The sequence below is a fragment of the Suricata suricatta genome, chromosome 11, assembly GCF_006229205.1.
Source record: "Suricata suricatta isolate VVHF042 chromosome 11, meerkat_22Aug2017_6uvM2_HiC, whole genome shotgun sequence".
In the NCBI taxonomy this organism is placed as follows: domain Eukaryota; kingdom Metazoa; phylum Chordata; class Mammalia; order Carnivora; family Herpestidae; genus Suricata; species Suricata suricatta.
Genome location: NC_043710.1, coordinates 83,527,135 through 83,671,313, shown reverse-complemented (window position 1 = coordinate 83,671,313; position 144,179 = coordinate 83,527,135). Strand labels below are relative to the sequence as shown.

General features: G+C 41.1%; 1 protein-coding gene and 4 long non-coding RNA genes across 8 annotated transcripts; 3 read left to right on the top strand and 2 right to left on the bottom strand.

Moving 5' to 3' along the window:
- Window positions 1-57,858: 57,858 nt before the first annotated feature.
- On the bottom strand, window positions 57,859-76,021 carry LOC115306264. Of its 2 annotated transcripts, none has more exons than XR_003915279.1 (5): window positions 75,978-76,021; window positions 72,887-73,097; window positions 70,741-70,929; window positions 58,762-58,842; window positions 57,859-58,460 (listed from the first exon to the last, which is right to left on the bottom strand). It is a non-coding gene; the product is annotated as an uncharacterized LOC115306264 (long non-coding RNA). The 2 variants fall into 2 exon arrangements; XR_003915278.1 differs by lacking the exon at window positions 75,978-76,021 and adding an exon at window positions 74,116-74,216.
- On the top strand, window positions 65,648-74,359 carry LOC115306261. The gene is made up of 3 exons (XR_003915273.1): window positions 65,648-66,002; window positions 73,336-73,510; window positions 74,155-74,359. It is a non-coding gene; the product is annotated as an uncharacterized LOC115306261 (long non-coding RNA).
- A 1,480-nt stretch (window positions 76,022-77,501) lies between the features above and the next one.
- SNX19 (sorting nexin 19) lies at window positions 77,502-117,976 on the bottom strand. Of its 2 annotated transcripts, XM_029956588.1 has the most exons (11): window positions 115,766-117,974; window positions 113,888-114,026; window positions 112,516-112,616; window positions 112,272-112,391; window positions 110,261-110,391; window positions 108,952-109,048; window positions 108,283-108,463; window positions 105,871-106,000; window positions 81,275-81,459; window positions 80,118-80,205; window positions 77,502-79,048 (listed from the first exon to the last, which is right to left on the bottom strand). In XM_029956588.1, the coding sequence occupies exons 1-11, from the start codon at window positions 117,461-117,463 to the stop codon at window positions 78,916-78,918; spliced, it is 3,003 nt and encodes a 1,000-aa protein (XP_029812448.1). In that variant the 5' UTR covers window positions 117,464-117,974; the 3' UTR covers window positions 77,502-78,915. The 2 variants fall into 2 exon arrangements, with proteins under 2 accessions (XP_029812448.1, XP_029812449.1); XM_029956589.1 differs by lacking the exon at window positions 81,275-81,459 and having other exon boundaries at window positions 115,766-117,976.
- Window positions 92,970-108,663, top strand: LOC115306262. Of its 2 annotated transcripts, none has more exons than XR_003915275.1 (2): window positions 92,970-93,594; window positions 108,429-108,663. It is a non-coding gene; the product is annotated as an uncharacterized LOC115306262 (long non-coding RNA). The 2 variants fall into 2 exon arrangements; XR_003915276.1 differs by lacking the exon at window positions 92,970-93,594 and adding an exon at window positions 94,169-94,265.
- LOC115306265 lies at window positions 117,697-123,639 on the top strand. Its single transcript, XR_003915280.1, has 2 exons — window positions 117,697-118,059; window positions 123,517-123,639. It is a non-coding gene; the product is annotated as an uncharacterized LOC115306265 (long non-coding RNA).
- The last annotated feature ends 20,540 nt before the right edge of the window (window positions 123,640-144,179 follow it).

Sequence of the window (144,179 nt, the reverse complement as noted above, 5' to 3'; positions counted from 1 at the left end):
ATAGGGGAATTGATAAATTGTGTTATATTCATATAGTGAAGTCATATTTAACAATAAGAAGGAAGAACTATTGACATACACAGCAACATGATGAATCTCAAATGATTATGCTGATTGATAAAAGCCAGTAAAAAAGACTATCTTACTCCTAATTTCTTTAACATAGAATTCTAGAAAATGTAAACTTATCTATAGGGTCAGAAAGCAGTTCAGTGTTTGCCTTGAGATAGGTGTGGGGATGGAGTTTCCAAAGGAGCTTGAGAAAACTTCTGGAAGTGATAAGTACATTCACCATCTTGATTTAGGCAATGGTTTTAAATATCTCAAAAACCATCAAATTATACTACTTTATGACATCTGACTGTGTATCAATTATTCCTTAGTAAAGCTGTAAATATCCCCAAACAACACCAAAAATAAAGCAGACACAGATCGTACCTTCATGGTGTTCACTATTTAGTGAGATAATAATCACTAATATTTATATAGTGCTTACTGAGTGCCAGGCAGTGTCCTGAGTCTGTATATGGCATTTCTTTTTACACATGTGTGGTATTATTATCTCCTTTTTATAGAAGAGGAAAGTGAGGTTAGAGAGGTTAAATAACTTGACTTAACCTCTCTAACCAGAACTTCGAGCCTTTAGCCATTTTCTTATAGGGCTTAGTATAGGGGAGGACAAAATATGAGGAGGAACAGGAGCATAAATGAGCCTGGGGACAGAAGCAGAGCCTTGCATGTCAAGCTCAGGAGCCAAACTTTTATCTTACCTGTGAAGCGTTGCTGTCCATTAGTCAGATAAGGTGAGATGCAAAAATGCATCAAAAAAGAAAGGAAAAATAAAAGGATGGGGATTAGAAAGGGATAGAAGGAAGGGATGGAGGGAGGCAGGGAGGGAAGGAGAGAGGGAAGGGACTAGAGAAGGAGGGAAGGAGGGAGGAAGGATGGGAAGAAGGAAGGAAGGAAGGAAGGAAGGAGAAAACCAAGTGGTGCCCTCAAGGATTCAAAATAATAATTGAAGCATAAAACTGCATAATTGTGGTAGGGCTAGAGAGAGGTCTCCAGCAATCTAACAACCTCAAGACCCAAGGTCTTGATAAATGAGGCTGACTCAGGAAGGGTTGGTTGTAGGTCTCATTGTCATTCACTCCTACTTAGTGATTCATCATCTTTAGTATCTGTGGACCAGTTGGGGAAATTTATTCTAAGTATACACTGAATCAGTGATGGTTTCTAATACTGTGAGATGATGGATAGAGTGGGAAAATAGAAGGGGAATTCAAACAATATTCCTTGGAATTTCCCTGAAAATGCTAAATGATATTTAGGAAGAAAATTTTGTGGAGACTGAGATCATAATGTAATTACTATTCAGATTATGAATGCTTACCCACCATGGGTAATTCCAAATATTTAGGATGAAATTACTCACATTGGGACAACACAAAATATTTCAATATCTCAGTTATAGTACACTATAGATATTTGTGCACCCCTCTCCAAATTCATATATTACAGCCCTAATTCCCAATGTGATGGTATTAGAGGTAGAACATTTGGGGGTAATTAGGTCATGAGGATGGGGCTCTTATGATGGGATTAGTACCCTTGTAAGAAGAGATACCAGAAAGACTCCTTTCTCTCTCTCTCTCTCTCTCTCTCTCTCTCTCTCTCTCTCTCTCTCTCTACCACGGGAGCACACAGAAAAAAGGGAATTTCCTGAAAACCAGGAATAGAGCTCTTACCAGGAACTGAATCAGCCAGCTCCTAGGTCTTGGACATTCAGCCCCCAGAATTCTGAGAAGAAGCCTTGTTTGCTTAAGTCACCCAATCTGTGGTATTGTGTTATAGCAGCTCAAGCAGACCAAGACACAGGACTATTGCAATTAATTCTGAGAAGAATGCAAATGGAATCATCTTCAAATATCACAGCCAAGCTGCAGAGGAGACAAAGTGACAATAAAGAGATCAGTGTTCTGGTTTTGACCCTCCAACTAACATAATATGTGACTTTTATTGTACTCAGCTGAAAAATGAAGGGTTGAACTTAAATGCCTTGAGCATCTTCTGGTTCTTAGGGAATCAAGCAGACTTTCCTTCTTTTTATTCTTGGTTGAGTTGTTATGAGCTATACCTCTTCTCAACCTAAAGGAATGACAAAGAGATGGAACAACTTCAGTTCCCTATTTCTGTGGTTTCTCCTCTATCTGCAAGTTTCATGTAATTAACTTTAAGAATAAATTTTCCTAAAGTTGAGGTTGATTGGAAGAGGCTCCTGGGGCTTTGGAACACTAAGGAATGGTTAATATGTTAAGTGCCTTAGGGCAAGTTTAGTTGGCAGACAACTAGTTGTAAGTTCTTGCATGAACACTAGGGTTAGTTCAGCAACACCTGTCATCTCTTCTGTGATTTAGAGCTGTTTGCAGTGAGCCTATGCCAGCAACTGGTATTGAGGCCTCAACTGTCATCACAGGTAGGTGGGCAAGACCAATTAGGCAGTGCAAAATCATTAGTGTATGTAATTATTCCAACTCCCCTTTGAAAAAGGGATAGATGGACACTAGAGGGGTCTGGCTGTCTGGGTGGGTGGAGGAAGGTGGGGGTGTTTCATGGAATTTCACAGTCCCCTTGGCAGGCACAACCTGAGTCATTAGACTGATCTCATCCATCTTGATGTTATTTCTCTCAACATGCAATAATCTCAGCTTTCCATGGCTTGTGGTTTCTGTAAGCTGGGAATGAATTCCTTGACTCTGAGTGAAGGTGTCCAATTGGAAACATTAAAAAAAAGAATTTTTTTCATAAAAATTAATAAAAGTTCATAAAGACATTTTGTCATCAGGGAGTGCCCAATATTTGGAAGATCCAATGGATAAAGGTCACTTTGAAAATCAGCATGGAACCAGAGGAATGATTAGTCAGTCACTCAGGCATTCTTATAACCAACACTTATTAAGCATCTGCTGTGTACCAGGCCCTGTGTTAGATGTTTCAGATATCAGAGGTGAGCAACCATAGTTCTTGTTTTCAAAGAATTCTTGTGTTAGCGGGAGAGGTGAAGGAATAAACTATTAGACTTAATCACATGAAATTGCAGATATTCGACCATTTTGTCTATTAAAAAACAGAAATTTCATATGGCTCAATTAGATGCATTATGTCTTATATATAACATGCTAGAGGAATAGAAAGGAGTAAGTGATTAATTGAAATGTTGGTTAGCAGTGAGATGATATTTGACTTTCACCTTAAAGGGAAAATAAGATTTTGAAAATATTTTAAAAGGTGAAGTGAGAAGGAAGTAAGTTACATTTATGTCATAAATATTTATTAAGCATCTATTATGTATAGAATGGGGCAATATGCTTGAGTTACCGTGGTCAGACTATAGAATTGATAGTCTCTGTTTTTCTGGAATTTACATTTCAAAGAAGGAGGTAGAGCCTTAAGAATAAATACCTAATTAATCACAATCTTGACAGATGTGAGAAAGAAGTGAAGTCTATTCTGAGAGAAAGTAATGGGGGCTTCAGTCTGTGGGGCTAGGAAAGCCTGAGCTGAATTCTCCAAGATAAGACAGAAATAACCAGATTAAGATAGTGGGTTGTAGAAAGCATTCAGAACTGAGGAATTCACATGGGCAAGGGCCCTGCAGCAGACCAAGAGAGCAGATTTCACCAATCTCAAGTTTCAGTATTCCTAAGTGTACACTTCTCTCTGATGTGATCACATTTCCAAGGGCTCTGGCACTAGCTAATTACACAATAAGACACCTGGGTTCTAAGATGCATAATCATTCTAAGATGATTCTAAGAAACCACTAATGGTGGTGACATGGGTGAAGATATTTAAGCTAGAGCCACCTGTGTGAAAGGCAAATTAATAAAATAAAAAACAGAATGAAAGAGAAAACAAAACAAATAATTAATGATATGCATTTTTTCCAATTGTTCTGGAGTTTTCAGCCTCTTTTTCAGATTCCTACTGATCCTCCCTGGGCCTTATACTCAGAGAGCCTCAGAGGAAATTGGCCAAGCACTTGTTGGGAGCTTTTACTGGAAAGAGTGTTAGAGTCTCCCACTGTTGTGGGCACAGGCAAGTTACAAGTGTCCCATCTTGGACACAGTTGGGTCATTTCTGGAAGGCTCAACAGTTTGGCATGGGGTTTACCAGCCAACTCCCTATGGAGGCTCAGGTGCTTGCCTTAAGATCTTTAGTTGGGGGGGAAAAATCCATGATTTGATTGGCTTATTCATTTATTCATCTATCCATTAATTCATTCAGTGATAATTTGATTGCTTCAAGTGGCCAGCTCTGCACTAGGCACAGAAGCATAGTGGTGAGCAGCACATAAGCGGCTCTTGCCTCATGAAGCTAATAAGTCTGAGGGGATACAGACAAGTGAATATGTCATGACAGCATAATTGGAGGACTTTGATCAGGAGAAGCACCGATAGTAAAAGCTCATTGGAACAGCAGTTAACACAGTCTTGGGGGCTGATGAGGATAGACTGGTAAGAGTCAGTCTAAGAAGTGAACTGAAAGTTGAATAGTAGTGGCCTGGGGATTGCACGGGCAAAGATCCTGGCATGAGAAACAAGATGTGTCTAAGAGTGCCCTGAGGTTCTGCCTGTGTTGTGTGTGTTCTTAAGTGAGTCATTTGGCCTCTCTAGGATTCAGTTGTCCTATCTAAAAATTAAAAGTTTTGATAACACATCTACATTCTCAGACTAGCCAAACATTCAATAATAGATGAGCAATAGAGTGATCTTCAAATATTTTAGTTCATATACCTCTTAAGATCATTATTAAATATTTACTATTTTAAGATATCCCACTGTTTTAAGTCCACATTTAAGATTTATCATGATGTCACAAACAAACTCTTATTTAGTAGTTGGGAATTTTACAATCTTCCATTTTCTCCTTGAACTTGTGTTTCTACTTCTCAATGTAGTTTTATTCTAATATATTTTTTTGGCCTTTAAGTCTTTTATTGAACATCATATCATATATCTCTGCAACAAAAATAAGTATATAAATTGAAAATTTGCTTTTAAAGTTTGAGACTGTAAGACTCAATGTTTAAAATTTTTCATTTGAATAATTATTATAGTTAGCAGTAGTAGCAATACTTAGTTGAGCAAAATAACCTAAACATACTATAAATTTTTATAAGTAATATATATCACAGTAAAATATTAATCAAAATGGACCATTTAATTTGATAAATGCTCCTATTACTATATTTTTAAAAGGTACTTAAACTATGCATTGCTATTTTTCATTTTTATGGATGTAAGTTTTGAAAAATCTCATTCATATAGAGGGATAGATAGGACTGGATATCAGCGTCACTCAATTCTTTGAACTCCATTTGACTGTTCGCAAAAGTAATGTTGATTTATAAAGAAGGTTTTGCTGTTGTTTTGATGAAAGGTATACAGTGAAAGCCAAGATTGCCTTTGTGAGGGATTTGTTTTCCAGTCTTAAAGTCTTAATTTGAGGGAAAAGTACCAGAAAGGATTTTATCAAAGCTAATTAATATATCAATTAATTATTCATCGTTCTCTTTCACTTTGGCTTCTTGTTTAGCCAGATATGCCCTAGAAAAGATTGGAAAGAGGAAATATTATTTATTTCAACACACTTTTCCAAATACAAAAATTTAAATGTAGGCTACTATTTTATCATGTACTCTAATATGCTTGTCAAAATTTTTTATCTGTGTAGATTTAGCTCCTTGTGGACAATACCCAGGACATAACCTCATGGATGAGCCACCTTAGACCAATAGCTAAATCAGAGTATTCCAGTCAGAAAAAATCTGGCTTCATTTTTTTTTTTAATTTTTAATGCTTATTTGTTTTTGAGAGAGAGAAAGACTGAGTGTGAGTGGGAGAGGGGCAGAGAGAGGGAGACACAGAATCTTAAGCAGGCTCCAGGCTCTGAACTGTCAGCCTGATGTGGGGCTTAAACCCATGAACTTGTGATCATGACCCGAGCTAAAGTCAGACGTTTAACCAACTGAGCCATCCAGGTGCCCCCATTTTTCTTTTTTTCTCTTTTCTTTCCTTTTCTTCTCTTCCCTTTTCTTTTCTAATGTTTGTTGATTTATATTGAGAGAGAGAGAGAGAGAGAGAGAGACTGAACAGGATAAGGCTAGAGGGAGAGGGGGAGGGAGAAGGGGAGAGAGAGAGAATCCCAAGCAATCTCCATACTATCAGCACAGAGCGCCACAGAGTGCTCAATTCCATGAACCTTAAGATCATGACCTGAGAAGAAATCAATCAGATGCTTACTCAACTGAGCCACCCAAGAACCTCCGACTTCATTTTTGAACTCAAATAAGTTTCCTTGCAACCGTGTGACAATTGTGACACTTCTCCATCCTGATTCTTACATAGGCATAAATAGCCTTCTTCTGACCTTGTCACCTGGATGAAGTAAGATCCCTTCACCTCCAGGATTTTCTAAGAACATTTCCTTTTCCCTGTTGGGGGACTCTCTTTCAACAAAGAGGTGTTTTAGAGCTCTCTCTGTGTGTGTTTTCCTACCTAGTAGACACACACCCTAAAAAGCTTCAGGATGGATGAGAAGCTTGCCGATTTCCTATAAAGCATGAAAAGGGTGGTTGGGAAAAATAAAGAGTTGAGAAATGGAAATTATGGAAAGTAGGTATATTTGTAGGCAGAATGAATACAGATAACTTGAGAATCTGAAAATTAATTTCTTAAAACTGTCAATGCCCACATAGCCCCAAGAAATCTTTTCATGTATCCCTGTCCAGAGAATACTGACTTAGAAACAACTCTTACTTATAATTTGTCTCTACCAAGCTTACAGAAAATGCACTTTTAGCTCCACGAATGTTCCAGGGTGAAGATGCCCTGAAACCCACAGGCTGCCGTGTAATTTCCCACACAGATTCCCTTCCCAGAGCATCAGAAGAGGGGGAACAAGCCTCAGAGTAAGTCCTTTGGGGAAGTGGTAAGGTTAATTGAGCAGCTGGCTGTCTCCATGACAACAAAACAAACCGTGTATTTTATAGAATCAGTTTTGCTGCAGCTGGAAGAATTTCCACTGATCTAACACTTATTTTATAGGTATAGAAATCGAAGCCAGAGAGATGGGTGATTGACATTCTTCAAGTCTGACAGCTCATAAGTGGCAGAACTGGGGGGCCAAAGTTGAGGCCTTCAATTCCTAAAACCCAGGCCATCCCTGGATAAATGAAGCATTGGTTGGTGTCATAGAGAGAGAGAAAACAAAAGTGTTGGCTGGCCATATTTTTCACCTTTTACCCCACTGCCCCAGTGCCTTTTAGGCACTGTTGGAATTTCTTCATCTGGGAAACCAAATGGTCATATACTTTCCTGGGGTTTTCAGAGGAATCCCAGATAGAGATGACTGGAAGGTGGTGGTGGTGATATGTATGTATGTATGTATGTATGATGTATGTATTTCACTCTGACTTTCCTGAGAATAAGTTTCTCAGAATCTTAATCACATTTCAAATGGCCTCGGAACCTCCAGGATTTTACTGGACTTGGGCTGGACAGGAATCTGAAGCAGAAGTGCTTCTAATTACTCTGAGTTGGAGGTATTTCAAAGTAAACTTCTCTTACACCTTGAACAAAGATGGCTTCATCCTTGGGCTTTTCTCATTTCATTCAGACTTGAGCACTTATTCCCTAGTTTGCACCTGCTGGAAATTCCAGAGATCAGACTAGGCCAGCTAAGACCAGCTCCCAATTAAAGATCCTAGTCAGCTGCACTTGACTCAGAAGTGAGTCTTCTGCAGTTCTGGGAGAGGCCACATAAATACCTGTGCTGAGTGGCACTCCAGAGGTGAGAGAAGCACAGTCCTGTCACTTCCTGCTTGTAGGTCATCACCGCCCCACTCCCCCTGTCTGAAAGGATCCTGGGATGCCTCTGCAGAATCAGCATAATGCCACATTTAAAACAGTCTCTATGGAGGATGCTGGTGAATCAAGCCTCTCCAGCTTGAGAAAAGCAGAGAAATGAATTACTAGTGAATTTAGGAAGAGTACAGAGTTCATCAGTGTAATCAGAAACCGTTTAAACATCCAAATTAGCAATTTTATTTCCTGAATCCACAGGGTAATTACTTCTCTTCATTTTAGAAATGCCAACAATAAACCCTTTCAAAAATAAAGTCAAGTAAGTTGCAAAAGAAAATAAGAATCCAGATGGATATGAAACAATTATCTCAAGTCTAAAAATATTAGTGTGAGTAGGGATTTTAGGACTCATCTGTAAAATGGAGATAGTGTGCATACCACATGGGATTGTGGTGCAGAGGAAATGTACTGAATGGGAAGCACTTAGCCAGAGCCTTGCACACACCACTACTATTTCCTTGAATTCAATTCCACTATTTTATAGATGAAAGACCTCAACTTTGGAGAAGTTGAGTTATCTCGGGTCAGAAAGATGCCGGTGAGCAGACCCAGTACCTCTAAACTGATGCCCAGAGTTAGTGTCATTTCTATTTCATATGCTTCCAGTGCCTAGCCAGCCTAAATCAGCACATTTTGGTTCAAGCTCTTTAAACTCTAGCAGATGCTGAGGGAGACGAGACTTTGTCAAAGACTTCCGGCATATATCTGTCACTAAAAATTGCTGGAGGTTGCTGAATGAGTCATATGAAAGCTTTGATTTCCACCAAAGCCTCTGCCTTTGTATTGATTGTCAGGCTGCTTTCACACCATCCTGAGGCCTGGTTAGAGAGGTGTTGGCCTCTTAGGAGCATAGGACATGTTTGAAACACATATCCAAGGGGTTTTCTAGAAGGAGAATGGGGAAGGTGGTAAAGATAGGTGATGCTTTAATTAAAAAAAAAAAAAAGGAAGCTATGGAACCTTCTCTGTTCTACTCCACATTTCCATAAATCTGGCTTACAATGGATATTTATTTTGGCCTTTTTCAGTTTTCTCTTTCTCTGCTTTATATCAGAATTAAGAGGATCTGACTGAGGGGAGATATTAATTGGGAAAGCATGGGGATGACTGGTCATGTTTATCCTGTTGGAATTTCCACCAGGAGCTGAAAAATTGACAGAAGCAGGGTCAACCAGTAAATTCATGTACTATTACAACTTTTCACAATAACACACAGATCTCTTACATTTTCTTTACCTTAAAAAAAGCCATCGAAGGGGTGCCTGGGTGGCTCAGTTCGTTGTGTCCAACTTCGGTTCAGGTCATAATCTCGTGGTTTGTGAATTTGAGTCCTGCGTAGGGTTTTGTGCTGATAGCATGGAGCCTGGAGCCTGCTTCAGATTCTGTGTGTCTCTCTCTTTCTGCTCCTCCCCCACTTGTGCATGCTCTCTCTCTCTCTCTCTCTCTCTCTCTCTCTCTCTCTCAAAAATAAACATTAAAACTTTTTTAAAGCCATTAAATACACTGGTTAAATAAATGAATTATTTTTTCTAAATATAATTAGAATACCTTGGTACTAATCTATTCTTTCACTTCCTTAAAATTGATGTGTCTTTCTTCCTCCTATTAATTGAGTTTGGTTATCTTTATGACATTAGATCCTATCTATGCAAGTTTATATTTAGCTGCTATAAACAAAGTTCTTTCATTCCTTTATGTTAGGTCTTTTTTCTTTCTTCATTTACCCGAGAACCATTTTACACTTAAAGAACATATGTTTGGGGGAGTGGGCGCTGGAAGGGTGCTTGTTTAGTCATACTTAATTATCATCACTTATTCTTGATAACACTCCATCCCTCTTTGATATGTATATATATTTTTTATATCTATATCTATGTATATGAAAGCTGTAATATGTCAGCTTTCTTTAAAAAATGGATACATTGTGTGCATTTATGAATTTGCATTCTGCTTTTTGTTGTTCAGGGGTCAGTTGAGGTCCCCCAGACTCTTTTGAGATTGGGCAAAATAAGCAGGAACTTTCCAAACCCAATATCTATGGACTTTCAAAGTTCTCCCCAATATTTCTCTGAGTTTCTGGGGAGGGGAGAAGCATGGAGTTTGTGTTCTTAAGGCCTCTTCTGCTTCTTGGGTGACTCCTTTCCTGCTTATAACTTTATCTCCATTTATATCCATAAAACTGTTTATTCAGTGATTAAACAGACCAGAAAGACCTGATTTATAAAACATAATAAAATGAAGCAGGAAAGACATTTCTGAACATTTTGAAGGGTGAGGAGACAGGCTAATAAACTGGGCACAGGGTATAGAAACACAACCCCAAGAGGAAGAGTGGAACTCACCATCCTTAAAATATGCTTTAGCCACTCTGTCCCTTGGAAATTTCACAGGCTTCCACCTTAGCAAAACCCTCCACCACCTTCTTGGCTCCTCTCCTTCCTTTCCATTTGAGAACAAAAACGACAAGTTCTTCTCTTTATTTCACACAGGGCGCCTTTCATCTTTCTCTGGTATGTTAGCACTTAACCCAAGGGGACTTAGAATAGCTTTTGTCTTTCTCGAGGCCCCTGGCTGGCTCCATTGGAAGAGTGTGTAAGTCTTGATCTCAGAGTCATAAGTTCGAGCCCAGAGTTGGGTGTAGAGATTACTTAAATAAATGAATAAATAAATAAATAAATAAATAAACTTTTAAAAAAAGGTAAAGTTTTTGTCCCTCTCAAATAAAGACAATTTTCTACCCAAGGGAAATTTTGGTGCCACCCCTGTGAAGGTAGCTTTGTTTATAACTAATACAATTGTTTATACTTATATCATGTTTTATATTTATAGACATTTATATTTATGGTATAAAGACAATAAATACACACTGTAGCAGAAGTAATCTTGTTGCAAGTTTATTGGGATTCATGGCTGTTCCTCTAATTATAAGGCAGGTATTTTTTAAAAAAATGTCTATCTTTTCTCTCTGAAACCTCACAGGGAAATAGGGTGAGCAAGCTGGGAAATGTCGGGATTCAGGCTCACTGAACTAGAAGTTAAGATTTTCCTTAAGTGATTAGGAACAGAAAGAGCCAAATGGTAAATCTAGAGGCAATAGTTTTTACAGAGAGTCCCAAGGGTCTCACACCAGGGAAACCTAGATTAGTTGATAAACCCAAAGTTGGAAGTAAATCCCAAAAGTGTGTGTGTGTGTTGTGTGTTGGGGAAGAGTTTGAAAGACAATGCCAAAAATTAGGGGCCAGGGAGAGCTCGATGAAATGAAAGGATGCTGATACATTAACAATTTGCCTTTTCAGACAAAATACTTGTGGCAAACAGAGCAGAGCATTGGTCTATCCCTCCTAGAGACAAACAAATAGTCGCAGGCATGTTTGTCCATAGGAAGTCAGCTGCTGCTTCTTTGCCTCCTGTTATTGTCACACCAACAGTCACACCTGTGTGAACATTGTCACTGCAGGTAGTATTAAGTGGTTGGATTCTCCTCAAGGATTTTCCTGAGGCCCAAGTTCTATTTTGAATTTCATGGGAAAAAAGATACTCTGACCTGAAGGTTAACCTAAAAGGCAATTTATAGAGGTTCCTAGATGGCTCAGTGGGTTCAGTGTCCAACTTTGGGTCAGGTAATGATCTCGTGATTTATGAGTTTGAGCCCCATGTCAGGCTCTGTGCTGACAGCTCAGAGCCTGGAGCCTGCTTCTGATGCTGGGTCTCCCTCTTTCTCTCTACCCCTCCCTTTACTCACACTCTGTCTCTCTCTCAAAAATAAATAAACATTAAAAAGAGGGTGAATTAAAAAAAGGCAGTTTATACTAATAAGTGTATCTTGTTATGTAGGATAATTCTCCACTATAGAATTTGTAAATTATAAAACTAACATATTAGATTTTATCTGAATCCCATATTAAAGCATTTGTTAAGAGACTCTCTTGATCCTCTATGTTAGCTGAGGAGTTCTCACATGATCTTTTAAAAATTATTTATATTTTTATGACTATTAAAGTGATATATGCTCATATACATACAAGAATACAAACATTGATAATTTAAAGGTTGAAATTGCGCCATCATTTTATCCCTATAGTCCTACTTCTGGAAATCACTGTGAACAGTTGGTTATGTACGTTTACATTTATATTTATAATTCATTCTATTCTACAACACAAATTTTTAAAACTGAGTGATGTACCTTAGATATATTCACATTAATGCTAACAGATCTACCTCATTTTATTAGTGGTCAGTGGTTGTACAGCATTCCATTGTGTCAGTACATAATTTTACATCATATTCATTGCTATTGAATATTTATATTATACATAATCTTGCACTAAATATATTTTCACCTGTTTATTGTGCATTCATGATGTATTCCAAAGAGAAAATGGCCTTGTTGGGTTAATAAGTATGCACCTTTAAATTTTAATACATATTCCAAAATATTGTACAAAGATGTTGCACTAGTTTACACTCTCACTGAATTCCTGTTTCCTCACTTGTTGTCAGCATTGACTACTATTGAACTTCATTATGGTAAACCTTTGACAATATGATAGTCAAAAAATGAAATGTTTAAAAATTCCCATTTCTTTTGTTATTATGAAAATAAATATCCTTCCATATGTTTATTAGTCTCTTGTACTTTTCTTTTTTGAACTTTTTTATTTTTGAGACAGAGAGAGAGAAAGAACAGAAAGATGGAGACACAGAATCCAAAGCAGGCTCCAGGCCCTAAGTTGTCAGCACAGAGCCTAATGCAGGGCTCAAAATCACAAGCCATGAGACCATGACCTGAACTGAAGTTGCATGCTTACCCTACTGAGCCACCCAGGCACCTCCATTTGTACGTTTCTTTTATGAATTCCTGGTCATGCACTTTGTTTGTATATTTATTAGGTGTTCTATCCTTTTCATATGTATTTTTAAGAGTTCTTTCATATTGTGTCTATTCCCCTATTCATTCACTTAATGAATATGGAGATTCTATTATGTTCCAGATATCATACACAGTGGTGAATAAAATACTCATGGCCCTTGACTGCATGAACTAACAGTGTAGAAAGAGATAGACATTAAATAAGCAAACAAATATATCAAATCATACAGTGTTTTACGCATTTATTCAATAAATTGTTGAGTGTCTGCTAAAGATAGTATAGGGAGAACAATAAATAAAGTTCTTGGGATGCTTAGAGTTCTTGATTCAGTTGGTTAGGTGTCCAACTCTTGATTCGGCTCAGGTCATGAACTCATGGTTTTGGGTTTGAGCCCCACATCAGGCTCTGTACAGACAGTGTGGAACCTTCTTGGGGTTTTGTCTGCCTCTCCCCTACTGGTGCTGGCTCTCTCTTTCTGTTTCTCACAAAAAATAAATAAGATTAGAAAAAAAAAAGAAATACAGTTCTTGGCATTAAGAAATTTATGGTACAGTTGTCATTAATTCTACCTGCTAATACATGATTATTTACCACTAGAAATATCTGACCAGTATGGGAAACCCAAGAAGACTTTTCTGGTGAAATTGTATTTGGCTGAGAAATGAAGGGTGAGAAGCACTGGAGAAGGGGGAGAGGCATCATGTGCCAAGTTCCCATGCCAAGAAGGAGCACAGAATATTTCAGGAATAGGAGGAAGGCCAGCAAAGGTAAGCATAGTAATTAAAGGAGTTGTCTAGGATAATATTAAGTATGAATTGGGGCTTAATCATTGGGGAGCCATGATATGATTTTAAATAGATAAGAGACATAATCTGATTTCTAATTTTAAAAAATATTTTTTTCCTACTCTATACTTCAGAACTCTGACACCAGATTGAGGTACAGTGGTCCTACACCAACCAATTCTCCAACTCTTCAGACACTGAGTCTTTCAACTTAGTACCGATTCAACAATTCAACTCAATCTGACACTAGCTGGAGTTGCTCAGACCCCACAGGTTAAGGACTTATCCCACAAGACTGTCCCCATGTCAGATGCAAATCAAAAGTAGTGGGTCCCCAGGTTGCCTTCACTTCTGTTTGATTTGGCTACAAATTGGGGGTTCCTACAGCCCTCTCCTTAATAATTTTCTACCACATATCACAGAACTCAGGGAAACATCTATGTTTATTATTATTTTTAAATAAAGAATATGATAAAGGCTACAGATTAAGAGGTACAGATGGTGAGGGATTGGGGAGGGACAAGGAGTTTCCATGACCTCTCTTAGCATCTCCATGTGCATACCAACCTCCAAACTCTCTGAACCTGTACTTTAAGGATTTTTATGGAGGCTTCAACATGTAGTCATGATTATTAACCCAATCTCTAGCTCCTTTCCTTTACCTAGAGGATGGAGGCTGGGGCAGAGATTTCTAAGCTTTAAATCAGATTTGGACTTTTTGGTGACAAGCCCCCATCCAGGAGCCCACCAAGAATAGCTTCATTAGAAAAAAAAAAAGATGCTGCTATCACCCAGGATATTCCAAAGGATTTAGGAGCTCCGTATAATATGCTCCTTTCACTTAGAAAACTACAGAGTTTTAGGAGCTCTGTGTCAGGAACTGCAGTCAAAGGAAACAAATACTAGAACAGAAGATGCTCCCAGCATCCCTAAATGTCAGGGGATTACAAAGGTTTTAGAAGCTCTGTATCAGGAACTGGGAACAGAAATTATATAAAAGTTCTTATTATTTCACAATAATCTATATAATTCTGATTTCTAGAAAGATAATGGATTGTAGCAAAGCAAGAGTACATATAAGGAGACCAATTAGGAGGCTTTTGAGATAGTCTAGTTGGGTAATAATTATGGCTGAGATTAGAGAATTGGCATAAAAGTGGAGAAAACTAAACATATCTGAGATGTTTTTTGGAAGTAGAATTGTTAAGAATTGGTGATGGATATGATGTTGAGGATATATATGAAAGAGAAGGAAAGGTCAAGGGTAACCAAGTTTCTTTCTGGCTTGAGCAACTATATGGAGATTAGTGTCTTTCATTAAGATGAGAATATCTAGGGAATAATAGTGGAATATGGAATCAAGAGTTCAGTTTTGACATGTTTCATATGTGATAACTATAAGAAATAATGGTAGTGTCAGGTGGACAGCTGTCTTTATACACTTGGAGTCCTAGAGTGCAGGAAACTCTGGATTATAGATATAAACTTTGATATTATCACCAGTGAGATGACATGTGAAGCCTCAAGGATGGATGCTATTGTCTAGGAAAAGGGTGTCAATAGAGAAGAGAAGAGAAGAAATCCCAGGCCTGAGTTTTTGTAATGTAAATTTTAAAGATTGGATAGAAGAAGACAGAGTCCCAAAAGGAATCTATAGAAAGTGTGGTGAGAAAAATGGGACGAATCTTGAGGTGTCATAAATGCCTAATATAAAGTGTTGTAAAATAGATGGAGTGTACAAGTATGGGGTTAGTTATATGGAGGGAAAATGCTGAGAGGAGGTTAATATTGAGAGCAAAATATTCTGCAACTCTAGGATCAGACTATGAGCCCAAAGATCAGGATGGTTGCCACCATGAAGCACCTCAATTGGATTAGGGATAAATGAAGAGGGATTAGGGAGAAGAGCAAAGAAGCACTGATACCAACAGGGAGCCAAACTTCATTTTATTCACAGTTTTTGTCTTTTATGCGTAAGCATCTTCCTTCCTTCCTGTTCCTTGGACAACTCCCAGCCAAAATGAGACCAGAGATGCAGAAATGGTACAACAGACAGAGGAGTAGATGGGGCAACATTCCGCATTGTCATGCTTCCTTCATCTTTCTTTCCAGAACCTTGCCCTGAAAAAATTATCTTTAGCATAACATACAGTGATTCAGCTGTTTAGAGTACAAAACTACTTCAATGTTTGAAAATAAAATAGAATAGAAATCTTGGCTTGAGAGTTTAGGGTGGAGGAGTTGGGAATTGAGATTTGTATCCCAAATTCCTTACCACATTTCTTACAACATCTAAACTAGAGTATAGGCCCCCAGGAACTAACCATACTAATGAGAGTCACTTCATTGTCTCATTTCTGAATAATGTTTAACAGTGCAGCAAATTTGGAAATCGTACCTTTTTTCTTTTATGGCGTAGTAAAATGACCCCTTTGTGACAAGTGGGTTGATAAGTACAAATGAGATAGTAGAAGTATAAAAGAAAGACAATGTGGCCCAGAGTCTGGGCCATATATATATTTTTAAAGTTTATTTATTTATTTGAGGGAGACAGAGACAGCACAAGTGGGGAGGTGTAGAGAGAGAGGGGGAGAGAGAATCCTAAGCAGACTCTGAGCAGCCAGTGCAAAGCTCCATGCAGGGCTCGAATTCACAAAACCATGAGATCATGAGCTGAGCCAAAACCAAGAGTCAGACGTTTAACCCACAATGACTCAGCCAGGTGCTCCTGGGCCATATTTTTACATGGTATGGATGTTACATACACAGTATTTAGTAGTAGCATAAGAATAAACAAAAGAATCAAAATGCCAAATTGTCTGAGACAACTTAGACAATTCTAGTTTGCCTTAGAATCAACGTGTTATTCAAAGTGACTTATTGTATGAAATGAGGTTGAATGTTGATTTCACCAGAACTAGTGTGGGGGACCTCAGTCATCTGCCCACTTGAGGGGGTGCCAATATCTCTCCCCCCAAAAAGGAGGTGAATGAGAAACAATTGGGCAGAGACTCCTCTCCAGTCAGTGTTTGAAGATGAGAGCAAAGAGGCCATTTTCTCTGAATGCATCCTTATTTCTCCCTTGAGATTCAGGTCATTAAAGTCTCTGAGTTCCCTATAGAGTCATGTGTGTGTGTGTGTGTGTGTGTGTGTGTGTGTGTGTGTGTGTGTGAGAGAGAGAAAGAGAGAGAGAGAGAGAGAGAGAGAGAGAGAGAGAGGGAGATAATACTAAGAAATGCTGACATATGTAAAAGGCAGAGAGAGAGAAGGAGAGACACCTACCTTATCCTTTCCTCCTGCCCTCCCATCATCTGCTGCCTTGATGACTGAACCCAGCCAGAATCCCGCTACCACAAGACTTTGAGAAACAGAGGTTGTGCCCCTGTGATATACAGCAGATGGGGGAAGAAGGGGATGCAGGAGTTGACAAACAAGACTAGGACTAACACAAAGATGTGTTGTGGCATTTTTAAATCTCATTTAGGACAGCTAACCTACTTTGAGTTTTCAATGGATTCTTACTCTGCTGTTCATTTCTTTTATCCTAGGGCACATCCTGTCTTTGGCTTGTTTTCCTTCTACTTCTGTTCTTTTCAAAATTTCCTGATCAGTGAAGAAATTGCCTTCTGACACATAGATTCCTTTCTCAATTTCTGGAGGAATCCACTTTGTACCTAAGGATGGGTAGGGAATGCATGAGAGGCACAAAGAAGAGCTGCCTCCACCTCAGAGAGCCTGTGTTCACCCATACCAAGCAATATCAGCTCAGGTCAGGCTGACTTATGAAATGACTCAGGAAAAAGTGAGGAAGGAAGATGCTTAAGCATAAGAGACAAAAACTGTGAATAAAATGAGGTTTGGCTCCCTGTTGGTATCAGTGCTTCTTTGCTCTTCTCCCTCACTTTCCATCAACCCCTGTCCCAACAGAAATCCAATGCTAAACCCAAACAGGCATGCAAACAAACATGAAGTCTCTGCTTTGAGGTTATAATGTGCTCCAACTCCTTACTATTAGTTTAGTTCAGTATTCCTTTTCTGGGGATATATGTATTTAAAATTGATCTTAAATTATGAAATGAAATGTTTTCTATACTAATAAAGAAACATCAAGTGTGAGGAGTCTGTTTCATCCCTTAAAGTAAATTGGAAGTGTATCTGCTTGTCTGTAGGTAGGTCCTGGTATGGAAGGGGGACAGCATGAGAGGGAGGCCAATGTGGACCATCATGGGAGGGGGGAGTTGGGTAGCAAGCAAAGTCACACATTCTATTCTTCAGTGGCCTCTTGGGTTATAAGTCAGAGGTCTTTTAAGATCTGAAAGTACAGATGGAGTTAGAAAAGAAAATGAGACTAGAAAGCCCTTCATAAGACTTAGATGAGGTTGAAGTGAAGAGTGGCTGCAAACCATACCACTCAGGGCCTCCCTGAGAGCTGAATCTATCCTGCAGAGCTGCAGCCAACCTGAGAGCCAAGGAAGGCATAGGAGAAAGAAAGAAAGGAGCTAAGTGATAAGGTTATATAAAGAAAAATAGAAGAGAAAAACATTGCCTAATCCAAAAAGAACACACTTACATTTTGATTTCATGTAATTTACTTCCTGCTCCCCAAAGAGAATTCCCTACCTCCCCCATGCTATGTGATACCAGGCAGGGCTAAATCCCCAAGCCCTGGTCAGAACAGCTCTCAGAAAAACATCTGTATGGATTTGCTGGCTTTCCTTAACAGAAGGGCCAGCTCAGCTCCTCCAGGGCCTTGTGCAGCGAAGTTGCTGACAGGCTGTGCAAGCAAATGCAAGAAGGCTCTTCCTCTGTTAAAAACAGGCTCTATTCTTCCAGGAGTAGGCTATAGAGCAACTGATGGGGATAATAACAGTTTAAATTAGGAATGAAGATCTTGAGTGATAAAGATCTTAAACTGGATCCTGCCCTGGAAAGAACCATGAAACACCCACGGCCTCTTCCACTCTGCTTCCCCAAAAGGAAAGTAGGCCAGAAGATTCTTTTTATAGGAAGCAGTTAAGGGGGCAAGGGAGTTGAATGAGATCCACTCTATGTCTGGATCATGGTGGGACCAACAAACAAACTCTGCTCAAGGGATGAAATAAACCAATCAAATTCTGCCTTAAAAAGTACAGTACACCCAGAGATGGTAGGTCTGTCACACTCAGACTCTGTCCCAAATATCAATAGGCTGTGCTTCCAGCTCCTCATGAAGCTGATGGTCATTTCAGATTCAGTAGTGCTGAATTCTAGAGAACTGTATGCTGTACATTTTCCTATGCTATATCATAACCAGGAGAAAATTGACCACAAAGCATCCTTAAAATTTAAAGTACACTAATATGATCTTTGCTTCTTTTTCACTTCCTTCTTCCTTTTTCTTTCTTTCTCTTCCTTCCTTCCTTCCTTTCCCTTCCTTCCTTCCCCTCCCTCCCTCCCTCCCTCCCTCCCTCCCTCCCTCCCTCCCTTCCTTCCTTCCTTCCTTCCTTCCTTCCTTACCTCTTTCTTTCTTTCTTTCTTTCTTTCTTTCTTTCTTTCTTTCTTTCTTTCTTTCTTTCTTTCTTTCTTTCTTTCTTCTTTCTTCTTTTCTAATTTCTACTGTGAAGTGGCATTTAGTTACTGAAGTTTCTCAAGATTACCTTCCTCTGTTGATATGCTTAATTTATAAATGCATCTATATCAACTTCTACAATGGTCTCTTTGCTTTAACACCTTAATTTTTTTTGAAATGTAACAGTTATGAGGAACTGGGGCAAAACCCCTGTGGAACACTCTAGATGGGTCCCCCCTAATCAGTGGTACTTTTCAGAGAACTACCATCTTGTTGTTGTGAAACTCTAGACCAGTAAATGCTTGGACCAGCCCCTTCTTTCTTGAGTAAGAGCCCACTGGGCAAGTTTCTTCCCTTACACTTACATCATCTGCCCCCATGGCAGTGAGCAAGTGGGTATGGCATTCAGAGGACCTACATATTTGTAATCTTGACCTAAGTTTGCCTTGATATGATTTAGCCACTTGTGCTTTGGAAGAAAAGTGTTCCTGGTAAAAAGGGCAGTGGTGGAAATCAGAGTGATTTACTCTGAGAACTTGTCTAGTGTGATCTCTGTTGTTGGCTTATGTGCTGGTGGATCCAAGTAGCTAAGCTTCTCTCATGCTTCCTCCTATTTCCATCAGTGAGGAAGACATAAAACATTTGGCCATATTTATACAGCATATGAATCACATTTAGGTAACAATTCTAGGGCATGTGACTAGAAGACTAGTGATAGCAAAGAAATGGCAAATAAGTATGAACAGTAAATTACAAATGTGGCCATGAGATGGGCTCTTGGAAGTCACTCCATCCATTCCCCTGGTTTCATCTGTCTTGAGGGTTTCAGAGAGAGAGAGAGAGGGAGAGAGAGAGAGAGATTAGAAGTAAGTATATAGATTTTAATAATCTACTTTTCTTTAAGTCTAATTGGTTAGACCTTAAAGAAAGGATTTATGCTCAAATGAATTGTGTAGAAAGGAATTTTAATAATACAGAGACAGTGTGGGACAATGTAGACTGAGATCATAATTCAGAGAAGAAAAGATTTTCCATAAGAGATTAGCATACCCTGAGAAGTCTCCCAGCCACAAGAAAGTACTGTGTACTGGAGTTACGTAGTGAATGTACTTATTGTTAATAAATAGCCCATTGTTTGCCTTCCGTTGATAGTAACAGAGATCTGAACTATTATGAATCCACACCTCGTTGGGTCTCCAGTTTAACTACATAGGGCACTCTAGTTTGACTGTGTAGAGCACAGTTACTCAAGCTCAGCACTAATGACATTCTGAGCTGGATCATTAACTTTGGGGAGTATAGGGCCATTCTGCACATTAAAGAATGTTTAGAGGCATCCCAGCTTCTCTACCCATGAGATACTATTTCCTGAGCGTGGCAACCAAAAAGGTTTCCAGACATTGTGCAATGTTACTGGGGGATAAAACCTCACCTCTCTGCCATATTGAAAGCCACTGAAGTAGAGGAAAGACATCTTTTTTTCTCCATTGTTTTGCAACAATTTAGTTCGCTCTTTGGGGACAGGAGACGTCATTCCCAATAATGCTAACCACCAGCAGGCTTAGGAAAGTGGCAAAGTGCTAACCACATGTGTGACTGAGTTAATGATTCCAGTCTGGAGGGTGAAGGGTCACCATGGCAGCGGTCACTCCCACTGTGACCCCAAGCACCTGTGTTCTCTGTGAACAGCCCTGGTTACATGTTGAGTGGGCTGGATCTTGCACAAGCTGTGAGAAAATATAAATTCTGGGTTCAAAACATTAAAAAAAACCTCTTTGGCAACAGGCAGTGACTACAGCAGAGATGAATAATGGCACTGTCTCCTTAGAAGAACCCCTCTTATTTTTGTAGGAAAGAAATATCCATGTGCTGAGGCAGAGGCTTGGGGTGGGAGAAATATTGTCTACATACAAAATGATCCTCAGTCATATGACTTTATTCCAAGAGCTCTGAATGGAATGATATAACGTCAAAAACAAACAAACAAACAAAAAACACACACACAAAAATCAAAAAATACTCCTTGGTTATGTAGACATAGATGATGCTTGTTATACATTTAAAAAAAAAAGTGCTTCTGGGGTCAGTACCATCTGAACACTGTTGGATGAGGGAACTCCAGGGTTGCCATCGAGACATGTCTTCCGGTGGAGCCTGCATCATGAAACTTCACTGTGTTGCTTCTCATCTGCAGCAGAACACCTAGATATTGTAGGAAGAGTCATACAGAGCTAAGTTAGACCCCAAAAGAGAACAAAGCTGTGGCAACAGGGAGACTCCCCAAGTTCTTTCTGTCTATGGACTTTAAAGTCCCATTCATGCAGAAGGAGACAAATTTGGGGTCAGAGGTTGTTTCTGAGCTTGCAATGAAGGCAAGACAGAGCATTAGTAGTAAATATGCATGAAAACTAGGCATGTCCTACAGTTACTCAAATCTAAAGGGGCATCTGTTTAGAGCACTCTTCCTTTGAAGTGGAAGCTGGCCCCTGATGCCAGCATTCTGGGTTCCCAAAAAAGGAGACATTTTTGTTGCCACAAATAGACTAGAAATGCTTTTGAGAGTATTATTTGGCTGGATTTTTAGACTATTAATTCTACTGAAATAAGATTCATAGCTTTCAGTCCCTGGTGCATAACCCATAAATATCTTGTGAATTCTAAGAGGGCTCAGCATGGGTGTTTTCCACAAGGTATAATGGCTGGTGTGACTCAGGACAGGTGCTTACACATTTTTAGATGAAACTCAGGCTGCCATTCCCAGGGACATTTTCTCTAAGGATGGAGTCATGTCCAGGAGAGGCTGGATCTGTCTCTGACAAATGATGTTCTATGGTTGATGTATCTGTTTCCAATAAGCCAAGTTTTATAGTCTGTCAGTGGGCTGACTGCAAAGTTATAAAAGTTGATCTCATAAAAGAGAAACATGAGTGGTTGACACACCACATTGTATCTGTGTCATTCTGTGCTCTGGCAGCTGGATTGGCCCTCATTTACAGCAAAGGAGGTGGTATAAAAGCACTATAATAGGATTTTAATTATAATGGGGATTTCTCCACCCCATGGGGCTTTTCAAGGGTGAGGACTATTGTGTGACTTCTTGTTTCCAGGGAAATATATTTTCCTGTGCCACTGCAGAGATGTACTTAGTAAATGTTCCCAAAAGGGAAAATGCAGGATGGAATGGCGTCTGGCTTCTTTAACAACTGGAATGAGAACTGATAAAATATTTGAAAGAAATAATAAAGAAAGAAAGAAATAGACTTTAACATTTTCTAAGCTTTCAAGACTTCACCTAATCACAGGATTTGCTTGAAAATATGATGGCTTCAGTTTTCATTTTATAGTATGTCTAGTTGCTAAGAGAGGTAGAAAAAGAATGGTTTGTTTTAAGAACTCCAGCCTGAATATCCACCCCATTTGGGGTTTAACCTCATTTTGCAACCTGACCAAGACATACTTCCATTTCTGGTTGTCCTGCTCCTTTTCAAAACTTTATTCCATCCAACGTTCTAGTCGGGGATGGAAAGGAGTGAATCACCCTCCACCTGATGTGGAGACAGACCACCCATCCTCTAATGCAGGGACAGAACCATTCAAAACCTGAAGAGAAAACAATAACCCATAAACCTACACATGGGTGGGAAAGTCATCAGGACCTGAGGACATCTCTCTCTGGGTCTGTTTCTTGATTTGTATCCTTAACCTCAGCTTCCACATGGCCAATTTGAACACGGTTTTTAATGACTCAGCTTTGACTTAACCTCAGTGCATTCTTCATTTCACCACTGCCACTAATACCCGAGTCCCCAAGACATGTCACCCTTCACTTATGATTGTGCCATCTCACCATTCCAGGACAGGCCACCATAGAGCTTTGAGAGCCTGTAGACCAGATGCCACAGGTCCTTTACATGCCACTCAGGTCAGGGAGTGAGGGCACTGCACAGATATAAAAAACATGCTGCCATGTCAACCAAGGGTGTAGATGGAGCATGTTCTCAGAGGAGAAGTGGTCTGCAAACAGAGATCAGTCTCTTCTTTAGTCATTGGAAATCATCCAGGATCTGATGGGCACTACTCCATCCCTTCTTGGATTCAATTCCAACTTACCCTTCCAGCATTTCTTTGGCACAAATGAAGCCCTTTCTGTTCCTTGTGGACCTCTCAGCTCTTTTGCTTCTATGGTTTTGTACCCACATATGGGAAATTGGCCACATTCCCCAGACCCTATCAAGGTTTATTCTTTCTGTAATGATTTCTCTAGTCCTAACTGGGGGTGAGGGTGGGGGAGAGAATGCATATCCCTCCAATTTCTCCAAGTATGTCTTGTTACACTGTGATATTGCAGCTTTTCCTATCAAAATATGGAGCCTATTTCTCTACCTATTGAACCTTGAACTAGGCAAAATGGCTTGTTTTAGCCAATGGAATATTAGCAAACCTGATGTAGGGTGGGGCTCAAAAAATACCTGTGCATCAGTGTTTTCTCTCTTGTTAATAGGAATGGATTTCCACCACAAAAGTCAGGCCACACTATGCATCTGCAGGACAAGAGGTCATATACAGAGAGGTCCCAAGCTCCATAGGTGAGTGAGGACAGCCTAGATCATCCAACACCAAGAAGCCAACCCAATAGAACTGTGTGGCCCACCACAGAATTGTGAAAAATAATAAATGGGTGTTTTCTGAGCCACCAAATTTTAGAGTGACTTATTATACAACGAAACAAACTGCCCTATCACCCTGTCACATTCTCCTAAGTTTTGATCCTCTCTCCTCTTCTGAATCCCTATGGTGTTTCATCAGGATCTTTCACTGGATAGTTGTCACTTTATACATTTTCTCATGATCATTTATGGAAATACTTAACACCTATGGGAGAATAAATTACTCAGGGGTTGAATTCTTGCTTGATTCATTTTTATATTTTGCACCATTCTCACTCCCACAGCATCTAACTCAACTATGATATGGAGCAAGAACACCCAGGTGTTTGTCTGTTAGACTGAGTCAGTGAAGGAGGAGCAATGTGGAACATTGAATGAGAACATAGATTTTGAAATTCCTGGGCTAAAAGTCACAGTTCTGCTACTTATTAACTATGTTTCCCTGGGAAAGTTATTAATATTTTTTAAAGTTCATTTATTTTGAGAGGGAGAGAGAACAAGTAGGAGAGAGGCAAAGAGAGAGGGAGAGAGAGAGAATCCCAAGAAAACTCCATGCTCTACACTGAGCCCAACATGGGGCTTGATCTCACATCCTTGAGACTATGATTTTCATGAGTCAGATGCTTAACGGACTGAGCCATCCAAGTGCATTCCCTAAGCAAATTACTAAGCTATTTTATTTCCTCCTATATAAAAAGGGGATAATAGCAGAACCTACATCATGGAATTGTTATAAGGATGAAATGAATTTACAGATTGTCTGTTAGATAAATAAGTGAGAGGAATTCGGTGCTGCCTCTCACCCATCCAGCATGCCAAGGCCACTTATTGTCATCTCTCTTCTTCATTCCCACCAAATGTCACCTTCCAAAAAATAACTAATTAAAAAATTTATTGAAATATATTTGGCATATAATATTGTGTAAATTTAAGGTGTGAAACATGTTAATTTGATACATCTGTGAGTTGCAATATGATTACCACTATAACACACCAAATGTCCTCTTGAGTCTTAGCTACAAGTAACAGATCTAATTGATAATCAATTAATCTAATAATCCAGCATAAACAGAGTTGACTTGACTCTCTCCGAGCTTTCTGTTCACGTTGTAGCAGAGGGAAATTCAAAGGGGGATAGTAGTTAAAAGCATGGCCTTTGGAACCATTTGGACCAAGGGCAGTCCTTGCTCTATCACTTACAACCCAGACAACTCTGCCTTGGAAGATACCATACCTCTTTGAGTCTCCATTTCTTCATCTACAAAATAGGAATAATGATATATCCTTCACGGGGGAGGGGTGGGCATAAGTGTACATGGCTCAATTAAGAACATCTTTTATGAGGGGTGCCTGGGGGTTCAGTTGATTAAGCATCTGACTCTTAGTTTCGACTCAGCTCATAATCACACAGTTTGTAAGGTAGAACTTTGCGTTGGGTTCTGTGCTGACAACTCAGAGCCTAGAGCCTCCTTCTGATTCTGTATCTCCCTCTCTCTGCTCCTCCCCAGCTTATGCTTTCTTTCTCTCTCTCTCTCAAAAATAAACATTTATATTTAAAAAAAGACCATCTTTTTTGAGTGCCTAGGTGGTTCACTCAGTTAAGCATCTGACTTCAGCTCAGGTCATGATCTCATGATTTGTGAGTTTGAGCCCTGCCTCAGGTGAATTCAAGTCCTGCTTCAGGTGAGCCCCACCTCTCTCTCACTTTCTCTCTCTGCCCCTTGCTCAGTTGTACCCTCTCTCTCTCTCTCAAAACAAACAAATAATTTATTTTTTAAAAAAGAACATCTCCCCCCCTTATTCCCCTTATTATTACTACTACTTCATTCTTTTTTTTTAAATAATAGTTTATTGTCAAATTGGTTTCCATATAACACCCAGTGCTTTTCCCCACAAGTGCCTCCCACCATGACCTATCACCCCCTTCTCCCCTGCCCCTCTCCCTTCAGTCCACGGTTCGTTTTCAGTATTCAATAATCTCTCATGATTTGTGTCCCTCTCTCTCCCCAACTCTATTTCCACCTTCCTTCCCTATGGTCCTCTGTTAGGTTTCCCCTGTTAGACCTATGAGTGCAAACATACAGTATCTGTCCTTCTCTGCCTGATTTATTTTGCTTAGCATAACACCCTTGAATCCATCCACTTTGCTACAAATGGCCATATTTCATTCTTTCTCATTGCAATATATATATATTGTATCCATTGTATATATATATATATATACCACATCTTCTTGATCCATTCATTTAGGCTCTTTCCATGGTTTGGCTATTGTAGAAAGTGCCTCTATGAACATTGGAGTACTAGTGTTCCTATGCTTCAGCACTTCTGTAACCTTTGGGTAAATCCCTAGCAGTACTATTGCTGGGTCATAGGGGAGTTCTAGTGATAGTTTTTTGAGGAACCTCCATACTGTTTTCCAGAGAGGCTGTACCAGTTTACATTCCCATTAATGGTGTAGGACGATGCCCGTTTCTCCACATCCTCGCCAGCATCTATAGTCTCTTGATTACTTCATTTTAGCCACTCTGACTGGTATGAGGTGGTATCTCGGTGTGGTTTTGATTTGTATTTCCCTGATGATGAGTGACGCTGAGCATCGTTTCATGTGTCTGTTGGCCATCTGGATGTCCTCTTTGGAGAAGTGTCTGTTCAAGTCTTCTGCCCATTTCTTCACTGGATTATTCATTTTTCGGGTGTGGAGTTTAGTGAGTTCCTTGTAGATTTTGAATACTAGCCCTTTATCTGATATGTCATTTGCCACTATCTTTCCCATTCTGTTGGTTGCCTATTAGTTTTTTTTTTATTGTTTCCTTTGCAGTGCAGAAGCTTTTTATCTTGATGAGGTCCCAATAGTTCATTTTTGTTCTTGATTCCCTTGCCTTTGGGGATGTGTTGAGGAGGAAATTGCTGTGATTGAGGTCAAGGAGGTTGTTTTCTGCTTTCTTCTCTAGAGTTTTTATGGTTTCCTGTCTCACATTTAGGTCCTTTATCCACTTTGAGTTTATTTTCGTGAATGGTGTAAGAAAGTGGTCTAATTTCATTCTTCTACATGTTGCTGTCCAGCTCTCCCAACACCTGTTGAAGAGGCTGTCTTTTCTCCATTGGATACTCTTTCCTGTTTTGTCAAAGATTAATTGGCCATACACTTGTGGGTCCAGTTCTGGGCTCTCTATTCTATTCTGTTAGTCCATGTGTCTGTTTTTGAGCCAATACCATACTGTCTTGATGATGACAGCTTTGTAGTAGAGGCTAAAGTTTGGGATTGTGATGCCTCCCGTTTTGGTTTTCTTCAATATTACTTTGGCTATTTGGGTTTTTTTGTGGTTCCATATGAATTTTAAGATAGTTTCTTCTAGCTTTGAGAAGAATGCTGGTGCAACTTTGATGGGGATTGCATTGAATGTGTAGATTGCTTTGGGTAATAATGCCTTTTTCACAATGTTTATTCTTCCGATCCATGAGCAGGGATTGTTTTTCCATTTCTTTGTATCTTCTTCAATTTCCTTCATAGGTCTTCTATAGTTTTCAGCATATATGTCTTTTACATCTTTGGTTAGGTTTATTCCTAGGTATCTTATGATTTTTTTGTGCAATTATAAATGGGATATGTTTCTTGATTTCTCTTTCTGTTGCTTTATTTTTTGCGTATAAGAATGCAACCAATTTCTGTACATTGATTTTGTACCCTGCAACTTCGATGAATTCATTGATCAGTTCTAGAAGGCTTCTGGTGGAGTCTATTGAGTTTTCCATGTACAGTCTCATGTCATCTAGGAAAAGTGAAAGTTTGACTTCATCTTTGCTGATTCTGGTGCCTTTTATTTCCTTTTGTTTTCTTATTGCTGATGCTAGGACTTCCAACACTATGTTAAACAACAGTGGTGAGAGTGGACATCCTGTCGTGTCCCTGATTTCAGGGGGAAAGTTCTCAGTTTTTCCCCATTGAGGATAACATTAGCTGTGGGCTTTTCATAAATGGCTTTTATGATGTTTAAGTAAGTTCCTTCTATCCTGACTTTCTCAAGGGTTTTTATTAAGAAGGGATGTTGTACTTTGTCAAATGCTTTTTCTGCATCTATGGACAGGATCATATGGTTTTTTCTTTTCTTTTGCTAATGTGATGTATCGCATTGATGGATTTGTGAATATTGAACCAGCCCTGTAAAACAGGAATGAATCTCACTTGATCATGATGGATAATTCTTTTTTTATGCTGTTGAATTCAATTTGCTAGTATCTTGTTAAGTATTTTTGCATCCGTATTCGTTAGGGATATTGGCCTGTAGTTCTCTTTTTTTTGTTGTTGGGTCTCTGTCTAGCTTAGGAATCAAAGTGATATGTGCTTTGTAGAATGAGCCTGGATGTCTTCTACTACTTCTTTCTCTACTACAATGGACATGGCTATGTGGTCTTGCCTGAGGGAGATACTCATGGTGTGGATATCTGCCAAAGGTTCCATTTTAAATTCACTTAAATTAAGGACTGCCTGGAAATACCATCTTCATCTCCTGTAACATTAGTTTTGCAATGGTTGCTCAGTTCTACTTCCATATATGGTGACTATTTGCAGAGCTATAAAACAGGGTTGTGGCATAGCACCACACTTCCACCATCTTGGACTTATCACAAACTATGAGCCTGGACTGGCCACAATGAATATAAAATAACATAAAAGGGAATATAAAAGAGGGTGGTGCCAGAATACATGGCTGTATTAGGCTCTTAATTTACACTTCCAAATATCTTTCCAATCTGTCCATTCCTATGGCTACCACCACCACAGTCAAAGCTCTGATTTATTACCTGGACAGCTACAATTACTATGCAGTTCTTTCTGATACACCCAGAAAGAAGAGCCTACAAAGACTTTTGTACTGTTTGTTTACCTCGGAGGTAATCTCAGGGATCAGAAATGAGAAAGAAGCAGAATGGGAGAGGAAGGAAAGATAATATAGAAATGTATAAGGGACCTCACCGCTATCAGCACCTAGGACCTATGCAGGAGCTTCTGAGGAGCATATTCTGTGGGTTGCCCAGGAAGAACATTAATCCATTGGTTCTCTTTCTCCACTGGCTAAGGGTTGCTTCTGGAAGCACGAACTTGCCTGTACTCCAGATCATTCCTGAACATTCACCAGTTGTTTCCCCTGGCATCAGTGTCATTACAGAAGGCCTCGGGAAGGATGTACCTGAGGTTGGGGCTGTGAATATGAGGAGCGGTAGAGTCCACATGAGAGTGTCCTTGAGGGCCATGGCTGAACTCAAAGGAGATACTGAAATGTGGAGCAAGTCACCCAAGTTTTCCTGTACAACCTCATAACTGCTCTATCCTCATCAGTGCTAGTTCCTTTCTCTTCCTTAAGTAGGAGTTATAGTGATTGTGTTTTCAAAATGTAAAATGGATCACATAGATCACATCTATGGATAAAGACCTCAATTCTAATATGGCCTTTGCCCAGCTTTGCCCAAAGCTCCTGATTCTTATTCTCTTACCTTTAGTCTCACTCTTTATAATTTGCTTGTGCTTACCATTTCATCAAAAGTGCTGTGCCTACACCAATAACAGGACCTTTGCATATGCACTTCCTTCTTTCAAGCAAATCGCTACTTGTCCTTTACTTTTCAGCGCAACCATTATTTCCATACAGAAGCTTTTCTAACCCCATCTCTAGGATGAGCCAGAGTCCCTTGTCAAGCCTCTTAGAGAACCATACCATCTTTCTTTAGAAATAAGGAACTGGTGCCAGCATTAGCCTGGGTGGGGGAGGGGACTGTAGTTGGAGGACAAGGTTGGGAGAATGACTTACTTCTCACTGCAGACCTTTTGGGACCTTTAGAAATATCTACTATGTTCTTATATTATCAACTAAATATATTAAGTAATGAAAAATAAGTCAAAGTAATCAGACAATATCAACAATCCTGATTGGTTGACTGGTCTTTCTGGCTACTGTGTGTCTGCAAGACTGCTCCATTGAGATTCATGCCTTGCCCAGATCTTCCTCTTCTCCTGAGTCCTTTAACTGTCCATTCTGTCTTACTTTTGTAGGTCATGCGTTTTTCTCCTCCTGAGACAAGATGGGTTGGGAGAACTTACCTTTCTGGTTCTCCCAGTGTGTGTTTTGTGCTTTATTTAGGATTTGCACTCCACCCACTTCCTAACAGGCTAAGGGTCTGAAATATGATGTAGGTGAGACATCTAGGGGTAACTCTTACACAACTCTCTCAAGGAAGCAGATACAGATGCTTCAGTCACCTGATTTGAACAGATCACAAAGTTTAGGCAATAAATTGGACTTTTAAACTCTGGAAACTAAGACCAAAAAAAGGAGGGAGAAGAGAGTTCTCTGATTTGGAAAAATTACATTCAGGAATTTGTCTGAGTTTAGAAAGTTTAGAAAGGACTGACAGTTTTTAACCTTTCTCTCTCAAAAAACTCAGCCTTATCTAATTACAGTTCCTTTCTTCTTCTTTTTAAAAAGAGCATTATTAAGGTAGAATTGATATACAATAAGCTGTACATATTTAATGTACAAAGTTTGACAGATTTAGACATGTGGATATATTTGTGAAACCATCATCAGAATATCAGAGATAATAGATGTATCCATCACCTTCTTTGTTTGTTTGAAAGTTTTGTGTGTGTAGTAATAATGCTTAGCATGAGGCTACTCTTTGCAAATTTTTAAGTGGAGGATACAATATTGTTGACCAAAGGCCCTGTGCTGTGCAGCAGATCTCTAGAGCTAATTCATCTTGCATTACTGACACTTTATACCAATGGAGCAATAACTCCCCATTTCTCCCTCCCTCAGCCTGCATGACCAGTTTTCTCTCTGCTTCCTTGACTATTTTAGATACCACACATAAATGGAATCTGAAGTATTTGTCCTTCTGTGATGAGCTTATTTTACTTAGCACAATGTCCTACAGGTTCATCCATGTTTTTGCAAATGGTACCCAATGCCCCATCAACAGATGAGTGAATTTTTTAAAGTGTGGTATATACATATGATGAAATATTACTTAGCCTTTAAAAAAAGGAAATCGTCCCTTTCTCCTTCATTTATTCCTGTTTTTAAGTTCTCTGCCCTCATGATCCTGCATTATTTTATCTTATTTTAAAAATTTATTTATTTATTTTGAGAGGGAGCACATGTGGGAACAGGGAAGGGGCAGAGAGAATCCCAAGCAGGCTGTGTTGTGAGCATGCAGCCCAACTCAGGCTCAATATTACAAACCGTGAGATCATGACCTGAGCTGAAATCAAGAGTTGGATGCTTAACTGACTGAACCACCCAGGCATCTGTGCATTCTTTATTTTATATCTCTTTCATTTTCCTTTGCCTTGGCACTTCTTCCTTCTCCCTCTCTTGCCTTTTTCTCTCCCTATTCCTGTTTCTCAACTATGTTCTCTCTCCATTCCCTTTTATCCATTTCTCATCTTATCTCTCAGTTTTGCCACACTTTCCACATGCTTTCCTCCAGCTTCCTACCTCTTAAGACTCACCATCTCAAGGGCTTCCACAATTTGAAAGCCTTGAACAGGAAAAGAGAACTCAGCAGTCACTAAATGTTCCTTCCTCTCCCCAGCCCATTTCCCCAAGGACATCATGATATTTTAGGCCCCAGTTCAGCTCTCTTCCTCTCTGTGGACTTGCCTCTGCCATCTTTTTCAGGCTGTTTGGGCATGGGAAGGCATGGATCCCATCGCTTCCTCTACCCTACTGTGCTGGGCACACCAGAAAACCAACACCAACCCCACATTCCCTGCTGGGCCCTGCTCCTACCTTCCAGCTTCAGAGAGCTGCTCCCCACCCAGAACACGTGATTGATGGAGCCTCTCCCAGAGAAATCCGCCTTGGCCCTGGTAGTAAGCAGAGAAGTCACTAATGATTGCAGTTTAAATGCCTTTGGCATAAACAGAGCACAAAGGTCTTTTAAAGAAAGTCATCCCTTATCTGTCAGAAAAGCAGAGCCAGTTGTTAATACTTTATTATAGTTTATCTACAGAGGTGAGGGTGGAGAAGGGAGGCCTGAACAGTTATTTTCCATGTGTAGATGGACTCAGTCCTGAGGCTTGCAAAGATTATATGTCACCAGTGGCCAGCGTTCCTTTTTCTTTTTACTCCAGAGAGGAAAAATAAAAAATGAAACTGCCCACTTACAGATCAATTGCATCTTGTGCTGTTCAACAACATATGGCCCTAAAATACCTTTGAGCCAGGCCTCATTACTAGAGATCTGTGTGCAGACGGACACAGTCCAGAGAGCCCTCCATGGCAGGGATTTCTGTCCATGCAGCCAGGGCAATGATTTGGGGATCCTAGGGTCCAAATAAGTACCAGGGCCAAAGGGTGTCAGCGGTACCCCCGAAGCAATGCAATGTCTTCTGCCATTTTTAATTCTTCCTACTTGGTTCTTTTTGGATTTTGTGTCCTAGAGACACACTCTGGGACTTTTACAGATGAGGCTGTGGACTATGACTGTGGGGGAGATGCGGAGAGAAGGAGGAGGAAATGGGAAGAGGTTGGTGAGGGTGTGAGGAGAAGGAGGAGGTAATGGAAGTTTAATGGAGTAATAAAGGATCAAACTGTGGTGGTGTGCATAGCCGTGGACAAAACATAGCTTCAGAGACCCGTGTGTTGGCTTAAGAGGGGCTCCAGGATGAGTGCAGGGGATTCAGGACATTTGAGGCAAATGGTTTCAATCTAAAGAAGTGTTTCTCTATCTCTAGCTCAGATCCCAGCTTGCTTTCCTTCATTCCTTTGTGCATTCACAGATCAGAAAATATTAGCCCCATTTGCCAGCACCTGGGAACACAACAGTATGGAAGACAGGCATATTTCTTCTCCTCACACAGCTTTCAGTCCTCTGCCTCTTTGAGGAAAGGCACTCTGAGGTGAGTCATTCTATTTCTGGAACCTAACTCCACCCCGATGGTGTGATGGAAGCTAAGCCAAGTTGCCAGTTGGGAAAAGCACTTGTCCATATGCATAACAACCGTGGGGCACAGTAGAAGGAGGGGTGGATGCCGTCAGGAAAGGCAGAGCAACAGTAACTCTGACCTGGCCAAAAATTGCCCTTCAATGGAAATGGAAAAGACCTAAGAAGCTGATGGCTTATAAAGTTGAGTTGTTTGGCAAACCAATGACTCTAGCCTGGAGAAGGCATGAGTGGGCATGGCACACTACAGCTATCTTCAGAGATCTGAAGAATGTCATAGGAGGAAAGAGGGGAAGTATTTATAGTGACTCCAAAGAACAGTTTGCAATGTTGGCTAGAAGGTATAGGAAAATTAATTTTGGCTTAATATAAGGAAAAACTATCTAAAACATAGCACTGTCCAGAAATGTACAAGCTGCCCCTTGAGGGAATGAGTTTCTGCCTCCCGAGGTGGACATCTGCACCATCCTGCTGGTCATGCTGCAGAACTGTTGGCCACATCAGTAGGAAGGTGTGCCTACATATTTCCAATGTCATTTCTAATTTGAATGCTTTGATATTCTGTGAAACATTGAGCAGCTCTATTTTAAAAATCACAACCACTTACTGGGATTCTTTTCCCATAGGATTTATTTTTGTGGAGTGGGGAAAACAAAAACAACAACAAATTTCCAAGGCCATTCCTTACTTTGCTGCCTCTGAAAAACGATCACAGGGCAACTTTTTACTTGAGAGTTTTATTCTAGTGACTCTGGGCAAACAGGGCCCAATGCTTTATAAATACTGGGAAATTGTACAAGCTTCTGAAATCCTAGAAAGCACATATTGTTCTTGTCATAATTTATTGTTCACTTTTAGAAGGTACTCTAAGGTCTTAACTAATTCTTCCTTCCCTTTCTCATTTCAAAGAAGTGGGAATTAAACGGCTATAGATGAAATGCAACAAGAATTGTATAACCTACTTTCTGGGAAAGATGTGCAGATCAGAAGAAAAGCTGTCATGACTCAGATGAATTAGGATTGCCCTTTTGGGTGGCCAGGGCCAAGACCAGGCTATACCTGGGAGGGTGATGCCAAAGAAGTGGGCTGACTCTGGAGCCCCTATGTCTGCCTGATTTTCAGCTGAGCTTGTTTATGGCCACTCCAGAACATAACCTCTGAGCCTTTCAGAAGGCACATGTCATTTACCATGGGCATGCTCTCTCTCTGAGGCTTGCTATGGCTCACGAGTCTGGCCTGCCACTCTCCTGGGCACCTTTTTGATGAGGTGCTTGGCCCTAGGCCTGTGTGTTGGGGATGGGCCAGATTCTACACAGGGCTGCTACCTCCTGAATCTGAGCAGCTCCCTAGATTTTAGGCCTTTACTTGTGAAGGTATTAATAGGCACTGCAAGAAGGGTGAGGGTGAATAAACTGGCCCTTTAGTTTGGAGCCCAACATTGGAGGTTGTTCTGGTTCTTTATGGCCTAGGGGTTCATGCTGGTGTATCTGGCTTTCCTACTGGAATAGATTTGAAAGCAAGAAAGGAAAGAGGTGTGTCCTTACTGTTACCATTGATGTATCATGCCTCTCCTTATGATGCACATTATGCTCCCCAGAACACTATTTTTTCCAAGCATCATTTCCTCAGTCTAGAGCCAGGTGCTATTACAAGATGCTTGTAAGTTCCCCTGTATTACTCAGATACCCTGGTATCTTTGTGATGCAGGTGCCCTCCTTGGAAAAGGAGAGGCACTGGCCCTTTAAAAAGACTCTCAGGGACTCTAGAGCCAGAAGTGAACAGGACACTAACAGAATATCTTCTCCAGCATGCTGTCTCCAAAACATAGCTGTATTTTAATGGTCCCTCCAGGAAGGAGATCTGGCTCTTAGTCAACATTTTATGTTGGCCTCTGATAGCCCTTATTAGTAGGCTCAATGCTCCAGAAGAAATTCTAGGCTTTGCAGGTCTCCTCTGTGTGTCTGGGTCAGCCTGGCCTCAAGCTCCTTCTACCCGTTTGGTTCCACTTTGATTGGAGCCTTAACACTCAAGCTCTTAGTGAAATCCTCTTTTTGACTTTTGCTAACTTATAACATGACTGTCATAGCCCTGAGGGTCCCAGGTGGACTGGGTTCTGGACCAAATGCCAAAAAGCATCCCCCAAACCTGCAGGCTAGTGCAATCAGGAAGTATCTAAAATGCCAAATGACCTATTCGCAAGTGGGCGGCCGGGGGTGACCTTACTGGCTGAGCTGGGCTGGGCAGGCCAAGGCAGTGCAGTGTGTTCCATTACTTTGCTGTTTGACCTGGTTCATATTTGGCTGGGGTTGCAGCCCAGGCAGCAGGCCCGACTCAGCTGTGTCCTCTGGCCTCCACACAACGTCTTTGTCATGAAGCTTGGCAAGGGACTGCTTAATTCTTTCTGTTACTTCGGAGTAGTGGTCAGGGAAGGAAGACGCTTTGGCTGATTTGTTTGGAAGAATAGTTAGAGGCATGTAAGGTAGAATTTCAGTGGCTGTGGGATTTGATGTTCAGGGATAGCAGAGGGGGCTGATGATGGTCTAGCCTTGGCACTGAAGTTCAAAGACTCGAAGATATACACAGAGGTTGAAGAATTCCTCTCAGGCTAGAGATTTGTGCAGGTCATTCTGGAAAGACTGGTTAAGTCTTGGCGAAGATAAACTCCCCAAGGGCAATGACCACATCGTGCATTTATTTGAATTCCCTCACGTAGCCCAGCATGGTACTTTGCCCAGAATAGACAGACTAGCTCTATAGTTAAGAGGGTTCAGCCTGGATCCAGGCTACCTGGGTTTGAATCTCTGCTCTGCCATTTAGCCTTGTGACTTGAGTTACTTAATTGGTCTCATTGCACCTCAGTGTGCTCATCTGTTAAACAGAAATCATAATAGTATCTGCTTTGCAAGGATTAAGTGAGATGATCAGCGGTTAGAACAGTGTCTGGCACATTTGCTATTACTGTTAGACACACAGTAAGAGTTGGTTGAATGAGCAGCTGAAATTCAGATGGGATTATACTGCGAGATGGCAAAGTTCTTAGTTCCCAGCCCCTGTTCTCTAGTGCTTAACTTTACCCTGGTGTTTGTCAACTAGTGTACATGCTGAAAAGCTTTAAAATAATTTAAATCATGTAACCAAGACAGCTCAGAAGAAGCTAGCACATGCACTAAAGTCTTCCCCCTTGAGACAGATAGCTAGGACCAGCTACATCCTTTCTACAGCTCCATGCCGTGGGCGGGAATGCACAGTTCTCTGTCCCTGATGGACTGCAGATGCCTGGGCAGTGCTGGGTTCCACCACTTGGCTCCTCTTGTGACCAGAGGTCGGTATTCATCAGATAGTTTGTCAGGGCTGGAGAGGCACCTGGGGCCTCAGACAGAATGCAGCACAGTTATCTCCTCAGAAATTTGTACTTAGCCCTTGGCCTTGCTGGCCCAGGACTCTGGCCACCTGAGAAAGCTGGCCAAAGATGACAGGAAATCATAGGCAATGTCACAAGTCAGCTGTCCAGGGAGCCTGAAGGTGACCATCCTGGGTGTCATGTGGAGGTGAGGACACCCTGGCCGAGGAGCCTGTATTCAGCTCGGGCCATCCCTAGCCCCTCCTCCTAAAAGTTCTCATCAACGACAATCATAGCAAACCAGTGGGCACCCAGCTTCCCTGATCCCTCCCCCCTGCACTGAGCTCACTGGTGCTGGTACAGGCCCTGGCTTGCTGCTACTTTGCCAAATGCTTTGGCTTTCCTTAGCCCTGAGCTGCCCAAGGAACATGAGCAGGCTGATCACTGGCCCAGCTGTTGAGAATCATTTTGAGGATGAAAACAATTAAATTGGGCAAGAAGCCCACTTCCAAATCCTGTCCCCTGCTTTGTACCCTCAGCTTATCTTCTTTTTTAATCCCTTTCTTAGTCACCTTTTCTTTCTGTTCATAGACCAACTGGGAACACTGGTCAACACTGCACTGGTTCCAAAGGGACCAGCCCAGTCCTGTGGATTTGGAGATTCTGGAGTGCTGGGGAAGGGGTAACTGGGCTCTGAAGCATTTCTCCCCTGGGAGGCTGGGCCAGCTTCAGCCAAAGTCCTGGCCATCTGTGCAAGGAATAACACTGCCAAACAGCATGCTTTCCTGGAGCTGTCCTCTGCTCTGTGAACAGACTCTTGGGACTATAGAAACAGATGTGTAAACTGAGGCACAGCTAAGGAAGGTTGTGAGCTGCTTGGTCATCCATCCTGGTCAGCACCTCAGGCTCTGGAGTCCAGTGAGCTCAGCACTTATCTGAAGGAATTTATTGGACAGCTTGACCCCTCCCTGCAAGGCAGAATCTACTGAAGACGAATCTGGAGCGAGAGAGGCCCTGGAGCGCTGCATTTCAGCGGGGGAGCTGGGGAGGGAATGATAGGGACATCTTTGGTCTCTTCTGCTTCCTGTGTTCCGCACTATTCCTGAATTCCTCTGAACAGTGTCTGGGACCCCCAGCCCTGTTCTTCTCACTGGTGTGCCATCCCTGGCACACAGCAGCTTCTCAGAAAATACATCCTGAGAGCGGATGGTGCCCATTTATGCTGGCATCCTGAGGCTCAAGAGCCCTTTCTGTTTCAGTTCCAGAAGGCCCAGAGATGGGGGTGGGGGACCTGGGAAGTGAATGCAGGGTGTCTCCCATGTTCTCAGCCTCACTCCTACCCTCCCTGCCTGCCTCTGCCCCATCCACAGTGCCAACCCACCACCTTGCTACCCCGCCACCATGGCTTCCCTCCCCTTCTCAATCCTTTCTTCATGATAACATGCTCATATCCCACCTCACCTTGGTTATTTGCCTCACATATCAAAGTCTTAAGCTAAAGGAATAAATCGCTAAGATGACTGATTTCTAGCATCAACAAGAGAGAAGAAGGCCTATCTTGGGGTGCGGGTAGCAGTAGAGACTTCTGAGAACACAAAACATGCCTATGAAACTTAGTGCCCCAGCTCCCCAACCAGCCACACCCAGAACGTCCCATGCTATCTGTGACGCTAGAAGGAAGTGACACACAGGTTTCCATGTGAGGCTCATGCTGTGTGTGAAAACTGATGACAAGGATGCAGGGCGAGCTAAACAAAAGCAGCCCAGAAGTGAATTTCTTCTCAGCATATCACCTTACTGCAGCCATTCCACCAAGCCCGTGAGGGAGGGCCGCCCTGCCCACCTCCACAGCTGCCTGGGTGTGGTCTGGGGAGAGGGGCAGGCTGGGCTGTGAGACAGATGATTTCAATTTAAGGCAGTATTTGGGGAGAATACTGTTCCACTTGCTCATTTTTCTTTGTCCCCCTCCCTCACCCCCCCAAACTTGATTCAATCAGTGGTGGATGAGAAGGGCATGTTTCCATAGCAACGCCACTGTGCACAAGGGAAAAATCAGGAACATAGAGCAAGCTGTTTTCATCTGGAAGAGGGCACTTGGGTGGGTAAAGACATGAAGGCCGAGTTAACACTAAGCAGGCTCTGAGCCCCAAATTCCCTCGTGGTTGACCATAAGGGACAACAGAAAAAGCTTGGTACATGGAGGAGCACCAAAGATTACACCCAGGGAAACACACCTGTTCGTTGACTGGTTTCTATTAAACCAGACTTGGGCTCTAGGCCTGCTGCCCTGTGTTTATTTTCACGGCTGATGTTACCCAACCAGACTGATGAGTCTGGATATTTCTCCTTTTCTTTTGTTGTTTCCTGTTTTGCTGACTGTGCTCAATATTTCTGTGCATATTCATTTCCCATCAGACGCTGCCAAAGAGGACTAGGGTTGCTTTTTCATCTTCCAAGCCCATGGCCTAGACACTGTTCATACTCAAAAGGATCAATCCAAAGGGAAAGAATCTTTGGGAGAAATGAAGGGTTTCAGCTGAACCCTACATCCTTTTGGAAGAAGCTGCATTTCTAAGGAGAAATTGTTGGCCGGACTTGGTGTCCCAGCCCCAGGACAGGATGAAATATTCAGCAAAGGTGTTTCCAGGAGACTTACTGCTCTGCAGATTTTCAAGTCTGGGCTTGAGGATTTGGGATAAAGTGACCTTCACACCTTTCTGAGGTTCTCATCCGGCTGGTTTCCTTGGAGATCCATATACCAGCCTAGCTCTGGGCCTGGCCAGAACTAATGGCCCTGGGTCTGAAAATATACCCAATATAATATCTCCTCCAAGGTGTTGCCCTTCACTGAGAACTCCACTGGGCCTTTTAAAGTAGATTAAATCCATATGTTTCTGATTCATTTACACTTAACTCATCAGAATGTTCCCTTTTTATGAGTGATTTGTTGTCTTACGATGCCTTTGCAGTCTTGTTTGTGTTTCTTTTCCCCTTAGAAATAAGATACCATGTGTCCTCAAAGTGAGAGTATAGGGACACTGGTGGTAGAAATGTAACTTCAGGTCTGAGATTTGTTTTGGTTCATGGAGGAAATACAGTGTTTCAGCAAAGCTGTTTGGCCTAAGTGTCAAAAGATTTCTCATTTTACTCTGGGTTGTGGAGTTTAGGGAAAATATCCACACCCCTCCTCCTAGGTTGGAAACTCATGTAAGTGGTGTCTTTGAGCAGCAATGTAATCTTGGGCAAATCACTTAATCTCTTTTCTTTTCAAATCCTTCATCTGTAAAATGGGGATGATATTACTCTCTACTTCACAAGGCTGTTGTAGTAATAATGTATTTGAAGCTGTCATAAAAACATGAGTCATACAGGATTAGCTGCAATTCCTTTAAACAGTGCCAAGCTCATGCATTGCCCTATCCTTTCCTTCATATGCCATCTCTCTGGTTCACTTCACTCCAATTAATCCTTCAAACCTCAGTTCAAACATCATCTATTGTAAATCCTTCCCTACCCTCCAGCCTTGACCACCCAAGAATAGTCCATCAGTTTCTTCTTTGTGTCCTTGAAACATTGTATACATGTCTCTATGGTCAGGCTCATTGCTTATATAACCTGTCTTCCTCTTTATGAAACTGACATCTTATTGAGGGCAAGTACAGTGATATTTATCTTGGTATTTCCAAAGTCCAGGACATAGTCTTCCTCACAGGAAATGCTCAATAATAGTTTAAAATAAGGAAACAAAGACAGAAAAGGGCTTGTGCAAGTCCTATTTCTTTATTGATCTTTTATGGTTACCTCATCAATTATTGAAAGTGGGATACTGAAGTCTTATACTATTCTTATAAAGCTTTCTATTTCTCCCTTCAATTCTGTCAACGTTTGCTTCTTATATTTTGGCTCTGACTCTGGGTGCATACAAATTTATACTTGTTATATCTTTGTGGTGAATTGACCCCTTTATCAACATATAATGTCCTATCACTTAAGGCATAATTTGTGTAGCATTAGTATGGCTACCTCAGCTCTCTTTACTTTACTATTTGCATGTTATATCTTTTTCCATCCCTCACTTTCAATCTACTTGTGTCCTCAGATCTAAAGTGAGCTTCTTGTAGGCAGCATAAAGTTGGACCTGCTTTTTTTAAAAATCCATTTTGCCAGTCTATGCTTTTTGATTGGAAAATTTAAATCATTTACACTTTTTAAAGTGATTGGTAGTAGGGAAGAACTTATGCCATTTTGTTATTTGTTTTCTGTATGTCTTACAGATTTTTTTGTCCCTCATTTCCTATATTACTGTCTTTCTTTGCCTTTAGTTGATTTTTTTGTAGTGACACATTTTGATTACCTTCTCATTTCCTTTTGTGTATATTCTATAGGTATTTTCTTTGTGGTTACATTTAATCATCCTAAAATTATAACAATATATTTGTGATTACATTTAATCATCCTAAAATTATAACAATATATTTTGAATTGATACCAATTTATCGTTAATTATATACAAAAACTATAGTCCTTTATAACTGCACCCTCCAACATAATGTTACTGAGGTCCTAAATTACACATTTATATTTGTGTACCCATTGACATAAACTTATAATTATTTTTATGCATTTGTCTTTAAATCTTATCAAAATAAGAAGTAAAGTTATATAACATTTTTATCTTCCTAGGACTTCCTAGGACTTTGAGTTACTCTATAGTGTCCTTACATTTCAATCTGAAGGAGTCTTTAGCATTTTTTGCAGGGCAGAACTAGTGGTAATGAATTCCTTATTTTTGCTTATCTGGGAATGTCCTAGTTTCTTGCTCATTTTTTGAGGGACAGTGGTGTCTGATGGAAAATTAGCTGATACTTTGACTGAGGATCCTTTGTACATGATGAATCGCTTTTCTCTTGCTCTTTTCCAGATTCTCTCTTTGTCTTTCAACAGTTTGATTATAATGTGTCTCATGTGGGTCTGTTGAGCTTTATCTTGTTTGGAATTCATTGAACTTTTTGAATTTGTAGATTCATGCTCTTCTTAAATTTGAGAACTTTTCAGCCACTATTTCTTGAAATAAGTTCTCTTACCCTTCATCTCTTCTGCCTCTGGGACTTCTTATGGAAGTATTATGCATAAGTAGTCTGCTAGTCTGCTTGACGGTGTTCCATAAGTCCATTAGGCTCTGTTCCCTTTTCTATATTCTTTTTTTTACTTTCTGCTTCTCAGACTCAATCATAACAAATGTCCTGTCTTCAAGTTCATTGATTCTTCTTGCTGTTCAATTCTGTTGTTGAACCCCTCCAGTTAATCTTTTAACTAAGTTACTATGTGTTTTTTAAAAATTTTTTTTAATGTTTTATTTATTTTTGATACATAGAGAGACAGACCATGAGAGGGGGAGGGGCAGAGAGAGAAGGAGACACAGAACTGGAAGCAGGCTCCAGGCTCTGAACTAGCTGTCAGCACAGAGCCTGACCCAGGGCTCAAACCCACGAACATGAGATCTGACCTGAGCCGAAGTCGGAGGCTTAACTGAGTGAGCCAACCAGGCGCCCCTAAGTTACTGTGTTTTTAAGCTCCAGAATTTCTGTTTGGTTCTTTTATATAATTTCTATCTCTATGTTAATATTCCCATTTTTTTCATATATTGTTTTTCTGATTTCCCTTAATTCTTTGTGTTTTCCTTTAACTCTTTGGGAATATTTAAGACACTTATTTTCTCATGGTTACAATAATAAATTGGTGGTTGCCAGAGGCAAGGGCCAGGGATGGGTGAAGGTGGTCAAAAGTGCAAACTTCTAGTTGTAAAATAAATAAGTCCTGGGTATGTAATGCACCACATGGTGACTATACTTACTAATATGTAACAATATGTATTTAATATGTATTTAATATTCAGAAGCTGTTCAAAGAGTCAATCTTAAGATTTCTCATCATAAGAAAAAGAAATGTAACTATATATGGTGATGGATGTTAATTAGATTTATTGTGGTGATCATTTTGCAATATATGTGAATATTGAATCATTACATGGTGCACTTGAAACAAATATAATATTATATGTCAATTACATCTCAAAATAAAGTAAAGCAAAATAAAATAAACACTGTGGCACACACATTACTAAAATTTGAGAACTTCTTCATTCCAAAACACAAGTGGTCCCAAGAATTAGATAAGGGATGTGGACTTTTATTAAAAGCAGTTATCTTTAAGTCTTGTCAAAAATAAAAAGTAGAGTTATGTACTTTGAACCACATACTTTGTTCCTCTATACTTTTCTGTATTTTCAATAATTTCTATGCAATATATATATTATTTTATAATTATAAAAATATCTTAATAAAATACTAATTTATCATAGATATCACAGGACATTTATCTATCTAATAATCTTCATTACATATGCTTGAAAGAAATAAAATGCAGTTCTCTAAAAATTATATTATAAATTAGGCTTTTCACCAATAGAAACTTTCTTGCATTTTAATTATTCCAAATAAGGATGGCTTATTGCATATGAATTTCTTTTCCCCAGTGATTTATTTCTTTTAAGAAATAACCTGAATCCACCTTGCTTGTTTTAGACAGATTTCATGTATAAGGTGACAATGCTTTTCAAACACTTTTGGCAAGACAGAAGAGAATGAACAGGTACTTCCCAGGACCTCAGGGCATAAATCCTGGCTGCTTGGTTCTCTATTGCAACCCAGAAGCCCAATTTAGGACCTGGCAAGAATGAGTAAATGAGTGCAAAAATGAATAAGCAAATAACTAATGTGCTGTATGGAGCAATGTCCAAAAACAATCCTGCTTGCAATTCTTTAAGGATGAAATAAACTCTTAATTGACACAGGTACCTTATTTGCCTGTGTCTCTGAGAGTGAGTTGGTAACTCCTAGAACCAGTAATGTTCTCAATAGTCAGCCTATAAGAAAAAATAGACAGTTGTTTTACAGTCTTTGTCTTCTATTCAATGTTGTATTTCTTTGGGGATATTTTCTGCCATTTTATTTTCTACCTTTGAATGGGCCATGTTTTACTGCTTCTTTGTGGGCTTATAATTTTATTTTGCTGAAAATTGAACACTTAAAAGAAAAACTACCTCTTCCAGTTTTGCAGACTGGCTCTGTGCTGAGGAAGTCCTTACGTAATTAACCAGGCAACATCTCCAAAATAATTTTATTTTCTTGAAAATCGAGCATTTGAAAGAAAAACTACCTCTTCCAGTAGCCAGCCAGCATAGGCTCTGTGCTGAGGAAGTCCTTACATAATTAGCCAGCCAACATCTCCCTGGATCAGCCCAAAGAGAAAGCCTAAGGCTTTCTTAGGTCCATGCATCTTGCCTAGGCCTGTGTGTGGCCTACCCCACGTACACAGCTACTTATAAATGTCTTAATTGCAGAGTAGGCAGCTCTAAAAGGACTCATTTCCTTGAAAGGAAAGTCTGAGACAGGGTCATTTAGGCAGGTAACTTATTTGGGATAATGCTTCCAAGGTATATAATGAGGAATGAGAGAGAGTGATAAACAGAAGAAAAAGCCAATATAAGAATTGGTCAATGCTGCTGCTGTAGACATTAGGGGTTCAATTCTCTTAGACTTCCCGAGAAGCATTCAGAATCACCCACCTCTAGGAATTGCCCACAGCAAGGCTAGGAAGCCAGAGTATTTAGTAATTGTAAATGTTGCCCCCGGGGGCACTAATTTTTCCCTCAACTCCTCCTCTGGGCTGCATGTCTCAGGTCCCGGGGGCTCCTGTTTATCTCTGAGGTGTTACCCAGTGGGCAAGGCAGCAGTGGCCTCTGCCACTGGTCAAAGTTATGTGTGACCTGACTAGAGTGGCGCTTGTGACCAGTGGGGATGCTGATGTGCTCTGGCAGGGTCAAAGGTGTTCACGGTATGGCAGTCATGCTACAGCCTCATAAGTATATGTGTGTGTGTGTTGTTGTAGCAAATAGAACTTAGTGTACCTGTAGACTCTCATTTCTTCTCTCCCTCATTTCTCTTTCCTTTCTCTCCTTTATCTTTGTTAAATTCCACTTATTTTTTTTTATTAAAATAGCCTAATAATAGAGAAGTGAATCTCATGCTTTCCTAAGCCACTGCTGTCATAACAAGGTGTGCCCTTGTTTTCCTCGTGTCCTTGTGGCTGGTCATCAGGGATGTAGATCTCAATCCCCAAGGAACGTCCTTAGCATATTCTTGGACTCTCCAAGGTGACTTTCTGTATGTTAAGGAAGCTGGGGATCAGGGGTCCTCCAATGGCTGAGTCTGGCTGGTGACTTGACTGGCTTGTATTAACTTCTGTATGGAAAATGCAATGTGAAAGAGGTGCCCAGCAACACTGCACGTGATGTGCGGCCATTCATTCTGACTCTTTTCCCTTAGGATTTCTTTTGGCTGAACAGCAAGCTCTCTGGACTTTGCAACTAGAGAACATCACTAACATAACATAAATGCTGGGCAGCTGCTGGGAGCTGGAGATAGCTCATGACGAACAGCTGTGTGGGGCTTGACCGTTGGGGAAAAGCAACACCAAATCCCACCACCATAGGCTGGTTACCACTTGGATTTAGTGCAAATGAGGCATAATGACAATTAAACAGATGTGTTTGGAGGAGAACAAAATTAAAGAGGCGTTTCATTTGGAGTTAGGAGAGGGGGTTAAGGAGAGAAGAACTTTTATGGACGACGAGCAGAGAGGCTTTCCTAGAACTGAAAGATATATAAACTATTATGAGTCATTAGCTTTCTGAGAGTAGAAACTTTCACTTTTCCTTATGTGGTTCGGTAATATTGAAGTAACGCACCCTGCTGGAACGCACACACACGCACACACCCTGGTGCTGTGCAAGTGTGGCTATGCGGAAAGGAGGTGTTGAGAGGAGAGGCTCTGTTCTTAATACAACTGGAGACACTGAGTCAGAGTTCAAGAGGCTTGCTGGAGTCGGATATTTAGAGGTAAACAATCAAGCTAAGATATTCAGGGAAGGGCTTTAAATGTTGGGAGATTTTTTTTTGTATTTTAAGATCATGTGAAATTCCCTAAAAACTGCTCATATCACCATAATAAATAACCCATGTGAAAACATCAATCATTAAAGGTTGGAAAGGCAAACACATTTGTGTGTCTGTAGACAGTTGCAAATAAATTTTGGTTGCCTTCCTTAAGCAATGCCAGCTGTGGGTCTGCTTCCCCAAACCAAGATGGACTCTATGAGAAGAAAGGAAAGAAAACATTCCACCCCCAAGACTCAAGTAAAGCAACTATATTCTATTGTTTTCCACCTCAAATTACTATCATAATTTGGAGTGTTATAGTAGTGGCATAATAAATGTTTATTTGACTAAATGTTTCAGTAGCCCCAAATCAACTTAATTTTTCTATTGAATTCACAAGTTCACTGTGTTTAGAAATAGTTTCTAAGATGGGGCGCCTGGGTGGCTCAATTGGTTAAGCATCCTAGTTCAGCTTAGGTCATGATCTCACAGTTTGTGGGTTCGAGCCCCGCATCAGGTTCTGTGCTGACAGCTCAGAGCTTGAAGCCTGTTTCAGATTCTGTGTCTCCCTCTCTCTCTGCCCCTCCCTTGTTGGCACTCTGTCTCTCTCTGTCTCAAAAAGAAATGAACATTAAAAAAAGTTAGAAATAGTTTCTAAGGGAAATTAACCAAAAACCTTTTAACAGCAAACATGCATGCCTTATGGCTCAGCTTAATGATAGAAAGCTCTGGTGAGCTCTGGTGTCAGATCTGAGTTCCTGTCTCCGTTGTTTACTAGTTGTTTGACTGCTGGGAGACTGTTTAGCCTATTTATTTATTTAATTAATTGTTAATGTTTATTTATTTTTTGAGAGAGAGAGAGAGACAGAGCACAAGAAGGGGAGGAGCAGAGAGTGAGGGAGACACAGAACCCAAAACAGGCTCCAGGCTCTGAGCTGTCAGCACAGAGCCCTATTTGGAGCTCAAATTCACCAGCTGCAAGATCATGACCTGAGGTAGTCAGATGCTTAATCAACTGAGCCACCCAGTCACCCCCGTTTAGCCTCTTCAAAGCTTAGTTTCTTCAATTATAAAATTTTGGAAATCAGATGAGATAATACTAATAGAATACTTAGCCCAGTATTTGTAGAGAGAAAGCAACGTTAATTGTATAATAATAATCAATAATAAATATCTTTTCCTGTTTATCATCCAGATAAAATTTCCTTCTCCCTTTATCATCCAGAACAGAGACAGGTAAACACTATGGCCTACTTCCAGTTTTTGTAAATAAAGTTTTATTGGAACACAGACATGTCCTTTTTTTACATATTCCCTATGGCAGCTTTTACATTATGGGGCAGAGCTGAGTCATTGTCACAGATATTGTATGGCTGTCAAAGTCTAAAATATCTAGTATCTGTCACTTTTAAGAAAGAGTTTGGTGACTCCTGCTCCAGAAGCAAGAAAATCCAGTGAGATGTTTATACATTTCTTGAGCTTAAATTACCAGGAAATCATAGCTTTGATGGGAAGAAACTAGATGAATGATCCCATAAGGCAGCAGAATATTGTTTTCTCAAAGATTTCTGATATATACTTAAAGGACAGAGATGAGCAAATGCTAAGGGTGAAAAGTGTAATCTTGAATACTTTACCTGAATAGTTTACCCCAAGAGAATGAACAGAGGTAGAATCTTCTGGCTTAAAGGAAAAATCACAGAAGCAAGTAGAGAAAGCCTAATGAGTTAGGGGCTGAATGTTTCCATGGGCATTGAAAGTGTCTTAGGTTATTAAGATAGAAATTTCTGTTTCTGAGTCCAGAGATATAATATGGAGAAGGTCATGGAACATATATAGCACGGAAGTATCTGCATGCAGTAACAGATGTGGCATTTGTTGCTAGTAATTTCCTTTTTGTCTTTAAATCTCTGTGTTAACATAATCAGAATACTCTGGAGTTCCTGATCTTCCACTGTCTTTTCAGACTCATAGCAGAGGAAGCAGTCTTAAAACTCACCTGGAAGATAGTAGTGACTAAAGTTGGAAACGTAGCAACAGACTGGAAAGATGATTATAAAAGGCCAAAATCAGCACCTCAAAAATTAGGTAGAAACTTCCAGATAAGCTGAGAGGCAGGAGAAATAGACAGGCCTTGTCCAGGGAAATGGTCTCTCCAAATGAGAGTCCAGACTAGGAAGGACACCAAGGATGGTGGTTAGAGTTAACATCAAGAGACTGGCCATCCTCTGTCAGCACTGTCCTTCGCTGGTGCTGGGGAGCCACACAGGACTGGAGTGGGGATCCCACCATCCTTTGATGAGAGGGAATGTCTCATGGCCCAGGAAGCTACCTTGGAGGACCTTCTTGTTTCCCACTGATCATCGAGAAAGAATGATAGACAACCATTGATACCCTGAAATTTTGCTCATCACTTGTCAAAATACCCCACATATGCCCATTAAAAGAATTTTTTAATGCTTATTCAGTTTTGAGAGACAGAGAGAGACAGAGTGCAAGTAGGGGGTGGACTGAGAGAGAGGGAGACATGGGATCTGAAGCAGGATCCAGCCTCTGAGCTGTCAGCATAGAGCCCGATGCACAGCTTGAACTCATGTACCATGAGATCATTCATGCATGACTCTAGCCGAAGTCAGATGCTTAACTGACTGAGCTGCCCAGTCTCCCCTACATGCACCCATTTTTAAGGGCTAAGTGTGTGCACTCTCAGTGATTGGGGGCCTGCACTGCAGGATTGGAAATGGTGCAGAAAGAAAAGTTCCCAGTGTCTATACTGGGGCTGAGAGGTGGTATGCAGTACACATCAGCTCTAGATTTCTCCAAAACTAAGATTGCCATGAGGCACACCCTGTGGACACATGGAAGTTGTTAAGAAGTCAGTAAGAAATTGATATCCAGAAGTTCTCTAGTATTTATCTTTTATCTCTTAGATTGTTCTATCATGTATAATAATTACCATGTAAATCCTTGAGAACAGTGCTGGCAGAAGAGGTGCTCAGTGCATGGTAGCTATTATTTTCATTATTGAGAGCAAACTAGAAACTTTGTTTTTTACTGTTTAATAAAGAAATTCTCTTTGTTTCTTTATAACAAACAAATGAAAAGGACTTGGTTTGAAAAGTCAATGTAGTACTCAGATTCTTATCCCTGGAAAACCCTTATCCAAATCACCCCTTGTACTCAGATTCTTATCCCTGGAAAACCCTTATCCAAATCACCCCTTTCTCCTCATTCAGTGATGAGCTCCTTATGTGGAAATTTGTAGAAAGAGCCTTTCCCAGGACCATTTATGAGTTAAACATGCTCTGCTCCAATCTGCTTTTTGTTCCTAATTCTTGAATGAATGTCCTAAAGTTGCCCACGTGATAATTTCCTCCACCAGCTCTTTCCCTCCCAGAAATACTATGCTTGCTCTTTTGTACATTTTCAGGATAAAAGAAATATAAACATTTAAATAATAATGTATTTTTAAAGGCATAATGGGGTTAGTTTAGGTAAAACAAGCCATCTCACATCATCTGCAGAAGAAATCTAATAAGTTTTGGAGTTCATTGGGGAAACAAAGAATATTCAATTTTATGAGAGTATTAAGTTTTTATTGAATTACGTCTTTATTCAAGGCACTTTGGTTCATCTACTGAAATGGGAAGTTTAACTTCATGATCTTTGGGCTAGTAAACTTTAAAGCACGATGAGAATCTTTTGATGAATCAGTTCTTTTAACAAAGATTCTGTTGGGCGAGCTATTGGGTGGTGGCCATTGACTTCTACAAATAACCAAACTAAGCATGCCCAGTGCCCTGACATGGCCCAAATGCAGTGGAATGGATGGTGGAAGAAGACACAGGAACACCAGGTTCTAGTTATGGTTTTGCCCCTAATAGCTGAAGCTCCCAACTTGTCTGGACTTCAATTTTATTATCTGCTAAAATAAAGTATAAGACTTGATGATTCCAAACGCTGATCTGATGTCAAGCTAGTTACTTAAAACTCCCCTGGGCAGATTGTTAAAAAAAAAAAAAAAGCACCACATTTCTTAGCCTAAATCTGGAAATAACTTAATGTCCATCAGTAGGGGACTGGTTAAATAAGTTATGGTCTATCCAACCACAAGTGTCCTTTAAAAAGCATGAAGTATATCTCTATGTGCTGATATAGAAAGATCCCTAAGTAATACCATAAAGTGAAAAACAACGACAACAACAAAAAAGTACAGAGTATTGTGTATGGCAAAATTCTTCTTGTGTAAGTAAACATGCATATATGGGATATAGACTTGTTTATGGTTCTTATTACTGAAGGATATACAAGAAACTACTCAATGCTTATCTCTCTAAACTGTAACAGCTCTACATATTTAAGGTATTACTAATAACAATGATAACGTTGATTACCACTGCCTGTTCTGATGTCTTGTTTCTTAAATTTTTTAATGTTTTTATTTATTTTTGAGAGAGAGAGAGAGACAGAGTGAGCAGGGGAGGGTCAGAGAGAGAAGGAGCCACAGAATCTGAAGCAGGCTCCAGGCTCTGAGCTAGCTGTTGCACAGAGCTCGACGCGGGGCTCGAACCCACAAACCATGAGATCATGACCTGAGCCGAAGTCGGATGCTTAACCGGCTGAGCCACCCAGGCACCCCTCTGATGTCTTGTTTCTTTTGTGACCTTCAATGTTGATATATTGCAATAACAAAGATGTAACTTGAATGAGCCGAAAGTGGATCTGAGTTTAAATCATATACTAATTAAGTGAACTTGTGCAAGTGACCTCTCTTCTCTGGATCTCAGTGTTCTCCCCTTTTAAATGGGATAGTAGGACTAGCTATCAAATTTGGTGGTTCTATTTTAAGTAGCACACATATCTAAGGAGACATAGACACAAAGAAATATACATAAGCAAAAAAAGGAGTAAAGAACACACCCTAACTCTCACCAAATACTTTTTAAAAATTATTTTTAAAATTATTGAAAATTATTTGGGGGGATGTCAGAGAGAGAGGGAGACACAGAATCCAAAGCAGGCTCCAGGCTATGAGCTGTCAGCACAGAGCCCAATGCAGGACTTGAACCCATGAACTGCGAGATCATGACCTGAGCTGAAGTCGGACACTCAACTGGCTAAGCCACCAGTATCCCAACAAATACTTTAAAGCACTCTCTTCACTAGTACATTTCCATGGGGGAAACAGAGGAAGAAATAACCTGTCCTTGGGATATTTTCTGATTTAGTATGAAAGAGAAAACGTATTTGCATGAAAAAACTGGAGAATAATATGAGGCCACATATGAACAACCCTGGATTTCCCTCATTGTTATGCAGCCCATGTTACTGCAGCCCATGTTCACATTACTCACCTGAAACTCAAGAGAACCAGATTCAGGAGTAAAAGTAAAACCCAAGTCCCTTGGCCACATTTACACTGATCTGTAAAATAAAGCGTTAGTCAGATGATTGTTAAGTTCTTTGGCAGTGATAAAATCTTTTTATTCTACAATCTCTGAGAAAAGGTCCAAAGTGAAGAATTTATTTTCCCCTTACACTAGATTCATCCCTGTTCAGTAAAGTCTACATTTCCAATTTAGGACTTTGACAACCCTGTATAACTCCTGTGCACAAAATTCCCCAAAGATAGAGCCACAGGGAAGGCCCTACATTAAGTCAGCCCCATTGTTTCTCTTGGTTCCACCCTGTCCAGGCAATGCAGTGGGACAGGGAACTTAGCTAGGGGCAACCAGGTGGCTGTCTAGCCTGCCTCCTCACAAAGGCCCCAGTGAACATGCAGAACAGAACATCACAGGGGCTCTGAGCAGGTCAGACTTGACGCCTAACTTGACCCCATTGGCAGCCAGAGTCTGATAAAGACGTGATTGAATGGGGGATTTCTTCCTGACAGTTTAACGGATGGCTATAATTAGGGGGCCTGCGCTGAGGGTATGGGATACATAGACTTCATTGTAGGGAGGCTAAGTGCTAGAAAGGTCAAGGCCAAAATATGGTATGAAAGAGGCTCAAAGTTTTCCAATATGAGGGAGAAGTGAGTCTGTAAGGAAATGGGTTTACTGAGCATGACCAAATGTACCCATTTCCTGTGGGTTCCTGGCCCCGAATATCATCAATGGTGGGTCTTTGTGGTGGAGCTTCTACCCTCAAACTGTGTGTTCAGAGGCTAGCTCTATAAAGGTGGAGCAGGGAAGATGCCCTCTCCAGCTTGAGAGGTTATAAGTGGGAGATTCCAGGAAGAAATGGTCTTTCTTTTCTTCTCCAGAAACAAATTAGGAGTGAATGATGAAGGAGTGAATAAATAATAATGACGATGACAACAATAACCAAGACAGTCTTGTGGATTTTTAATGTTAAATTTCATCAATGTTTGTCATGTCTGTTTATGCTTCATTGTCAAAATGATGATTAATGAAAGTGGCTTTAAGCCTAAAACACTTTCTGAGGCTTTTTAGGCCTTTTTCTTAGAAGCAAGAAGTCACAGTGTGCCAGCCATATTAAGATCCAACTTACAATGATGAAAAATACAGTGAGTAATGGCAATAATGTCCTCGTAAAGGAAAACAACAACTCACCATTTGGACAAAAACCTAGGGAGTTAGTGAAACTCCCAACCGTGTAGGGATTAGAGGTTGGACTTGAAAATACACGTACCTGGTCTCAGCACTGGTAAATTCATGTCCTGGTGAAGCTGGTAAAGCAGACACCTTGAAGGATATCAATCAAAGAATTATATAAGCCCAGTGTAGACAGGGATCGTGTAGGCCTCAGAATCCAGAGATTGCGTTGTGGCTCCCATGTTCCTGCCAAGCAGCTGACCTTGTGCTGCACGGGTCCTGCTGACCGGGTGCTTTACTACTGTACAGACTATTCCACTTTGCATGGCCATGAGTTTAAACAAAACTCTTCCTAATACTGAGGTAAAATCTGTATCTCTCCACCTCTCACTGATCGGTCTGACTGTTCCCCTTGGGTCGCAGAGAATATGGCTAAGTCCTTGCTAGGTAGTAACCAGGCCTAGCTGCATGATTTGGGGGGCCCAAGAAAGATGAAAACGGGGGATCCCTTTTTACAATCATTAAGAATTTCAAGATGGTAGTAGCAGAGCATTAAGGCAAGTCCAGAGCCCTTCTAGGTACATGGTTGCTCAGGTAACCACACTTTACAGAAGTATTTCTAAGGGGCTGCATTTAGTAGGATGCAAATAAGTAAGAACTTTATTTTTCCTCCACTTTCTGCTCAATTCTTTTTTTTTTATTGTTTATTTATTTATTTTGAGAGAGACAGCACAATTTGGGGTTGGGCAGAGAGAGAGGGACAGAGAATCCCAAGCAGGCTCCGCACCATCATCCCAAAGTCCAACATGAGGTTCGAACACATGAGGCCATGAGATCATGATCTGAGCTGAAACCAAGAGTCAGACATTTAACTGACTGAGACACACAGGTGCCCCATATGTTAAATTTTTATTCCTTCTTCCTTTCTGAAGATCCCATAGAATGTTCTGGTCATTTTCTGGTATTGAAACGACCAGTGTAATCTTACAGCAAACTCCCACTTCCTCTGTCTAGGCCTGCTTGGGGGCTGTGAAGCCTACAGAGACCTGTTTCTCCTCTTTGTCTTGCCCAACTGGCCTACTCACCCTTCCTGTTCTTCCTGGCTCCTTTACGGAGAAAGGTTGTAGGCAGGAGAGGCCTCCTTACTTGATGGGTGCAGATGTGACCTGGCATATGCATCCTGGGTGTTGAGAATCTAAGTGCTTCTTCCTTCTCTTAAGAGGACTGTTCCAGGTTCCTCTAAGCCCCTCCCACTGGGGATTTTCTATGACAATTTTCAGGTGTGGGTGCTGTCTCCCTTAGCAGGCTGCTTCGAACATTCTCTCAGCCCAGGACTGGTGGCTCACCTCAATCTTCTGCTGCGGTTACCCACCTAGCACCCTCCACACTTCAATGTCTCCTTGGATAGATTTTCAAGCTGCTTCATGGCTGGGTTCTCCCTTGGGGACCATGTTTGGACATTGGAAAACATATTTTTGTCTGGCCTTTGGTACAGGGTACTTCAACACAACTTTCTCCTCGTTCTGCTGATAGGCACCCTACTACCAAGCCCCAACCTCTTTCTTCCAGACTTTATTCCAAATGTGAGTCAGATACTAGCTCCACAGTCCTCCCTCATTCCAAGGGTCATATGTCAAACCTACTAGGAGGTTGTTTGAAGCTCCTCTTGCTCTGCCTGAGCAGGGGAGAACCTCAGCACACAGCTTTTCCCTAGAAGAAGAGCATATATTGCTTCTCCTAATGGATTTCTGATCTTCTCTATCATCTGGTGGTGAGTGATGGGCTAATTCAAGCAGAAAAAAAATCTTGTACTAGTACCTTGCTTTAAATTTGGGGTGTTAACACCTATTGGATGTAGAGTGAGGCTTTGACAGAAGCTGAGATGATGAGCTGCCCCACTTTACCACCCTCTACACAGTGATGCACTGAGAAGCATTTGAGGGTATTGAGTATGTCCTCCCCCCCCCCATAAGGCTGTATTTGGAAATGGGTCTTTCATAGAGGTAATCAAGGTCAAATGAGGTCATAAGGGTGGAGACCTGATCCGATAGGACTAGTGTCCTTATAAGAAGGGAGTAGAGAGCTCTTTCTCTTTGCCATCTAAGGACGTAGCTAGCAGACAGCTGTCTGCAAGCCAGGAGGAGAGTCCTCACTGGGAACCAAATCAGCCAGACCAGCAGCATGGTCTTAGACATCCAGCCTCCAGAGTTGTGAGAAAATAAATGTCTGTTGTAGGAGATGCCCAAACTATGGTTTTCTGTGAGGGCAGCCCAATTAGAGTAGGACAATACTCTGCACTTCCCTGAGTGCTGTCTTTTTGATTTGGGCATATTCTGATCCTGTAGTTGTTCCCAGCAGAGCAGCACTTAACTAGCTTAGTCTCTGAATGGGCTCCAGTTTGTTTACATAGTAGGGGTGCATCTTCTACAGAGATTGGGCTCTATTGTAAGATGAAAATTTGTTTAATCACCTCACTTTTGAAAACCTCTTTAATTGCTCAAAGGATATAAATATTTAATAGGAGGTGAGAAGAGATGATGTTATTATGAGGCTTGCTCTCTTCTCAACATTATTTAGATGGTGATTGTTGACTCATTTATTTATTGTCTTATATTTTCTCTTGTATACTTGCTGCATTTTTTGAATGCAGGTTCAGAACATATTTCCACTTCTTTTAATTTTCTTTCAGATTCAGTCCTTTGTTCCACATTCATTGATTTATTAAAAGGTATTTATTGATTTTAAAGTGTCTCCTCACACAATACTTGTTAATTTCAAAGGGAAAATTGTAACTTTACAGTAGAAAACCTGGCAGACCCATTTTAACCAAGTGATCAACATTAACATCTCAGGGATAAGTCACATGAAGATCACGGACTGCCTGGTGGGATGCCTGGAGGAAGACAAAGAAAGCATCACTGTGGTCTTCTTGCCAAAATTACATCGCCTCCATCTAACCTTCAGAAAATGCCAGACAGACCCAAACTGAGAAACATCCTATAAAATAACCGAGCAGAACTTTTCCAAAGTGTGGAAGTCATAAAAGACAAAACAGGACTGAGGAAGTATATCAGGTTGGAGGAGACGAAGGAGACGTTACTGCTAAGTGCGATGTAATGGATGGGCTCCTGGGTGGGGAAAAAGGACTCTGTGGGTTTGATTCTGACACCAATTCCAGTGTGTGTTTTGCACAGCATCACACAGTTAACTCGGTTCTGACACTGTCTACCTGGTGAGAGCATCGGATTCTATGGGTTAAGGGTTCAGTCTTATAAGGCACCCATAGCCCTCCTCACCCCCTCACATTTCAGATGCCAGTTGCAAGCCCAGGTTGGTATCTGTGCTTTTGATGGTTAGGCTATGGTTTGGAGGTTCCTAGGATCCCCTCCTGAGGTTCCATTCATTTGCTAGAGTAGTTCACAGAACTCAGAGAAATATTTATATACATTTACCAGCCAAATGGAAGAGATAAATAGGACAAGGTATGGGAAAGGGGTATGGGGTTCCCATGCCCTCTCCAGGCAGCTGCTCTTTTAGTAGTACCTCTGCTTTCACCAACCCAAAAGGTCTCCAACCCCATCCTTCTGGTTTTTACAGAGGTTTCATTACATAGACACAATTGATTAAATTACTGGCAATTGGTGACTTAACTTAATCTCTGGCCCCTCTTCCCTCCCTGGAGATGAGGCAGGGACTGAAATTTTGAACCTTCTAACCACTTGGCAACCAGCCTCCTTCTTAGGTGACCTCCAGCTTTCCAAAGACCAGTTCATTGACATAACTAAAGTCACCTTATGAATCAGAGGAAATTTCATGGGTTTTAGGAGCTCTGTGCCAGGGATGGGGATGAAAACCAAGTATATATTTCATATTATAAATCACAGTCTCACAGCGGGAAAATCAGTAAAATTCAAGGAATATCTTTAGATAGGTTAAGAGTATTGGATCAATGATAATATCTAGGTTTCAATAATTTTACTATGATGTTATGTTATAATGATTTTATAAGATGTTAACATAAGATGAAGATGAGTCAAAGGCACATGGGAATTTGTACTATTTTTGCAAATTTTCTTTGAATCTACCATTTCAAACTAAAAGGTCAAGCAATATATTTACTGTGTATCTAAACTGTGCCATTCTCTGTGCTGGGGAGACACTAATGAACAAGACAAAGACCTGGCTCTCAGAGGCTTAGACCTTAGTCTGCAACAGGACAAGAAAGCATGCATTTTTAGTGGGATGTTAAGACAGATGTATGCACACAGTGTAATGAAGAGAGCCTAAGAGGATCAGAGAAAGCTGAAAGTAATGGCTAAGCCCAGCTCCAATGGTTGGGTAGAAGTTATCCAAATAAAAGAAGGGCCTATGGAAGATAGATGTGGGGAATCATCCAGCAGAGGGGACAAATTGTGTGAAAGTAGAGCTTTTGGAGAAATGCAGGGCATGTGTGCACTGGAAGGGTTGGAGTGTGCATGGCCTGGGGGAGGCCGGGAGGGGGTTCATGGCAGTGAGCAGTGAGGGTGGAGCAATAAGTAGGACAAATTCATGAGAGGCCTCCAAAAGCCCTGGGAGGATATGGAATAGGAAGCCATTGAAGTGTTTTAAAAGGGTTTTGAAATGAGATTTAAGATTTAGTAAAAGCACTCTGGCTTCTGAGTGACTGGTTGACCCAAGACCAGAGTCAGAGAGACCAGAAGGTTAGCTAGGTAAGGGGACAGTAGCCTAAGTGGGCATGGAAATCAGCATATAATTCAGTGTCTTTGTGAATTCCAGTTCTCGGTTTAGGAAAGGAAAGGGATTTTGTGTGTGTCCACTGAGAGCTGGACACAACCTTCATTATTCACTTCTGTGCCTACAGAAAGTGTGCATGAGTGGTCCGACGGTCCTCATCCGATTTCTACATAACTGAGGCTATGCCAACCTCAGTGCTGGCCTCCAGTCATGGAGGAGTAAATAAATGGCAAAGTCCAGGTGTGTGTGACCCCAGCTCTTCTGCTCTTTATGGGAAGACATCACGTGCAATCTGATGAACGGTCAATCCCGGTCAGCTTCAGGTCTCTGGCAAACCTAGAGAAAACTCTGCTAGCACACCCGTGTTTGGTCAGTCACGTGATAAACACACCGAGCAGGAAGCTGCTGTTCCTCTGGGACACACCCAGTGCCCTGCAGAGTGCTGGGCACACACAGGCCACTCAGGGCCAGTGCTCCTTCATCCCTGGCCCCACTCTGCCCCCAGGCTTCCAGGTAAGCTGAGCCTTAACATATTGCTCTGGTTAGACATTCACTGAATGACTTCAAATTATTTCTTATTCAGATTTGTGCAGTTATTCTTTTTCACACTTGGCTATGTTTTATGTTCAACTTGAATCTGGGTTCAAAGTATTTCACAAGGTGGTCTTGGATAATAAATAAAGCGATCAAGAAAAGCAGGGGCATTCAAAACAAATTGGGCCTCAAATCATATAATTTTATGTCATGGTTAAGTCTACAAATACATTCTTGTGTTGCCTTTTCTCTCTGCTTGGGGTCATCATAATACTTCCTTGTTTTTCTGAAGTGAGGTTTGGGATATTTATCATCAAGGCCTGTGCCTTTGAGTTTTGATGCCTTATGTCCCCTGACCCTCCTAAAATCCTCTCTTCCCAGGACACGTTTTCCACGTCTTCTCATTTCTGTTGGTCCATGGCTGTCCCTCTCCCTGAAAGTGTCCCCATCTCTCCACCATCCCCTGACTCCTGGAAAGAAACGCACTTCTCATGGTGCAATTTCAGTCCAAACTTAGGGAATCCACAGAGCCTGTGGTGGATAGTGGTGTGGGTAAGTGGGCTCTGTACAGCACAGTGAGAATTCTTGGGAACTTAGGCCTCATGAGAAGATGACATTCTGCCCCTCGTCAACAATAACAACAAACCGGGGTGCCTGGGTGGCTCAGTCGGTTAAGCATCTGGCTTCAGCTCAGGGCTCAGGTCATGATCTCATGGTTCATGGGTTCGAGCCCCACATCGGGCTCTGTGCTGACAGCTCAGAGCCTGGGGCCTGCTTCAGAATCTGTATCTCCCTCTCTCTCTGACCCTCCCCTGCTGGCGCTGTCTCTCTCTCTCTCAAAAATAAATTTAAAAACATAAAAAAAATAATAAAAAACCCAATAACAACAAACCCTCTACTTGAGTTCTATTGGGAAAAAGACACTTAAAAAGAGAAGGCCCTAAGGAACAGTTTAATCCTCAAAATTGAAGTATTTAACAGCTTGAAGTATAGCCATTCCTTATGTTACTGGGTTTCTTGGACTATTTCTGTGAGACCTCAATACTGAGGTGGTTGTTAGGAGCTGTGAGGGTAGTTATTTGGATGTATGACAAAAGAAGATTTTATACAATAGTCCGGGCAAGTCCTAGGCAAGAGGAGAAATCTACTTTAATCCAAAGGAATAGATGTCTAATGGTAGAAAATTTAGATAGCTAAATGCTAGCAGTGGGTGAAAATTTTGTGCAGGAGGCTGCTGCCTCCCAAGCATTCCTGTTTTGTTCTTAGGTGATACAGAATTTTCTGTCACTTCCATGTAGTTTGTGCCAAAGAACACAGAGGGTGGAGATTTGACCCTCCATAACTCTCAGTGCAAACAGTTGAGCAATTATCTTCACCAGTAGCGGCCATTCCCTGTAGGAAAAATGGAAGGGGAGGGGGATTGGCTGGGCAGCCGGCAGGTCCTTGAACACTGGGGCTTGAGTGTTTCGGTCATCAGGGTTCCTTCAGCACAGGCCCGGGGCCCTGTGAGACATCTCTGTACCTGCACTGGCTTCCTCACTGATGGGTCTGCAATGGGAAAGAATCAATCCAAAGACCATGGATCCTATCCCTCCAACAAGCAAGAATATATGAAGAGGGGGAAAAATATTCCAGTAGAGTTTCCTCCCCAATACCACCAGTTTTTATAAGCATTTCCTGAAGATCCCAGTGCCTTCTAGACTCTCCAAAGCTGTAGTGCCTTCTGAAGCTTCTGTTTTCCAGGCCACAGATGGTATTATTCTCATTTCCCTATCCTTATTTATTCCATAAAGATTTGGGAGAGAGAGTAAACATAGGTGAAAGTTATGGGCTCTGGCATTAAACATACCTAGTTCCCTTCGTGACTCCATCACTTGCCAGCCATGAAATCTTGTGAAAATCCTGTAATCATGCACAGCCCCTCCTTTACCTGTAAAGCAAAGATAGCACACACTGCCTTAGAAGATCGCTGAGCAGACACCGGGCTGTCAGGGTCGTGGGGAGGTCCTGTGCTCCTCACATCACTCAGGGACTCGGGCTGACTTAACAGGTCCCTCCTTGAAGGCGGCGGAGCCGAAAGGAAAAGAGAGCTCTGAGGGGTCTCTCATTAGCCCTGTAAGTGGGTTAACAGGCCTATTTACGTCTGTCTGGAACCAGTCACGTGGGGCTACCCACCACAAAAGACCTGGGAAGTGCTATTCCCACGAGTGCCAGGAAGGCAGAGAGCCGGAAATATTTGGCAATTAGTGCCATGTGTAAAGTACCTCACACTATGACCAGCATGTTCCGAATGCTCCATCCATGCGAGCTGTATTTTAGTTTGGATCTGTTATATATAAAATGATGTTTATGTATCACTTTAGTATATCCAAAAGTGTTAATGGCTAGTAATTAACTCATGTATGATGCCTCCCTTTCAGAAGTATCTACAGTTTAATAGAAGACTCTTAGAGACATGATATTACAGTTCAAGAAATGAATCTTTCCAGGAGCTCACGGTGGAAGGATTCAAGTTTCCTGAGTAGCATCTGAGTACTGTGTGGCACAGGGCACCCGAGTCCTTTGCTTCGGGCCAGGTATTATTGACCATTTTCTCATTTTTTCATTTTATTCATTTCGTTTTTCATCCAGCGTTTTTTGCCTGCTCCTATGTGCCAGGCACCAGGGACATGTTACTGAAGAAAGCGTGGACGCTGCTTTCACGAGCTTGCATTTGGTAGGAGATGCTGAGCCTCAACAACAAAAATGAGCACATATATAGCAAGTGGATGGCGGGATGTCTTATCTATGAATGAAGTGAGGGGTGTGTGACGTTCCAGGCCTGTGGACGGTGGAGGTGTTGCCATTTTATTTGGGGTGGACAGAAAGGGAATCCAGGGAGCAAGCTCTGTGGAGGTGTAGGAGCAGAGCATTCCAGACAAGGATGCTGGAACTAGCAAGCACCATGGCTCCGAGAGAAGAACCTTCTGGCCTGAGGAGAGAGCAGAATTGTGGAAAGAACAGGAATAGGAAACTGGGGCTCCAGGGCTTTAGTCTCAGCTCTGCTGCTGGTTTGCAATGGTTCCAGGAGCAACATGCTTGTGGAGATGGGCTGGGAGCTAGATGGGCTGGGAGCTAGATGGCCCCGGTTTGGGCGCTGCTTTGCCTCTTACTAGTGAGATGAGCTGGGCAAGTACCTTAACCTCCCTAAGCATCTGTTGCTCCATCTGCCAGGATGGGGGAAGGCTCACGCTTCATGCCCTTTCTGGGACAATTAAATGGGTTAATTCATGTGGGGCATTGAAATCAGGGCCTCACTCCCCGTGAGTCCTCTTTGATGTTAGCTGTTTCTATTCGGGCAAGTTGCTTCCTTTCCGTGGGGTTCAGTAGCATCAGCTGGAGAGATGGTCTCTCTAGGCTCTGAACTTGAAGATTCTTTGGAAATCTGATGCTAATTTACATGCTATTCTTTGGACTATTTGCATGTCATTTGTTCCATTCTCACAGATTGCTTTTTTTTTTCTTTTCTTTCTTTCATTTTATTTATTTATTTATTTATTTATTATTATATTTTTTTTTACCATCTTCCCCCATCACAGTCCTCTTACTGGATATAGCTTCTCTCCGGTGATGCTGAGTCTAGGGTCCTTCATTTGTCTTTGCTAGACTTCCACTTCTCTTTGCCTCACTGGTGGGCTGTATTCCTTCCCGAAGCTTTACATAGTTCAGTACACTTAGTTGATTAAAAACATTCTTTCCATAAACTTCAAATATACTGGCAACAACTTTTGTAGCAGAAACTTTGAAAAATGAGATTTCAGGCTGTTTTCTGTTTGGAGACTAAGTATCTGGGACAGATGCCATTTTAACTAAGGGTACATCAAGTCACAGGCGCTCATGGATGGCCCTCCCTTCAACACTGTCCCAGACGCCAAGAAAGCACTGTGCATCCAGCCTAACCACTGTCCTAGACACAATGCCTGCACAGCAGTGCATCCGAAAATCTCTCCTATCTCTCTAGGACTCATGGCGCACCGCATGCTCCTTTGGTGCTGGTGACCAATTAGTGCTCGTTTGAGAAGAACAGGGGCTTTTAGAATAAATACTAAAACCAGAGATCCAACATCTCTTTCTGTGAATGCAGCAGCCTATGTGAGAAACCCTCTTCTATAGGCCCTCCAGATCACAGAGTGAGTGCATGCACTGGGTATCAGTGATGCTGAGCTTGCCTTCTCCAGCCAGGAGGTCAGTCCTCAAAGGGCTCAGAGTGAATCGTGCTGGTGAAAAGTGGAGAGCATGTAATCCAATCAGAAAGCCCAGATAGAGTGCCAGCACCACCACTTATGGACCAGGTGGCCTGGGGCTCCTCTTTCTCATCTGTAAACATGAGCACATACCTTTGTTTTGATAAATAAATAACAATATGTGATTTTATACATTGGTGATTTTTTATCTTGCATAGATAATGTACAAGTTTTTCTTGCTAAGTAAATCTATGGCTATACTCTGGTTTCTCTTCAGATCGTATAAATCTTTCGCCTTTTAAATAAATCTATGGCTGTCCTTCAGTTTTAGGTCTTAAGAAGTCCGTGTCCTAATGCATTTGTTGTACTTCTTGGTCAGGGTGGAAAGAGAGAGAACAACAGTGCCTAGTGGCAACTTCAAGTCAAGTAAAACCCAGCCAAGGCGGACATTGCTCCTATGTCTCCCCCAGCCCTCCTTCCCCCTTTGTAGTTACTTCTTTATTTCCAAATGAGAGTAGACTTATGCACATATAAATAAATACATGTATTGGTGACACCACTGCTCTTTGCAATGCTCAGAGCATTTTGACTACAAAGCCTATCGAGGGATATCTGGACAGGACCAGCAAGCCCCACCTGCCTGGTCCCTGTGTCTTCATTCAGCTCCACTTCCTACACTCCTCACTTACACAAGAGCCTCCCTCACCCACCAGGCTGTCTCCTGCTTCACTGCCTTTGCTCTAGCTGCCCCTCTGCCCTTCCACATCTTTACCAGCATGACTCCTGCTCGGCTCTGACACTGTCTAGGATCGCCAGGCATCCTTCATTGATCCATCAGGCTGGTAAGTTCCTCCCACCGTGGGCTTCTGTGTGCACCTCCAGGCCTCCACTTCCCTCCTCAACCTGTGACTTTCTGATTCTGTCTCCATCCTTATACCCTCCCCCAACCTGCAGACAATGAATTTGTCCAGGACACGAGCTTTGTCTTTCTTATTCTTGAATCCTATGCTCACCTGGCACTCCTGAATATTGTTATGTTGGTTGAACACATGGAAGGTTGAGGAAGCCTTTGGGAAAGAAGAATAAATGATTTCCTTCAAGCCCTCCCAGCAAAATAGCATGGCAGCCAGAACTAGAGCCCATGAATTCTGGTTTCTCAACTAGAGTTTTCCGTTGAATCATGCTGGCTAGAGCGTGGCTTTACCTCTCAGGGTAAGGTAGCGATGTTTGGCTGGGACGGCCTAGCATATAGGGATTACTTGCAGTCCGCAGGGGTGCTATGTGTCCCCCAACCAGTACATTCACAGTCCCGCCTAAGCTGTTGCCGCTCCCTTCTTGATGGTTAAAGCAACAGCGCCGCCTCCTGGCATCGCTGTCACTTGTCATAACTGGACTTGAGAGGTCTTGGGCGCCCTCTTGTGGGCTTTGAGAGGATGCAGCGCAAAAGCGACTTGGTTTCACTGGGGATACTTCCTTCCACCTTTGATGATTGAATCATTCTGTGAGCTTGTGCATTGAAACCAAGCCTAGAGAGGAAGGCTTATAACAACTTAGTATGTAGATAATCAGAGGCATATAAGTTGCCATTCATAGGTGACATGGTATGCTCCCTCGTGGCATAAGGTCTAGAGAGCTTCTCTAAGTGGCACATACAGCAGTGAAAATGGTGGTAGGTGGCATGGCAAGAACTGTGGAGAATGATGGCAAGGAATGGGTAGCAACAAGAAGTGAAAGAAAGCAAAGGGGATGATACTCTGACCCACACACCCTCCCCCAAGACTGGAATCACTAACAAGGCCATTTAAGAAAATCAGGACAGAGTACAAAAAGCCTTTCCCTAGAAAGAGTTCCGCAGCTTTTCCAGTTACCCTGTTTTAACAGCTCAGGGACATACTCAGCCCCTGAGTCTTCTCTCTGTTCTGTCGTGTTATTGACAATCATGGACGGCCCTTGGCTGGGGCTCGGCCTCGGCTCCTGTGTCAGCCATATAAGAATCTCAGTGTCTTGGGAACGTGAGCCCAACTTGACATCCACTTCCTTGAAAGGCTTATTTTGTTTTGGGACAAGTCTCATGCCAATCTGTCCTGCCAAGAAATTATTGCTGTTGAACTGTTGGTTTTCATTGCTGTCAAACACAATCTTACAAGAAGAGCAAGGGGGCAGCCACCCTCGAGGGCCACCTGGGAGAGGAGACTTTGGGTGGGATTTCCTTAGAATGCTCCGGGAACTAGAAAAGAAAAAGAAAAAGGGAAACCTAGAATGGCTGCTGTCTGATGAATACTGGCACCCATGGACGGCTGGACCACTCACCAGAGGCAATGAGTGGTTCCAGTCCATTTTCGGTGACCTACGGCCCGCATTACTCAGGTGCCTAAAGGAGAAGGCCAGAGGAAAACCGGGCCCAGCTGCAGCTTAGCTTTGGGCGTATGCTTCGATTTCTTCTTTATTCCAAGAGGAGATGTCCTGTAGTGTCTGGCCTAACACACAAAGGTTGGGAAGAATCAAGCAGCAATGCTTCAATATTTGTGCAGGTCTGGGCTACTGAAGGGATGCTGAACACAACCAGTGTCAATACTTCTAAAAACACTCGGAAGCATGAAGAGGTGAAATTTTATGCAACTGGCCTTGTTCTCTTAACTGTTTTTGATTCTATAAAAATTATTCAAATGCAAAACCAATAGAAAATTGGTAACTCAGAATTTGTTCAGATGAGTTGTCACATCAGGTCACGTTCTAGGAAGAGTTAACAATTAGAAGTCAAAGATTTTAACTTTTTAAGTGCTTATCCCATTCGTGTTGCCCTCTCTGAGACTCAGTTATAGCACCTTTATAGTTCTGATTCTTTTTGGTTCTTTGAAAGGAAGCCTTATATTACCCCACAGCGGACCACATCACATCATTGCCCAGAATGTCCCCTACTTCACAAGGAAGTGTTTGCTCATTCATTTTCCCATCCATTTAGTCAACAAGTATTGAACACCTACAATATTCCTGACACCTCTGTAGGTACCGAGGACAAGCTCTGAATAAAGCCAGGTGTTGGCCCTCATGGAATGTACATTCTTATGGGGACCCATACAACAAAAACTTTAAAAGTACATAGTGTGATGTAATATAGTATAATAATGTAATGTCATTCAGTAATTAGGTGCTATGATGAAGAATAAAGCAAGATAAGGCTTATGGTATGAGGAGTGCTATTTTTTAGACATGGTGGCCTGGAAAGTCCTCTCTGAGAAGGTGGCCTTCGGGCAGAGAAAATCAAATCAAGTGAGGGAAGTGGCCACATGGAGGTCCGGGGGAAAACCGTGTCAGGCAGAGGGAAGAGCAAGTGCAAAAGCCTGACACCAGCATGCCCAGTGTGCTGAAGGAGGGTAAAGAAATGGAGAAATTGGGACATGAGGCTATGTCACCGGCTTCCATCTTAGGTTTTGTTGCTAGGTGTGACGGGCAGCCACTGGAGAGTCAGCACTGTGAGCCCACTGCGAGGCACGGGAGGCTCTCAGAGGCAGAGCACAGCCCTGTGCTGAAAGACCCTTCCAACAAACACGCTCTAACCCACGTGTGTGATGGTTAGGGACCAGGAAGCAGGCGTGTGCCGAGGGTCATGTGAAAAGAGTACACACTGGTCCTGAAGGAGCCCCGGAGACTGGAGGCTGCAGCACTCAGACACCTCGCTGAGCAGGAGCAGTCAGTCAGGTGTGGACCTGGAAGAAAGGACTAAGAAGAGGAAGACTCTTTAGTCCAGGAAGGAGTGAGCGATGGGAGGAGGCAGGAGTGGGCAGGGCTTGTTTGGAAAATGGCTTGGTTGTAATGAAAGTGTCTCGGAGCAGAGCCATAGCACGTAAGTGGGTGAACAGGCCCCCCATTCCTAAGGTTGGTAGGAAGGTGCTTCTCTTCATCCCTAAAAATAGTTCATGATCAAAGTGGTTAGGACTCTGATGGCCTCTATTACTCCATGAGAGGGGTCATGGCTCCCCCTTGGGGCCTCGTCCTCTCCAAGTGCTGAAAGGGATGATTACCTCAGAGGCCACAGCCCCACCTGCCCTGTGGGCAGCAATCCTGCCCTCAGAGGCCTAGGGAAGTAAGGACGACAGCTTAGCACTGCTCTGAGCACCCTTTCGCCTTGTGAAACGCTGCTCTCTGCATTCTGACCAAGCCCTCCAGATGCTCCAGAGTCTCTCCCAGGGATCGCCCTCCTGCAAACCAACAGGGCTTGTAACAACAATGAGCCTGTCTGTATCTGAGCTGGTGTTTTTCTGGGTTTATTCCTGGGTAGGAAGCTTTGCAAGACCCCAGTTTACTAGTGCACAGATTGGTATCTGGGACCTCCAACCGTCTGTCCACTGAGAACCGTGGATGGGAAACACTTGCAGGCCAGATTCTGACTGTGCCTGCCAGCAGCACACTGGTGCCTGCCTGCTGCCACTGTTCATGAGATAATGTCTCTCCATTTTGGGATTGTGACATAGCTACATCAGCCCTCCACAGCCAGCACTCACATTCCAGGCCTGAGACCAGTGTGACAGCAGAGAAACCCGAGCCTTGAGGGGACATTCTCAGGCTCGAAAATCACAAACCCGACAGGGAAAGGCATTTGATCAGAAAATGACACCATTCAGGTTATTTTAATGCTCTGGATTTGTGCTGCCCTTTAAGTGGAGCCCCTTCTGTCACAGGACTTTGGTGCCAGGTGGCCCTGGCAGATGACTTTCACTTGTTTTTAACTGTCGAGCAAGGTCATGTCTGGTCCGGATGTGCTATGAGGGGTCCACACTGTGGACAAGAGGGCAAGCCCTGGTTCAAGTCGGCATCTTCTGTGCACACGATGTGCAGTCGATAGTGGCTTGGGTGGAAGCCAACCCAGGTGAGAGCAAAGGGGAACTCTCCCCTCCCTAGCCCTGTTCCTCCCCCCACAGACAGCCCTCGCTCCGTCACTGTGGTATTAAATGTCATCCAGGCAAGGTCTTTGATCATCCTGAACTTGCAATTAAGAGGTAAGGACAATTGCTAACCACTGGAAGGACACACTATCAGTCCATCAAACAATCAATTCATGAATCAAGATCTATTTATGTACCTGCTATCGACTGAGCCTTTCGCCATGTGCAGTGGAGAATACAAACCTACACACGACATAGTCGGCACACTCGAGTGTATAATGAAAATACGAAAAACAAGACTTGTACTCAGAAAGCTATAAATGGCCAAATATGGAATCACCTGGTGCTGATAATAACTACATTTGGAAGGGAAAGAAGAGAGACTATCGCAGCAAAGGCCTGGAGGTAGTAGGAAGCATGCGCCCATTACAATGAGCCATCCAAACCCCTTTGGTCTCTTAAGACTGAAGGTAGAAGATCCTTTCCCCAGAAGAGTGGGACAGTCTGCCTTCAGGCTGTCAGTAGGATTGCATGAGAGTGGTTGGTTTATCACTTCAGGGTTTATGCCCCATAGGAGCAGTGGAGGGAAGCATGCTCTAATGGTGGAAGGACTAAGCAGAATCCAGGAGACGTTAGTTCTAGACCTCTCTGTTCAAGAGAGGTTCTGGATGAGCTTTGCACTTAAACATTGTAGGCTTTAGGTTCTCATGTGAATTGTAAAGATAATATTGGTGTAGGGCAGCAGAAACATCACTGAGCTAGAAGACCCAGGTTCCAGTCTTGGTTTTGCCGATGATGACAAACAATTAAGATCCTTTGTGTGGTTGAAGTTTTTCTAAGCATCTAAATGTATTAACTCATTTAGTCTCTTCCCCCATCCAGTTTCTGTAAAGAAAATTCCATTATTTTTCTAATTTAATAGATGAGGAAACCAACGCATGAAGATTTTACATAATTTACCCAAGGACACAGAGCTAATCAGTGGCAGAGCTAGGATTCACACCTGGTTGTCTACCAGCAGAGCCAATTTCTTAATCCTGGTTCTTTTGGCTCCTGAAAAAAAATGGGCAAGATCTTGGGCAAGAGAGAAATTCTCTGTATTTCAGTTTCCTCTTCAGTAAAATGGTGATGCTAATAACTTCCCAAATTATCTTTAAAAGTGATTTTCAAGATCTTATTTAAGACATTGGATATGAAATACTTTGTGATTTAGAAAGTCCTTTACATGTGTCAAGTATTACATTCCTCAAAGGAATAATGAAAAGATAAAATGAGATGGTTCACAGAAAATAATCTGGAAAATAAAAATGAAAGGGTATACTTTGATGACCAATACCACCAGCATCCTAAGACAGGTTGACTGGAGGTGAATGGGTCTTTGGACTCCTTGAAAATCTGGGATGTAGCTTTTCCTTAAATCTATATGGTATCTTTAATCAATTTGATTTTGGCAGGCTTAAATATGGAAAATGTAGGATAGGAACTTCGTATCCTAGGGTCCAGAGAAAGGCAAGACATCCTCTCAGAAAGAATATCTCAAAGCTTCCTTCCTTCCTTCCTTCCTTCCTTCCTTCCTTCCTTCCTTCTGCTTCATTTCTTCCTTCCTCAAACTGAGACCCAAGTGAAAGAATATCTCTATTGAGATAAAAGTCAAGATGAAACATAATCCTTCATTCATTTTCATGACAAACATTTAGAAAGCATCATCAGTGCTCCAGACACTGGCCCCAAACTGGAAGACAGCCTTTGCTGTCTAATGGATGTTGCAGCACTGAACAGGGTCTTACCTATTATCCAGTCCAACCTTTCTGTATGGAGGAAAGAAACATCAATCCAGGTAAGTAAAGAGATTTGTTCAAGATCACTGTGACCCATGACCAGAAGCCAGCTCTTCCAATGCCCAGGCAAATATGTTCCTCCCCAGTTATGTTGCTTCTCTTCGCCTGAGTTTGGGGTGAATGGGAATGTGTTCAAGATCCATAACATGCCCTTGTGACAATTCCAACGAATAAAGTGGTCATTTTTTAAAGCTAGCCATTGGAATGCTTCCGTCTCTGCCTTTACATGCTTGAAGAATTCAACAGGCACCATCTATATGGGTCTCATGGATACCATGAATCACCTGTTTTCCTGTGGGAAGGATTACTGCCCTTTAGGAATGAAATCCACCCCCATTTATGGTGCTGTGTGTTCCTGTGAGCTGAAATGATCAATTTTGACAACGCACCCCAGGCGGCTGACTTTCTACTCCCCTCCTTCCCTGCCTTCTCTTTTCCCACACTGGGGGCAGAGACTTCCCCGACTGACAGGAAGAGACTTCAAATCCTGTAGTGTTATTGCTCCCTCCCACCTCAGCTCAGCATTTTGAACACAGAATGTAATAAGAAAAGGAGGAAAGCCCTTTCACCAGAACCTAGGTTGGGGATTGGAAAGTATGTCTGTTAGAGGGGGGAATAACACCCTTTGAATCATCTGATTCCTCCTGTAGTGATAAAGAGGCCCCTTCACCCCAGCAACCAAGAAGTTCCAGCTGGCTATGTGCTTATGCGATGGGTCATGTGCTTAAGAGCTGCCAGTCTGGGGTCTGCTTCTGGGGACATTTCCACCTCAGGTCAGACAGTCTCAAAGGGTGTCAGAGTCAGGTGGTGGCTTGTTACCGTGGTAATAGGCCACAGGAGTCCCCAAGTTTCAGATGAAGCCTGCTGCTGCTACAAAATCCCCACAAGATAACTCTGCTCTGGTATCAAGCTGAGAAGCTGGTATGCTTTCACAGCAGAGGGGAGGTCTGGGCCAGACACAAGCCAAGAGCCCCACCTTTGCTTCCATGCCATTTGGTTAGTCAAGTTGGATTTGCTCTATTGTGTGTGTAGGAAGATGGAAAGAAAAATTGCCAGATGGCAATAAAGATTCCAGGACTACCAGAAGGAAAAGAAAAATGTTACTCATTGACACAAGAAGCCTGCCAAGTTCATTTATGGATCAAGCCACTGTGTACAGGCAGTCTGTCACAAGCTTATGTGGAGAGGACAGAGGAGCTGGACAAGCTTTCTGAGAACCCATGAGATGACAGTAAGGAGACAGAAGGAGAAAATAGGGAGGTGCCATGGTGTGATGCTGAATGCTGGAGAAACTGTAGTAAACACGACCATCTGGTCAAGGGGTTTACAGCCCTGATTGGAAGGCAGGAGGCCATCTGATAAGGGGCAGGGTAGAATGGACACTTTAGGTGCTTCTCAATGAAGACCGCTGGGTATGTTTCAAGCAGGTTGTGCTGAGTACAGCCAATTTAAGACAAACTTTTAATTACATTTTATTTTTTAAAAAGGAGCTTCTTTATTACATATCGCGTATCAGTGTGGGTAGGTAAAAGACATATAGAACTATGAACAACAGATGCAATTAGCAACTGTTTTTTACCCCTCAGCCATCCCCCTTCCCATTTGAGCACTTAGCCACTAGTTTTCAGGAAGTTCTTCCAGGAGGGTAAACTCACAGAGGTAATTTAGGGGAGAGGAGAGCTTTAGCAATATCTTCAGAGGCAGTTTTCATATTTTTTAGTGCCTGAACAGTTTTTATACCAGATTTTCCAGGGACGGCTCAGAAAGTCTGAGTCTCAGAATCTGGACTTAAAATCAGGGGAAGAGACTTACATGACTAAACTTTCCGCTTCTGTATCTTAGCTCTAGCTGCCGTAACAAAATACCACACACTGGGTGGCTTAAACAATAGCAGTTTATTTCTCTCGGTCCTGGAGGCTGCAAGTCCAAGATCAAGGTGCCCACTGCTCTTGGTTTGCAGGCGTCCTGTCATCTCACTATGTGCTCACAGGGCCTGCTCTTCATGTGCATGAGGAAAGAGAAGACAGTGTTGTCTTTTCTTCATATAAGGGCACTAACCCCATCATGGGGGCACAGTCCTCATGAGCTGATCTAAATCTAATTACCTTCCAAGGCTCCACCTCCTAATACCATTCCAGTGGAAGCGAGGGCTCCAACATACGAATTTCCCGGGAAGACACAAACATTTAGTCCATAACATTGTGTGAATAGCTTGGAACATGGAAAGAATTTACCAAAATGTTTAATCTTAGGATTGGTGGTTATTCTGATTTCATAGGAGGGGACAGTAGGGCAACCTTCCCCCTAGAATATTGACTGTGTAAGAAATATCATGTTTAAGATTTCCATGGAACCTTAAGTTGCTGTCCATATTAATTTATCAAAAAGACAACTGGACTAGTAGGACAGCCAAGTCAACCCATGAAGATTGGTAAGCAGATATAGGAGAAATATTTAGGGATGAAGAAAAGCAGTTTTGGGGCTGCACACACAAAAAAGAGAAACGACAGAAATATGAAAATTTTTGAGGAGGTTTTTCTTCTTTTCTTGTTAGTTAGTGTTTGAGAAAAGGGTTTCAGAAATAACGTAGAGAAAAAAATTGGCTTAGGCAAACTATTGGTCCAATACTGCCTGCTATGGACAAAACTAGAAGAAAAAAATTTTTATCATGTGGGAGAAATCCACAGAAACCTTAATCTTATAACTGAGGTCCTTCCACCCCAACAGTGGGCATTCTTCCATATCCCAAACCTTGCTGAAACACAAGCTCTTACCTCAGTCCTCTCCAGACTGCTAAAAGGAGGTACATAGCCCTGCTCTTCACGCATCAATGCAGCAGATGTTACTTCTGTGTCCGCACATGCACACTTATCACCCCTCTTACCTGTCCAGACAAGCTCCTGCTGGTAAATGTCACTTGCTTGTACAAGCTCCCGTCTGTGCACAGCACACGCCTGTACATGGCGAGGACGTCTGCTTCAAACATTAGAGCAACAGCTTTCTCCATCCCATCCAAACAGATCTCCAAAAACCTTTTTGGGTCTTCATCCATATGCAGGATGTACAAGGCTGTCTGGAACAGATCTGGTATTAATTATCCAGTGCACAACACTGGAATAAGTGGTTAATCCCAAGGAGGTTTACACTGGAGACGGACCAACCTGCCCCGGGGTGGATACAGAACCAATCTTGGCTCCAGAGACTATTCCACATCATGTGTTGTGCAAATGTTCACTGGCACCAGAATGGACCTCATTCCATAGCAGATGGGATCCTTCTTATGCAGACGGAGTCTAAGATAATATATGACCCAAACACTATATTGTCTAAGGTTTCGTTCTTTTCATGAAATGCCTCATTATTTTAATTCTCAGACTGAACTTCTTCCTCCAGTGCTCCTTTACCTGCTCTTGCCCTCTTTAAAATCATGGCCTGGAGGCCTGTTCTTGGGGCCCCCAAAACAGCAGGTGATTTTATCCCCCCAGGGCCAACATTTTGACCTGCTGCTAATCCAGATGTCTTAGATTCATTAGTTTTCATTCTTATGGCAGCTGCCTAGTTTTGATCTGTTGTGTTTGGGCAAATAGTTGCAGCAGGAAATGTGGTGGGGAAGACAGCAAACACCTGTAAGAACAAGGAGGAATTTATGCTATTCTTTCTTTCTTCAAGGTTATTGGTCTTTGAAGAGTTTTCCTTGTAGGATCTTAGACATGGCTTAGATTCTGAAATCAAGAATTTTAAAGCAGGGACCAAAGGATTTCTAAGATAATTTTAGAGCAGTCAGGTAGCAAACCAATCTTTCTCTTCATGGTAATTGCTTTCTTACAAATTTATGTTTAGGGCAGGGAAGAGTTGAGAACATTTCCTGTGGTTTTTGTTCGTTTGTTTTGTTTTCTGATCTAGTAGGTGAAGGTGGAGACTGGAGAGTAGACTTGATATGTTTTGTACTTTTGTGACTGGTGGATTTTTAAAAATATCCTCAAATCAGGACTATTTTCTTTAAAAAGCTTACAGTTTTAGCACCTTATGGACCACATAGGCTGCAAACAGTACTGTTATAAAACTGTGGATTTTGGCATGGGAAATATAAAAAACTTCTTTCATTTGACATTTGCTATTTAATAAAGATGGAAGGTCAGAAAAAATGAAAATGTGCTTCCCGCTTATCCCTCTCTCAAATCTGTGTCCAGTAAACTCTTTCATCGAATTTATTAACATATATGTCTTCTAAAAGTTAATAAGCATAATCTTCTTTAATTAAATAAGCTTCAGTATTTATTATTTTGTATCTACTATGCACTAGCTATGGGGAGGCTGATGCATAGGGATGTAGTGGGAATAAAACTAATATATGTTTCTTGCCCTTGAAGAATTAATCTCTTACTGAGGATCCCATAAAATGCACATTGACCCTGACACATTGAGAAGAAGTGTAAGTCACTCAGAGGAAGGAGTGAGAATTTTGAGTGGCACAACCAGATAAAGCTCCTTGGAGCAGGTGAAACTTGAACTGGCCCTGACAGAGGGTGCCCATCTGTGTACAGCTGGAAGAAAGAACAGGGGCCAAAGGACAGAAGCTAGAGAGAACAGGATGCAGGCCCCTAGATTTCTGGGAAGCCACCTCATCCAACCTTCTGCCAAACCATCTCCATAATGCATTCTGTCTCCCAGCAAAAGTACTATTGTCAACCAAGCCCATGTGAATCTCCCAGAGCCATATGAAACCTTAATAAAAGGTACCCTCAGTATTCTTGAATCATTTGCATTTACCCATGTTAGGAGGCAAACTTTTGCTACAAGTACAGGAAGCTGGGAAGAAACTGGCACCCATTACTTTGAATTTGGACTCCATGTTAGTATTGGTAAAGAATGTAAACTCCAGAAGGACTTAATTTTTTTTTTCTTCTTGATAAGGTCAAACCTCCCTAAAGGCAAGATGTGAAATGCAGACATTGCGCTAAATCTTTGTTAATCTTTCTGATGTTACTAGGGCAGTCCAACAATGGAGCACAGGCAAAAGGGCCAATTACCTGAACTTGAAGATGACCAAATCCAAGGCCACCCAGAACAGAGAAGTCACAGCTTCTTCAAACATGCTAGAGCCTTTCCTTGTCGTCACAGACTTTTGGGTTAACATTGCTTGGCCTTTGCCCTCATTGACAAAGGCAAGTGTCCGAAAGTATAGTTAAAGCTATAGCCCTCCATTGCTCATAATAACAGGCTGCAACAGTCACATGGAACCTAAGGGGAAGGGGGGAAAAAGCGCCAAAGTATGGATTTAGATATCTGACACAGACATAAATTCTTCATCATACAACACCCCAATACTAAAATTAGCTTGCAGTTCCTAAACAAACTCTGGTAACAAAGAGGTCTATTTTGCGTTAAAAGGAGTGGATAATGTCATTTCAAGAAATGTTTTTCTAAGTTTGGATCCTGATACTATTATTTTTTTTCCTTTCATTTTTTTTCTTTCCAGATTTCCACATCCCAGAAACACTTGTGCATAAGGTTTGAAGAGTCAAGATGTGGAGAGAAAACAGATTTTGTCATGTGGAACAGACATCAAAGACAGGAGTTCTCTGGATTCCATTGCATGCTTGTTTTCACTTCCAAGAAAGCAGAGTTCAAGTGTCCTCTCAAACCAGAGACAGGTGAGAGGTATAGGGAGTTGGCAAGAAGGCTGGGCAGGTCTGGGAACAGCACAGTGTATCAGCCAAGGTGGCTGTTGGTGCCCACGTTTCCTCTACCAAATCAGCAGTGCATCGGCTTCAAACTGTTCTTGTTAGGTTACAGCAGGGAAAAGGCTCTGATGATTTTCACTTGCTTGACACATTTTTGTTTTTTTATTTCTTTTTTTAAACGGGCCAGTGATGTCTTTGGGTAATACCGGACATGTCTTAGAATATGGAAGTAATATTTGGGGTAGTCTTCCCTCACTGGTTCTCTTCCGAGAAACACTGTGCTGTGTGTAGCCGGCATTTCTCATCCTTTACACCACAGAGTGATGGAGGTTTGTTAACAGAAATTCACCCTGCAATGGTTTCATTCTCTTGTCCACAAAAGCAGTGCACACAACTACTGCCCTCTGATTTCTGGCACTCTCAGTGGAAAGGAAATGGCGGTGTCAAGTGATGGAAGAACTTGCCCAGTTGGGCCTTCAACTACAGAAGCATCATGGTTTCCTTTCCTCCCCAACTAACCACTCCTGCCCCCGTTTGGTTCCCATTCCCATTTGTATCCAGCAGGGTTGGCTAACCTTTCTTTCCTCCTCCTGGGAAAACACATACTGCTCCAGTGCAAAGGAAGACCAAGATAAACAGCAGGTCCTGAGAGGCCGGGAACTGAAGCTTGCTGAGGACAGCGTGGCCGCGGGGTTCCTGAAGCCAGGCATCTCCAGCTGCCCCTCAGACACCGGGACAGCAGGATAACAACGCCACTGATGTTTCGATTGCATAGCTCTCGTGTTTTATAAAGCTCACTCTTACAATTCACTTCTCAAATGGTTGTAATGTCTTTGTCCCTTTTTCTAAGAGAGAAACTTATGTTTCAGTGAAGCTAAGTTACCCGATCACATCCTCACAGCTGATTGTCAGAGCTAGGTTCCAGTCAGACTGTTGTCGCTTCAGCTCATTATACTCTATAGACCCTGAAGCCATCTTATCTGTAAAAAAGAGCAGGAACAAGCTTGGAGAAATTAAGGAGGGTCAGAAAGTGACTGAGACAGGGTAAAATCCAAGGGGCAGGGCTAAGAAGGGCTGTTTACATGTGCCATCAAACCCCCATGTGTCCCACAAGCAGAAGTGTTAATGTTGATGAGAAATACTCCTCTGGAAGAGTCCTCAACAATTCCGCACCGTGTGGAGGGAGAACAGCGCTGGGTGTCTGAGCCTGACACCAGGCAGGCCCTCTCCCAGCAGCCCTTCCCTGCCGCCTGCGAGCCCACTGTGCTGTTACTTGTAGCTCTCCATGTGTTTTTTTTTTTTAATTTTAAGTTTCTTGATTGTAATAAAATACACATCATGTAAAATTTACCATCTTACCCATTTTCAGTGTACAGCTTGGTAGTGTCACATCGGCCAACACTGTTGTAAAACAGATCTCCAGGACGTTTTCATTTCGTAACACTGAGACTCCCTAACCATTACACACTCCGCATCCTCCTCCCTAGTCCCTGACACCCACATTTGTACTGTTTCTGTGAGGCTGACCACTCTAGGTACCTCGGATACGTGGAATCACATATTTGTCTTTCTGCGACGACTCCCTTTGCACACATTGTCCCCTCCATCTGGACACCTTCCCCAGGTTTTCACTGGCTAATTCTCATGAATCTTTGAGGAATCAATTCGGATATTATTACTTCAGGCTTTCCATGGTCCTCCACTCTCAATTAAGTGCCCTTCCTAGGTATTTAGGAGTGGATTGGTCATACTCAATGAAGAGTTGCCCATGTTCTAATCCCTTGTTACTCAGAGTGTGGTGGAGGATCCACATTCTCAATGGCATACATCAGGGAGCTTGTTCAAAACGCAGCATATTCTTTAACAAGATACCAGCTGAATCATATGGACACTGAAATTTGATAAGCACTGTTCTAACTCATTAGACAGGTCTGCAAATGACTCATGGGCCACATTTAGTCAGCTGCCTGTTTTTGTAAATAAAGTTTTGTTGGAACACGAAAACATACAGAGTCATTTCTGTATGTATTGTCTATGGCTGCTTTCGTGCTACACTGTAACAGTTCAGTAGTTGCAATAGAAACAGATGGCCACAAAGCCTCTATTTACTCTCTGCTCCTTCACCAGAAAAGTTTGTAGACTTCTTTACTAGATTGTAAGCTCCTTAACAGTAGAACCTGGTCTTATTTTGCTTTGTAAGAAGAAACATAGACTAGTGTAATGGTTATGCATATAGGCTTGAGGGTAGACTGACAAGATTTGTATCTGGGCTCTGCCATTTCCTTCCAAGTGACTGTGGGCAACTCACAATCTCTATGTGCCTTGTGTTCCAAATAGGGACTTACATTAGACCTACTTTACAGGGTTGATATACAGGTTGAGTAAGTTAATGTAGATGAAGTGCTCCAAGTGGTGCCTTCAGCAAATATTCTCTTACCTGGTGCTAGATATTTTTAGGGTGCCAGGGAGGATTTGTTGATGTTGTAACAGATGATAGAATACTATTAACACACATTCTCTATTTCTTCCTTGTTAACATCTAATGAATTTTTTTAGGTATCTAACTTTCCTGGAGGGTGACCTCCTCTCTGGTGCGGTAAACACCACTGCAAGCCAACCAGGTAACGCCATTTTCAGTGACCATAGATTGGCTCAGGATGAACAGTTCTGGCCAGTGAGTCTTGAGCATTCTTGAAGGGCTTCTGGGAAAAGGTTTCTTCATTCTTTAAAAGAAATGGTGGAAGAGATGCCCCTGTTCTTTCACATTGTTATGTATGAATGTGATGCCCCAAACTGCAGCAACCGTGAAGGCAGGCAGGCTGAGAACAGAACAAACATGTTTACAATGGCAGAGCAGGAAGATGGAAAGACTCTGGGCCCTTTATGAGGTCAGAGCTGCTGAATCCATCAACCTCTGGGGCTTACCTACTCAAGTACTGATTTTATGGAAAAAAAAATTTTTTCCCAGTAGTTCCCTTTCAGTCCAGAGCATCCTAACTCATATAGCCAGGGACCATGTTTACACATATTTTACTCCAGCTAGGACCTGTTGTTGGGTGTTAGGAACAAAGACAGAGTAGCAACTGGAAATGAACATGCTGAGTAGGGCAAAAGAAAATTCAAGAATGTTCTCAGTTAGCACAGGCCCCAATTTTTCATTGCATTTCATTACTTTCTCAGCTGAGAGCATCTTCTCCTGATACCTGTGGCTCTCTCCCAAAGCTCATCCTCCTTGCAGTCTGTGCCTGCTACCCAAACTTACAGGTTATTTCAAGATCAGATGGGCTTTGATTATTTCCTTGGTGATCTCAATTATTTCCCTTCTGGGTAGGAGGGTCTGAGGACAATTTATGTTTTGGGACATGGACAACAGAGGTGGAATTTCTTATGTAAAATGAAATACAAGGGAAGTTTTCTTTGTGCTGGAAGTGTCAAAAGATTCCTTCGATGTTACAGCCACAGGGATTTTATGATGTGTCAGCTTATGCACTGACTTTGTGTGACATCTGAGCCAGAACTAGTAGCAGAGATTCAAAGCAATACAGGTGGTTAAGTACCTGTGAGGGTAAAGTAGGAGAGAAATGACCTGGCCACCTGCACCTACCCCGAAGAGCATCCTGGCCCTACAGCTGAAAAAGGTGAAGGATCTGCTTCAATGTGTGAGGCTGGACCCCCAGCCATCCTGCAAATATGTAATTACTAAAGCTAGAAATGCTGAGTTCCTTCTGCCTGTAAGTGTCCAGGGTGAAAGAAGTTTTGGAGCCATAAAGTGGCTCTAACAATCAAATTTTAAGGTTAGAGGTGCCATGTGACAAGATCTCATTCACCTACTTGTCCTTAGGCAATAAGAGCCTACTAAAGCCTCCTGATTACAGCAGAATGCATTTTATAGGTAAAAGCCTCCCAAGGGGTTAAAAACAAAAGAATAAAAAAAAAAAGAAAAAAGAAAAGACTGCACAACTTTCTCCCATAAACCACTTTAATTGTGTGCACATCATCTACTTCAGAGTCGAAGGGAACCTGACACTTGTTCTAGATCCATCTCATTGCTTTCTTATCCCAGTATCCCCTTCCAAATGGGAGGATCCACAATTCAGTGACAGCAGGGCTCTAACAGGCAAGTGCAAAGCTAAAGGGATAAGGGGGGGCAAGGATCTCCTGGTGACCCCTTTGGACCCTGTCAGCTACTCACGTGCACTTAATGTGGAGTACTTCCCTTGTGACTTTCTGCCTCTTTCCTACCAACAATTTGTCCTAATTACTCCATTCTTCTAAGACACCATAGAGTGTCTGATATAGTACTTTTGCCTCCATCTTCAAGTGTCCCTAAAGACTAATTATAACCAGATCCTTAAAGAACAGGAAGTAAAAAGCTTTTTGTGGGTAATCAGTTCCCTGCAGGTTTGCTATTATCGGTTCAAGTTAACAGTCCCCTGCTAGAGACCTGGGAAAAGAGAAGCCCGGTGCCCCGCTGGGTTCCCTCCTCCTCGGGCACATTCCCAGGCACAGAGCAGGAACAAGCCTTTCCCTTCCCTTTGGAAGCACTGGGCTGACTAAGCAACTTGCCATATGATTCTGCTGAAGGAAGACAGAAAGTCACAAAGACCAAAACTCAACTCTTGGAGAGGGGTTAGGAGGAAAGCTAATAAATAAAATCTGAGATGCAACTCCCTTTCAGGAAAGGGTGTGGAGGGTGGGGTGGATCTCCCTGGAAGCTTTGGCAGTTCGCTTTGAAGTCTTCTGAACAGGCAAAGTGTAGCCACCCAGGGAAGCAGCCTTCAATGACATCCTCCCTAGGACTAATGTGTTGGGAAATAGCCAATTAGCAAAAAGTCCCTAGAGAAATGTTTTCCCTTTCTTTGGAATTGTTGGGAAACTAGATAGAACTCAGAGGATCTGGCCTTCAAGAGTGGTCTGAATGAATTTTCAGTTTCTTGGCGGGAACAGAGAGCTCTAGAAGATTGTCTACTTCTCCAAGAAATCTGATTATCAGTTTTCTCTTGGTCTACCTTACAATTTGTGTTAGTGGATTAGGAACGTGTATGCACAGGGCCAGGCTCCCAGCAAACAAACTTAGGAAGGAGGGCAAAGGAGAGGCAAAAGGGGCTCATTCTTCTACCTCACAGATTCCTTTTCCACCAGCAACAATCCAAACATCACAAAAAAGGTAAGGAAATGGATACACATGCGATTGGTACATATTTCCCCCATCATCTGCTAAAAATGTAGCACAGTTGGGGGAGAAAGTGTGCCCCTGGGACCCCAGGCCTTCTGAGCTACAGCCCAGATTCAGGGGGCAGAGGTTTCCTGACTGGGGGTGCGGTGGGAGAGCAATTCTCCTTTCCTAGCCTTCAAAGAATGAGAATAACCTATGGCTAAGGGGAGACGCCCGTTCTCCTGGGGTTGCCTGGGGTATCTGAGGCAGAGGTGGTGATGGTAGACTCCTCAACAGAGGCACTGAGATCCAAGAATTCCAGGATGATGTCCCAAAGGCAGTAAATCAAGTGCCTGAAACAAATGGACAAAACAACTTAGAGGAGGGTCTGGCTCAGTCAACAGACACCAGATCCCTGTTTATGACATTTATTTTCCCTTCCCCTCCTTGCCCATTGCTGATATCCTTAGTGAACTCTAAATTTCAATAGCTTGATGAAGCCTCCACCATGAAATAAAAGTTTGCTGAATAAAGGTTATGACCCCAAGAGAGGTGGAGATAGAACTTGAGACTAGATTTTAAAAAATTCCACACTTATTAATATAGCTGCAGTTGCACGTCGGCACTGCTCTGAAAAACTGTGAGGGAGGGAAAATCTTTGTGACATCAACTGAAAATTTTCAGAGCTTCTGACTATAATGATTTCTCATAATTAATCATTACAGATCTACAGGTAACCTACAGGCAATGAAGCAAAAGCCAGGGCCCAGGAGCAGTGAGAGTTAATTGATGCAGTCTGCTTTGGGACAGGGTTTGAAAAAGGATTGGAAGTTCTGAATACTTTTCAGAAGCACTATATCCCAAGGCACCAACCAGGAAAATTCCCACCTCTTCTGGATTATTCTAGGAGTGTTCACCCAGTATTCCTGGTCCCTTTATCAGAGCCCAACCTCATTATCTTAGCTGCTTCATATTAAGCAAAGACAATTCCTGATTTTAATACTATTCAGCTTTGCTTGAAGCCTTGACCGTAGAGCAGAAAATCATTATATGACCTGTAGTGTACAGGACAGGGGATGCTCTCATGCTGTTTACAGGGGCTGGCAAGTGTTGAAAGAACCTTTAAGCACACTGAATAAGACTGGAGAGTGACAGGGCATTTTCAGTAGCTCACACGGGGGCCTGCATTTTCTAAATGCAAACAGCGGCTGGTCCAACACGGCTCAGAGGCTGTCAGTGTGGGTTTTCCTTAATGTGTGTGGATCTGGACATCACACCCTGCGGGCAGGGCCCAAAGCAGATAGTGACTGCAATTCCATTCTTCTCAGTGTGGGTTGTGCACTTAGAAACCATGGACACCTCTGAGACCAGAGATGGCTTCAGCTGGGGTGATGCTGAGTATACAGATGCCTTTCAGCCTACCTGTTGATGATGGGTTCCTGTAGTGACTCCAAGACCAGACTCCAGCTCAGCTGGCATTTGTTCACCCCAAGGATTTCTACGACAATATCTGAAGTGGAAAAAACATGTGGTTTCAGTGCTACCATTGAAGCATTAGATCCTAAGGAGTTTATCTCATGATATCTGCTATCTGTATTCAAACTAGGTATTTCTGGCAAACTTCTGAACCACATAGTCAAACTATAACAGGGAAAAGCTTAGAAATGTTTCTTAACTGTTTAAATACGAATGGGCCTCAAGAAATAATTCTGTAACCTGTCAGTAGAGTGTAGGATTTTTTTCTTTTAAGAGAGAGACAGGAAGAGGGAGAGATAGAGGGCATGTACAAGCAGGGGAAGGGCAGAGAGAGAGAGAGAGAGAGAATATTAAGCAGGCTCCACTCTCAGCATGCAGCCTGACGTGCTCGGTCCCACGACCTTGGGATCATAACTTGAGCCAAAATCATGAGTCAGACACTCAACCTACTGAGCCATCCAGGCCCCCTAAAGTGCAGGTACTTCTGATGTAACAGTTTAGGGTGGAGAGTAGACGTTAATAAGAGTATATAAAATTGTTTTAAGATTTAAGAGTTCACTACCGTACCCTGATTACCACAGCACAGCCATAGGCAACAAACTGCCTTCCCTGCCTTCTAAAAGTCTGTAGAAAGTAAAGAAAAAAAAATCCTCTTGTTTGTTTTTATTCATTGCTAATAACCATGTACTTTATTCAATGACCCAAATTTATGAAGGCTGAGCTTCTAGAGGACATATCATTTTTGTCCCTGGTCCAAAAACCATGAGTTGGCACGGGACCTGAGGTCTTCATCTGGTGGGAATAGTTCTGAGACCTGGCTCTGTGGTGTAGGCAGAGCTGTTATTACCCTAAGGATCTGCAGGATTCTCACCTACTATTTATGGTGTGGTCTTAGTGATCCTTTCCATTCCCTCAGCATCACTTGAACGAGGGATAAAAGAATTGCAGCTCTGATCATTTACCTATTAGCCTGAGGAATGGTGGGTCAACAGCCCACCCACATTAAAGCCCTTTTAAAAATGGGGAAGGGTGTGGGGTAACAGTGGCAAAGCCAGATGGGAAAGGAATAATTATCAGTATAACCAATCTCATCGTCCAATTACCTGGCAGGATTCCCATCAGGCTCTGCAAAGCCTGTTTTTCAGCAGCCACTTTCTGCTCCTGAGTCCTTACAGGCCGTGGATACTTAGGCAGAACCCCACCAGGCCAGATGGACTCCTGAAGAAGTCGGAGGTACTGCACCCAGCGTTGTGGACATGTTAGATTAGCCACTTGCACCTCCAGCCACCTGTAATGTAAGAGAGAAGAATGGTCATATAAAACTGAAGGAACGACTGCAGCAAGGCATGAATCATGTGAGCAATCAGCACAGAACAAAGCGAAAGTAGTGGCAACTCTCACAAGTGAAACCAAGGCAATTCAACAACTTGGGACCACAGACATTGAAGATGAGCAATACTAATAATACTGCCATTATTTACTGTGTGTCCACTAGGAACTACATGTTGTACCAAGGGTTGCGCAGAATAGAGCACTAGGAGGACACGAGTATCTGGCAGGGCTGGAGCTTTCCAACTGTCCTCTAGTCGGAAGCTCTGTCACTTCTCGGCAATGTGCACACACTGCCTTTCCAGCTAAGGGTTTGGTGATTTTATATAAATCCCTCTCCTTTGCCACCCTGTCCATATCCAGCTGCTCCTCATGGACCCATGCATGAGCTGTTCTAAGCGTGTCCCACATCCATCCAACTTTTGCTCCTAACAGTCCGATGACTGACAAGGCCTCTTCTTTCCAGTACAAGTCTGCCATCCTGGCAAGACCTGCTTAACTCCACCTCCTCCACAAAATTCTTCTGGACCATTGCAGCTAGGAGTGCTCTCTCTCCTCTTAGACTTTCTTCAGTACTTAGTTCTACAGCACAGATCTGGAACTAATATTTTACTCTGGAATATAAATTATTTTCTCATGTGTTTAGAGCTTTACTTTTCCAACTAAATTATAAGCACCACAAGATTTCTGTATGTCTTATACTTTTAAAAGTGCCCTGGTGCTCAAGAAAGGCCTGCTGACTGACCAGCAATTGTTTTTACTATAATGAAAATGTCCCCTTTATCTCACATTCAAAAATGAGGCAATAACTCAGAGGGGGCAAAGATATTAAATCTGCGGTTCCTGCAGGCATTTAGCCCTTATTCTTTATTTGTTCCTGTATTTTCTCGGAACGATATGGTTACTAGCTGAAGGTTAAGCCTGCCAAGTCTCCGTAGTATGGAGCAGGGCTGAGCCTGACAAGACTGTGACTGTAATGGATGGACCATCAACCACTTCTACTCTATTTGGTCCTGAACCACATGGCAGCTCACGCCATTGCTCCTATACCCGAGTTACTTGTCGCCCATCCAAGAGCAGAGGGGGCTGCCAAGGCAAACTTTATTTAACCTCCACTCTGCCAGACAGTCTGCATTCCACTCAAGCTAGGCATTCCAGCCTTGGGGGCTGCAATCCCCCAAGCCCAGGGCTCACAAATGATTCTAAGAATAGGAAGTCTGAAAGGTAATGGCAGGGCAGGACTGGCAGACACCGATGGAGATCAAGAGCGGCACAAAGCTGCTCCTGCCCAAAATAGCCATCACGATCGTATTTGATATTGTTAGGGTTGCATCTCCTTTTTATAGGGCTTTTCATTCAGCGAGCCTAAGACGCCTGATGAAAAGGATCCAGTAGCAAGAATTTCTGTTCCTGTTTATAGAAGAGGGTCAGCAAAGGGAGGTGGATGCAATGGCCTGATCAGATTATCCGCAGGAATCAAGTGACTCAACACTCGTTCTTCACCTCAGGCCACAAATACTTGTGTGACTTCTGCTAAGGTGAATGATGTGTACTAGAGTCTCATCTGAGTAACTGGTTTCACTGGAGTGAAAAATCAAAATTTGAAGTCCTCCAAAAAAGCCAGGAGAATCTTAAACCAAAAACTTCTGAGTGGAATCAGTTCTAGCTCAGCTCTCATTCCCATTTGCACGTAAGCCAGTGTGTCCCTATTCTTGTTCTCCAGGGCCAGGGATGCCTGGGACTCCACTCTTCAAAGGCATCTACCTCAGCATCTGCTCAACCCTTCTGAGAACAGAATACTGAACAATAAATCTGGGGACCTTGGTCATCTTCTGGGAATGTCTTACCATATAGGATTCTGACTGTTTGAATTAACCTTAATTCACCAACAGGAACAGTCCTTTGCGCAACTGTATTATGGCAAGGATGTCCTTTTTGTTTTCTTCTGTTGTGACTTGGTGACTCAAGCATACCAGCTGGGTGCAAAACAAACTTTGGCACACGGCAAAATATGAATGTATAAATGTATACAAGGGGGAATGTTGGAAAGGAAGAACCCAAGTAGGGAAAAGTAAAAATAAGCCCCTTGATGATCAGGATGAGTCAGTGAGTCAACTCAAGTTATGGGAGCTAAATGGAACTGACAAAGAAAACTAAGGTCTCCAAGTAAATGTCAACTACTGATAAAGAAATTGTCAAGCACTATAAACACTGAGGCACAGAACTGATCAACAAGTTATTTCCAGGAATGTAAGGAACATGAGAAACTATAAGACTGGTCAAACAAAACAATCTGCACATCTAAAAAGAGGAACATAATGAACAAAGTGGCTTCTGCCTTCAAGGTGCTGTGGTTTCCGTTACCCTCAGGCTTCTTTATACCTTGAAGGTCAAAGGCACTAACCACACACATTTGTACCACGCAGATTGAAACATTTGCCGTTTTCAGGATTTTCCTCTTGCCCAGGTTCCTCCTCTCTCTCTTCCGCTAAGAAAACAGGCTTTTTCCTGGACATCTGGGGTTAGCCAAGTTTCATTTCCTAGCCCCAATCAGCCTTTGGAGAAGAGGCATGGCAGTGAAACGTTCATGCTCACAGAACTCCTGAGGTATAGGATCTTGTCATGAATGATGAGCATCCCAAAGTAGAAGGAAAAAAATCATAAAGCTGAAACCAAGAAAATGACCAGTGCTGATTACTACCACCACCCAAATTGCCCTGCCCCTCAGACAAAACAGAAAAAGAAAAATCTGTGAGCTTTAGAAGAATTTCTAAGGCATGCTTTACTAATACACAAAATGCCTTTCTTAAGTTGTAAATGACCAGATTCAGGGATTTTGTATTATTTGCCTTGCCTAACACCTAGCACAGAACCAACAGCCAATGGCAGTGAAGAAGGAAGGAATTTCTTAATCCAATTATCTCTTCTCCCATTTCCATCCCTACTTTCTCTTCCTCTTATTCCATCATCCTTCTCCAGAGTGGAGCTCCACACATACCACCACAGTGCTTTATCTAGTCCTACTGATTCCCTGTCTTGCTCTGGTCACTCTGAAGCCAGGCTAGAGTAGAGAAGGTGAAGAAATTAAGCACCGGAAAATTAAAAGAGAGACTAATGCCTTAGCTTATTAGTTCCCTTCACCTCTATTCCACATGCTGTCTTACTATTCTTAACCGACGACTGGGAGAGTTAAAAAGAAGTCTGTACCCCTATAGTTCTCTTGAAGCAAAAGGAATGGAATGTATGTGTCTGAAGTCCAGTGTCCCACAGGAGCTTTTCCAGGATCAGTTTCTGGAATCTACTAGTACCACTTACTATTATATTATGCTAACAGAAATCTAAAGTTTCAGGGTGGACACAAACACATATCTCTCAGTCTATTTATTATAAATTATTTATAAGAATTCATTTACTAAATACAAATGTTATTGTTTATGTAATTCAAGATGCATGAGGTAAATATGCTAAAATAAATATGGGAGAGAATAGCCACAAATAGCATTGGTTTTATTTTCTACTACTATTCCAGTTCTGTTATTTGATTTAGAGATATCTCCTCCTACCATCCTACCTTTTACCCAATGAAAAGCAGAAGAAGAAAAAAAGCCAAACCAGGTCTGTTCTATGAGGCCATCTCTGAATGATTCAGAGCACACGGCAGACTGACTAGTGGGCCCAGAAATGGCCAATAAAATGAGAAAGAAGCAACAACAGATTGACACAGAGATATTCATGAGCCTCTCTCAGATGCCAGCCACGGAAGGAGGGAGGATGTGGAGATTAGGGCTTTTCATTACACTGGGAGTACAAGTCTAGTCTGTGTTCGCAAGAACCTGGTCTGAAATAGCTACAGATAGAGGGATGGAGCTAAAAAGGAGACAGTTTAATACTAGGGCTTAAGATGACACCTCAAGGTTAGCACAAGGTCATTTCCCATCAAAACAAGAGTCAACTCGCACAAGTAAGGGGAGAAAGAAAGCTTAAGGGACCATGTCTAACCTAATTAGCCAGATTCCCTTCTCTTTTCTGCTAAGAGCTACTACAGCTGAGTGAATAAGTTAGCCTAATGCGGTGGACAGGGGGAGATAGTGAAGTCATAAAATAGAAAATATTCCTGGGGCGCCTAGGTGGCTCATTCGGTTAAGTGTCTGACTTTGGCTCCGATCACTATCTCATGGTTTGTGAGTTCAAGCCCTGATTTGGGCTCTGCGCTGACAGCTTGGAGCCTGCTTTGGATTCTCTGTCTTCCCCCCCCCCCCCCCCCCCCCCCCCCGCCGCTCCCTGGCTTGTATTATTTCTCTCTCTCTCTCTCTCTCTCTCAAAAATAAATAAATAAGCATTAAAAAAAGAGAAATATATTCTTAACAGCAGTAATAATATTCTAACAAAAAATGCTTGGTACAGACTAAATGAAAGATAACAGAATTGTTCTTTGTACCCCCCACTGGGCTCTCTCTGTAGACAATCCAAAGGTGATTATACTCCAACTCTTTAATGTAACAAATACAGTTCAAAGAAAAAGAGTAAAAGAAGATCAGGTTAAAGCTTCTACCATTGTAAATAGATCTATAGTAGACTTGAAGTGTCAGATTATTTCAATTACCTTCAGAGCTGGGTTTTCCAACTCTGGCACTGCTAACATTTTGGGCTAATTCCTTAGTGTGAAGGGCTGTCCTGCACATTATCAAATGCTTAGAAGCATTTCTGTGCTCCCAGGTACCTCTTGTGTGACAATCACAAATATTTCCAGTCATTGTCACATCTCTTCTGAGAGACAAAATCTTCCCTAGTTGGGAATCACTGCCTTAGACCTAGGCTCTTGGCTGCCATGTGTCGGGCCACTTCAAAGTCATTTCAATTCTGGTGGCTGTAGCAAAAGATTTCTCAAATTGTGGGCTGACTAGCATTAGAGGCGGCCATGTACTCAACTCTGTGGTTTGTGACATTTAAAAACATCTAAGCAGAACCCTTGGTTTCATACCTGGACCTACTAGATGTGTACTTGTGTGTGTGCATGTATCATGTTCAGAGTGGGTCTTGTTGCAAAATGTATTTCTTACTGTGGGTTGAAGTTTAAAAATAGAAAAACAATTTTTTCTATATAGTGTGAGGAATGAGGAGTTCCAAGAAATGGGGGGAGAAGCCCAAGCCACATTTTTAGCCTCCTAGAAACACTCCCCACCTCCACCCACCCCCCAAGTGCCCTGTAAAATGTTTACAATGGCATAAACCATGAACATTGTGTTCTGTACCCACAGTCCTGTGAGTATTTGCTCATGGATTTGGTAGTCCCAATAGAGGGTGGAAAGAAAGGAGATCTTGAGGGTGATGGTGTGGATCCAGGGCATTTCTCATTAAACAAGTTGTTTTTGCCAATATCACACCTGATAAAAGTAACACTTCTCTTCCCTCTGATTCCTTTCCCAGGCCTCTGTCTTCCTGCCATGGCCCCTTCTTTTGTTTACAGACAGTTTCTCCATGTCAGCTCTCAGCTGTAGCCTTCTTGGTCCTAGAACTGGCCAGACCCAGGTTACTCTGCTGTGTCTGAGAAAGTTCAGCATTGTTGCCCTCTGTGTATCTAGGTCACCATCCTTTCCTGCTCTGTGTTGGAAGAAGAATAGGGAGGAAATGAACTTCGTGGGCAAGGAACTCCTGTTTCTTTTTTCCAGTGACTACTGTGAAATCTAAAATGGCTCAGGAAGTGTACACAATTTCTTCTTTGATTTTTGCTTTCATGTTTTAAATCATGATCCACATCTTTAAAACACATGCTTCAAGTGAAGACTACATACGACCTAAACACCATGATTTAAGAACCTTGATTTCCACAATTCTGTATCTAGCCAGCCTTTGTTTCTGATTAGTAATGGACAAGTTAAAGCTATAAGATTATTATGCATTACGAGCTGAAGCATTTTGAATCAAGAAAGGAAATTAAAAAAATCATCTGTTTACCCTTGGAGGTTATCTATGCCAAATACTCTAATCAATTCACACATGAAAACAGAGAACCAAAAAGGAGCACTTATAATAGAAACATGCAACTTCATAGCTGGAAGGAAACAGGCAATCCCGACCCTCACCTCCTCCCAGAGCAGACATCTCCTGTGTAACATCATGGCAGAGCCAAGAGTTCTGGTCTGTGAATCCAGAAAGCTGGCCTTTCATCTTAGCTCTGCCACCAATTAGGAATGTGACTTTGGGGGAAGTTGCTTAATTCCTGAAAAGGATAACTGTAATATATTAGAGATGCTTCTTAAATATTGGCAACCAAAAACTGCCTCGTTGTAACTTCTGGTCATTGTTCCTACTTCTCTCTGGAGTTAAAAAACAGGAGGTATTGAAGTTACCAATCAAATCTCTTTCTAAATGGATCAAAGACTTACATGACCTCGAGGGTGTCATGCTAAGTGAAATAAGTCAGTCAGAGAAGGACAAATACCTTATGTTTGTACTCATAGGTCTAACAGGACAAACCTAACAGAGGACCATAGGGAGGGGAAGGGGGAAAGACAGCTGGGGAGAGTGAGGGACACAAATCATGAGAGACTATTTAATACTGAAAATAAACCATGGACTGAAGGGGGAGGAGGAAGGAAGGAAGGGGGTGATGGTCATGGTGGGGGGCACTTGTGGGGAGAAGCACTGGGTGTTATATGGAAACCAATTTGACAATGAACTATTATAAAGAAAAAAAGACTTACATGTGAGACTTGTAACCATAAACTCTAGAAGAAAACACAGACAGTCATTTCTTTGACACTGGCCATGAAACATGGATGTCTAGATATGTCTCCTCAGATAAGAGAAATAAAAGCAAAGTTAAACTATTAGTAACACACCAAAATAAAAAGGGTTTTGCACACAGAGAAGGGAACCATCAACAAAACGACAAAACAACACTGAATGAGAGAAGATATTTGCAAATGGTATATCCAATAAGGGGTTAATATCCAAAATACATAAAGAACTTATACAACTCAACACCAAAAAAACACCCTAAGGAATCCAATTAAAAATGGGCAGAGTTCCTGAACAAATACTTTGCATTTTTAAATTCAACTGTTATTTCTCCCCTAAGTCTCTTTTACAAGTTATAGACCCATGATTCTGGTAATCTCAAAGTTGAGCACATAGAATACACTCAACAAAGGTCTGAAGAATGAAGGAGAGAAGTGAACCATTCCTCCTACTGGTTCTATCCTCTGGGTGTGTGCTGCTTTTTATTCTCTTAACATGGAGTACCCACAGCCAAATACAACCTCCAGATGTGCCCCGACCAGCAAAGAATGAAAGAATGTAGAGGATTAGTCCCTTCCTTGATCCATACACTATACTTCTATTAATACAGTCAAAGACTGTGTTGGTTTTTTGGGCACACACATCAAAGCACTGACTCATACTGAGTTTTGCAGTCCACTAGGGTCCTAATTCCACATATGTACTTTAACAAAAAAAAAAAATCACATGCTTCTCTGTTAAGCCTAGTCTTGCCCTTCTGTACTTGTGCAATTTCTGAAAAACTGAAATTCTAACTTATAATATTTATTTCTATTAAATCCATCTTATTGGTTTTGACCTATTATTCTAATCTTCTGAAACTTTATTTTTGTCATCCAGAGTATTAATTATACCTCTAAGATTAGAGTTACTTGCAAATTTACTGATGAAAAAATTGACCAGGACAAGAACGAGAAAAATGCTGTATCACTAGAAGTTTCCCTCTAGGATGCCATCAGTTTGTTAGATATCTTGGGCTAAAGAAACTCAACTAGCCATCAATCACTTAAAAGTACTATAGTTCAGGCCATCTATATCCATTTTGTCCACATGGACATTATAAGAATATGCCCAAAGCTTGTGGAAATTCACCTACAATTTAATAACCAATGCAATTTAATGGTTTAATAATCCCACGAAAGAAAGAAAGAAAGAAAGAAGGAAAGAAAGAAAAAAGTATGCTAATAAGGCAGGGCACATTCCCACTGAACACCTATGGGTTTCTGAGGCTCACCACTTCCCTCTCCAAGCATGTTCATAAAACATCTATTTAATAACCCACTTCAGAAATTTCTAGAGATAAATGTCAGAGTTAACAACCTGTATCCATTTTTTAAAAGGCAAACATAACTGTCCATCTCCAGCCCACCACAGCATATATGCCCATTTTCTTAACGATCTTAGGTTTTCAATGATAAATACAAATGTTCAGTTCTGCAGAATATAATGCATCTGGGTCAGGTACAGGAGCTTCAAAATATGTTAAGTGCACTCTTATCTGCATTCCTATTTTAGTTTTCTAGTTTAATCATGTCTGTCCAATTCTTGTCAAACCATTTTCCTTGACAGGAAACACAAACAGAAATTAAACAGTTTATCGAACAGCAGGCCAATTTATCGTTGAGTAAATGCTTTCTCCATGTAGCCAGTGAATACTATGGCATCTGCTTCAAACAATTTAATGTATTTTCTTTGCTTTTGTTTTTCAATGTTTTTTTTTTTTACAGTATTTCCCCTAACATTTATCCATAACTTCATCTCTGAGTTTAAGCTTACTGGACACCATTGTTATTAGTTCTATTGCTACTATTTTGCATTACTCAGTATGGTTCCTCCCCTCTGCCCCCTTTTAAAATATATGCGTATATCTAGAATCTGATCTCAGTTAACTAAGCTGGTTTCATCTGATTTTAATTCTTTCCTTTCCTCACTGGAATTTTGTGTTTATTTATTCCATTTATTCCATACATATTGGTTGAGCTTCTTATAGGTGCTAAAAGAATAGAGTGTAAGGTTCTGAAGAAAGGGATCTTACTGAATTCATTGTGATATCTTCCTCAGCATTTACTTTGATAGTACCAGTCATACAGTAAGCCATCAAATACGGCTTGTATTTGATGTATCAATTTTATTCCAAAATTCTCAGTATAACTTTTGAGTGTTAAAATTTTAAGTTAACTCATTGTTATGGCATATAAAACAGTAATATTCTTCATCTCATTCTCTGTTCTGTTCTCCTGTGAATTCTATTAACCTTTCTTCCACTTCCACTTTCCTCTCTGTCAGCTTTTTCCATAATGTCCAATGTTAGCTTTATCTCAGAAAAAGTTTACTTATTTTTTTTACCTTCTTGCTCTTCACTGAATTGATGGTCTCCTACCATGTATATTCTATTATCCTTGAGTTATGCTCTGTTTGATAGTCAGGAGTCTACCATGTGAGCATCATGTGCCAAAGAACAGAAAATTTGAAAATCTTCCCTTTGTATCAGCTATACATTCCACATTTTCCTTTTTTTCCCCAAAGACAAAAGAACTTACAGATAGAAGAAAAGATGAAAATATGATTTGGGCTCTCTGGTCCTTAAGTATTCTGCTAAAAATCTCAAAGTTACTAGGGATGCAGTTCATGTTTCCTTGTGGGTCATCTTTTTACAAAAAGGAGATAAAAATCTATTGATTTAATGAGCAGCCACAGACTCTTAAGCACGAGTCAGATGTGCTGTCTGGAAAGATGCTATACCATCCTATCAGTCATGCTTCTCAATCTGCACAGTAGAAAACAGAGTTATTCTTGGTTTCTCCTTTCCCCTGTTCTGAATCTACAAGCACCCCCACAACACCAAGGAATTATTTAAACAATTGCTAAATCTAGGTGATCCTACTTCCTCCAGCTCATGAAGTCCTCAACCTCTCCCATCTCTATCACAGTTCCTCATCACCTTTCATTTCTGTCAGTATAACCTTCCCTAACTTGTCTCCCTGGTGCTAACTTTGCCTCCTTCCACTGATCCTCCACAGCACTATTTAAGTGATTTTCCTAAGTTACAAAGTTGATCATGTCATCACCTGTTTACAGTTTGTAAAAGGCTTCTCCAAAAATGGGAGGAACCCTGACATTCCCTGAATGGCTCACAGGACTCTGTTTGAGTAGGCGCCCACCTCCTCAGTGTGATCCCGTCACTCTCGTTGCACATGATTATTCCTAATCATACGTGACTTCTTCGAACACACAAATCCACCAGGCTGTTTACTGCTCTGCCATCAAAACTCTGTTCTCCAGTGTCTGCTCTCAATTTTCCTTTCAGTCCTGCCTCAAAAGTCGTTCTCCTGTGAGCCTGCTCTGAGCCTCTCCTCATCTATTACTTCGTCACTTCTCTTAATCACCTACAGAGTCCTTGTTAAAGTCCTAATTTTGTACTCTAATTCCTTATTTATAAGACTGCACCTCCAACTGGATAGTAAACTTTCTAGGGTGGGAATTTGGGGTCTTTTTTGGTATTTTGATCACTTAACATAGTGTGTAACACAGAGTGTGTGATCAATAAATATTAGTTACTAAGGGAACTAATGACCTCTATGGGACAATGGTCTAAAAGTATGGCACATGCATGCTCAAAATAAGCTCTGCAAAAGGAAAGTATCCCAATACTTAAAGCACCAAAAAACAGTAGGCTCATTATTCATGCTTATGGAGAAAGACAGTAAGAGATTAAAAAATAGTGGACAATTGAGAAATCCGTTGTATTTGGCATTTTATATATATTGATATAAACATTAGGCATTTATTTTCCTAATAATCTTTTATTTAGGCTAATGTTAAAATTAAGTTGTGTTCCAACACACCAGCTATAGGATAAATGTTGTAAGTATCTTGGGTAGTAAGTCAGCTGAGCTAAAATGAAGAGTTCATCATGAGGGGCACCTGGGTGGCTTAGTCGGTTAAGTGTCTGACTTGATTTTAGCTCAGGTCACGATCTCATGGTTGTGAGATGGGCCTCATGTCAGGATCTATGCTGGGGTGTGGAGTCTGCTTAAGAGTCTCTCCCTCCTCCTCTGTCTCTGTCTCTCTCTATCCCCCTCTCCCTCCCTCTCTCTCTCTGTCTCTCTCTTTCTCTCACCCCCCCTCCCCCCACTTGTGCTCTCTCTCTCTCTCTCTCAAAAAAGAAAATCATGAATAATCCATGCAATTCACACCTGGTTATGCATTCCCCTGAAGGGCAAGAGAGGTACAATGAAGGGGCTGGGTCAGCCATGCTTCCTATCTGGCACACTCTATAAATCCTAGAGAAAAGAGACACCTGCCAGCAGTCTATGTTTTTGTCACTTTTCCTGGCAAACAGGCTCAGAGGATGGAAGAAACTAAAAGTTAAACAAAAGCAAAGGGGTCATGAGGATTGTGAATCACACTTGTATTTTGGGAAGTGCCCCTGATTGCTGGAGCAGCATCAAACAGATTCCAGCCCATTACTTGAAACTGGTAAGAAGAAGAAAAGTAGCAGCACATTTGGGTAAAAAGCGACCAAAAGAAAGGGTAAGGTTACTTTTCTAACAAATACACAATGAGAGGAAGACACTTGAGTGACTGTGTTCATGGGATAAATGAGAGTAATTGCAAAGGGAGAGTTCTTGAAATCTGTTCTAGATTGGAGGACTGTGACACCCTTAGGATTCCAATTTCAAAGCTGATTACACAAATGTAGTATACCTCTGAAGACCTTCCGATCAACTTTTCTCAGCTGCATCCGATATTGCTAATACACCATAATCCAGCCCTGCAAAGTCACAGCTGACAGATTCTAAAGCCAGGCAAAATCAAAGTCACGCTTCTTGGAGGACTGCCTGTGGTCTTCGTTTGATCCATGTAAAAGGAGCAGCAGGACGTCTGTCTCACAACCAGCAGCCTCCGTGTCTCAACAACAGTCCACGTCTCTTCTCCAAGCCCAAGAAACTCCTTTGCCACCACAATTTTCAAGGCAATTCTGAGTATAAACTAGCTTATACTCTTCTATGGAAAAGACACATTCAGTGGACAGAAGAGACACACAGGCTTCCCAGAAGCAGTGTGCTGTATGACTGGAAATAACACTAAAAAGTCAGAGTTTTGAGCCTAGCTTGACCACTTGAATGGAGTTCTGGCTTCCCTCTTAATAAAATGGGCTAATTCTTGCCTTGCCTTCTTCACAAAGTTATCAAGATCAAATAAGAAAAATGAAAGCATTTTTTAAAGTGCTTTTATGTTTGTGCATGAGTTGAACAAAGACTCCTTTGGATCGTCTTAAAGAACTCTACCGGGTCCGAGGAACTTAATGATGGTAAAATCCTGAGTAAGCTTTGTATTTCAACCCTTAGTTTTTTTCCTTTTGCAAAACTGACTCTCCTCCTGGCAGGTTCAGGGATATAAATATTAGAACAGTGAACCATTTCTGTCCTGTGTGTTTAAGAAGATTGGAGAGAAACCACAGGGGGTTATGGGTAATTTGAAGATTATATTTTGGAATCCTTCCTCAAACAAGACCTCAGTAATACTAAACAATGCAACTTTCACTGCAAGGACCGGACTGCAGGATACAAGATCTCTCTTTCCTTCTTTCCTCATTCCCATGTAAACAGAAAGCTTGGGTCATTTTCAGTCACCAGGCAGCTATCCTGAGCCTTTCTTTCTCAGTACCCAGGGCATTCTGATACTAAGGCACGGAAGAAGGGAAAGTCTGATTAAAATGGCCACCCATTCAGAAGAATATTGAGTCTGTGGAGGGAGGTGAAAGAGCAGGGAGGGAGAGAGAGAAACGCTTAGAGCTGGAGCACTGGAAAGAAAGGCAAGGCACAAAGGAGGGAGGAAGGCAGGAATTTCAGTGTTGTCTTGACAACCAAATCCCTATTGTTTCTGGTTGAGCTCACCTCACAGGGTGATGTCCAGGCTCTGCTCTGGGCAAACCCTACCACTATCGGGAGACAGGAGGAAGAACTGGAGGATGGAAAGGTGGTAAGTGTATGCTCTACATGATGGGACTGGCTCCCAACTTCTACCAGATCACATGTTAAAGCATGCTTAACCATGATCTGGAAGAGAATGAGAGATTGGGTTTAAATAAGTAGACATGGTAGGGTTCCAAATCATGCTGTGGAAATGGGTGGAGGAAGCCGGAAAAGACTAGTTAAAGAGAACAAGGGATAGACAGAATCTGATGTCAAAGTTACAAGAGCAGGAAAACTGCTGGAAGGACCATGGGGACTATAATGATCAGAATCACCTTGGGGTAGAAGAGCTACCCAAAGGTAATCATTGTTTTCAGTTTCCTGTCTATAGGCTGAATTTTAAAAACCTTTCCAAATAGCAGGTTTTCCATTCTGATACTAAGGCTATGGAACAGAGCTGTGGTGATTCCGGATGTCCACATAGTAGGTATTTTGGGGGCACCTCTTGTGGTTAGAAAACGAGAGAGAGGAGGAGGTAGTCAAGGGGCTTACCTGGAAGCTGCTCTTCCACAGCAAGCATACCATATTATGTAGATTACATCCTTACTGGGGAAATTTCCCCAAGAAAATCTCTGGGGTCATAATCACATAAGCACTAGATTAAGGTGTTTTTCCCACTGGTTCACCCCTACTTCCTCCCTACTCTCGGACCTCTAGTACCATACAGGTACATTCCTCCACAAGGCACTTGGTGAAGTCTCTGTCTAAAAGAAGTAAAGATCAAACCTGAAGCATTAACATATGGCTGTGTCTCCAACACTAAGGTTATAGGAAATAGCAAAATGATCTCCATCCATGGCTGAAAGCAAAACGAAATACCCTTGATCGTTTAAGAGGTTAGTAAGATTCCCAACATCAGTGCAATCCAGCACTGACAATGTCTACCTTAGGATTCTGGTATCCAAAAAGGCCTTGAGTATAGGACCAACTAGCTTATAGAAAGTAGCAACAGATTTTTTCAACTTCAGATGTCCAGCTGGTTTAATCATTGTAGGCGCTCTGGTTTACTCTGGGTTTCTCAGTCAAAACTGTTCTCAATGAATCAGCTCCAGCACTGAATCCTTGAGGGGTGGAATGCACTCAAACGGGCAACCTCTGGCAGGACATACTGCTCAGAGAGTAAGTGACACTGAAGACCGATCAGAGAGTGGGGAGAGGGTGAAAGATAAAAGAAATTGGGCTCATGCAAAAGTCAGTGGCTGAGAGGAGAGGGCAGATAAGTAGTTTCTGAATCCTGGAGCAGGACAGGAATGGTTTCCATTACTATCACCACCAAGACAAGGACCTGTATTTGCAAATTGAACACTGCCTCAAAGAAGGCAAATGGGCACAGTTTAACTTGCAGCGCCACCTAGCGCCCAGAGGGAGAATTCCTGCTCAAACTCCCTCAGTTGCTGGACTTTCCAAGATGTATTTGACAAAATGATCTTTCTCTCTGTCTTCTGTGCGCATGAAGATTCTTTCACACAAATACTTCCTCTGTATCTGTCTCTGTCTCTCTCAGAGAGGAACTGGTTGAAGATATTCAAAATAAGTTTAAAGGTTACTTTTTATTTAAAAGTAGAAATAATGTCCCTCCTCTCCTTAAAATGTTCAGTGTTTGGACTATTCTTTATGCTAAACCTGATACCCTTCTCACATATGGCTTTAAAACACTTATTTTCCTTTATAAAGCCTTTTCTCACAAGAATCTTATTTTTTTGTACTGTGTTTATAGTCTATATCCAATGTCATTTGGCCTCACATTATGCAATATTTCTATTTGTTTCATATGAGTTATTTCATCTCTTAGGCTGAAAGGACCTTAAAGTAGAAACAGTCACACATTAGATCTGAAGGGCTAGCACAGAGGCATCAAATCTTACACAGAATTTTCAAAAACTATTTGTAAAGAGGTCACCATAATAAGAACTACATAAAGTGAAGAGGGCTAGGAGCATCTGGATTACAAGGTGGCCCCTGGTTCTGAAGAAACTCTGAGGTTCTGCTCTGGATATGACTGGGGGAGACTTTAAACATGTAAGGTAGCATGGAGTGCTAGATGGGTCATATGAAGAAAGAGACCCTGATATGAAAGATGCAGAAAAGAATTTCTGCCTCCCAGGGTCTTTGCTACTAACAGATCCCAAAGTAAGCACAGTAGAAAGACCTCTCCAAAAAAACACTGAAACATAAACATATTCTCTACATCAGATATGCTACTGCCCCAGCAAGTCAGAGCCCCCAAGGAGAAGGAATATGGAGCCTGTGAAGATGGGTGAGAACGCAGTTACTGTGCTTGCCATGTGCCAGGCACGCATCAAGAGGCTTTCATTATTGTCTTTTCCTCCAACTACCTTCATGAGCTAGGCACTCTCATTCCCATTTAGAGAGTAACTGAGGCAGAGGGAGGTTAAGTGACTTGTTCTAAGTCACACAGACAGTAAGACACAAAGTAGGAGGACTTGAATTCAGACTTGTCTGACTTCAAAGCCCATACTCTTACTTCCCTGCGTGAAAGGAAAGGGGCTGAGAAGGCACAACAGCAGGAGATGCTTCCAGAGAAGTCAAGCCTAGATGGGCCTTACAGTGGGAGGCCCAAGGCAGAGAGGGCACCTTGTTCTTTTGGAAAGGAGAGTGCCACTAGGATAGAGGGGGCCTGAGAGGCCCCAAGGAAAACCCTCTTTTCAGGCTTAACCATGGCTCTGGGAATGCAAGTTGCTCACTTAAAGAGGTGGGAGGGAAGGATATAACAGAGGCTTAGTTTATGTTTGTGTTTCTTGACCCCAGCACTTTTAAGGAATCCCTGCAGTTCTCCCTAGCGGTAAGAAGAGGGACCGATTTGATTGGAATGCATGTGATGTTCATTTGACATAAATCTGTTAAATGCTTTCCACATATATGGCTAGGTGCTTATGACAGAATGATGAATAAGACAGAGTCCCCACTTTCAGGATACTGATAGTCTGAAACTGTCCTTCAGAACTGTCTTGGTGACTATTTGTTTTTTTAAATTTATTTAAAATGTTGATTTTTGAGAGAGAGAGAGGAAAAAAAACGTGAGCGGGGGAGGGGCAGGGAGAGAGGGAGACACAGAATTTGAAGCAGCCTCCAGACTCTGGGCTGTTAGCACAGAGCCTGACGTAGGGCTTGAACTCACAAACCGTGAGATCATGACCTGAGCCGAAGTGAGACACTTAACCAACTGAGCCACCCAGGTGCCCTGGGTTCCTATTTGTAGTTATAAATGGGCAAGAGATACCTGTAACTTGCCTTGAAAGAAGGTTTTGAGGTTTAAATACCTCATGATACTGTGTTATTCATAACTGATGCAATGTATGAGAATTTATACACAGAAGTGCAAAAACCCACAGGCATAGGCACATAGTCAGTGCCACCTATCTGTTATAACTCTAAAGAGGTATTCAAGTAAAAATTGTCAGTATATAAATGAAAAGCCATGATGTCTTTATCCTAAGATAGGTGTAGAGTAAGTGGCATCTAAGAAATCTGACAGGGAGGCCACACATAATTGGCGAGACTGCTGAGGCCCATCCTGGCATGATCTATAGAAGTTGAGAGCTTCTCTTTTTCAAGGTCTAGTTCTAGGAAGAAGCATAAGACATGATGTTCCTTTTCCCCAAGGAAGCACAATACAACCTAAGCAAAGCGATCAGTGCAAAAAGTTATTTTCAGCAACCCTAAAAACTGCCTGAGTCAATAATGAGAGGGCCAGAAAATAATCTCACAGGAAAATTTGAAGACTTAAAGTCTGGCATAATTTTGTATCGGGGGCTCTTAGAAAAGTAGGCTATTTTCTACAGAAATTGTGCATAGAAAGAGATCAAGTGTAATAAACCACAAGGCACCAAAGCTGAATCAAAAGAAAGAGAAATTTATGGAGCAAAGGAGAAAGCTGTAATCTGTATTTCTTGAGAAACTCTGAATCTTAACCCTGAAAATCTTTTTCTGCCTGGGAATAGGATGTAGAATAGGGATCCCTAGGGGAAACTATGTAATCTCTGATCCAGGAATGTTTTAAGAATAAAATCAGAAATATGCAGCTGGAAATGAATTCATACTACCATTATGCGCATGTGCCCCTCAGTCAAGTCAGACAGAAAGCAAGAGAAATTAGATGGAAATAAGGCGCAGGGACTTGCAAGGCCATGTCTAATGGTCACAGCTTGGTGAGGATGCTTACAGACTAGGGAGGCAGTGGAGCAGCAGAAATTTCATAGGCTTTGAGGCCAGGATGACTGAAGTGGAATCCTGGCTGTGATACTTACTAGCTCTATAGTTCTGGGAAGGTTATTTAATCCAAATATCATTTTCCTCACTTGTAAAATGTGTAAATATATGTGTCTCACAGAACTGCACTGCACATTAGTACCTGAAGTACACGACTGCTTGTCTGGTATAGTTAGTATTTAACAAATGTCAGCTCTTTTCCTTTTGCACTTACTTGTACCCTTGGGAGACAGGCCTGGAGTTTCCCTTACGATATAACCAATGTCAAAAAGACCCTTTATCCATCTGCTACCTAAACATGCCCACTGAGGAAGAGGCCCTTGAATGGCCTCCACTTAGAGAATACCCAAGATTCTGGAGTGACCTAAGAGAATTAGTAGAGTTTAAAGAGCACATGGTCAGACATTCGTAATTGTTTCTGGAAAATGCACATTCCTGCCTGGCAGCACAGCCCTCTCCAATGCTCCCCTACTCTTCCTCCATATACCTTCTCCTGATTTTCCCTGGAGATGGTTTGTAGAGATTGCTTTTCTAAGAAAACGAGGCCATGGCCTGGCATAAAGTCCAGTGCTCGCCATTTCATTTTCTCATCCATTTAATTTTCAAGTGCACCGCTTGTTGGACTCCTTAAACCTGACACATTCTTCTCTTTTTTCATCTCCATAGAATTCCTGACTTAACACAGTTTCTAGTTTCCCACAGACCACAGAACTCTCTCCCGTTTTCCCTGCTTTTACCACACTATTCCATTCCCACGCACCCCTCAACACACACACACACAAACACACTCACTCACTCTTTAAGAAATCCTGATGTAGATGCCAAGAATGTGTCTGCTGCCCTTTTGACACAGAGTCTGATGCCATCTTCGGGGCCACGGGGAGGGCAGAGCCACGGGACGTGGCATTCGTGTACTCTACTGCTAGCCTGCCTCGTATTTTGATCAGATCACTGCTCTGGGCATCCAGGCAGGGAACCAGTCCAGCTTCTTCTCATTCCTTTGCTCTACATCAGGACTCCATAATAATCTCACCCCTTACCTTGGCTGGATCTTCCTGCCCCAAACCTTCTACCATCAATGGAGCACAGTACATCTCTCCTCTTTCCCTCCAGCCTAGTCATGTCTGAGTACTTGTCCAATTTCTTAACCCTGATTCTGATGCATGCAGGGATACTGTGAAGTTTCTTCTGTTTTCGGACATGAGCGGTCTGCACGAGCTGGATTCCCTCCTTGGCTTAGACTGCTACCCCACTCCTCTTCCCTCCCTTTGTCTCTAATTCCAAACAAGGAGTGCTCCTTCTTACATAATTGGATGTTCCCAGCACAGAAGCTGACATACAAGGTCAAGCGCGCATGTGTGCAAGACTTCCCTTTGACTTAACAATGCCTTTTTTGGGCATCTAACTTCTCTTTAGCTCCCTTCCCCCACTCTCTCCACACCATCAACAATCAAGGGAGATTTATGAAGCCTGGCTCAGATCAGAACTCTTCCAACCTTGGCTTAGAAGGAGGGGTCATGAGGTTGAATTTACTCTCCTTCTTTCTTTTTTTTTCCAGGCTAGCGAGGAAGTGCCCGTTCATGATTTGGCAGGAGTCCTTGGCGTCCAAGGCAGTTACGTATATAGATCTTTTCAGAGAGCAAGAGGAGTAAATGAAGTTTTAGTCAGAAGCTAACTTATTTTCTTAGAGATGATAATGCTGGAGGATGGAAAATTATGATATTTTAAGGAGATGAATGTAAATCTAGGTGGCAGTTCTGTCCCTGATGCCCGAACTGCACTGTGTTCACAATGCCTAGAGAAGTGGATATCAGTGCCACCAACACCGACTGGCCTTCTCTTTAAAGTGCAGAACTTAAAGAAAGGGAGCCCAAGTATGCTGCAAAAAAAATACAGCTCAGATACTTATGGTTTCAGAGACTGAACAGACATGGTGCTTCCTGGGGACAGTCTCAGAGAGGCCAACACTGAAGCAGGCAGGGACCACACTGTATCTCTTTCAGAGTAGCAAAAGTAGGTGGAGTGGTGGGGGAGGTGCTGCAGCTTTGGGGGGGATATTTAATTCCAACTTATTTGCTTACTAAAGCAAATAAAGCCCAAGAATGTAGCACTGTATGAACCTCTTTTTAAAAATAAAAAGAAGCAAGGGCTGTCCAGGGGACATGTAACATGGGCTGACCTTAGGATGCTACAGGGTCCTTTTTGTTACAAGGGAACGTGCATATAGGGAAACGTGGTTGGATTTTACAAAATGACTGATAATCTCCTCTTGGGGAATGTAGACTACTCTAAGGCAAAAAATTTTTTGTTGGTTCTTAATCCCTTCAAATCCAAGAGCAAAACTGATCAGAGAAGATAAAGAAATTAAGCTGAAAATCAGACAAACATGAGTTCAAATTCTGCCTGTGGTATACTTATTGGCTCTGTGATCTGGATTAAATAACTACAATTCTTTGTAAGCCTCAGCTTCCTCATCTTTGAAATGGGGATCACAGCTGCTCCACAAGGCTTTGAGGGGATTAAATGGTATAATGCACTTGTGTGTTTAGCCCCCTGTCTGCACAAAGCAAAGTCTCAACAAAGGTTTGCTGGGCACTAAATATGCTGAAGGTGACAATGTTATCAATGTCTACACTTTGAGCCCTGAAGTAAGCCCTGTCTGTTCCCTGTCTACCATGCACAGGGGAGCTTGCTGGTATAAAACCAGAGACCACAGATACTTTGAGCCTCTGGAAGGGGAAGTGGAATTTTTTTCTCAGATACCCATGGTTATTCCTTGACTCCCATCTTTAAAATGCTTCAAGAACACTGTGAACCCAACACCAGCTATGTGAGAAGGGGGCCATGTGCATCATTTAAAAGATGGGAATGATTTCTAGGGAAGGACGAAAGGCCTTGAACAGGGAAGGAGGGAAGGATGAGACTCTCAATTCCAGTCTGTGGAGACTTAGGGTGTAAAGGGTGTCAACTGGCTATGTTCTCATTGCCATTGCTGCTACCACAAAGCAAAAGGGACTTAATGATCACATTTGATAGAAGTGAGAACTTTTTGACAGGAAAGGATATGAGAGAAGTGGATAAGTACAAAATGTCATCACTTGGAAAAATCTATGATGAACAAAGATAACAGACCACAGTTCCGAAGAGTTTTCCACAAGTAACCAGCCACAAAATTCTGTTCTTCCACAATATTCATCTTGGCTTCATTTAAATTCACTAAATACATTCAGAATTTCCCTCCTTTAACAAATAGAGACGCCACTCCATTATAAAAGAAAAAGTTAAAGGACTGTCAGGGGAGATTTAGTTGTAAGCCCTCTTCCTGATTTTGTTTATGGTGTGAACTCCATGTAGGTTTTGCTCATATTCATTCACCAGACAGTTATCTACTCAGCTAACCAGAGGTGTGGTTCTAGTAGTCAAGGGATGGGATGAAAAGGTGAGAAAGTTAGCCTGATTCAAAGTTCTTCTTGAGGAGAAGGCACTACTTGATTCTAGCAGCTCTCCCCACCCATGTAACCAGAAGCACCTGGAAAATACTACTGAACTCTACACTTGACCTACACTTGTCTGTGCTGGAAAAGAGATCTGAGTGGTCTGCTTGCCAATGTCAGACACAGGAATACTCTGGTTGTTGCTTTAACAAAGGAGCCCATTGGCACAAAGTCACCTAGAAACCCCTTACAAAGCCTTGACTGTTTAGGAGCCCTATTCTGTGTAACTCAGAGACACAGGCACAGTGGGGACAGTGGTAGCTACAGGAGGAGACGGGTACAGGGATGAGCATCCTGAAGACATAAAAGTAGAGCAAATTTGGGGCCACTAGCTGGAGGAATCAGAAGGAGAAAAAATATTTTTTATCCTTCTTTCCTGTTTCTGAAGTGCAAATAATTAAGACGTAACATCTACTAGATACCTTCTGTGTACCTAATGAGATTGATCCTATTATTATTATTCCTATTTTCCAGATGAGGAAACCAAAGCTCAGAGAGATTAATCATATACCATATAATATGCCATAGTGGTATATTGTGTGGATAAGAACTTGGGCTTTGGGACAGCTGGGTTTGATTTCTGGCTCCACCACACATTAGCTTTGTGATCGTGGATAAGGCCTTCTGTTTTAACCCCCCAGTGAAGTGTACAAAATGTGAAAAGCAGGGACTGTATCTGTTTTGCTCACTACTGACCAGCCTGGTGCATAAAGGAGTAAAACCAAAACAATTTCCCAGCTAGACAGAGAGGTGAGAGTATTTCAAGGTAAAGTGGATGAATGCTACAAAGAGCCTGGACAACTGTCTACCAGACAAACCCCGAAACTGCTCAGATCACAGGGCACACTGTATTTGCTTCTGCACATCCCATGTACTCTGCTTTATTTTCATCTCTTCCCTATCCTGGAGAATTTATGCTCATTACCCACTGAGGTAAATGCAATCTGGCTTAGAATTCTCAAGTCTGAAATTCCCCTGTATTTAATTTCCCTGTTTCAGATCTCCAAGAACCCTGACTATGTAAAATACTACTTCTTCACTAATCTGCCTACCGTTCCCAAATATATTTTTCTCTCCTTATCTGGTACTGGCTCAAGCCCTTTAGTGTTCTGAGTTATTCAGACTTCAGGTAAACTTCTTCCTACCTTTTTCATATATGAATCCTAATCTTTGAATAATTTCTTGTGTTTTGAAAATAATTTGTTATGTAAGTGCCTTCAAGGACAAGGGTAATCAATTATCACTTATTGCTAGTTTTAGGATATTCCAATTTTTGAAAAGCGTTTGGAAGCTTAACAGAGGAAGAAGAGAAACAAAGTCTCAGTTAACAACATTCACAAGTGACTGAAAACAACACAGAGAAACTCTGCTTTCAAGTATGAAGCTGATGAGACAGGAAATGTTTATTTTTTATCTGGCATCTAATGAGCACCTTCTATGTCCTGGGCCCCATGTGAGGTGCTGGGGATATAAAGCCAGGTCTACTCCCTAAAGAACTGGTAGTCTAGAACATGGCTTCTTAATCTCTGCACTACTGTTACTTTGGGGAGGATGACTCAGTGTTGTTTGGGGCAGTGGGAGTGGGGAGAGTGCTGTCTTGTGTAGTAATACGGCATCCCTGGCCTATACCCTAGATGAAATAGCTTCCTATCTCCCTTCCCAGTTGTGACAACTCAAAATGTCTCCAGATATTGCCAAATACCCCTGGGAGAAAACTGTTCCCACTGAGCACCACTAGTTTGGGGAAAGAATATTATTTCTTTAATAAACTGTGTTTTAAGTATTATGATCACAACTTTGAGGGTAGTCAAGAGTGCTCCTTAGTTCTGGGGAAAGGTGGGAGAGGATAATGCAAAAAGTTTCACAGAATAAATGACATTTAGTGTTTAATTAACATTTTTTTAATTAATGTTATTTATTTTTGAGAGAGAGAGAGGGAAACAGTGTGAGCCAGGGAGGGTCAGAGAGAGAGGGAGACACAGAATGTGAAGACAGGCTCCAGACTCTGAGCTAGCTGTCAGCACAGAGCCTGACACGGGGCTCGAACCCACGAACCAAGAGATCATGACCTCAGCTGAAGCTGGACGCTTAACCGACTGAGCCACCCAGGTGCCCCTAGTGTTTAATTTTTGAAAAATATTTAATGGTGGGCCAAGCAGAGAATGAACTAGATGAGACAGAATGAGTAGAACAATGAATAAAGAAAGGTCATTCGGCAGAGATAAGGTGAACAAAGGCCTAAAGATAGAGAGATCACAGAGTGTTCAGGCCACGATGAATGGTTTATATGAAGCAGAACTAGAAATAAGGCCGGGACCAGACTGTGTCACATAAGAAAGGGGCTAGAATTTTAATATAATAAAAATGTTTTAAATACAGTGGAGTCCTTTTTCAAACAAAAACCTACCTAGATCCCTAGCTTATTACAATGATCACAATGAAATCACTTCAATTAGATCATGGTCCACTCAGTTTTCCCCTTAGCTTCTAAAGAAACTCTGTGGAACCCTAGACCTCTGGGAACCATAGTGGAAAAATCATTTTTGTAGGCAACAGGGCACCATGGAAGGATATTAAGTGTAGATTATATGTTCATATTTCCTCTTCAGAAGAAACACTCTACTGGCAGAGTGGAGTACGGAGGGGTTTGGGGAGGGGGAGCCAAAAGGCATGGAAGACTAGTAGCATTTTCTATGTGGGTTCCACTTGGAGACCAGTCTTCAGCTACAACACACAGGAAAAAGCACATTGGCTTTGCAGTTGTACACATGTAACTTCAAACTTCAGGTGTCATTAACTCTGACCTTGAGCGTGTTAGCTGACCTTGCCACACTTTACTTTCTTATTCTATAAAGTGGGCCTACCTGCCTCACTTGGCTGCTATAGGAAAATATATGTACACAGAGGTCAGGTGCTAGCATATGATAAGCATTCAGCAAATAAAGTGCATCCTCTTCTTTCACTAGTCTTTTCATTATTAAAGCTTATTAAACTTCCCTGATCCTGTGTAATTTTGAGTGTGGGAGGGGAGATTTACTTTTTTGTTGTTAATGGATTTTCTACTTGTAGAATAGACACATAATTCTTTTTTAAAAGCAATTTTTCCTTTGGGAGTGACCTATTATGAGCCACATGCCAAGAGAAGAGGTCAGATATTGGCTCTTACTTTAGGATCTGCGAGGATGTCTCAGAGAAATTAAAACAAGAATGGTCAAAACACAAGTACTTGTGTATCTGTCTGGTTCTGAGAGAGGGTCTCTGGCCATTCTCGGTTTAGCAAAGTCTGTGTCGGTTTCATGGTTAGGAAGTCTCTATCTACGTGTAGATGTTTTAGGACATGCAAGTGGTGCTGGGATCACAGTCCACATTTGAAATCCAACTATGCCTTACCGTCCTGTGCAAGTACTTGCTCATCCTCTGCACACCTTTTGGAGAAACAATCTTTATTTTCAGAGCACTGATCTGTTTTCTCCTTGTCTTTCTTATTGTTTATCATCACAGTGAATACATACTGTCAGTGAAATGTCCACTATAACAAAGTGAAAGGTATAGGGCTTGAGGGTTTAACTGGGTGGAGAATAGATCCCTGAGTAGTAAGAGCTGAAATACTTCAAGATCACAAGCAATGTCTGTACTTGGTGGATTATGCCAGAAGTCCTATAGAAGCAGACCCATTCACTCTTTAGACAATGACGTGATTAATACAAGCCTTTTGGTAGTCTTCAGGCAGTCTTCATCCCTGTACCCCTACAACAGAGACTCTGTCTTCCGTTATGACTATAGATTTCCTGGACTGGACACTTTCCCTCTCCAGTGCAGAATTCAGTATCACATCCAACCCCCGTCCAATGTGAGACTCTAATACAATAGAGACCTCTGCAGTCTTACCTCTGAATTAGGGTACCAAAGACAAGATGAAGAACTTTTTGCATGTTTTCTGTACATAGCCATCTCCACTGTTCCATTAGCAGCAAGAGGAGCAGATCCAGGGCTGTGTCCGCTAGCTCTGTCTCTGTTCCTGGGGAATGAAAAATCATCAAAAGTAACTCAGAAGAGACTCATTCCAGTGGACCATATTTCAATGCAATGGATCTCCACCTTTATATCACTCGTCTTGAGTTTCTGTAATTGTTCTGTACTCAAATCAAGAGATGTTTATACCTAAAAAGTTCAGTGATAGGCTCTGTATTTCTTTATAATTCTTTTAGGTTCCTCAGTCACTTAGTAAATATTGTCTTTCTAAAAGATTCTGCATATAAATATTTTGCCTACCTAGCTTCTGTTTCTTCAGTATTCCCTCCCCCCCACCCCACCCCCAGGAACTGAAGACATCTGTTCCAAGTAATTGCTCCCAACCCGTGACTCACTGGAACTGGCAAGGCCCAGTCTCTTCCATCCTTATATTCCACTGGCCTCCACAAAGCATCAAGGAAATGCTGTGGGCAGCAGATCAGGGGAAAGATTTAGGATTCATTCTCCTGTGAACAAGTTGCTTTGAAAGCATCTCCATTACACAGAGCTGTTGGGTTGGGATCCAGGAGGCTTCAGGTTAGTTCTGAGATAACATGTAGTTCTAGAAAGAGCTCTATAGCTTTGGTAAAATAGGCCATGACAATCACTGATTTCTATCCTATTTCAAAGACTGGAAGGAGGACCACAAATTAGTTCACATCTATGCTAAGCTGAAGTCTCCTGAACTTCATGGATGGAAGCACCTGTTCAGGGTTCCGTCATTTGTGAGCTGCCTCCCGGGAGACGTCCCTAGAGGATAGAATGCTCCAGAATGAATTTCAGTAATCTGGTGCTACTGCTGTTGATTAATATAACAATTAATCATAGGACAAACGGGTATTGTGTGGGCCAGTTTGCCCAAGGTCTCCTCCTTAAAGGGTTCTTTAGAACATTAATGACTTCAGATTTGGATGAATCTCTAGAACCAAATTCTACTTTTTTCTTAATCCCACCCAATATACATATTTTTCCTGCACTGCATTTAAGGGGGACATTAGAACTGGTATGTTTACTTTCCAGACATTTGCTCAAAGACAGGATATTTAGGTCCCTGGGAAACAGCATCATCCTGAGCATCAGTCACCCTTCTCAATTCTGTTTTCTCAGGTTTAGTGTTTACCTCGAGCTGCCACCATGTGGTGACAATTAGTCACAGCAGTAAAATATAAAAGAAAGCAAAACAAGGCACCAAGTCCTCTGGAAGAAAATGGTGAATTTCCTCTCATGTGAACATTTTTGAGTTTCTTATGGCTAGAAGAAAAGCTCAGGCATAAACTATACCCTCAGAGTCATGATGTTCAAAATTTACAGTTTTGATTTACCCACTTCGTCTTTCTTACAGTTCTGATGCTTTTGCTGTTATAACACTGTATTTACTTACCAGTGACATGTGTGGAGACATGGGGTTGTGAATTTCATTTTTTCACACAGTTAAGCAGAGGTCCATAGAGTAGAGGTCAAGTGACTATCATGGGCATCTAAGAAACAACGCTGAAATCGGCTTTTTTTTTTTTCATTCTGAACCCAAGATTTTGTGAAGAGACATTGTGGGAGACTTTGTCTTCTTGGTGGAACTGCCCTGTCCTCATCTCTTCTCCTTTCCTGCTCTATGGTGGGTAACTGGGCGGTGTCATTTGTCATGGCAGTAAATAAAACAGAAAAGAAGATGTAGGGAAGAGGAAGAATTCCCTTTTGCATCTGTTGCACTTCAACTGCCCTGTGCTATATCTAAGTGAAGATTTCCATTTCCAGTAGGCAAGCGGAAAGACAACGTCCAATATTTAGTTATCATCAGCGTTTGTGTTAGATTTTAAATCGATAGTACAAATGAGGTCACTCAGGGGGCTGCGCAGAGTAAGAATGGAGAACCAGAAACAAAGCTCTGGAAGGCTAGTAAGGGAACCAACAGAGGGGACTGAGAAGGGACCACAAGAGAGGCAGAAAGAAAACCAGGAGACGGGGACCACAGACATGAAGGAAAGAAGTTTTGCAGATAAAGGGAGTAGTCCAAAGATGCCAACGCATGCCAGAAATAATACACATAAGATAATGATATTGTAAGGATGGATTTCATCTTGCTGGATCAGAGCTCCCTGTTTTCGTGCCCTATTCTCCTGTTTAACTCAGCTCTGGGGACTGTGTCCGACTCTTCTCTGTATGCCAGGCTCGGCAGAGTACCTCAAGCACCGGTGTTTAACACATGGCTTGCTTAGCTGAACAGAAATTAAATGGACAAACCCCAAGTGTCACAAGTCCCAAGCAGACTGTACCCTGCATCTTGTCACTTACCTGGATCGCTGGTGCTGAGGTCTGGGGCTGGCATGGCTGCATCTGACAAGTAACCATCCGCACAGCCTTTGGGAATTTGTTCTGGATCTTTTTCCGGGGCTTCTTCTGGCTGCATGTCTAGTAACTTTGTCTGTTTTTCTATAAAGGACTCCATCCCAGACATGGACAGGATCTCTGACTCCTGAGGAAAGAGTCAGCAGCACATCACATAATGCAGGAAGAACATAGGAGAGCAACCGTGGCGCTTCAGAGTCTCCCTGCTCCTCCCCTGCAGAAGTATCAGGAGTAAGAGCCCAGATGACGCTGTGACCACCTCAGGAAGGTTTTCAGCTTCTACCTAAACTGAAAGTAAAATAATGCCTTTGTCACACTTGCTGCAAATGCATTTGGGTCATCTGTTTTTTTCCAGGAACTGACTTTCCTTCTCATTCTGCCGCCTTTTATTCCAAACCCATGGCCCCCGAGAGCCAACCTGCTGACCCAGAGCCAGTAGGAATTACAAACTACGCAGAGAAAATATTTTAGAATAAAAGCCAGAGACCCAGATGCTGGTTAGGTCCTTCAGCGAGGCACCCAAATCCCCCCTAACTTTGGAGAATATCTCAATTGTCTATAACTGCAGGGTCAGCCTCCCAGAGATTAATTTCAGGAGTTATCTGGTTATCTTACCACACTGCCTTCCTGGAGGCAGTACAGAATCTTCTCAGGTGCTTCAGTGACGTGCAGTGCTGGAGCAATCTTGCTGGATGAGAACCTCAGTCTGGACCTGGGATTGACACAATGAGCAGAAACAGAATGTAATTCTTGGTTTTGATTCCCCTACGAAGGTCTGACAAGTATTAATACCATAAAACAAGAACACACATACTTATTCTAGAGATCTTACTGTGGTCCTAGTTGCCAGGAGAGACGTGGCCCTGAAATTTCCCCAAGTGTTAGACATTCAGCCAATTCTCAATACATTAGTGCAACCACTGCACTAAGCTACATCCATAACACATTTGTGAGAGGGCTTGTGCTAATGTAAGACAGGAACCAGTCTATTATGGCTAGCCATAAGCTAGAAGAATGGCTAGAATACACCATATTCTCATTAAAAATTCATTGAAAATTAAAGAGACATGTGGAATAAACCAAGGTTTTTGTTGTTGGTACTCTACTTGGACATCCATTTATTCTCCTTATATTCCAAATAAAATCAGGGAAGGGACCAAAAGTGCTAATTTCAATGTTTTAAGGATCTTATAAACACAGGTATCATGGTCACCATTGAAAATGGGTTCAGGTAAAAAAAAAAAAAAAAGGCTAAAAATTATGAGTGTTATTGTTGGTCCATCAGACATAAACACAGAGACTAAGACAGTCAGACATACAGACACAAATAAACTCGATTCTTCCCTCTCCCCACTCCACCGCACACATAAACACACAGTCTCTCTTTCTGTCTCTTTCTCTTCATAATGGCCTAAATACAGAAATGAAGTTTGAACTAAATGTGAAGTGTGATGCCCTGCCCTTCCTCATGTTGAGTTTGAAAGGGCAGGTTCGGAATCCTAGTACAGTGGAGAATAGCTGGCCCCTCCTATTTATTGCTAGTGCATGCATCTTGGAACTAAAATTTACAGAAACAGTGGCAAACAGAGATCAGTTATGAGCCTTAATTCTTCATAGGAAAGAAACATTTCAATTTTCCAGGAAAACAGGAAAAGAAGAATATCTCTATTCTAGAGTTTTCCTTCTGATTAAAAATTCCTGGTCAGTTTAAGTCCTGGGTTCCCATGGCAAGACAAACATTCAGCAGGGATGCCTAAGCTAGATCTTAGGCTCCTTGGGGGCGGTGGAGCCTAGTTTTGTATATAACTGGTATGTGTCATCCATCTCTATCCAAGCTCTTGGGAGTGGGGATTGGACTTGGCTGAAGACTGGCAATCAACCTGAGAAATGGAAAGGGTCCCTGGATGACTGAAGGGCTCCTCACTTGCTAGGCTTCTTGCCTTCTGTCTGGGGCTTGCTTTCTGTCTCGGCCTCACTCAGCTCTTCTGTGGGGCTCTGGGGTTCAGAGCGAGGAAATGCTGTCTTCAAGGTGTCCACGATAGCACTCACCACCATCTGCAGGGGTCAGAGGTGCAGGGTCAGACAGGAACCACCAAATGAGCAGTTGTCTCATGCTGCTTTATTCAATTAGAATGAGCAGACAGCAAGGCTAGCTAGTGGAGTCTTACTCATCAGCACAGTCCGGTATCAGGCAGATGTACTGACAACTAGTCTCCGTTTTCTCTATGGCCATAAAGATCTTCTTCTTCACATAGTTAAGACAAATAATACCATGGGGAAAAAATCAAAACAATGAGTTAAATAAAAACCTGGGAGTTCTACAGTACAGAGAAAAACTTCATTTTTCAATTTCTTTCCTTATATAAAAAGGAATGATTTTTAGTTTTGAAATCAATAATACTTTCATCAAGATGTGAATAAATGGAAGTAATATAGGTAGGAATATATGGAAAAAAGAAAGAGTAAAGATTATCAAATAAGAAATACAGTCTAGAAGCATATATATTAACATGCTCAGAGTAATTCACAGAGTAGAGAACTGTTTTTTTTCAGTTAATTCCAACAACTTCCTTCTTTACAGAAAGAATAACAAAAATCACTCATGTGGAATCTTGAATTGATATTAACTCATAAAGACTGAATAAAACAATCCTACTGAAGAGTAAGAGTTGTCTATATTTGTCACAACAGGAAAATGGCATATAAATATTTGCTAAAAAGGAAAATGTACCAACAAATGAAACCCTAAAATACCCAAGAAATGAAAAGAAATCTTTACTTTTCCTTTGGTGCTCCTTGCTAATTAGCACTGCTGGCTCAGAGCAGCGTCACGCCTCCCTGAATTCATGCCTGTGTTCATCCTCTGCAAGGAGCACAGCCAGCACAGCTGAGACAAGGCTGGAGTGGCTGAGTAAGACCACAGTAAAGCACAAAGGATAACAAACCAGGGAAAGAACACAGAGGAGAGCATGACTAGATGATGTTCCTTAGAAAATATAACTTGCTCTCAGGCTCACAAGATCGTAGGTCTGTGGGGAGGGTCTTTATCTGCCTTGTCACTGTTGTGTCACCGGCAGCTAGTACTGTTCATGGCTTTGAGTAGGCCAGCAGTAAGTGGATGGTGAGTCAGTGAGTGAACACATCTGTGTGGATGGACACATCTGCATGGAACTCTGGGGATTCTACCTCATTCATCCTTTCCAGTTCGCAGCCTTTTCCTTACAGCAGTGAATGACTCCTAATTCCTACCACATGAAATTCCACTTTATCATTTTATCCCCTGAAGTCTAGACTGAGGCCCCCGCTTCCGCCAATGAGTCAGTGTTTTCTAACCTTTTAAAACATATGCCATCTTTTGATAAACATGTCTCATACTTGTGCCTGGGGACTCTAAAATCAGTTGATAATCACTGTTTACAGGATAAAATGTACTCCTTGAATGTCCTTCTCCTACCATCTCCAAAGGTTCTGAAATTCCCCTCTTAAAAATATAATTTTCTCCACTCTCTGTTCTCGATCAGAGAATCATCAGACCAGTCTAAATCCAGCTTAGTGTGCTGTCTTGGGTGCTCTTTTTCCTGAGTGATCAACACCAGGAATGATCCTCACCTCCAGAAGAGCCTTTCCTGCCCTCACCTATCCATGGAGGTACAGATCTATCCTTACCTCCCTCCACTGGAGTAACAATGTCATAATATACCCCAGGAAATATGTGTACATGTACAGTGTCGGGGGGAGTGTATCCTCAGAGTTGCTCACTGTAGTTCAGGAAAATGATGATCCAACCAATATTTGCAACAGGTCTTGAAAATTCTAGTCCATGTTCTACTGACTCCTTTCTGCTGTCTTTCCCCACCCCCAACCTCCTTTATTTTTCAGTGTCTGCCTACGCTCTGATGGGACACTAAAGCTGAGTGCAGTGGCCCTGCAGGTACCTTGTCTATTCTGGATACCATGAATGGTTTCTTGACAAAGGCAATACGAGCATCTGTGTTCAGAGCAAGGAACTCCTGCATCTCCTCACTGTTAGCGATCTCCGGAACGGCACAGAGTTGCTGTAAAAGACACAAAGACACAATACAGACTTCAAAGAGAAATTCCTGTATCTGGGTCTCTCCAGCTTGGGTTGGGTATCTGGTAATTAGAATAAGAGAATAACCAAAACAGGAGGATACTGACCTTTAGAAAGGATTCCAGGAGGCTCTTACGGGCTTCTACTCTGTCACTATCCATGTTTCCAAACGGAAGATCTGGAAAGAGCTTTTTAGGACCCTTTATATCTTAAAACAAAAACACAAACTCATTTACTTAACATTTACTGAGAGGTATTCCATATAAAACAAATCACGTATGTAAAGAAAACAGAACTGTTGAATATATTCCCAGGATTTTTTAAATTTCAGGAGTTCCTAATATATCCCAAGGAAATAATACAATCTACTCTCGTACTAAGGTATATGAGGCCATACACTACAATGGTTATAGAGGAGGACCCTGAACTCCAGTTGACCAAGTTTAAATTTTTTCCCAAGTTTATTATTTTTTTGTTTCTGTTTTTTAATATTTATTTAGTTTTTAGAGAAGAGAGAGAGAGACAGGGTGCAAGCACAGGAGGGGCAGAAAGAGGAGGAGACAGAATCTGAAGCAGGCTCTAGGCTCTGAACTGTCAGTACAGAGCCTGATGCAGGTGTCGAACTCACAAACTGTGAGATTATGACCTGAGCTGAAGTTGGACGCTTAACTGACTGAGCCTTCCAGGAGCCCCTTTCTTTTCCAAGTTTAAAGTTTTGCTCCCATCCCTACTATAAGAATGACCTAAGGCAAGTTGTTTAATCTTTCTTTGACTTTTTGGTTTTTTCTGTATAATGATAGTACCTGTTTCATAAGCTATTAGGAGAATTAAATGAGCTAATATATGTAAAGCACTTAGAAGAGAACCTGGCATATATTTTCAAGCTTAATTCAGTAGTAGCTTTTAGTATTAAGAAAGAAAATACATATCTGAAATCCACAACTTATGCCTAAACTTTGAGTGATCATCGTTTTTTTTTTTTTTTAAACAAAGTAGCTGCTTACTAGCTTATATTTAAAATTAAATTTTATTACATTTTCATTTTGTCCCTATGCCTTTTGGGTGCCAAATAACACACACACACACACACACACACACACACACACACATACACACAGCCTAGTTGTTAAAGGAAGGATGGCAATCATTTCTGGATACTATTTTAATATTTAAGAGCAATCCATCTATGCATCTGGAAAAGTTAATTTAATGTCTCACGCTACCTCACAGACACAGGTGCAAGTATGAAAACTTCTTAAGGTTAAACTAGATAGGCCCCAGAACAAAGCATTCAGTGGCAAAGAAGTGCCTCAGAAAGAATGTGATCAGCACTATCCAGCACTAAAACCCAAAGCATCTGAAAGCAAATGAGAGAGAACACAGGCCCCTGGAGGCTGTGTTTTTCTTCACCATCCCTCCTCCCTCCAGCCTCTCAGATCAGGTAGCTAGGTAGGTAAAGCTAGCAGGGGAAACTCTGACTTTTGATGAGCTTCCGTAGATCTGATTTCTCCTCCAGACGCGTCTGCAGATTCAGGAACTCACGGTAGCGGCGATTCACAGTGTGGTAGGCCAGCTGCTGCAGGCCGCTGCTGTTCTCCCCGTCCAGGGCTGTCTCATACTGTTGAATGAATAAGTTTGTTTAGTGCAGAAGCATAACGGCCACAGAGTAAGAGCAGAGTAGGGGTAGAGGGAGAAAGATGTACCTATTCTGTTTCTGAACCTATTATATCTGATTGCTGCCGAGTTGTAATGAGTAACTGAAATTCCCAGGGCAGCTGAATTAAGGAATGAGATGCATTTCCTAATACATGCGGCCCAGAAAGAGAAATGAGTTTTGTTCTCCATTCCTTTCTTCCATCTCAAAACTCCCTCCTGCAAAAACTTTCTTTACTTATAAAATTGGCTACATAATTAATTTTCAAAACTCAAAGACACAGTATAAAACAGCAATAACAGTGACACTGCCTCTTTCACTCCTAAATTATGGGATTGGACATTGTAAGAGGATAACCATTTGCTATTATACTCAACCAGTGATTATTGATGTTAGTTGGGGGGAAGAACAAATAATCCAAAACAGCTGATGAATAAAATCATTTATTTGCCTGGAATGTACTAAGACCATGTGTTTTTATTTTGCTTTGGGCAGATTAATTATTATTCTTGGAGCTCAACTGAAATTTGTTTTCCTAAGTACATATCATCTGTATGATTGGAAGTCACATGAAGACTGGAGATGTTGTAAGGGGTCAAAGTTTGCTGTCTTCATATGCGTGGAGGGCCAGTATATGGGAAAAGACAACTTGTACTGGATGTTCCCCTGGAGTGAACACTCTAAACAGCATGAAAGCTGTGACTTAGTACCGGGTACTCTTTTTGACAGAGTAGTTAAGATATAATGAAATGATGTGGAAGAACTATGTATGTACTTGTCATTAGGAGTAGGTTAGAGTACCATTATTGTTTAGAGGAGGTATTATAGCGTGGGGCAAGTGATTGAAGAAATGATTTGTTTGTTGGTGGGAATTAAAGCTATTTTAAAATTCTCTAGAGTCAGAGAACTATTCATTACGAACTGACATGAACAAAGTAGTAGTCCCTCACACTAGCACTGAGAAGGCCTAGCTATGAGACAGACGCCATTCAGGGTTGGGCTGTCAAACTTGGAGCATCTGGGAGTTAGGATGCTTTCTGTGGAATATTCCCCTTGAGGGACACTAATCAATACTCATACATTCCCAAACCTGGCTGTACTTCAAAAATCACTTTTTAAATATATAGATTCTGATATGTTCTGATAGATTCAGAATGAGAATTTCCAAAAAATACCCTCTTCAGGTGATTTGGAGGCAGCCTATCCTACAGCCAGTGAAAGGGACCCTCTGCTGTAAACGAACCCACCATCTGACACATGAACTCCTTCATATTATCTCTGCCCAGTGGTTCCTACTTGTGCTTAAACACCTCTAGGAATGAGGCACTTGCTACCTGTGAGGTATACATAGGTAAATAAACTTCCTTGCTAAACAAAGTACAAAAGATACTAGTAATTTAAAAAGGAAAGAAAGAAATTAATAGAAGATTAGAAAAAGAATTTCTGGAAAAAACTCTACATTGGGAACCACTGAAAAATATGACCCTCAGTATCCTAAGTACCCTGAGATTGTAGCATTTTTTGGTATGGCTATGAAACAGAGGCCAACTCTGCTTTACAAATAATCTTCACATATAGATTCTTGTTGAATTAAACATAAGTGAAGAGTAGCCTCTCTCCCCTTAGATGACCAACTTCACTGACTCTGCATTCCAAACCCATTCCCAGCCCCTCGGAGGTGACCACAATCCTAATCTTGTTACCTTCACCGTGTAGAGTGTGTATGGGTGGAATCCAGTGCCACTGTGCTCTCGAGCAGTAATGGTACCAGTGATACGAAGGTTCTGGATAACAACGGGGCCATCGGGACTGCTCAGGGGCTCAAAGCTGAAGGTGGCTGAGCTAAGAGGACAAGTTGGAGAGGAGGAAAGCAGCACCTGTGGGAGACTAGGATCTAAGGAGCTCACGCCATTGGTGAGATCCTTCTCTAAGCATGAGGGTCGTGGGGGGCAGGTCCTCTCTGGATCTGTCAGCAAAGCTGTAAGAGAGGTGACATCTCGTTGCTCTACTTCCTTGTCTGCTGTGTCAATGTGGATTTCTGGGCAGGAAGTCAGCATGGAGACCAGCAGGCCTGTCTCTGTTTCTGTTCCTGGATCCTCTTCAGCCTCTGCTCCTTCAATTCCTTCAGATCCCTCAACATCCTTAGACTTCAGAGACTGGGGGCCCTCTAGGACACATAGGGCATCCTGGATCCTTTCAGAGAGGAAGTGGCCTGGGGTCATGAGCATGATGGTTTCTTTGCTCAGTTCAGACAATGGAGACTCCAGCTCTGTGTCTTCACATAAGAACAAAGGGCCTCGAATATCTGGCTGTAGGAAACGAGATGAGTTGTTTCCTACTTTTCTTTCTTCTGGCAGTCCACCCAATTCTCCCTCTATTGCTTCACGGCCTTCTTCAACTTCTGGGGAGTGGTGGGAAGACCCCTCTGGCTCATTACAGTTTAGTAGCGCTGGCGCTGCTGCTGGAGAAGGGGCTCTCACTTCTGGCAGACTCTTTTCCTCAACAATCAGAGGCAGAGATGTGGGCACGGAGGGCTTTTCCAGGGCTGGGGAGGTTGGTTTAACCACTTCTGTCGGGTTATTTCTGGCCTTGGAAAAGATGCCCACAAGTACAAGGTGGATCCAGTCAGGATCTGACAGCTTGCTGATTAGTGGTAAGATTACATTGCAAGTAATGAGTTCCACCACTACATGGCGGCCGGTGCGGGTCTCCAAGTGGGGCTTTGGCACGAGTCCTTGCAGCAACAAATTTACAATGCCACGTGTATAGGTGACCTCAGTGCTGGGACTCTGTACAGCAGGATGTGGGGCAGTAGCTCGACGGTAAGCCTCCCAGAGCTGGGAGGGCTCAACTGTACCACTCTGCTTCTCAGCTGTGGCCTCCTTTGCCTGAATATAGCTCTGCAGGTGACAACCACAGAGAGTCAGAACCCTCTGGGCAAGCGCATGACTGTCCACCATGCCCATCCTCTTCCGGAGCTCCTGGACCAAGCCTCTCATGGCGGCCTCCATTTCTTCCTCAAAGGCTGGCTCCTGGCTCACTGAGCGATACCAGGAAGACACAAAGTCCCGAATAATCATCTGGATGGTACGGTCAATCTCCTGTTCCAATTGCCTCTCTGCCTCAGGGTTTGGAGGACAGGTGGCCACTGGGATGAAGCGTTCCAGATGCAGTCGACCTGAAGCCCCCACAATGGCATTTGAGCCCAGCCATCCTCCCAGCACCGCTAGCAAGGCAGACAGAAGGCAGAGAAGCCACACATTGATCAGAAAGTGGATGACCATGAGCCAACCGAGCACGATCCCCACAGCCATAAGCTTCCGGCTACTCAGCAGGTTATTGAGACTCCAGCTGGATTCAGCTGGAGTCTCTCGTAATGAGGACACTGTCTCTGCCTTCATGGCTGAAAGGGGCAGGTGGCTACCCAGACGACCGCCCTCTTCTTATTTCACTTAAGTTAAGGAATGGGGCATTAACTGTGTACGGAGACGAGGGTATTTGGGGTGCTATTCCGGACCTGGGCGGGGCTCTGGGCCCTCCACGTCCTACAGGCAATGCAAAGCGACGGAAGCATCTCTGCTTCTCCCCCTCGCTCCAGCCCCTTCCAGCTGAGACGCTGCTCTCGTAGAAGATTCAGCTGCCTTCATAATGCCTGGGTCGGAGAGCCTCCGCGAAGCCTGGGGAGGGCGGGGCAGGGCCGTCAGCTGCCCTTACCCGACACTTACAGACGCTGAGCACCGGGTCACATACCGCTGGGGGGCGAGCCCAGACTGAGCCCCGATGTGAGAGGGACTCAACGGTGTCTTCGCCGACGCCCTCGGAGAGACCCTCCGCCGGGTTGGGGTCCGGAGCGACTGCGCTCCACAGCCCGGCTTCTGTGACGACTGCCGGCCCGCGGCCGCCACCGACAGCTTCCGGGTCGATGTCGGCGTATCGGGGCATGCTGGGAGAGCTACCGCGCGCCCCGAGGCGCGGCGCAGCGCGGCGCCCCCTGGTGGTAAGAAACGGACGTGACCGCATCGGCCGACACAGGTCTCCCAAACTGTGCTTGCGGAGCTAGGGCTCAAGGTTGGGCCCAAAGTGCTCAAGGGTAGGGCCAAAGTCCTGTGGAACGCAGAGAGGCCTGTAGGCAGAAACCCCAAAGGACTGAGACTTCTAGCTTTAATTATTAAATAAAATTGGCCGACAATTCTTACTGCTTAGGCAAAGTCTCAGTAATACAGTTGGTTTTAATCCCATGTGGACATTTTTTTCGTAGGCATGATACATTTAAACATTTATCCTGCTTCCCTCAGTCCCCTCCTCGAGTCCCCAATACACAGCTCACCCTCTTGTTCTGAGGAATTGCAGAACACAAGGTATGAAACATTAATAAGGGATAGATTTATTCCTTACATTTTATACACTGTGTAACAAAATCGTATTTGTGACTTGGGGGTTATTTGCTGATGGCATTACTCAAGCTTTAAGATACTTCGAGCAGCTGCTATAGTTAATTGCTGTAAACAGGTACTGTGAAGGAATAGAAGCAGTCCTTGTCCTCAAAAACCTTGTGGTTAATTGGGGAGATGACAAATTTTTGGATCATGATGGATAACAACGCAAGTATGAAAGGTGTATAGTAAAATGCAAAATTTTGTAGATATTCAGGGGAAGGACAGATCACTGCAGGTTGCAGTGGTGTAGGGGGAGCTTCAGAGAGAAAGTAGTCTTTACATTGACTCTTCAAGAGCTAGAGTTTGTTTCTATCCACTCCTTGTCTCCTTCCCCTTTCTTCCCCAAATATATGAGAAAAGAAGGTAGAAGTAGAGATAAATTTACAGACAATCATCAAATATGTTTGCTTTGAAATGTACTCTGTATTTTGTTGTTGTTGGTTTTTTTAATTTGCCTTCAGTTATCTTCACAAATTCACCTATAAGAAGACTGAATACCCGACAGTAGTGCTGACCATGTGTAAGAATGCTTGTGCCAGTGTCCCTGGAAGCTAGCTCTCTTCCCCAGCTTGGTCCCTCGGGGCTCTGCCTGCAATGTGGCCATCCTTTTTATTTTGGAACAGGATGTATACAATTTGTATAGAACTATTTATGATTGCTCATTTTCAGCTTTCTCAATGCTGTGAGCAGCCTCCATCATTATAACATTAGTTCCCAGATGCTTAGAGAAATCATCAGGCAAGCTCCAACCAAAATCTGTGCAAACAAGAATCAAACATATTGTAGCTTTTCTCATTTCCACTGTTGGGGCAAAGATTTCTTTTGAAGACAAAAGGAACCATCATAATTAATGCCTATCAATTCTAATGAAAATAGTTTGATTTAATATCAGAATGTCCACAAAGTTGTCTGAGCACATCCCTGAGATCCTAGAACTAAACGAAGTGGATGAGGAAGAGACTAATGTGATTTTGAAGATTTTTTAAATGACAGTTCAGAAAGTTTACAGCATAATCTGGAGTATTCAGGGCAGTAAGAAACTGACCTTGTAAGTGGGCACTGTGCCACCTGACCAGATGGTCCGGAGCACAGAGGTAGCCAAGAGTGCCTTCCTGATTCTGAAATGGATTTGATGAAACAGGATTCTCAGATGAACATGCCAAGGCACTTGTCATTTTGACTGGAATGAGTTTCTGCCTAGAGGTCTGGAGCCAACCTTAGTCTCCAAACAGATTAATCACAGGGAGGAAGTGAGAGGCAGGACTGATGTTTGGTGGTGGTGATGCTGTGTATATGCGGTGGGAGGAGGCTGGCTGTTTGGTCATATCGGTCATCTCAGTAGGTTCTTCCTTTTCTTCTTACTATTTCTTACAACACTATAGGAAAAGTGCTAGAGTGTTGAAGATAACAAGACTTATGTGTCTTGCTATGTCTTATGTGACATAGCAATTCACCTTGAGGGACTCTCAGTCTAGTTATAGGAGAAAGATGCATAAATAAATCAATGCAACAAAACATTATCATATGTGATATAATAGTTGTAGTAGAGGTATGTACAATAAAATGGGAACACAAAGGAAGAGTGGTCAACTGGGGAACTGGCTGGTGCCAGTAAAGTCTACATAGAAAGTTGGAAAATGTTGGAAAAAGAAAAAGAAGTAAGTAAGTTATTTTAGGTGAGTTTAGGATAGAGACAGCAAGGGGAAGAGGGAAGGAAAGTCTGTTAGGCAGAGGCAGCGGAGAGAAATAGGCATTGACAATGAGAGCAAGGGGGGCTGCAGCAAGGGGGCATGTTGGAGGCAGCTATGCCACACCTCAATTTTCTCTGAAAAATAGAAGTCAAAGTAACTTACTAAAGAGAGAAATAGTGATGGGGCAAGTGATTTGGTTTAGAATTATTGCTGTGAGAAACAGGACCTGCTGAAGGTCATGTAAAGAATAAAGAGGGACTGAGGACCTAATTTGGTGAAGGTTAGGACCTTCTAATCTTGAAAAGAGAGTTGTTAAAAGTTAAAAATCATTGTGTCTTTGTGTCTTAGAAAGGAAATGAAGCCAGGAGAGAGATCATCAATTATGAGATAGGGGTAGTTGTATGGGAAGAGACAGAGTGAGCCAGAAGAACCAAAGCTTGTGGTTAGAGATTGGTTTGTTGGAGCCTGTTAGTTTCCTATTGCTGCTCTATCAAATTTCCATAAACTTAGTGGTTATGGCAATGTAAGTTGTTTTCCCTGAAAAAAGTTCTGAAAGACAGAAATCTAAACTCAGCTGGCAGGGCTGCGTTCCTTCTGGAGGCTCTAAGTGTGAACCTGTTTTCTTGCCCTTTCCAGCTTCTAGAGATTTCCTGCCTTATGTTGCTCATGAACTCACATTACATTGACTTCAGCCTCTATTGTCACTTGTCCCCTCACTCTAACCCTTCTGCATGTTTCTTATAAGGATCCTTATCATTATATTGAGCCCTCCCAGATAATCCAAGGTTATCTTCTGATTTTAAGATTCTTAACTTAATCATATCTGTAAGTGTCTCTTGCTATAAAAGAACACAGTTGCAGATTCTAGGGATTAGGATATAGACATTTTTTGGGGGTCATGATTCAATTTACTACAGAGCCAAAATATCCAGAGGTGAAAATCTTTGTGATGATGAAGTCTAGGTGTGGCCAAGTAATGAGATCCTGACATAGGATGTAGATAACATGTTAGAGCTGAGGAAGAAATTTTGGAAACTGTTTTTGAGAAGGATGATCTACATGGCATTGGAAGGTACTGATGTTAGGGTAGTGAGGACTGGGGTCTTGGTACAAAAGTTCTTAATATATGAGGAAGATGACCAGAGGTTGATGGATGATGTAATGAGAAGAGTAGTATATGGTAATACCAAAATAAGAGAAGGGAGTTTTTCATAAAGTGGAAAACACGTTATCTGGAAGAAGTCATGAAAAGCTGCCTTAGATGTAGCATTGGAAAATAAATACCCACCAGAGGGCAACAGGGAGAATGACCTCTTAAGGGGAAATTTCATCTCCTTTATTTGTTTATTCTTCTTTCATGTATCCATTCATCCATCCATTAGCATTAAGCTAGGTATTGGGGATTCAAAGATGGACTTTGTATGGCTGCTCTTCTTAAAGGATTCACAGTCTTGTACAAGAGACAGGCACTGACATGATGTTAAGAGTGCTATCAAAGAAATATGTCAGAATACCAGAATACAGAGAATTAGGAAAAGTTTCACAGAAGTGACATTTGCACTAGCCTTGAAGAATGGGTTAAATTTCTCACGAAGACTAGAGGAACAAGTCATTCCAAGGGTAAGGAAAACATGAGGAACACTGAGTAGGCTGCTGTATTAGGTTGCCAAAACTGTTGTGATAAAATACCACAAACTGGATGTGTTAAACAGTAGAAATTCATTTTCTCACAGCTCTGGAGGCTGGAAGTCCAAGATTAAGATGTTGGCAGGGTTGGTTTCTCCTGAAGCCTCTCTCATTGGCTTGCAGATGGCTGCCTTCTTGCTATGTCTACACGTGGTCTTTCCTTTGTGTCTCTGTACCTCTTTGGTACCTCTCACTCTCTTTTAAAGATACCATTCTGGGGCACCTGAGTGGATCAGTTGGTTAAGCCTCTGACTTCAGCTCAGGTCATGATCTCGCTTCTCATGGCTTCGAGCCCTGCGTCTGGCACTGTGTTGACAGCTTGAAGCCTGAAGCCTGCTTCAGAGCTTCAGATTCTGTGTCTCCCTGTCTCTCTGCCCCTCCCCCACTCATGCTCTGTCTTTCTCTGTCTCTCAAAAATAAATAAAAATAAAAAATAAAAATAAAGACACCACTCATTTGAATTAGGGCTCATCTATATAATTTCATTTAACTTTACTCACTGTTTTAAGTTCTCTTAGGATTCTCCAGAGAAACAGAACCGATACATATGTGTACACACACACACACACACACACACACACACACACACACAGAGTCATTATGAGGAACTGGCTTATGCTAATGAGGCTGAGAAGCCCCGTGATCTGCCATTGGCTATCTGGATATCCAGGTATTATTCAGTACAAGTCTAAAGGCTTGAGAACCAGGGTAGTTGATGATGTAAAATCCCAGTCTAAAGTCTGGAGAGGATGAGATGAGATGAGGCAGTAAAAACACGATGAATTTCTTCTTCCTCTGCCTTTTGTACTATTCAAACCCTCAATGGATTGGTCGATGCCCACTCTTATTTGAAAAGACAATCTATTGAGCACTGATTGAAATGTTGATCTCTTCCAGAAACACCCTCACAGACACACACAGAAATAATGCTTAATGTGGGCACCCCATGGTCAGTCGAAGTGACATGTAAAACTAACCACCACAAGGCTTTATTTCTAAATGCAGTCACATTATGAGGTGTACTTGGGGCTAAGACTTCAACATATGAGTTGTGGGGAGACACAATTCAGTCCATCACAGCTCTTTTCTGTCTGTGGGTTATCTGGGTGGTCACATTTTGATGATCAGGATACTGAAAAGGAGGACGATGGTTCTAACAGTTGTCAAGATTTACTTTCATGGCATACAAAACTGAGAATAACATTGAACTACAAGTCAAAGAGACCCAGACTTAAATATCTCATCTGACTGCACATAATACTAAGTGCATCTTCCAGAATTGTGTATAAATGAAATCATACATCATATGCTTTTTGTGTCTGGCTTCTCTTACTCAGCATAATTGGTTTTTTTTTCAAATTTATTTTTAATTAAAAAAAACATTTATTTATTTATTTATTTATTTATAGAGAGAGAGTGAGAGAGCAGGGGAGGGACAGAGAGAGAGGGAGACAGAATCCCAAGCAGACTCTTGTCTGTCAGCACAGAGGCTGATGAGGGGCTCAAACTCACATGACTTCAGGCAAAATCCGGAGTCCGGTGCTTGACTGACTGAACCACCCAGGCACCCAGCATAATTGTTGTGAGGTTCATTCATATTGCTGCATTGACGAGTTAACAATTGTCCCTTTCTTTTTATAGGCGAGTAGTATTCCATTGTATGGATATGTCATCATGTGCTTATTCATACACCTGTTGATGGACGTTGGATTTTTTAATGTTTTTTAATGTTTACAACTATGAAATAAAACTGCCGTGAACTTTTGTGTGCAGTTCTTTATATGGAGATATTCTCTCTCTCTCTCTCTCTCTCTCTTTCTTTCTCTCTCTCAAATGTCTCTAGCGGCCTGCCAAAAACTCTAAACAGCATCCCTTTCTGCCACTGATCCCTTAAGCACCGCTGATCTTATGGAGCATATGGTCCAAGTGTGAGAGCAACTTGCACATCAGCCTGGACATGTTACAGAGTATTTTCTTGTTCTGGGCCCCACTCAAAACAGCTTTTTGGCTCGCTTAGTATATGAGCCAGAGTAACGTGCCCGAATAAGGAATATGTTTCCTCTAGAATCCAGAGGGTCACTAGGTATTGTGTGTAGGAGATACAGGAGTATCTTGATATGTATGACAACACTGGGCTTCTAGAAATTTCTCTGAGGTGAAAGGCATCTGAACTTTTGTTGTATTTATTTCCCACCCTCTGACATGCAGATTTCTTTCCAGTCAGTCTAGAAGAGTTGGCAATTTTAGCTTACTAGCATCAATGTAATCAATGGTACAGTGGAAGAGAAAGGCAATCAAGTTTCTGCAGATTGAATTATGACATAAGGCTGGAGCATTGATATACTCCTAAATCAGGACAGTTAAAGTATATTTCTAGCTCAAGGTAAATTGCTTCTGGTGGTCTTTATTAATAGGTATCAAGAAAAGAACACATTTTCCAGATCAATAGCTACATACTAGGTATCAGGGATGTATTAATTTGTTCAAGCACTGAAATCACATCTGGAACGGCAGGTGTAATTGGAATCATTACCTGATTAAATTTACGATAATCCACTGTCAGTCTCCAGGATCCATCTGTTTTCCACACAGGCCAAGTCAGGAGTTGAATCAGAATATGATGGATACCGTCCCTGTGTCCTTCAAGTCCTTGATGATGGCACCAATTTCTGAAATCCACCCAGGAGTATGCTATTGTTTTTGGTTTACTCTTTTCCCAGGTAGAAGCAGTTTTAGTGGCTTTCACTTGACCTTTCCCACTGTAGTAGCCCTTCCTCTACCAGTGAGGGAATATATTGTGGGGAATCTGTCAGTAGCTCAATAAGTCTATCCCAATTATGCATTCTGAACTGTGAAAATAACCACAGGAAGGGCTTGTGACCCACTGTACCCACTGTGGGAGGGACTTAAACTAAAACTATATTGATAATCTGACCCGCATAAACCCCTTATGCCTCTGCTCTGACTAGTGGACCACAGTGACATTTTGGGTCTTCTAAAGTTAGTGAAAGTTCAGAGCCAATGTTTCAGTAACTCCCCCCAAAGTAGAATTATTTTCCTTTACTGTAATGTACAATCTTCCTGGTAAAATTTGATCAAGTCTTAAAAGTGATTGAAAAGGCAATACTTTTTGCTTTGGGAATTCAAGTTAGACTTCTGTTCACTTGCTTGATTTAGTATATTGCCCATCTATTTATTTCTCTTCCAGGAACAATGATTAAATAGCCAATAGCATAGGTGTCTGTGTCAGATTATTCTGATTACTGCCTTGACCATGCTCTCCATTTGTAACCACACCCACCTTGTCTTTGATGATTAAGTGCCACCACTGGACCTCCAGCTGCCTTGAGATCCAATTATATCCATTGCTTTAAATATCCTAGTTTGGAGGCAGCAGAGACCATTGGAATTTCTGGTTTAAGGAGACAAGTGACCAAAGTTAAGAATGCTAGGGCTCACGCCACAATTTATTTTACATAGATATGGTGAAAGGCAAGTCACTTGGCCCCTCCCACAGAAATAAAGCAGGTCTTACCTGACAAAATCACTGTAACCATTAGAAACTTCCTAAGCTTTTGGATATGTGACTCTATGGTATACCAAGGCAGTTCTGGCATGTCAATTTCATTTAGTGTTGGCCAATTTTAGGTCTATGTTTCAGCTAACAAGCCAAACAAACTATTAGAGCCCTTTCTAATCCTTGGAGCTATAACATTGAAATGAGAATCTCTGTTTAGTGGACCATATCAATAAATTTGATCTGATCCAATTTTATGTTCCTTCTATCATTTTCCCACACCACTAATATCTATTACCACACATATCCCCCAGATTTATCTCTGTATAAATTGGAAAAATCATGCAGTATTTTAGAGTGTATGGATTTCCTAATGGGTCACACTTTGTATCTCACCCTTGAGGGGCTGCTGGGACTTGAATCTTGCTGTAGGTCTAGAAGCAATGAGAGGTCAAGTGGGTAGATCATGAGAAGAATCAGTAGTGTCTTGCAAGGCAATTACCTCAGGAAAGGCTATTACAATTCTCTCAGGCAAGGCGGGGTCATTTCTTCAGACTGGGGTAGCAAAGCAGTCTGCTGGCAAAGAAGACTCAGGGTTCAATATCTCCAGCTTCATCAGGATCTGCCCACATGCTCCCATTCTAGTTTTCAGGATCCTATTCCTTCCTAGCCAATGTCCTTAGTTTAGCAGAACATACTCTGTGAAGTTGAGAATTCAATTTGCTTTGTAATTCAGCTACTTGGAGGATGAGAGTCTGAGTTTGGTTTTCAAAAGTCCCAGTTCTATTGCTATAGGACATAAGATTTTCTTTGTAGCATGGCATAGACACTTTCAGCTATTTGTGCTGAGCTTGAGCTAGGAACCTGAAGCCTTGAGCTCGACTTCTTATTTTCCTACTTTCTCCAGTGCAGTTAGGAACAACCAGCCAATCTCATTATTACTTGTTAGTCTAAATAAACTAGGCATCAAACAGGTGGTTACCCAGAACCTTGCCTTTTGTCAGTATTTATTGAGGAGTATCCAATAATGGCAATAAAGTCATTATTACCTTTAAATATAGCAAGATTAAAGAACCAATTCCAGAAACTCACAAACCAATTTAGAAAGTTATCCTTAATATATTCTGTTTCTCTATCTCTTATCTATAGAAATAATTTAAATAATAATATACATTTATTATAATGTAGTTTTTGAATATATTACAAAAATATATATATTCATAAATTTTCTATGTAACTATCTATCAGGGTATTTATTTTAAGGAATTGCTTCATGTAATCGTAGGGGCTGGCATGTCCAGAATCTGTAGGGTAAGCTCAGGCAGGAATTAATACTGCAGTCTTGAGTCAGAATTTGTTATCTGGAAAATCTGGTTTTACTCTGAAGGCCTTTCAACCAAGTGGATGAGCCTCCCTCCCCCACTGTGTTATCAAGGGAATCTCCCTTACTTAAAGTCAATTGATTGTAAATGTTAACTACACTTACAAAATACTTTTACAGTAACACCTAGGTTAGAGTTTGATTTAATAACTGGGTGCTGTAGTCTAGCCAAGTTTATACATAAAACTAACATTGACATTATCAAATACATTTTCTATATTTACTGAGAGAATCAGATAGTCTGATAATACTAGTTTGATTGACTGATATTCTAATGCTAATCCAAATGTGAATTTTTGGAACATGCCGCATTTGGTCATAATGTATTATTTTTAAAAAACATTATTAGAGGGGCACCTGGGTGGCTCAGCTGGTTGAGCATCCGACTCCAGCTCAGGTCATGATCTCACATTTCCTGGGTTTGAGCACCATGTTGGGCTCTGTGGTGACAGCTTGGAGCCTGGAGCCTTCTTTTTTTTTTAATTTTTTAAAAATGTTTTTATTTATCTTTGAGAGACAGAGATTGTTCGTGCAGGGGAGGGTCAGAGAGAGAGAGAGGGAGACACAGAATCTGAAACAGGCTCCACGCTCTGAGCTAGCTGTCAGCACAGAGCCCAACGCGGTGCTTGAACCCATGAACCGTGAGATCATGACCTGAGCTGAAGCCGAATGCTTAACTGACTGAGCCACTCAGGCGCCCCTGGAGCCTTCTTTGGATTCTGTGTCTCCCTGTTTCTCTGCCCGTCTTTGGCTCATGTACTCTCTCTCTCTCAAAAATAAATAAAATATTTAAAAGATTTTAAAACATAGTATTAGATTTGACTGACTAAAATTTTGCTGATAGTTTTGCATCAATATTTATGAGGGTTAATATGTGTATATTTGTATTCAGAGAGAGAGAGAGAGAGAGAGAGAGAGAGAGAAAGAAAAATGTTCTTTTTTCCCTTATATTGTTTCGTGTTTGGGTATCAGAGAAATGGTGACCTTACAGAATGAATTGGAAAGAAGTGCCTCATTTTCCACGCTCTGCCATTACTCTTTTTAATGCCCTGCCACAGATCTGGCTAACAAGATCCCTTTCAAGCTGTGTTCTAGGTTTCTTCTGATCAGTGATGATATGTACTTTTCATACATTTACTTCTAATAATGTGTTATGTTTAACGTGGGCTTCTTGTGTAGCTTTTAGTTAGTTCTTGCTTTTTTATCCATGTGGTTGTTTAAACCACCCATATTAAAGATGACTATTTACATGGCTGAATTTTAATCTATGATCTTGCTGTTTGTTTTTCATTTGTGCTATCTATTCCTTGTTTTTTTAAACTGTTTTTTCCACTTTTTTGTATTAATTGAACATTTTAATGATACCATATTTTCTTCTTTGTTGTCTCATTTCCAATAATCTTTTTGTGTTCCATTTAGGGCTTATAGTACACATCTATAATGCAGTACAGTCTTCCTTCAGGTAATATTGTGCTGCTTTATAATTGTATTGTACACTTGAAACTAATATAACACTGTATAGTAGTTATATTGAAATTAAAATAAAAATATTTGAAACATTATACCACTTTACATACAATGTGAGAATATTACAAAAACATACTTTTTCTGGTTCTGATCGTTCTGGCATGGTCATACATTTAATTTCAGCATATTTTATAAACCTCAACATACAGTTTAGTACTTTTGCTTTAAAGAGTGAACTGTCTTTTAAAGTGATATAAGAAATAAAAATGTATTTTATATTTACCCATGTAGTTACCAGACATGGTGCTCTTCCTTTTTAAATGCATTCATATTTCTTCATATTACTGGTATCATTTTCATTTTGCCCAAAGGACTTCCTTAACATTTGTGTGTGTGTGTGTGTGTGTGTGTGTGTGTGTGTGTGTGTGTGTGGTGACATTCTGCAAGTAATAAAAGTTTTGAAACTATTTTATGCCTGAAAAAGTCTTTATTTCCCCTTTGCAAGATATATTTTCTGGGTATGGAATTCAAGGTTGTTTGACAGTTTTTTTCTTCTCCAGTACTTTAAAAATATTGCTTTACTTTCTTTTGACTTTAATTGTTTCTTATGAGAAATCTGCTCTCATCCTTACCTTGTTGCTCGGTATGAAATATGCCTTTTATTTCTTGCTGCTTGGAAATTTTTTCCTAAGCTCTGGTTTTAAGTAATTTAATTATGAAGTATCTTTTTGAAGTTTCTTTCATATTTCTTATGCTTGGGTTGATTGAAGTACTTGGACTTGTAGACCTAATAAGTTTTTATCAGTTTTGGAAAAATTTTGGCTATTATATTTCAAATTTTCAATATTTCTGTCCTTCATCCTCTTTCTTTGGACTAAAAATACATTGTTAGACATCTTGAAATCACCAGATAATTCATTGATGCTCCACTCATTTTGAAAATTTTTTCCTTTCCATGTTTTGTGTTAGATAGTTTCTTCATATTCACTAATATTTTCTTTTGCAATGTCAAACATACTGTTAATCTCACCCGTTGTATTTTCTAGCTCAGACATTGTAGTTATCATCTCTTGAAGTTCCATTTGGGAATTTAAAAAACTTTTCATCATCTCTGACATGTTAAATATTTTTCTAGTTTCTGGAACATATACAATGTAGTTATGATAATGTACTCATGTACTAATTCTATTGTCCATATCATTTATGGGTTGGTTTTTATTGAGATTCATTTTTCTTCATTATACTTCTTTGCATGCCTGGTAATTTTAATTTTAATTATTTTTTATTAAACAATAGTTGATGCAATATGATGTTACATTAGCTTCAGGTGTGTGTACAACATGAAATGCTCACCATGGTAAGTGTTAGTTACCACAGTTATTACAATATTATTGACTCTATATTCTATGCTGTACTTTTCATCCTTGTAACTTATTTTATTTTACTTTTTAATTTTTTTAAAAATTTACATCCAGGTTAGTTGCATATAGTGCAATAATGATTTCAGGAGTACAATCTAGTGATTCATTCCCTACATACAATACCCAGGGCTCACCCCAACAAGTATCCTCCTTAGTGCCCCTTGCCTTTTAGCCCATCTCCCCGCCCAAAAATCCCTTCAATGTTCCTCGGTTTATTCTCTGCCTTAAGAGTCTTTTATGTTTTGGGGTGTTTGGGTGGCTCAGTCAGTTAAGTGTCTGACTTCAGCTCGGGTCATGATCTCATATTCCGTGAGTTTGAGCCCCACGTTGGGCTCTGTGCAGAGAGCTCAGAGCCTAGAGCCTGCTTCAAATTTTATCTCTGTCTCTTTCTGCCTCTCCTCTGCTTGTGCTCTGTCTCTCATTTCCTCAAAAATAAACATTAAAAAAAATAAAAAAAGAGTGTCTTACGTTTTGTCCTCCTCCTTGTTTTTATATTATTTTATGATAATCTGTTTTGTATCTTAAATTCCATATACAGTGAAATCATATCATATTTGTCTTTCTCTGATTTTGCTTAGAATAATACACTTTAGTTCCATCCACATTGTTGCAAATGGCAAGATATCATTCTTTTCGATGGCCTAGTAATATTCCTTTACATATCTATATCTATATCTATATCTATATCTATATATCGATATATAGATATCTCACATCTTCTTTATCCATTTAGCAGTTGATGGACATTTGGGCTCTTTCTATTCTTTTGCTATTGTTGATAATATTCCTATAAACATTGGGGTGCAAGGTCCCCTTGAAAACAACACACTGTGGGGCGCCTGAGTGGCTCAGTGTTTGAGTGTCCAACTTCAGGTCAGGTCATGATCTCACAGTTTGTGAGTTTGAGCCCCGCGTCAGGCTCTGTGCTGACAGCTCAGAGCCTGGAGCCTGCTTCAGATTCTGTGTCTCCCTCTCTCTGTCCCTCTCCTGCTCACACTCTTGTCTTTCAAAAATGAATAAACATTAAAAAAACACAGTTGTATCCTTTGGATGACTGCCTAGTAGTGCAATTACTGGGTCATAGGGTAGTTCTATTTTTAATTTCTTGAGGAACCTCCATATTGTTTTTCCAAAGTGGCTACACCATTTTACATTCCCACCAGCAGTGCAAAAGAGTTCCTCTTTCTCTGCATCCTTGCCAACATCTGTTATTGCCTGAGTTGTTAATTTTTTGCCATTCTGACAGGTGTGAGGTGGTATTTCATTGTGGTTTTGATTTGTATTTCCCTGATGATGTGTGATATTGAGCATTTTTTCATGTGTCTGTTAGCCACCTTAATATCTTCTTTGGAAAAGTGTCTATTTGTGTCTTTTGCCCATTTCTTCACTGGGTCATTTGTTTTTTGGGTGTTGAGTTTGATAAGTTCTTTATAGATTTTGGATACTAACCCTTTACCTGATAAATCATTTGCAAGTATCTTCTCCCATTCTGTTGGTTGCCTTTTTTGCTGTTTGTTTCCTTTGCTCTGCAGAAGAATTTCTTTTATCATGATGAGGTCCTAATAGTTCATTTTTTCTTTTGTTCCCCTTGTCAAGTAAGAAATTGCTGCGACAAAGGTCAAAGAGGTTTTTGCCTGATTTCTCCTCTAGGATTTTGACGACTTTCTGTCTTACGTTTAGGTCTTTCATCCATTTTGAGTTTATCTTTGTGTATGGTATAAGAGTGATCCTGGTTCATTCTGCATGCCACTGTCCAGCTTTCCCAGCACCATTTGCTGAAGTCACCATCTGACTGCCTTTTTTCCATTGGATATTCTTTCCTGCTTTGTCAAAGATGAGTTGGCCATGTGTTGGTGGGTTCATTTCTGGGTTCTCTATTCTGTTCCATTGATTTATGTGTCTGTGTTTGTGCCAGTACCTTACTGTCTTGATGATTATTAAGATCTCTTGAAATCTGGAATTGTGATTCCTCCAGATTTTTTTTTTCAGGATTTCTTTGGCTATTCTGGGTCTTTTCTGGTTCCATACAAATTTTAGAATTGTTTGTTATAGCTCTGTGAAGAATTCTGGTGTTATTTTGATAGGGATTGCATTATATATGTAGATTGCTTTGGGTAGTAACAACATTTTAACAATATTTGTTCTTCCAACCCATGAGTTTGGAATATTTTTCCATTTTTTGTGTCTTATTCAGTTTCTTTCAGAAGTTTCCATAGTTTTCAGTATATAGATTTTTCACATCTTTGATTAGCTTTATTCATAGGTATTTTATGTTGTTGGTGCAATTGTAAATGGGATCAATTCCTTGATTTCTCTTTCTGCTGCATCATTATTTGTCTGTAGAAATGCAACAGATTTCTGTGCATTGATTTTATACAACTTTGCTGAATTCATGGATCAGTTCTAGCAGTTTTTTGGTGGAATCTTTTGGTTTTTCACATACAGTATCACATTGTCTGTGAAGAGTGAAAGTTTGACTTTCTCCTTGCTGATTTGGATGAATTTATTTCTTTGTGTTGTCTGATTGCTGAGGCTACGACTTCCAACACTCTGTTAAATAACAGTGATAAGTGTGGACATCCTTGTCATGTTCCTGACCTTAGGGGAAAAGCTCTCTTTTTTTCTCCACTGAGGATGATATTAGCAGTGGGTTTTTCGTATATGACTTTTATGATCTTGGGGTATGATCCATCTATCTCTGCTTTCTTGAGGGTTTTTATCAAGAAAGGATGCTGTAATTTGTCAGGTGATTTCTCGGTATCTATTCAAAGGATCATGTGTTTCTTCTTTCTTTTATTAGTGTGATGTATCATATTGATTGATTTGCAGATATTGAACCAGCCCTGCATCCCAGGTATATATCCCACTTGATCATGGTGAATAATTCTTTTAATGTATTATTAGATCTTGTTGGCTAGTATCTTGTTGAGAATTTTTGCATTCATGTTCATCAAGAAAATTGGTCTGTGGTTCGCCTTTTTAGTGGGGTCTTTGTCTGGTTTTGGAATCAAGGTAATGCTGGCCTCATAGAATGAGTTTGGAAGTTTTCCTTTTATTCATATTTTTTGGAACAGCTTCAAAAAATAGGGTTAACTCTTCTTTAAACGTTTGGTAGAATTCTCCTGGAAAGCCATTTGGCCATAAACTTCTAATTTTGGGGGAGATCTTTGGTTACTAATTTAATTTCTTTACTGGTTATGGATCTGTTCAAATTCTCTATTTTTTCTTGTTTCAGTTTTGGTAATTTATATGTTTCTAAGAATTTGTCCATTTCTTCCAGATTGCACAATTTATTGGCATATAATTGTTCACAAGAATCTCTTATTATTTCTTATATTTCTTCAGTGTTGGTTGTGATCTTTCACCTTTTATTCTTGATTTTATTTATTTGGGTTCTTTCCTTTTCGTTGTTGGTAAATCTGTCTAGGAGTTTATCAATTTTGTTAATTCTTTCAAAGAATGAGTTCCTGGTTTCATTCATTTGTTCTATTGTTTTGTTTGTTGGTTTATCTTGTTTTGTTTTTATTTCAATAGAATTGATTTCTGCTCTAATCTTTATTATTTCCCATATTCTGCTGGTTTGGGGCTTTATTTGCGGTTCTTTTTCCAGATCTTTGAGGTGTAAGTTTAGATTTTGTATCTGAGACCTTTCCTCCTCCATTACGAAGACCCAGAATGTTTTATCCATCTTTCTTATGACTGCCTTTGCTGCGTCCCAGTGGTTTTGTGCTGTTGTGTTATGTTCATTGGCTTCCATGTGCTTTTTAATTTCCTCTTTAATTTCTTAGTGAACCCATTCATTCTTTAGTAGGATATTCTTTAATCTCCAAGTGTTCATGGTCTTTCCAAATTTTTTCTTGTGGTTGATTTTGAGTTTCAATAATGTTATGATCTGAAAATATGCATGGTATGATCTTGATCTTTTTGTACTTGTTGAAGGATGATTTGTGTCCCAGTGTGTGATTTATTGTGGAAAATAGATCCATGTGCACTCGAGAAGAATATGTATTCTGCTGCTTTAGGAAGAAATGCTCTAAATATATCTGATAATTCCATCCAGTTCAGTGTGCCATTCAAAGCCATTGTTTCATTGTTGATCTTCTGCTTAGATGATCTGACCATTGTTATAAGTGGGGTGTTGAAGTCCCCTACTATTATGGTATTATTATCAATAAGTTTCTTTTATGTTATGATTAATTGGTTTATATATTTGGGAACTCATGTTGGGGGCATAAATTTTTATAATTGTTAGATCTTCTTGGTGGATAGACCCCTTAATTATGATATAATGTTGTCCTTCATCTCTTGTTACAGTCTTTATTTTAAAATCTAGTTTGTATGATATAAATATGGCTAGTCAGGCTTACTTTTGGTGACCGTTATCATGATAGATGGTTCTCCATCCCCTTACTTTCAATCTGAAGGTGCCTTTAGGTGTAAAACGAGTCTCTTGTAAATAGCATAAAGATGGATCTTGTTTTCTTATCCATTCTTGTACCCTCTGTCTTTTGATTGGGGGCATTTAGCCCTTTGAAATATAGAGTGAGTGCTGAAGGATGTGAATTTATTGCCATTGTGTTGCCTGTAGAGTTGGAGTTTCTAGAGGAGATCTTTGGTCCTTCCTAGTCTTTGTTGCTTTTTGTATTTTTTGTTTTGTTTCATTTTTTCTCCTCTCAGAGAGTCCCCCTCAAAATTTTTTTTGTATGATTGGGGTTTACTGGTCAAAAATTTCATTAGTTTTTGTTTGTCTCAGAAACTGTTTACCTCTCCTTCTACTTTGAATGACAGTCTTTCTGGATAAAGAATTCGTGGCTGCATATTTTTCTGATTTAGCACATTGAATATACCTGCCATTCCTTTCTGGCCTGCCAAGGTTCTGTAGATAGGTCTGATCTGTATTCACTTATAGGTTAATGATTTTTTTCCCTTGCTGCTTTCATAATTCTTTTCTTGTTTGTGTATTTTGTGAATTTGAGTATTATATGCCTTGCTGATGGTTGGTTTTTGTTTGATCAAATGGGAGTTCTCTGTGCTTCTTGGATTTTTGATGTCTATGTCTTTCCCCAGGTTAGAAAAGTTTTCCACTATATTGTTCACATAAACCTTTTTCTCTCTCTTCATCTTATGGGACTCCTATGATTTAGATGTTGTTTCTTTTTAATAAGTCATTGAGTTCTCTAATTCTTGGGTCATTCTTTTTTTGCCTTAGTTTCTCCCTTTTTTTCTGCTTCATTATTCTCCATAATTTTGTCTTCTATATCACTGATTCGCTCCTCTGCTTTGTCCAACCTTGCCAATGTGGCATTCACTTGAGATTACATCTTGGTTATAGCATTTTTAATATCATCCTGACTAGATTTTACCTCTTTTATTTGTGCAGAAAGATTTTTCTCAGCTTTCTTCAACCCTTGCTAGTATTCTTATTATTGTGATTCTAAACTCTAGTTCAGACATCTTGCTTATATCTGTGTTGATTAAGCCCCTGGCTGTCATTTCTTTCTGTTCTTTCTTTTGGGGTGAATTCCTTCATTTTGTCATTTTGAAGGAAGGAAATGAACTTTAATAAAATTAAATAAAAAATAGAAAAACAAAAAATCAAATAAAGGAAGCTAGATCCTAGGTGTGTTTTGTTATGGTTGTTGAGAGAGGCTTGATAGACTAAAGAAAAAAGGGAAAAAAAGGAAAAAAAAGAAAAAAGTAAGAAAAAATTAAAAAATTTAAAAAATGTATACAATAAAACAGAATAGAGTAAAATAAAGAAAATAAAATAGAATTAAAAAGTTTACAAGAATTTTAAAAACATAGTAAAAAGAATTAATATTTTTTTGAAAAAAGAACATAAAAATAATTTTTTCTCTTTTTGTATCCAAGAAAAAGAACAGAAAGGAGAAAGAAAGGAAAACCAACTTAAACAAAAGCAAAAAATACCAAACACCAAAGAAAGATGAATAGATGAATCAGCAAACAGAATGAAACCTGAATGAAGTTACATCCAGTTTCCCCTAGAACTCAAACTATGAAGCACTTTATAGTCCATACACTACGCTGGCAGAGAAACATGCACTGGTTCTCTAGGTCATGAGCTTGGAGGGCAGTTGGGCAGCACTTGGTGTAATGGCTCCATTCTCCACTAGGTGGCGCTGCTTTGCTTATGGGGTGGATACATGTGGTACATGTCTGCATGTGTACCAGTGCATGGGAGAGGTGAAAATGGCATCACCTAGCTTCCCAGTCTCTGCTGCAGGAACTCTGTGGTCTCACAACAAGCAATAAAGCACCCCTCCTTTGTCTCAGGCTTCTGTCAACTCCCTGCTTCTACATTGTGCCCAAGCCTGCAGGTGGCACCTCCTTCCTGAATTTTATCTCAGATGGGGCTGTGTTTCCAAACCCTTCATTTCTGAGAACCCTGTGGTAACTCTTTTTTTTTTTTTTCTTTTTTTCTTTTCAGACTTCAGATTCAGAGTGTGGTTAATCCTTGCAGTTCATGTCAGGAAATGACATGGACATGCTTCCGGCTCGTTGCTTATTTTAATTTTCAACATTTTTCTTTTGATCCCTACTCTTATTTTCCCCCCTTACACACACAGGTAACCATTGTGACAAGCTAATTTGTATATTTTTGATGGAATTTGACATATATGTACTGTTAGATTTAAAGCACATTTCACACTTATATAAATGGTATTAAGGTATAAATCACCATTTATTTTGTACTTAGCACGGCCATTAAGATGCGTCCATGTTCCCACATATCTAATCTACTGCTGCTTTCTGCTTGCCACATAGTAAGTCTAATATACATCTACCACGTTTATGTATTTATTCTCCCAGACATTAATACTTGGTTTACTTCTACATCCTGTCACTAAATAATGCTATGATGATATCTTTGTACATCTTCCCTCACAGACTTGAGTCATCCCTTTCTGACATCTAGTTTTCATATGTTCCCTCCCCACCCCCAGGAAAACTCTTCTTTAATAACCCAAAGCCCCATTTAGTTAATGCCCTTGGCTCAAAATTCAGGTTATTTGTATGACGCTTATTTCTCTCCATGAGGCTTTATCTTAGCTTCTTATAGTTTACTGATGAAAAGAGAAAGGGCAAAGGAACTTCATCCCAATACTTCACACTCTATATAAAATAATGAATTGATGTGACTGCTGACTGTCTCCAGGAATTCATTCTCTCTTTCCTCCTTTAGTAGCAGAGTTTTACAATGGGGACCTGACCGGTCAGCTACAGACCACATTTTCTAAACTCCCCTGCAGTTAGATGCAGACATGTGACAAAATTTGGGTCAATGAAATATATGTAAAAGTAATGTGTGTACTTTCTGTGATACCTCCTTAAAGACAGCATACTCACGATGGACTTACAGCTAGTAAGGAATTCATAACAACGTGGACACAGTGAAAGAGGCTACAGTCATATATTAAGGATAACAGCTGTGCCCTGCCAGCCTATGACCTTGGGTTGTTTCCTAGAGTCTATTTTTTTGAATATTAGCTCAGAAAAAAATAAACTTCTATTTTGGTATCTTTTTCTGTAACATTTTAGCCTACATCTTCATTAATACAAGTAAGAAAAATACAATTAGAATGAAAACTCCTACTTGGAAAGTAAAGAGTGAGAAACAGCAAAGGTCATCAAATCTTTGGTGAATTATGAGCCTCCCCGCCCTGGCAGTAGAGCAGACTCTTTGCTTAGCACAGCTGGCTGCCCTTGCTCTGCCCTCTGGAAGTAAGTCCGCTGTGCATTTTCCTTTGCCTTTGCCTGCTGTGTTTTCCCTTTCCCATGGCTCTCTACACATATATCCAGAATAAGGACTAGAAAATATGCCTTTTTTTTTTGGAACTGCATATCATCACAGCCCAATTCCTGTTAGTGCCAGTTTGGGACCCAAGTGACTTTAAGAATTGAATGACTTTATACTTCTAAAGGCAAGAGGTTTTTTTTTTTTTTTTTTTTTGCATTAATATAATGCCCCACAAAGTAAATAGCTTTCAATCTTTGAGTGTCTAATCTATTCCATGTAAAAGTAAACACATCCAGTGATCTCTTCAGATTTTAGTTTTTACATCTGTCAAATCTCTTTTAGGTATTAGCTTTTGTGGTCAGCTCATAGCTCATTCAATTTAGTCATAGCTGCACTGAGGCTATTTGCAATGACAGTCTGGTGTGAGAGGCACTATTTTAATCTGATTTTTGCCACTAGATTATCTCTCATTCTTTAGTTGATGAGAACAGGTAATGGGAGATTCTTGAGAAAGTCTCTGAGTATCATTTCCTGCCTGCTGTTTGGGGATATAGAATCAGTTAACTTTCCTAAAGCAGCCAAACCCCAAATCCTAGTCTCAATTAGATTATACTCAGTCCTCATGGCTAAAATGTGGAAGTTTCACATATTTCTGCTCACAGCTGACTTCCCTGAGCTTGGCCAGTTGATCACACCTAGCTGCAATGTGGCAATAATCCCAGGTGAAATTCACAGTGTTTTATTACTAAAAAGAAAGAATATCTGTGTGTATACACAGTAGGGTGTCCCTGCCACATGTGCATATAGATATAATGACTTGTATATATAGAAATTTTAAATAATTCATTGACAAATTATATATATATATAAAATTAGAAATAATGAGAGGGTTTATCTAAGTGACTGATTGAAAAACAATTATAGAAATTATTTACATTTCTATACTTTATCTACAAAATATTAGAAAGTAATATTTAAAATAAAATTTACAATATCAGAGTTAAAAAAAGATGTTAGGTATAAATGTAACCAAACATATATAAGAATTTGTGGAGAAGATGATAAAACTAGATTGAAAGACATTAATATGCAATGTCCATAAGAAGAAATTCTCAATATTATAAAGATATTAATTCATCTCAAACTGATTCATAATGTAATCTCAATACAAACCCCAACAATGTTTTGAGTGGAATATGACAGACTGATTTTATAATTTATATGGAAATTATAAGGGTTAAGAATAGCTAAAATACTAAAGGAGAAGAAGGAGAAGGTGGAAGGACTTGCTCTACTAGATACTGAGTTTTACTATAAAATTGCGGTGATTAAAATTCTGTGGTATTGGTGACAGAATAGTACAAGTTGTTCAATGACACTAGACAGTGTCTTGAAACAGATTAATGAATACATGGAACACAAGAGCCCTGCAAATCTAGAAGAGAGGAGGGGCTGTTCCACAATGGTTCTGGGACAACTGATTCTCCACACACTTAGAAAAAATGACATTAATCTTGACTGTACCAAGGGCACAAAAATTAACTTCAGATGGATTAAGGACTTCAATAAGAAAGTCAATCTTTAAAACTGTTAGAAGAAAATGTGAGAGAATATATTTAAGACCTCAGGGTAAAGAATTATCTCCTAAAAAGGAAGAAGTTACTAAGATAGAAATACATTTTATTACAGTAGAACTTAGAATTTCTGTTCATTGTAAGTCACAATGAAGAAAATAGAAAGAGAACCTCTATACTAGGAAGTTATTTAAAACACATGTGATCTAAAACATATCTGTATCTATAAATATAAAAAACTACAAACCAATAAGAAAAGTCCCAAATAATGCAATAAACTGGCAAAATACATAGAAAATATGAGAAAGCATTTAAAATTATTTTAAAAGTGATTAATAAATCAAAGAAATATAAATCAAGACTGTGATAAGTGCATCCATTACATAGACAAAAATCAAGACATCTGATAATACTCAGTGTTAGAGAAAGTGTGAGTTAATAGAAACTCTTATGTACTCTAGTAGGTACATAAATCTAAAAGTACTTTGAAAAAATTTTGGCATTTAAACATTATGTAGTTTATTTCCCATTAATCCTACTCCTCAGTATATATCCTACAAAACCTCTTCACCTGTATAGTAGGAGACATACAAAATTATTCATAGTGGTATTTTCCATAATATAAAAAATATCTGGAAACATCCTAAGTACTCATTCACAGAACTATACCTATATTTAACAACTTGGACAAATCTCAATGACAAAATGAGTCTTTAGAAAAGTGATTCTCAAACTTTAATATGTGGGCATCTTGTTAAAATGAAGATTTCCTTTTAGTGAATATGGCCTAGCACCCCAGATTCTTTGATGCTGCTGCTGCTGGACCACAGGTCACATTTTTGATTAGCAAAGTCCCAAGGCCATATATATACACACACACACACATATCTATATATATTGGTATGTATATGTTTGGTAGATATATATATGTTTGATATATATATATTTGATATATATATATATATATATATATATATATATAGCAAACAGTTTGTTATGTGGGTAAACAGTATATACACATGGCATAAATTAACAACAAAGGCAATCATAAAATTCAGGGTAGTGGTTACTATTTGGAAGAAAAGGACTCAGAGGAGTATATTAGATACAAGGTATTGGTAGTGTTATAGTTCTTAAGTTGTGTGGTGGATCATGGATTTGGCATATTGACTAGATCTATAATTTTGACGTCAATCTTCTGACAATCATTCGCAATCACTGAAAAGATAAGATTAGATTAGTAGGCATTTTAAGCCCTCACTATGAACCAGGATCACTTAGGGAGATTTAAGAAGCACCTATACTTACTACCAATCACCAGCTATTCTGAATTAATTGGTCTGGGTGAAAATTCAGGTGTGGTGTTTGCTGACAGAGTACCATGGAGGCTAATGTGTAAGTAGGTTTGAGAACCACTGTAATGTCCCTCTTAATGCTAGTGGTCTGTGATTGGAACTTACACATTTTTTTTATTAACCATGCTTTTTGGGAAAGGTTTTCTGCTTCTGCTTAAATATTATGTTCTTCAGCAATTAAAATAAGGACCTTTAAAATGTCATCTTCCTGACGAATAGAGGCTGTGTCATCTGCCTCACTATTGTTTCCCTATTATCTGGTCCAATGCTCAGCAGAAATGTCCCTTAATGCATGGATGAAGGTGTCAGTGGATGATGGTTCACTGAGCATTGACCAAAAGTTTTCTCCATGCCAACTAACTCATCTATTTTAAGGTCTCCCACGGCAATTTACATTTACTTCATTGAGTTTTTAACGTTCGGTACAACTGATTGTTTACAGGTCTGTTTCTCCCACTGCACTGGGAGTTCCTCAAAGGCCAGGGTCAGGGTTGTATTATTTTTAGACCCTCAGGGATTAGTCTAGTGCCTCAATAACTGTTTAGTGAAGTAGTAAAGAAACAATTTTTGAAAAAGTTTTTACAGTGCATTAGGACCCTTTGCTGTAGGACTCCAAGCTTTCCGTTCTGGTCATAATTTTATTGTTCAGGAGTCAGGACTTCAGAAGCTTTAGTCTGGAGAGCTTTGCTATTCAAGATCTGCAGAAAATAGTTAATATTTTAGAATGGTTTTGTGCTCACAGAAAAATTGAGCAGAAAATACAGAGTGTTCCCATATGCTCTCTGGCCTCACACATGCACAACCTTCCTCCTTGTTGGCCTCCTGTGCCAGAGTGGTACATTTGTTGCAAATGACACATTATAGTCACCTAAAGTCCATAGGTTGCATTAGGGCTCACTAGTTGTGTTGTGCTTTTTATGAGGTTGGTGAATGTATAATGACAATGCATGCTCTATGATGATTTTATATAGATTAGTTACCCTGCCCTAAAAAGTCTCTGTGCTGAATCACTCATGCCTGCTGGAGCCCGAAGATCTTTTTATTGTTTTCATAGTTTTCCCTTTTCCATAATGTCCTATGTGGCTATTCCTCAACCTACAATAGGCTTATGCCCGATAAACTCGTTATAAATTGAAAATATTTTAAGGTGAAATTGTATTTGATACACCTAACCTACTGAACATCATAGCTTGGCCTACTCTACCTTAAACACATTTGTCTAGAGTTGGCAAAATCACCTCACACAAAGCCCATTTTATAACAAAGTGTTAAATGTCTCATATAATTCATGAATTCTATACTGAAAGTGAAAAACAGAATGGTTTATGTATGGGTTGTTTCCTGTCATGATTGTGTACGGCTCACTGCAGCTCACTGCTCCTGCCCAGCATCCCAAGATAAGAATGTATCACATATTACTAACCCAGGAAAAGATCCAAATTAAAAATTTGGTATACGGTTTCACTTAATACATATCATTTTCACACATTTGTAAAGTCAAAAATTTGTAAGTCAAACCATTATAAGTCAGGGACTTAGAGTAATTGCAATCATACTGTTATGCCCAGATTATGGGGTCCCCAAAAACCAAGACCACCAGGGAGTCTGAATCATGTATGCAAAAGCAAAGGGCATTTATTTGGGCTTAAGCTTGGTCTCTCAGACCTCACCAATGCAGTGGGTCAGTGCTGAGAGCCCCAAACAAGAGTTGAGCAGAGTTTTTATGGGGTTTGGAAAAGGGGAGTTACAAGGAATTGTGACATAGGCACAGCAATCCAATCGTAATCACACAACAGCCCTAGTGACAATTTAACCACTCAGAATCTCTAGGGCATCTGTTACATTTGGCAGGACCCAATCATGACGTTTGGGGTTCCTTTGAAAATGATCAATTACGGGGTGGGCTAAGGACCCCCACGTGGGGCTTGGGCAAGAAGTGAGCGATTAGCTAACTAACATTAAGCAGCTATCTATAGTCCCCAGGAATGTTAAGCATCCTCCTTGTCCTTACCGATTGACCTGTTTAGGGGCAGTTCTTCTAGTCTTGAGCAAGGTGTAATTGCCTGATTGTTTCAGGGAAGCTGAAACGTAGGCCTTCTAGTTTCTAAGGCTTATTTTAAGCCTGTCATGGCATTAGTTTGGGTCTTCACATACAACATACATTCTTTTCAGACTGGCATTCTTTCATGTAGTAACATACAGTTAAGGTTCATCTATGTCTTTTCATAGCCTGATAGCTCATTTCTTTTTAATATCAGATAATATTCTATTTTCTGAATGTACCACAATTTAACCATCGCCTAGTGAGGGACATCTCGGCTGCTTCCTAGCTTTGGCAATTATTAATAAAGACTCTATAAACATCTGTGTACAAGTTTTTGTGTGGACATAAGCCTTCTGCTCCTCTAGGTAGACACAAAGGATTGTGATGGCTGGATCATGTAGTAAGAGTATGCTTATTCTGCCAAACTGTCTTCCAGTTTTGTATTCTCCCCAGCAATGAATGAGAGCTCCTGTCGCTCCACCTTCTTCCCAGCATTTGGTGTTAGCAGTGTTCTGGTGTTTGGCCACTCTAATAGGTGTCTGTCTCATGGTTGTTCTAATTTGCAATTCCCTAATGACATGTGATGGGGGGCATCTTTTCATATGTGTTATTTGTTATCTGTACATTTTCTTTGGTGAGGTTTCTGTTCAGATGTCTTTCTCACATTTTAATTGGGTTGTTCATCTTCTTGTTGTTGAGTTTTATGAATTTTGTATATTTTAAATAGTAGTCCTTTATATTTCTTAAAATATTTTCTTCCGGCTTTTGGCTTGTCTTCTCAATCTTCTGATATAGATTTTTAAAAATGTATACCTTACATCAATCTGAAATCTGATTATTTGCCTTTTATGCCCAAATTGGTAAAACAAAACAAAAAAAGGTCTAATTAATTGAGGAGTTAGGCTAGTATTACCCTGGTTGATCGAGGTTTTATTATCTTTGGCTTTGGCAGGCAGTAACATGCCCCATATTTCCCCATCCCTTAAGTGTGAGTAAGACAAAAAGACTGTGATACCCTCACACTCACCCCATCTTTGTGCCTGATCCCATTTTATCTCCCCTTACCTGGTCCAACTACCAGTGGCCAAAATCTTGGGAGAATAGGAGTGACAATGAGGCCCCTTCCTTTTCTCCCTCACAATACTCTATACTTTCATGGTGGTTGATAGCCACTGAAAAGGAATTAATTGGATGGAAATAGAGAGATAGACATAGCTCAGCTAAGAGACAAGTGTACTGTATATTCTTCCTTAGCAGTCTATAAACTGATCACTCAATGGATAGAAGATTTCCTTGGAGCTCAAAGTTAGAGAGAGAAAGAGAGAGAGAGAGAGAGAGAGAGAGAGAGAGAGAGAGAGAGAGATTTGTCAATGTGCTGGTGTTACACTTGGGGCTTTTTGAGAGGTCGAAGAGTACACACAGAAGTAAATTCTTTGTGAAAGACAGAAGTCTTTGATGACTGACAGGCAAGAGGCTGTGGATATTAGCTCTGTTTTGGTCTGTAAACAGAGAGAAGAGCTGTGGGAAATTTCCTTAACAAGCGGCTTGGCCTTATAAGAAGGGAGCCTTGAGACCTAGGTTTTGTCTTCAAATTTCTCTGGAAAGCAAAAGAGATGATAAGGTCTTTGAGAGCAGAGGGCACGACCTTGGGAGGACAGTTTCTGAGTGTCAGGGAAGGATCACTGAGGTAGCCCTGGAGGGCTTCCTGTCCATTCCTCCCTCTGCTCCAGTATCCCACAGTAAACCTTGCCTAACAATTTACTCTGATGCCCAAGGCCATCTGTAA

Coding starts and splice junctions, on each gene's coding strand:
- SNX19 (XM_029956588.1), bottom strand. CDS start 117,463: ATGAAGGCAGAGACAGTGTCCTCATTACGAGAGACTCCAGCTGAATCC. Junction 114,027..115,765: donor ACACACTCTACACGGTGAAG/GTAACAAGATTA, acceptor TTCATTCAACAG/TATGAGACAGCCCTGGACGG. Junction 110,392..112,271: donor TGGTATCCAGAATAGACAAG/GTACCTGCAGGG, acceptor TGACCCCTGCAG/ATGGTGGTGAGTGCTATCGT.